Source organism: Natator depressus, chromosome 3, assembly GCF_965152275.1.
Source record: "Natator depressus isolate rNatDep1 chromosome 3, rNatDep2.hap1, whole genome shotgun sequence".
Taxonomy (NCBI): domain Eukaryota; kingdom Metazoa; phylum Chordata; order Testudines; family Cheloniidae; genus Natator; species Natator depressus.
This window is the reverse complement of record NC_134236.1, coordinates 80783184-80905079: the sequence shown is the minus strand read 5'-3', so window position 1 is coordinate 80905079 and position 121896 is coordinate 80783184. Positions and strand designations below refer to the sequence as shown.

Genomic DNA, 121896 nt, shown 5'->3' with positions numbered 1-121896 from the left:
TGTGGGGGAGGGGGCACTAATATTTTGAGGGGTGCAGGAGCTACAGTGGTGGCTCAGTATAAGCCCCTAGGCAGAGAGTTTGCTTCCTCTGCGCTTCCTCGGGCCCCAGCCTCCAAAGCGAAGGGAGAAAGGAGCGCCTGCGCCTGCAACGTCCTCATTCACTCCCGCCCCCCTCCCACGCTGCTGAGCCAGCTCCTACCGAGCTCAGCCCCTCGGCTCCTGCCCCGCCCACAGCTCCTAGCCACGCCCCCGCTCCTCGTCCCTCCCCCTTCGGCCCCCCGTAGTACCGTTGGCAACGCTGGGTGGGCGGGGCGCTGTTGCGGGTAAGGGCAGCCACTTCAATGAGGTGCCCTTCCGCCGGTGGGCACGCGCGTAGGAGCGCGCATGCGCCGTGGCTCTGGGACCGTGTGGGTGCGAGCCTGCGCAGAGGGCGAAGAGGGCCGCGGGCCCCGTTCTGGCCGCACGCAAGGGGCGCCGCGATGGGCTGAGGCGGGTCCGCGGGGCTGGGTGGAGCGGCCCCCCCCCGAGGATGGAGAGAGCCATGGAGCAGCTCAACCGTCTCACCAGGTCCCTGCGCCGCGCCCGCACCGTGGAGCTGCCCGAAGGTAAGAGGGGAGCGGTGCCGGGGGCGGTTCCTAGGTCCAGCGCCATCCCCCGGCGAGGGGAGCCCGCTGCCCTTCGCTCCCCCCCGCTTCCCCAGCGCCTCGCGGCAGTAACTGGCCCTAGGGGCTGCGGGAGCCTGCCCCGCTTACGAGCACAGGGATTTAAAACTCCGTAGCCCCGCAAGGCGGGGAGACGCCGGCGGGCGTTTCCCTGCAGCGCTCCTCACCGCAGCTCAGCTTGCCCCGGGGACTGGCTTCTCCTGGCTCGTCGCTATCAGCCGGGAGGGGCCGGCTGGCCATGATGCCGGTGCCAACTTCTTGTAAAAACCTGGGACGTGTCCTGCCACCTCGGGCGTCAGTCTAGGACTCGATGCCCCGACGGGCGATAGGGCAGAGCTCCAGTGAGAAGTCCGGGCCCCACCAGGCTGCTTTTGGGCGTGGGGAGGTGGCTGGGATTCTGAAACCTGGTCTGCACCTAAAATGTAGGTTAATTTAGCTACGTTGCTCAGGGGTGTGAAAAAAGATGTAGTTCGGCTGACCCAGGGTAGGCACTGCTAGGTGGACAGAACAATTCTTCTATCGACCTAGCTAGCACCTCTTGAGGGGATGGATTTACTACAGCAGTGGAAAAAACCCTTCCCTTGCTGTAGCAGGTGTCCGTGCTACAAGCAGGATAGTAGCGCTTGTAGTGTGGACAACCTTACTGATGTACTGTCCCTGGACCCTACTCCAGGGCTGGTTTTAGACTGTTCTTTGGCTAGTGGCTCTCCATTCCCCTCTTTTCCTACTGGAAGGGAGGAAGAATTTCTTTTCTTCTTCGCCCCCTCGCCCTGTCTCAAGCATCCTTGCTACTCTGGGGGGGTCTTCCCTCATGCTTTTAGTTACTATGATAATACAAACAAATAGTACTGAGGGGAAAGGGGTTAACCTCTGGCTTCTGAAGAGCAGCAGTAAAAACTGAATAATCCTTTTAGACTTGGTCTAAACAGGAAGTTGTACTGACACAAAATCACGCCTTCATTTATACTGACTGACTTAAACTGGTGCAACTTTGTGTGGACAATACACAGGTGCTTTCTGAATTGACATAAACAGTTCTGTGCAATGTTGTCATAGTTGGGTGGGTCCCAGGCATTAGAGAGACAAGGTGTGTGAGGTAATATTTTTTTCTTGAACCAACTTCTGGTGATGAGAGAGACAAACTTTCAAGGTTACAAAGAGCTCTTCTTCGGGTCAGTTTTAAATGGATACTAAAGAGTTCAGGTGCAAAAGTTGCACTGATTTAAACGAAGTTATATTAAACTAATGCAATGTCTGTGTGCAGTTAAGCCCTTACTTTCATTCTTCTGTTTGAGAAATCTGTGCAGAGGCATGAGTGTATATCTGCAGACTCAGGAAGATAGTATCTGTTCATGTTTAGAACATTGTTGTAATCTGTAATGGCTAGAAACTTCATTTTTAAATGAAAGCTTTAATTCTCAGAAGCTAATGGCTTAGGCCCCCTCAACTTGGCAGGAAAAAGACTTCCATTCACCAGTAATGGGTAGGCAAATATCTCTTTAAACCATTTTAATGCAAGGCTTTGTGTCTACTCTGACTTGTCACTCCTTAATTAAAAACAAAACTCATTGTAGGGCTTTGTTCATTGCTTAATTTTGTTACAAAATATTCAAACTTTACAAGTAAATCAGTGTTTTGTTATTTGTATCTGACAGCCCTGCAAACTCAACCAGGGCTTTGAGTCAAATTGTGTTTTCATCTCCAGTATCATCACTAGTAATAATGGTTCTTCAGGGAAAATTATGCCCTTAGTGATACTAGAACATCCCCCAAATCTTCAATAGTAAACAAGTTCTGTTGCTGATATGCAAAATGGAGGAGAATCCAGCTCATTCGCTCTTAGATGTGTTAGCTGTGCAGGACTAAATGAAGTTTAAAATATATATGCTCATTGTCTTCAAGTGTATATCACTCTGCACAAAGGTTGAATAAAAAGGTTAGTTTCATGGACAAGGAAGAGTCGCATTCTAAGTTTAATTATTTAGCTAAGTAAAGAACAGATTTCTCTCTTCTTTGTGCTGTACCTGTTCTTTGAATTAATAGGATTTTGTTTACTACTTCCTCTTAAGGGCTAGATTTTACCAAAAACTTCACAAAACCAACCCTAAATCACCCTTTCTAAGCGCTTGTCTGTGCAGTTTTTTTTAGTGATTTAACTGTGTTTGTTAATTGACATAGTTAAATCTGCACAACCATCTAGTATGGAAGCAGTAACACTGATATAAAGGTGCTTATGAGCGGTTGTGCAGATTTAACTGCTATATGTCTGTTTCTAAATTGGTATAGTTAAATTGGCAAAAACTGTATATGGAGTAAGACCAGCCTTAAGTTTCCGAGCCAAGTTTAAAATTACGAGAGAGAAGGCATTTACAAAGTATATTTCATACAAATTCACCTGTTTCTACTTTATATTCTTTTGTTAATGCTGAATATTTTGATTCCTTCATATCTTATAGTATATCAAAAATCAGTTTAGGTATTGCAGTAAAGGTTTTGGGTTTTGGTTTTTTTCACATTTTTTGAAAGCCTTATCTTGTTAAAAGAATAACATTCCAGTACTCCTGGGGGAATTCTGCACCACTGCACGCACGCGGAATTAATGTCCCCTGCAGATTTCTTTGTTTCCCTGCAGAAAAATGACTTCTGACTGGGAAGCAAAGGGAAGCTGCAAGAGCAGTCATATACCCCTCCCCAACAGCACTGGTGCGTCATTTTGGGCACCTGGAGCAGCTGATGGAGAGGTAAATCTTGGGGAGGGAGGGTTGGAGATGCACTGGTCAGTGGCTCCTATCCTTTGCCAGGCTCAGCTGCTAGTCGTGACTGGGCTGGGGGCAGGGGAGGACAGGACTTCCTCTTCCCCTGCAAGGCGGGGCTAGGGCTGGTTCAGACCCACCCCTAGAAACCTCACAAGGTGTGCCTCTCCTCCCACCATCGTTCTTCAGCTGCTGGGGGAGGGGCCACTCTGTATGGGGAGTTGCTTCCCAGTCCACCCAGAACCCCCCACCCGAGTCGCCTGCACCCAGAACCCTCCCACAGAGCATCTCCGCCTGCATCCGGACCCCTACCTCCATTCCCCCTGACGAGCCCACCTCCTCTGCACCTGAACTACCCTGATGAACTCCCTGCACCTGGACCCCCACCCCACTGAGCCCCAACCAGCTGCACCTAGACCCCACCCCATTAAGTCCCAAACAGCTGCACCTGGACGCCAAGCCCCACTTCCCCAGCATCCCCCCACTTTCTGAGCTCATTCCCCCCATACCTCTTTGCTGAACCCCCTACCCCCTTCACCTGCACCCAGAACCCCCCAGGGAGTTCCTGTGCATCCAGATTGCCCCTCACCTGGATCCCCCCCATACTAAGTCCCTCCCCAGTTGGATCCTGCCAGGCTGAGCCTGCTTGCCACACACCTGGATCAGAGGCCAGGACTGGGCATGCATGTGAAACTCTCTCCCTCTTGCTCCCTGTCTTGGTGTACCTGGTGTGGAGGTACAGGGCCCTAGGGTGTTTCTGGGCCAGGCCTGGGCCTTGCACTGCCAGGGTCGGGTACAGTCTCACCGTTGAGTCTGTGTCCCTGAGTGGGAGGGCTGCTGGGTGATCTCCCACCCATTGACCTGTGCTTCCCATGGCCATGTAGGCACCTCCACATTTATTTATTGACAAATAAAATATGCAGAATTTTATAGAATTTTAAAATAGTATACTGAATTTTTATTTTTTTGTGCAGAATTCCCTCAGGAGTAATTCTACTACAGTGTTTGAACCCAAACACTGTAGATTTGTGCTAGTCAGAACCAGGGTTTGTCAGAACTGAAAAGGTCTAGAAACAAAAGGGGGAAATTGACTATTTTTCAGTGTATAAGTTGAAACAAAAAAGTCGACAGCATTAATAGTATTAAGTAGATTAGATTTAAAACAAAAATCATGTTAGTAACATCAGTAACACAACTATGGAAATAATATGTAAATACAGGAAATCTAAAATATCTTCACTTTTAAATTAACTTGCATGATACTGAGACAATTTAGTAATGAGAACTTAGCAGCAATCTGAAGGATAAAAGGATAGACAAAAAAATTAAAAATAAAATTAGTAACGTACATTTTTCTTACTTAGGAAGAATAGTTTTTCACATACAGTAATATCACTACTTCATCATATATTTTCCATATAAACAGCAGTAGCTTTTCTTTTAGAATTATTCAGTAATTTGTCATATCTATATCTAGGTCTATCATACAGAGTAAAAATTCTATTCATATACAGTAACTTCTAAAAACAGACAATTACTGGATAAATTTACACACAAGATTTTATGGTAACTGAATAATCTAATTTCTGCACAGATAATGAAACTGCTGTCTACACACTAATGCCAATGGTTATGGCTGACCAGCACAGGTGAGTGTTTCTTCCTACAGGTTTGTGCGTAAATTACTACTTTTTAAATTATCTTACTTGTAAGGTTACAACCATTAGCCTGTCTGTAACATGAGTCTAAATGGTAATAACTATAAACATCCTCCATGGTAATAGTCTGCAACTAAATATTTTTAAGGGCATAGAAAGCAACATGTTTAGTAGAGCTTTATTTATTAAAGTAGTGTTGGCTCTAGGGTTTCTGTTGCTGAGCTGCCATCCAGGGTCACAGAGGCCAGGTCTGTACTACATACTTTCTTTGATATAACTACATTGCATACTGGTGTGGATTTTTCACACCCCTATCAACATGGTTATATTGACCTTAACCCCCTGTGTAGACAGCAGAATGTCGGTGGAAAGTTTTTCCTCCCGACATAGCTACTGCCTTTTGCAGAGGTGTTTTCTGCCTAGAGCGTCTTCTCCAGAAGCGCTACAGCAACACATCTGCATTGGTATAGCTGTGCTGATGCAAGTTTGTAGTGTAGACCTGCCCAAAGAGAAGATTCTTGCATAGCTGGGGCCCAGCCCACTCAATGCCCAAACCTGCAAATGACTATGTATATACTTTATGTACCTGAGAAATCCGGTTGACTCAATCCTGGAAATGCCTGTGTGTGTGCTTAAGACCAGGTGTTTGAAGCGGGTCCAGTGATGGAGAAGGAGCCAGTATGTAATGAATACTGGGAGAACAGAACAACGGTAGTTTCTTTGTGAATGAGATGTAGCACTAGGAGTTGATGTGCTGTTGGTATTGAAACTCATAGTATCCTATCTCTAGAGGAGATTGTCCAACATGTGTTGATCAGACAAGACTGATGGCTGGGGGCTTTCTTAAATGGCAGTTGTTTGGGAAGTGGGGAAGCTGTTGGAAGCTGAGGGATGTGTCAAATGGGTTTGCTGCTACTTCCCTGCCCTGTTGAGTTTTGTAGGCAAGTAAGAAGCTGAAATTTGTTGATCCGATATCAGCGTATATGTTGTTCCTTCTCCACAATATGTTTATGCTGACACATATACTAGAGTTTCAGTTATGCAGCCTCCTGGACACCACATACAGAATTGCAAGTCACCAGGTTGTTTCAACCTGAGCCTAATTTGATGTGTGTGTCTAGTAGTTCATGCTGTGATCCATCCAGGTTTATAAGGCCATGTGTCTTACGTGCCAGACTTCTTGCATAATCATGGAAATTCAGTCTAACAGTCTTCCTTAAATTTTATTATATTGGCACTTTTTCCTTCTAAACTTGGTGTATGCATAGGGAACTTGCCAGAAATGTGGACAGGGAACATGTGGAGGAGTGGGGAGAAGTATTGGTATACATTTATTTATAATTGCCCAAAGCAAAGTCAGTATAGTGCTTACCAGAGTAAAGAAATGTCTTGAACATCTTGTCCTAGTCCACATTAATGTACATCCAAAATAACCACACAATATGGCATATTTGTTGATGTCAGTTTGAACTAGGAAGTGGAAGAGCAAGGGCATTGCAGGTTAGTATTCAGGTATTTTAACTGAGCTATGGAGCCCTGCCTTGCTTATAGGCTGTAAGGGAGAAAAATGGTACACTGAGATGATGGTAAAACACATAAAGTATTCAGTCATGCAAATGTTTTGTGATGCATATCTGAAAGTGGGTAAAACTATCTTTAGACTTTTTTCCCTAACACACAGTTTTATCTGCTTAAGGTCTGTTTCAGAGTTGCTGTCAAATTCAAAATTTGATGTGAATTATGCATTTGGACGTGTGAAGAGGAGCTTGCTTCATATTGCAGCAAAGTAAGATTTAGCACTTTTGAGTTGTCTGGGAGATCACTTAAAGGATTACATTACCACAGAAATCTAGACCATTAAATGGGAAAACCCTTCAGTGCATATTTGTTGCTATATTTTTTCCCTAACCTTTCTTGAATTACCGGTGTGCACACTTACCCCTTCAAGAATAACTTTTAACACAAAACCAGGCAGCTTACACTCAGGATTTCAAGTGGGCTTCCATATCCTGACAAGCTTGTGGATAGGCAACATTAACTACTGATGGTTGCTTTTTCATCCTTTTTGAAATAGGACTGCTGTGGGAGGAATAAAGCCTGTTTACGGTGTATGTTGGTTAAAGAGTTACCTCTGCAGTTGCTAGCTGCCTGAGCTTTGCTATTCCCGACTTGCTTTTTCCCTCTGTAGTAGACAGTTGGCTTTTTTTTGGAAGCATTCAGTCATTCTGTCTCATGATAATGACATCAAGGAAGTGGGAAGCACTCCACTATTCATTAGGTGCTTTGCTGTCATAATATGGTGGGTTGGTACTTTGCTCAGTTATGAGCAGACAGGGAAGAATTTGAGGCTGTGTTCTGAACATTTCTATCCAGGATGAAGTCCTTGCCTGTAAATATGAAATACATGATGACAAAAATATTCCCGTGGGTGTTTCTGGGTGTGTGTCGTCAGTCGCTCCTCCCATCGTGAAAGCTACGGCAGACAATCGTTTCGCGCCTTTTTGGCATGCAGATGCCATACTGCTTTCAGCAGACGGTGCACCGCTGCTCTCCTGCTACTATGAATCCACCTCTCATCTTCCTATGTAATCTCTACTATCTACTCTTTCTCTTCCTCATCGAATGCTTCTGCCACCAACTCTGCTCTCCCGCTATTGCCATGCTTCTGAGCTTCTCCATGTTGTCTGTCCTGGGCTCCCACTACAGAAACTACAGAAGACAACCATTTTCCGCCTTTTTTCGGCTACCATGAACCGAACAGCACAGCTTCCTCTGCCACTCTGCTCTCCTACGTTTCGCGCCCTTTTCCAGGATTACCCATGCAGGCGCCATAGCCATGGAGCCCGATCAGATGTCCGCTGCAGTTTTGACCATTGTAAATACCTCGCGCATTATTCAGCAGTATGTGCAGTACCTGCAGAACTAGGCGAGGAAGTGATGATAGCGCGATTACTATACTGATGAGAACATGGACACAGACGTTCCTAGAAGCACGGCATGTGGCGATTGGGAGATCATGGTGGTGTTGGGCCAGCTGCATGCCGTGGAATGCCCATTCTGGGCCCGGGAAACAAATATGGACTGGTGGGACCGCATAGTGTTGCAGGTATGGGATGATTCCCAGTGGCTGAGAAACTTTCATGTGTGTGGGGCCACTTTCATGGAACTTTGTGACTTGCTGTCCCCTGCCCTGAAGCGCAATGACACCTAAATGAGAGCAGCCCTCACAGTTGAGAAGCGAGTGGCCATAACCCTGAGGAAGCTTGCAACGCCTGACAGCTACCGGTCAGTTGGGAATCAGTTTGAAGTGGGCAAATCTACTGTGGGGGCTGCTGTGCTGCAAGTAGCCAACGCAGTCATTGACCAGCTGCTATCAAGGGTAGTGATTTTGGGAAATGTGCAGACCATTGTGGATGGCTTTAATGCGCTGGGGTTCCCTAACTGCAGTGGCGGATATGTGTTCAGTCTATCACCTATCTTGGCCCCGGAACACTGGAGCAGCCAGTACATAAACTGCAAGGGGTACTTTTCCATGGTGCTGCAAGCAGTGGTGGATCACAAGGGACGTTTCACTGACATCAGCGTGGATGGCTGGTAAAGGTGCATGATGCTCGTATCTACAGGAACTCTGGTCTGTTTGAACAGCTGCAGGAAGGAACTTGCTTCCCAGACCAGAAAATTACTGTTGGGGATGTTGAAATGCCTATAGTTATCCTCGGGGACCCAGCCTACCACTTAATGCAATGGCTCATGAAGCTGTACACAAGCACCCTGGACAATAGTAAGGAGCAGTTCAACTCTAGGCTGAGCAAGTGCAGAATGGTGGTAGAATGTGTGTTTGGACGTTTGAAAGTGCGCTGGTGCAGTTTACTGACTCACTTAGATCTCAGCACAACCAGTATTCCAATTGTAATTGCTGCTTGTGGTGTGCTCCACAATATCTGTGAGAGTAAGGGGGAGATATTTATGGCGGGGTGGGAGGTTGAGGCAACTTGCCTAGTGGCCAGTTTCACACAGCTAGACAACAGGGCGATTAGAAGAGCGCAGCAGGGTGCGCTGCACATCAGAGAAGCTTTGAAAGCCGCTTTCATGACTGGCCAGGGTACTGTGTGATAGTTGTGTTTGTTTCTCTTAAAGTTTCCCACCCCAGATAGATAGATATAGATATAGGAAATAAAGTCAAATTGTTTAAAAACCGTTCTTTATTATTTGTTGCACAAAACATTGAGAGAAATCAGAAGCTAGATGGGGAAGGGGGGGTATTGGGTTAGGGGGGTGGAGGAGGAGGGAAGGACAAGTCCAGAAACCAAATCAAAATTTAGGATATGCCAGCTTTCTGCTGCTTGTGCAATCTTCTGGGGTGGACTGTGTGGGTCCCCGTAGCCTCCCCCGCCATGTTCTTGGGCGTCTGGGTGAGGAGGCTATGGAACTTGGGGAGGATGGAGGGCGGTTATACGGGGTGCAGCGGCAGTCTGTGGTCTAGCTGCCTTTCCCGCATTAGTTCCACCATCCAGCGGAGCATGTCAGTTTGCTTCCCCATGAGCTTGACCATAGCATCCTGCCTGCTCTCATTGCACACGTCCCTCCTTTCTTCGTATTCATGTAATGCTTTACGCGACTCCGCAATTGTTTGCCTCCACGCATTCAACTCGGCCTTATCAGTACAGGAGGACTGCATGAGCTCCGCAAACATGTCATCCCAAGTTCGTTTTTTCCGCCTTCTAATCTGGACCAGCCTCTGGGATGGAGTAGATAGGGGCCGCGTTGAAACATTTGCACCTGCTGCAGGAGGAGAAAAAGGGAGGGTAGTATTTTAAAAGATACATTTTAGAGAACAAAGGGGACACACTCTCTCAGTGAAACCGGCAATTCATAGTACACGTTCTTTCTGTACAAGGTCTCATTTTGCCTCTTATACTGAAGTGCCTTCCACTTTGGTGTGAGTAAGCCATCACATGCCGCTAGGCAACAGAATTCAGCTTGCAAGCAGCCATGGTAAGCCCTAAGGGCACGTGGGGTTCTGCTTCTTCCACATTCATTTCAATGCTTTCAAACTGCCGGGCCCCCTTTCCTATAGCAAGCAATGCATGGTGGATTTGCCATATTAAAGGAGGGCCTGGGGGCTCTCTGGGATGATTGCTTCACACACAGCCACCCACCGCGGGGCTCCGATGACGCTCTGAGTAGGGATGAGCCCTTCAAACTAAACGCGAACAGCCCAGCGCGGCTGGGTTTCCCCTCATTCCATGGTTCCGATCAAGCTCTCACTCACCGGAAGTGCCTTCTCCAGGGTCATGGTCCGGGAGCATGCTTTGGGAGTGGGGGGAGGCTATTGGCTTCAGCGTTAAGAATAGTCCCTGGCTAGGGGGGAAAACAGATTCCCCACTTGCTACCTGTGCACTGTCCTCCTCCTCTTCGTCCTCTAAAAACTCATCTTCCTCGCTCCGTGCTACTCTTCCCTTGTAGGTGGCCACGGACAGTGGTGGGGTAGTGGTGGCGTCACCCACCCATAATTGCATGCAGCTCACGGTAGAAGCGGCATGTATGGGGCTGTGATCCAGAGTGCCCGTTCGCCTCCCTGGCTTTTTGGTATGCTTGCCTGAGCTCCTTGATTTTTTGTATGACACTGCTCTGTGTCCCTGGAGTAGCCTCTTTCCGTCATGGCCCTGGAGACTTTAGTGTACGTATTTGCGTTTCTTTTTTTTTTTTTTTGGAATGTAGTTTTGCCGTAACAGATTCATCTCCCCAGCATGCAATGAGATCCAGTACCTCCCGTTCGGACCATGCTGGAGCTCGTCTGCGAATCTGGGACTGTGTGGTCGCCTGTGATGGTGGACTGTGCTGATGGTCACCTGTGCTGATGGTGACCAAACAGGAAATGCAAAAGTTCCCGGGGCTTTTACTGCCTACCTGGCTAGTGCATCGGAGTTCAGAGTGTTGTCCAGAGCGGTCACAAGGGAGCGTTCTGGGATAGCTCCCGGAGTCCAATATCGTCTAATTGCGTCCACAGTACCTGTAACCCGGAACTGCGATCTCGATTTTAGCGCTACTCCACTTGCCGAGGTGGAATAAAGAAATTGGATTAATGAGCCCTTTAAATTGAAAAAACTGGTTTGATCGTGTGGACGGAATCAGTTTTATTTCGAGGTAACTCGGCTAATTCTGAAATAACTGCGTACTGTAGACCAGGCCTAAGCGCCGAACCTTGCCATAGCAATAAACATAAAATATGTATCCAACTTTTTAATAATGTTCCTTATGACCAAGATATAATGAAAATCAGAAAGCTAATCAACTACTCCTCCTCATGCCCATTTAAAACTTCCTTGATGGCAAGTAATGCTGGATATTCTTGATCTGATGATTAAGGCTGTTGATTAATCACAGTTAACTCACGCAATTAACTAAAAAAAAAATTAACTGCGATTAATCACACTGTTAAACAATGGAATACCAATGGAAATTTATTAAATATTTTTTTTCTACATTTTCGAATATATTGATTTGTTACAACACAGAATACAAAGTGTACAGAGCTCACTTTACATTATTTTTGATTACAAATATTTTCATTGTAAAAATGATAAAGAACGTGTTCTTTAATTCATCTCATACAAATACTGTAATGCAATCTCTTTATTGTGAAAATGTAACTTACAAATGTAGATATTTTTTGTTGTTACTTAACTGCACTCAAAAACAAAACACTGTAAAACTTTAGAGCCTACAAATCCACTCAGTTCTACTTCTTGTTCAGTCAATTGCTATGACAAACAAGTTTGTGTACATTTATCGGAGATACTGCTGACTGCTTCTTATTTACAATGTCACCAGAAAGTGAGAACAGATGTTCGCATGGTACTTTTGTAGCCAGCGTTGCAAGGTATTTATGTGCCAGATATGCTAAACATTCATACGCCCCTTCATGCTTCAGCCACCATTCCAGAGGACATGCTTCCACGCTGATGATGCTCATTAAAAAAAATGTGTTAATTAAATTTGTGACTGAACTCAGGGGACAATTGTATGTCTGTTTTACCCACATTCTGCAATATATTTCATGCTATAGTAATCTATGATGATGACTCAGCACATGTTCATTTTAAGAACACTTTCACAGCAGATTTGACAAAATGCAAAGAAAGTACCAATGTGAGATTTCTAAGGATAGATACAGCACTCTGTGACATTGCACTGCAGGTGTTTTATGGAAATATGTTTTATAAGTGTGAATATAATGTAACTGGAATATGCTACCTTACAAGAGACCTTTTGCATAAATCATTATCAAGCTTATAATCTGCCAAGTGTGTTCATCCTATTTGTATGTATGTATCATTCTTGTATCTAAAACTAGAAATATGAAGTATTACTCTGAGGTCCTGGTGTAATTATGCAAAGTGTGGGCCATTAATGGTGGGTTAGGATCTTGATGGATCCCATTAACTAGGACAATTGGTTGTAAATGGCTCTGTTTACTTGTAAGCCTTCCTGTATCCGTGGGTGACAGCCAGTGAGTAATGAAGTCTCACAGGACATGTGAACATGTCACATGATACTGGAATCCATCTTTAACCTGGTGATTTTCCATTTAGAAGGAGGGGTGGGGGCCCAGAGAGACAAAAGATTCCAGCCTTGTGCCAAAGCTATAAAAGGGGGTGGAACAGAACAAAGGAGGCTGCAGTCATGAGAAAATCCTTAGTTGTCGCCTGAGCTGGAACTAACAAGAACTGTACCGGGGAAAGGATTGGGCCCAGACTAAGGAAGAGTCTAGTCTGTGAAAGAAGCTTATTGAAACATCTCTGAGGGTGAGATTTACCTGTATTCAGTTTCCTAAATGTATTAGGCTTAGATTTGCATGTTTTGTTTTATTTTGCCTGCTTACTTTGTTCTGTCTGTTATTACTTGAACCACTTAAATCCTACTTTTTATACTTAATATCACTTTTGTTTATTAATTAACCCAGAGTAAGTGATTAATACCTGGGGGAGCAAACAGCTGTGCATCTCTGAGTGTGTTAGAGGGCGGACAATTTATGAGTTTACCCTGTATAAGCTTTGTACAAAATAAAACTGATTTATTTGGGGTTTTGATCGCATTGGGAGCTTGGTGGTGGAGGTAGGTGACTTGCTGAGCAGTTTGTCTTCAGCTTTGGGGGAGAGGACCAGACCTGGGTCTGTGTTGCAGCAGACTAGCATGTCTGGCTTAACAAGGCAGGGTTCTGGAGTTCCAAGCTGGCAGTGGAAAACGGGCTCAGAGGTAATTCCAGCACGTCAGGTGACCAGTCCCAGGGGGGTCTCTGTGACCGAACCTGTCACACACTCAGCCCAAGGTTTAAGAATCTGAAGTGCCATCCAAAATCTGAGTGGGATGAGGTGTGAAGAATGCTTTCAGATGTCTTAAAAGAGCAACACTCCGATGTGGAAACTACAGAACCCGAACCACCAAGAAAGGAAAATCTATCTTCTGGTGGCATCGGACTCAGATGATGAAAATGGACATGCATCAGTCCGCTCTGCTTTGGATCGTTATCGAGCAGAACCCGTCATCAGCATGGACTCATATTCTGGAATGGTGGTTGAAGCATGAAGGGACATTTTGAATCTTTAACGCATCTGGCACGTAAATATCTTGCGATGCCAGCTATAACAGTGCCATGCAAACGCCTGTTCTCACTTTCAGGTGACATTGTAAACAAGATGTGGGCAGCATTTATCTCCTGCAAATTGTAACCAAACTTGTTTGACTGAATTATTGGCTGAAGTAGGACTGAGTGGACTTGAAGGCTCTAAAGTTTTACATTGTTCTATTTTTGAATGCAGTTATTTTTTGTACATAATTCTACATTTGTAAGTTCAACTTCCATTATATGGAGATTGCACTACAGTACTTGTATTAGGTGAAATATACTTGAAATGTACTATTTTTTACAGTTCAAATATTTGTAATAAAAAATAAACATAGTGAGCACTGTACACTTTGTCTTCTGTGTTGTAACTGAAATCAATATATTTGAAAATGTAGAAAACATCAAAAATATTTAAATGGTATTCTGCTGTTTAATAGTGCGATTAATTTTTTTTAATCGCTTGACAGCCCCAACTTGCAAGGAGAGGAAAGTGATCAGGAACAGTCAGCATGGATTCACCAAGGGCAGGTTATCCCTAACTAACCTAATTGCCTTCTATGATGAAATAACTGGCTCTGTGGATGAGAAGAAAGCCGTGGACGTGTTATTCCTTGACTTTAGCAAAGCTTTTGATCTGGTCTCCCACGGTATTCTTGCCAACAAGTTAGAGTAGTATGGGCTGGATGAATGGAATATAAGGTGGATAGAAAGCTGGCTAGATCATCGGGCTCAATGGGTAGTGATCAATGGCTCCATGTCTACTTGGCAGATGGTATCAAGTGGAGTGCCCCAAGGGTCGGTCCTGCGGCCGGTTTTGTTCAATATCTTCATTAATGATTTGGATGATGGCGTGGATTGCACCCTCAGCAAATTTGCAGATGACACTAAACTGGGAGGAGTGGTAGATACACTGGAGGGTAGGGATAGGGATACAGAGGGCCCTAGACAAATTAGAGGATTGGGCCAAAAGAAATCTGATGAGGTTCAACAAGGACAAGTGCAGAGTCCTGTACTTAGGACGGAGGAATCCCATGCACTGCTACAGACTAGGGACTGAGTGGCTAGGCAGCAGTTCTGCAGAAAAGGACCTTGGGGTTACAGTGAATGAGAAGCTGGATATGAGTCAACAGTGTGCCCTTGTTTCCAAGAAGGCTAACGGCATTTTGGGCTGTATAGGTAGGAGCATTGCCAGCAGATCGAGGGACGTGATCGTTCCCCTCTATTTGACGCTGGTGAGGCCACATCTGGAGTACTGTGTCCAATTTTGGGCCCCGCACTACAAGAAGGATGTGGACAAATTGGGAAGAGTCCAGCTGAGGGCAACAAAAATGATTAGGGGACTGGAGCACATGACTTAGGAGGAGAGGCTGAGGGAACTGGGGTTATTTAGTCTGCAGAAGAGGAGAAGAAAGAGGGGGGATTTGATAGCTGCTTTCAACTACCTGAAAGGGGGTTCCAAGGAGAATGGCTGTAGACTGTTCTCAGTGGTAGCAGATGACAGAACAAGAAGCAATGGTCTCAAGTTGCAGTGGGGGAGGTTTAAGTTGGATATTAGGAAACACACTGTTTCACTAGGAGGGTGGTGAAGCACTGGAATGCGTTACCTAGGGAGGTGGTGGAATCTCCTTCCTTAGAGGTTTTTAAGGTCAGGCTTGACAAAGTCATGGCTGGGATGATTTAGTCGGGAATTGGTCCTGCTTTGAGCAGGGGGTTGGACTAGATGACCTCCTGAGGTCCCTTCCAACCCTGATATTCTATGAATAATGACCAATTAAGTTGCAAACAGAAAATAAAGAGAAAGCAGTTATGTAACAAAACTAATGGCAGACTCAGATATTTGGATGTATCATGTAACCCTCGGTCTTTGTTTTTTCTTTTTGCTATGCTTACATTTGAGTATCTACCTTTCTTCTGAAAACTAAACTTTTTTAGCATATATTTTTTAACAAGTAGTGTTGTAATTAAAGTGAGTTAGAGGTTTGATGGCCTGTCCAATGCTGCGAAAGGACATTAGTTGAGGGGAAACATAAACATAATGCCAAGGGTGTGCAAATCCGATATCTTTGAGGTTTCCTTGCACATCCTTCTGCAATTTGGTCTTGAGTCAATTAAACTAAGATTAGTAACTCTTTCCCTGTAATGTTAACCAAATGTTGTATTATCATTTCTCACTCCAGTGGAGTGTCCTTTTTTTTAAGTAACCTAAGCTTTCAAGTTGTAAAAAACCTAGTGACATTAAAGCCAAATTTTGTGTTGGCTTCAACCTATGGAAGTTAATGAAGTTGCATGATAGTGTACATCAGTGTAGAATTTGACTCTCTCAAAGATTCTTGCTATGGTTTACCATTAAATTTTCATTTTACTGATTTTGCCATTTCCTTTCTTTCTTTCCATACCTCCATCCAAGCTGTGGATCAGTTGAATGTCTAGTTCTGCTGTTAAAAAAGGGAGCAAATCCTAACTACCAGGATATTTCGGGATGTACACCCCTTCATTTGGCAGCTAGAAATGGGTAAGAAAACTTACCTTCTCAAAGCATGCTGATTTTGCTTAACACAGATTATAGACCTGTTTTAAGAATGTTTTATAATTTTGGTTTGCATACTGGTTAAATTATATATGTTTTGCACTTTCAAAAGTATAAGTAAAACAGAATGTGAACCATGAATTTGTAGGATATTTAATTTTTTAATTTTAGAATATTGATCTATCTAAATACAACCAAGCAAGAAACATAAATTTCTATGACCATTTAAGCATTTTTGCTAATCATCAGTTTGATAGTTGGAGAGATTTTAATTAGTGACTAATAATAATAAAACTCTTATTGCAATATTGTAATTGTATGTAATACAACACTTGACAATGAACAAGGTAAATACATTAAAGGAGTAAAGCATGGATTGGATTATTCAGGAGCTGGAAGACGAAGTTGAAGGGGTTTCACTGTTTGGATTGGTATTTAGATATCAAGAAATTAACTGTGTTCCCTGAAGGAACGTCTTCTGCAAGACAAAAAGACTCAGGCCTTGTCTACACTATACAGTTTTGTTGACAAAAGTGAGCTTTTGTTGAATAAACAGTGTAGGTGTACACCCTGAAATGCTCCTCCTGCCGATGTAACTCCCCTGCTTTGCTGACATAAAACAACCACCTCAACAAGAGGCTTAGGGCTTACGTTGACATAGTTAGGGAGATGCAGTGTATGTGCTGACACTGCAGTCCTTATGTTGGCTGTTGGCAGTCGGCTGTCACTCTTGGCTGCTGGAGGCGTGAAATGGATAAGAAGCAGATTCCTGGCTCCTGAGCCCTGTTGCTGCTTGGTCTCCCCTCCAAACTGGGCTGTCACCTGGGCTCCACACTGGGAACTCTGGCGCACAGCAGATGACGACTCCAGGCGTGAATCTCTTCTCTTCTCTCCCCCACCCCCGTGACACGTTTGGACTGGCTCTCAGTCCTCCCACACTGCCCCTCTTCAGTTGGTGGAAATGCTCCTGGTGAGGATGTGCACCACTGACAGAAGTGGGGTAGTGTGAACATTAGCCACCACAGTAACTAATGCTGTGTCTATAAGTCGACCTAACATAGGTCAACTTATCTTAGTAGTGTAGACATAGCCTAGTATTACATGTATGGTATTAATAGGACAAGAGGGCTTGGCCTACCTGGGCTCCCTCTTATCTGGTAGTGGATTTCTCTAGCCATCCTGCTGATGGCTGGTTAAGTGTGGGGTTTTTTTTGGGCATCTTGAGAATAACCCCACTTAAAAGCTCTGACTCGCTGCCTCCCATCCGACCCTTTTCTCTGTGTACATGCATGCCTGATGCCTCTTCACTTTCTGCTTTTCTTATCATGTGACTGGCAGACAGCCTTTTCAAAGGCCTTGGAAAGAATATACTTATAAGTTCTCTAGGGCAGCATATGTGAGTTATGTTATAATAGTGAAGATGATGGGAAATGCAATTAACCATCAGTGAAGAAGTGGAACTGAAAATATGCTATGTCAAGTAAACAAAGTGAAATGAAACAAAATACTTTTCAGTTATCTTAAGTGGTGGTTGTAAAGGTAATAGTTACAGAATTTTCAGAAGGAAATCTGACTCTTCAAGTTGTCCCTTTAAAGGTAGGTGCAATATTAGCAGTGATTCTAGGGCTGGGTTATTTTGTTAAAAGAACAGGTTATTGCTGTCAACAATCACACTTGCTTGCACTAAAGCAAAAATCCACATGAAATTAAGACGACATGTGCCTATCACCTTGACCGCTTTGTTCGTTGAAGCCTGGGGCGGGGGATAAACTCCATAGCCCAAGCTGCAGCCGGAGCTGCAACTTGAAAGTACTGTCCCTGCAGCTATTTGAAGTGCGAGCCTGAAGTGGTTGACCTGAGCTTGGGCGCGTGCTGCTGCATGCTGTGTTGACATATCCAAAGGGCCTAAGTAGCTTGCCTAAGGTAACACAGGTAAAGTGTCATGGAGCAGAGAACTTATCCGAGGTCTTCTGAGCGTGACATGTCAGTGGATCGTCCTTCCTTCCATATAGAGTAAAAGCTGTTTTATCCGGCACTTCACCAACTGGAAAGCTCTATAAACTGGCATTTCTGATCTTCATTGAAAGTCCGGTTTATAGTCTGGTTGGCACAGGGGCGGCAGAGGGTTGGGGTATGGGAGGGGGTGTGGAGCGTGGGCTCTGGGAGGGAGTTTGGGCATAGGAGGAGGTGTGGGGTGCTGGATTGGGGGCTGCTCACCTCGGGCGGGTCCTAGGCAGAGGCACGGCAGGAGGCTCTGCGTGCTGCATCTGGCCACAGGCACGGCCCCCACAGCTTCCATTGACTGCTGTTCGTAGCCAATGGGAGCTGCCAAGGCAGCACTCGGGGCAGAGCGGGGGCACTGCGCAGAGCCACCTGCTGTGCCTCTGCCTAGTAGCAGCCGAGATAGGTCACCGCTTGCAGGGAGCCACCTGAGTTGAGCACCCCGCACCTCTTCCTGTGCCCCAAGCCCCCTCCTGCACCTAAACTCCCTCCCAGAGCCTGTGTCCTGCACCGCCTCATGCACCCAAACTCCCTCCCTCTTTGTTAACTGTCATGTTTCGTTCACTGGCAGCCTCCATTCTCCCAACATGCTTTTACTGTATTTTGAAATAATGTGTTAGAACAGAACACTTAAGTATTCTGATGTTTGTAACATAGAAACCTGTCTAATCAACCCACCGTTCTCCCTCTACCTCCTGTAAGCTAAAACTCTTGGCTGTGTGAGTCTGCTATGGCATTGGTGACCATTTGCTTTTCTTTAAATATCAGTTAATGGTGCACTGTTATGAAGAAAACTTACATACTGCGGTTGATGCATGTGATGAATTAGTCTGAAAGGGGCATGGGTAAGATATTTGTTTTCTGCAGACCCTTTTTCTTTCATGACTGGAACTGAATATGTTCTTTCCTTTACAGGCAGAAGAAATGTATGAGCAAGCTCTTAGAATATAGTGCAGATGTCAATATTTGTAATAATGAAGGTCTGACTGCAGTAAGTGCTATCCATTTTAGTTAAGTTACTGAAGTCTTCTCTTGAAATTAATAAACCAGTGATATGCTAACTTTACTGAAAACATCTGTACCTTGTGCCTGATAAGTGTTTGACGAGCTCGGCAATCATTAAAACTGGAAGGGTCCCCGTTAATATAGAATTGTAAAGTATTGTGGAACTGTTAATTTACCAGTGATTAAAATTGATCAAAATATTTCTAAAACAGTAAAATCTTTGATTCAAATAAAACACTTTCAGAAATGCAACTTTATATGCTCAAGGTTTTTTTTATTTTTCTACCTCCTTCCTCAGTGACCAGGCAACATAACAAAATTTCACTTTTATACAGGATTTTAACTTTTTTCCTTTGTGTAGCTGGTATTGTAGCAAACTGCTTTGACTTGAAATTAAGGAGGGTAAAGTTGTGGCACTACATGGTATTATATTTGTAACTACTAGTTTTGCTGACCTGAACAATGAATGTGGACTTCTGATATCAAAGCAGAGACTCCTCCCTCAAACGTTCTTGATTGTCTTAGCTGGCACCAATCCCTCTCGTGCACCTCATGAGTGCCAAGAATCTAAATTTAACTCTGTCCTCTGGTTGTACCTCCTATCAATAGGGCGTTCAGGCAGTCTACTGGTTACGTTCCTCAGCAGGTATGGTGTTTGAGGATCCTTTCTTAAACACATTCTTGCAATCTACTCATGTTCAAAGGGAGCTGCTGTGAATTCAGGCACAGATTTAGACTTCTAGATGCATATTTAGGCAGGTAATTCTAGGATCCTTTTTATGAAAATCTTGGCCCCATAGCCTTAGGTTTTGTACACTGGTGTTTATGAAATAGATGTATGGACTACTAAGAATATTAGTAATTTGATTTTTTTTACTTAGATTCACTGGCTTGCTGTCAATGGGCGAACAGAACTACTTCATGATCTTGTACAGCATGTCAATAACGTAGATGTTGAAGATGCAATGGGACAGACAGCACTACACGTGGCTTGCCAGAATGGTCACAAGACAGTAAGTTCATAAAACTCATTTGAACTGACTGTAATTGTTAAAACCTGCAGTCTCCTTTGAGAGTTTAAATAATTTAATGCACATCCCACAGCTGTTCATACAGTTGATTAATGTATTATTACATAGTTGATTGCAGATATTGGTGTAGTGTTAAATGTTCTTGAATATTTGTTCATGCATTACTCACTACAATGTGTAGTACTTTGAGCCATGTTTGTCGGAATGACTACATACAGAAAAGCGTATATGACAACTTTTAATCAGATACAGTTAAGTGTTTGTACTTTTGGGGATTGATTTTGCATTAGGATTAAGCATATACATGCAGAATAGATGTTTGCAGATTTGGACCTTTAAAAAAAATTTTTTTAAGATCATATGGAACAGTGATCCTGTTATCCAATGATATAGACCACTTTGAGTAAGAAATGGTCTCTGGACTATTTCCCAACGCAATTCTCCATTCTGCTGCGGTCAAAAAGTTACTCTGTGAACCACCAGAAAGGGCTCCTGAAGGCAAGCTGTCAAGGGTTACAAGGTTCAAGACATCAGCTAGCAATCAGACTGATAATTATAGACACATCTACCTCATGTGGATGGGATAGAGTTGAGGTTGTTTAGGTACCTTAGCTCAGCATTTTCATACTTTACAGTGTGTGTTTTTTACTTAGAATTTCCTCTTAATATATTTTTCAAAAAGGCAATATTTTTTTTAACCTCAATTTACTGATAAATATTTAAACTTCAGTATAAGCTTTTTTGGGGGGAATCTGATTTCAGAGGTCTTACAGAATGGCCAAGTCCTATAAAAGGCATTTTAATTAAAAAGCCAAGTCCTGGAAATAGAGACTAGAGAATGTGAAAGCTTTTCAGGGTGTAACTGTCATAATCCTTTTCCTAATTTTTAGGTATCTTGCTTTTGAGATGTATTACTGGAAATTAAATGTACTCGTATAACTGAAGAGAGATGCATAAAACTAAGTTTCAAGCCAAGTGATATCTTTGTTAATTTCTAGTTCTGACACTACTTTTTCTCCTTTACCCAAAAGACAGTGCAGTGTTTATTAGACAGTGGTGCAGATATTAACAGGCCAAATGTGTCAGGAGCAACTCCACTGTATTTTGCTTGCAGGTATGGTATGTTTGACTTCCTAATACTGTACAAAATGTAAAATTTTAATTTTTAAATACACAAAACTACACTAATTCAATCCATAGCAAAGAACTCAAATCAGGAAATACAAAAACTAAGAATGTATTTCGTCTAAGCTCTCCCTCTTGCTGGAATGCTGTATGGTATAGTATTTGAATATTTTGTCAACATTTTCAGACATGCACACGTATATAAGATACATGTCTGTTAATATTGCAGGCTAAGCACCTTTCTACACCTGTGCCAGGGTATACCCTAGTAAACTAATGAATCATAATTTTAGATTTAAAATAAGAAAGCTGTTAAAATAACCAGTATTTAACCAGTTTTGCATGCTGGGTCAATATTCTAGGTATACAATTTATTCTTTGTATACAATTCTCAAACAACACTATGGAAAAAAAATTCAGACAATCAAAGGTACTACACTTCCAGGAAGGTTATATCTGTGGCAAGTTTAAGACTTCATTGGAAGACTAATTGTGTTCCAGTTGTACATTTAAAAAAAAAATTTTCAGGGGGTTGCAAATTGAACATGTGAAAAAGGTGGATTATAATGGAAATGGTTTGGAATCATTGCTGTAATGGATGCTAACCTATAATATGGTCAAATACGCCTTTATAAATCATGCCGTTATAAACTAACCAACATAAAGTGAATCAGCTGTCTAATCTGTCATAAAATACACACCATGTCCTAAAGACTTTGTACTGGAGTGAAATTTTGTTTTCTACATTGATTAATTCAATTTCCAATAGCTTTGTATTTTAATTGGATCCTTTCAGCTATTTGTTAGGACATCTACAATTCTGTAATCCTGGTGCTTTGATTACAGGTTAAATAGTTCACCTGTGGTGAAATTATAAATGTAAACAAAGTGAGAAATGGGCTGACCCATTGGCTTGCTAAGAGCTAGATTGTGGGAGACTGGTCTGCTGGAGGTCAGACATATGCTGACAGTTGGGGAGAGGGGAAGGAGAGAATAAATAGTGGTTAGCTAATTGAATGTCTTCTGGCACTCAATTCAGGGACTGGTACTGATATTAGAAGAAGCAGCTGAGTTGCTCCAGATTAGAGGCATTTAAACCTTTCAGAAAAGAAAGGAGTGTGTGGTGGGTACAATGGTGACTTCTAACAATGAAAAATCCTTGGTTGAGAATAAACCTGGTTTATTCTGCCTGCTTCAGGTAAAGTTAAGAGGAAAACCCTGAAATGCTAATTCTGTATTCCATTTGCATTGTAATATTGTGTATATCCCCAATAAGACTGCTAAATATTTTCTATGTTTAAGGGCATACAGGGGTTAAGACTAATTATTTGCAGAATGAAATTCATGTAATACACTTAAAGCCACATTACTTGGGCTTTGTAGGAGATGTTTAAGGGCTGAACAAATCTAGGGTTAGGGCATTGGAATGCAGCATAGAGCCTCTGTAGCTGGAGTAGTAATGGAAGCTCTCATGCATGGTTTTAGGCCAATTGGTTTTGAGTAGTAGTCAACCTAGTAATCCTCTTCTGTGCAACTGCTTCATTTGCAGAGAGTAAAGACAGTCCTTGATTGGTGTAGAAGTCTTTGTGCCAGGTCTTCCTGGAGGGCTGAATTTCACCCATTCTGAATTAAAAACTACTGTAATGGATGATATATGCCTAAAAAGTGAGCAGTTATAAAGGCTAACACCAATATAATATAACATCCTATTATAGTAGTCTGGTGACTATAGAAGCACTTATATCTAATTTTTCCTTTCTCCTTTAAAATTTACTTGGAAAATTAATTTTCTTAAGTGCAACTGTATGGGATGTGTGGCATACTTACCGCTTTTTGGTCTTTAATGCGCCACCACTGGCTGCAAGAAAATAGCTGATTATATGTTACATAAAGCAGTTATATTGTTTCCTTGACCCAGAGCTTTGACAATGAGAGGTATTAGACTGTGAAATAGTCTCCCAAGGGAAGTAGTAAAGCCCATCACTCTGAATACTTTTATCTAGATTAGACACTAAAAACTTATTGTAAAAAAACCACACGCATACACCATGTTATTGCACTGTCAGGATGATGCACTAGATGACAGAATAGGTCTGTTCTATCTTTCAAACACCACTAATGCAAATATAGTATATTTAATATTGCTGTGTTTGGCAAGAGTTTTTTAATAACGGATAACTTCTGTTTTCCTACCCTTAAGTCTATTGTAAGAACATGGTTAGTTAGAGACAAATTATGTAAGTGATTCTTTTATTTAAAATTTATTGGATGAAAGCTTACTAGGCATCTGGAAAGAATCATAATATCTCATCTTCTCTAAGTACACTTTTACATTGGAAAAGTATCATTAAAAATGCCTATATTTTTCCTTGTGCACTGTATTAAACTCAGGAACCATCAAATGGGCCTAGAGGCTACTTGTGGTCAGTGTGTTCCTGCATGAATATGCAAAAAATTCCAACCCAGGCCAGTGCTTGTAATATACCTTTGAAGCAGGCTGGAGAACAGCCACTTAGCAGTATGTCAGAGGGACCAGAAGGGTGTCATCTTCCATGCTGTGCTTCTGCTTATGGATTTCTGTAATGTAACTTTATGCATTTGGTCTCTAGTTTGTATTGGGCTGGGAATCAAAGTTTGGGAGGAACACCTATTGCGCTGTTAATTAGCTATTTAATGTAGACACATGTACCACTCAGGGGCTAAATACTTTTTGGTAAACCTTCTGTATTTCATGTAGCCATGGTCAAAGAGACACCGCACAAATCCTTTTGATGAGAGGAGCCAAATACTTACCAGACAAAAATGGAGTTACACCACTGGATCTCTGTGTACAGGTATACATGTGCTTTACATTAACCAGTGTTTTGTGTACAATTGATATGGAATGATTTTTTTTTTCTTCTCCTTTGTTTCCGCTATCTGAAAACAAGGACTTCATCCCTAGAGGTCAGAGACCTCTTTTGAGGAGTTACAGGGAAGCAGCTCCACCTGACTCTTTTGGTTTGACTTCTTGGATTAGTTCAGAATAGCACAACATATGCTATTTTTTGTCTATTAATTCCATTAGAAAATGTTTTATTTTTCTTCTCCTGAGTAATTAGGAAGAATGTATATTCTTGCTATAATCTAGATCAACCAAGATTACCTTCTTATTAGGGTAGGCATATAGAAGATTGATGCCTCTGTCACAAAATAGCTGCTCACAAGGTTAGGGTCTTAAAAGAAGTAAACCGACAGTCATTCAGTTAGTCTCTTCTTAAAGGCCACATTTATTCAGACCATAATTATATCATCTTGGGGTAATACATTCTCTTTTAGGTGTTCATGTGTAAACTGCTATAACAGCTAAGAGCCGAAGGCCTCTACGTAAGAGTAACTTATTACTTCAGATGTTAACTTTTCAAGGAGATGAAGATTTTGCTGCTGAGCCTTCAGTTTTTCAAAGGTATTGCAAACTCTACATCCAGGCCTCTATTTTAAAAAGGATGAGGATGTTATGACTTCCTGTTCCTGCACATTTTCAGCTGCCATGCAAAACAAAATCTAGTTTTGTCAGAAGTCTACGAGGCTTTATAGAATGTACGTTAGTGAGTATCTTGTAACTCCAGTGACCTGTTTCTTTTTGTCTGGTAAGACAAAGGGTCAAGATTCAGGATATTAAATACACTATTTCCAAGTCATCTTTAAAAGTTAGGCAAGCTCTCTTATTGCCTTCTACCTTCTGAAGACTGCACACACAGATTCATGCCTGGTCACTTACAGTTAAAGAATATCTACATGTGTTTGGCAGCAGTTCTGCTATTCATGCTTCTGGTATCTTTTAAAGAAGGATGATTCTGAACGAGTTGTTTAATAGATTAATCTGTAAAATGTCTTGCTCAATTTATAGCACTTTTAGAATCACCTTTGTATCTAATAAGTCTACGGGCTTTAATTACTATCACTTTGGGCACAGTTCCCTCAGCTCCAGTACGCTGCTTTCCCTCAGTCTACATCAGGGGTTGGCAACCTTTTGCATGTGGCCTGCCAGGGAAAGCCGCTGGTGGGCAGGGATGGCTTGTTTACCTACAGCATCTACAGGTTTGGCCGATCGCAGCTTCCACTGGCAGCGGTTCGCTGTCCCAGGCCAATGGGGGTTGTGGGAAGCGGCGTGGGCCAAGGGATATGCTGGCCGCCCTTCCCGCAGCCCCCATTGGCCTGGGATGGTGAACCACGGTGAACCAGTGGGAGCTGCGATCGGCCGAACCTGCAGACGCTGCAGGTAAACAAACCGTCCCGGCCCACCAGCGGCTTTCCCTGGCGGGCCGCGTGCCAAAGGTTGCCAATCCCTGGTCTACGTTTTTGCTAGCATTTCTTTTGTTTCTACAAAAATCTTAGGGAGTAACATACCTTAGTATAATTCCAAATCAGGTTTAACCCGTAAAGTGTCTTTTAGTTTATCAAACATGAGATCAGACTGGAAGAACTCATGTGACACCATTTAGCATATGCAAGATTTTCTGTAAGTGGAAAATTTTGACACATTAATTAAAAAAATTAAACAAATAGTTGGTTGGTTGCCAGAACAGTAGGTGGAATCTACACAGTGTAAGTTAGAAAGTGGGTAAATGATATATTGGTATCCTAGAGATAGGAAAGAGTATTAAGGATGTTGCTGCCTCTAGGACAGTACTGAATAGAATAGTTAGAGGCTTTATAAAAATGGCGATGGCCCATCTAGTCTGGTATCCTGTCTTCTGACAGTGGTAAATGCCAGACACTTCAGAAGGAATGAACAGAACAATTATTGAATGATCCGTCCCCTGCCATCCAGTCCCAGCATCTGGCAGTCAGAGGCTTAGGGACACCCAGAGTCTGGGGTTGCATCCCTGACCATCTTGGCTAATAGCCACCTATCCTCCATGAACTTATCCAATTCTTTTTTAACTCACTCATACTTTATATCCTTTTAAATAGCACACTAGGCCATCCTTAGCATGTGGCTTTCTTATATAGTTATCAAAACTATATTTCCTAATCACTACTGATTTTTATTGCTCACTCCTAATAGTTCTGCGTTGGTAGCTCAACTCATTTGTGATGAGAAGGGAGTGGTTACTGCTCCTTTGGTGCATTTAATTTTGAATATATTCTTCTTCTCTCTTCTCTTCCCACCCCCCTCTCCCCCCCATCTGAGAAATCAGATTGCAGAACTGAGACTAGTTTTTAGACTCTAACAGTCAGCCAGCTAAACTCTGCCTGGATTCAGTTCTGTGCTGAGTGAGCTGTGAAAGAAACGCAAGCTGGGGATTCCTCTAATATGTGTAGCCGCTTACTTTTGTATATTTTCTTCATCAGTCAGCATATTCTGGCATGACTCTAGTTGGATACCTGAAGTACTGTCCTCTGTGGGCTTACAGGAACTTGGGGTGTGTTTGTGCAAGTGCTTGGTTCTAGAGGATTATACTTAGCTGACTTCTAAAGTGTCATTTACTGGTGCTTAAAGGAGTCCTGGCTAGTGAGCTTTGTCTGTAAAGATGTTTGTGACACAGGTCCTTGAAGATTGTGCTGGTGTGATACTGTTGAGGAAACTGAGTGTTATAAAGACCTATATTAATATTCTAATACTTTTAAATATAACTAAAGCATAAGTGCTGTTGACTGGTAGGGAAATCCAAAAAGTCATCTAGGGTAGATTTCCTGAAACAAAATCAGATGTGATACAATTCAGAACTCCAGATTTTGGGAAGCTTTTGGGAAGTTCATTTTTAAACCTGGTGTCTTGGGCGCATATCTAGTCATAATACTTTGATTTTCTTGTCTTGTTCATTTTAATTTAAAAAGTTATACATTGTTTATGGGATTATCCTATTCCCAGGATCTATAAGATAAAAAAAAAAAAGTGTCCCATGAGCTTGTGATTTGGGAATCTTTAGCTAAGGCATCTTAATCCTGTTTTGGGGAATTAGTTTTCTGGGTGCAACAAGCTAGAATAGCAATACCCACCAAATGTGAAAGCAGGAGCTAATATGATTTATGTATAACTCTGTTGTTTTCAGCATTCTTCTTAATTATCAGTTAAAATGGCTGCTGGACTGTAAAGTTATTATAGTTTTTCAAAGATGAAATTGATTACCTTGAGAAGAGAAACTGAGACTACTAATGCTTGACACATGAATGTTCATTTATCTGTATTAACAAAAAATCCACTCAACACCTGAAGCTCACTTTTTATTTAACTTTCAAGTCTTTACTTTGAGATGAGGACTTTGAGTCTTTTGCATTTGCTCTTTAGTATAGGTCCCTGAGGATGGATTGCCTGTCTGTAAGTATGCATATAGCACTTGTTCTTAAAATTGTTTTATAATAGTTTCTTGCTTTAAAAATGCTGTCTTACAGGGTGGGTATGGAGAGACTTGTGAAGTTTTAATACAGCATCATCCTAGACTCTTCCAGGCAATTATTCAAATGACACAGAATGAAGAGCTACGGGAAAACATGGTAATACATATTTTCTATGCTGTGTCTACGTGAGTCTCTCTCTCCTTACTTTCTCTAACACACTCTGTTAGTGCCATTATCTACTGTATTTTAGTCCATTGTTTTTCACTCCATTAAAAATGTATGTATTTAATTTTAACATATGTGATTAAGGATTCTTCTTTTATTAAGAATGGAAATTCTCCTAATTTATTTTGGAATTTGTTTACTGATCACAGTCATGTACGTGACTCACTAGCATTTGACTCCATCCTTTCTTTGAGTACCATACTTGGAACTGCATTTATTTTCATACAAATTTTAAGTTATTTTACAGATATAACAGATATACAGATATAAGTTCTGTCCCTCTGCAGTCCGGCTAATTTCAGGGAGATCAGATTTCACTGGGAAGGGCTTATTTCACAGTCACTGACATGTTCTTCAGGTTGTGAAATTGGTAGCAGCACAGACTCCTGCCCCGCCCCCCCCCCCCCCCAGCTCAATGGAGAGTGGGTACATGGCGGGAAGATGGGAACACCCCAACATCAGCCGTCCACCTGTGCTCTGCACAGCAGACAGGAGGTTCTCAGGAGCAGGTTGGCTGGGGCAGCTCCAAGCTGAGGTGGAGGCAGGAGAAGCAGCAGCTGCAGATGGCCCCAGAGCAGCAGGGGGAGGAGGGACAGGACATCCTGCTCTGAAAGTGCTCCTCTCAGCAAGGCACCGGGGTCAGTGACCCAACCCACCCCGAAGTCGGGTCCTGAGAATAAAGTAGCTGTGATGGGGTATACAAACCCCATATGGGTTAGGAAGGGGTTGTTAAGTTCAGTGACCCCAGTCAGCCTGGGTGTCAGGCTGGAAGGAGGAGGTGGAAGGAAGAAGCACAGCTCAACTGGATGCTGACCTGGCATGAGAGTAGGCTGGCAGTTACCACATCATGCAAGAAACCTGGCTAGGACTGGAAACTGACTGGAGACTGTAGTGTGCCAAAGACTCCCTGTGGGAGGGTAGGCCTGACACACTGTTCATTTGAATGGTTACCAGAAATTCCCTGGTGTGCATTAAGGCAAGAAGCTGCAGCTGGGGTGTGTATGCAAAGAAGGGGGTTGAAATCTGAGCTCAGCAGGGCTGAAGGTTTTTTTAGTTTGTTTGAGGAACAGGTTTTTGGGGGGGGGGGGGTGGATGCAAAAATATGCATGAAGAGAAGGGAATAGGAAAAGTAACAAGGGATGACAGCAGGCATGAAAGGATGTAGTGAAAGAGAATTTTTGTGACTGGGAAAACTTTCAAGGTCCTGGACAGTGAAGGGTGCAGATGAGGGGTGAAAGGAGGAACTGAAGGTAGAGAAGAGACTCTGGTTGTTGGCAAGATAAGTCTGCTTGGGAGAAGTAAAGTTGTTTAAATTCATTCTCTCCTCTTCCTTGCTAAAGAACTGATGGTTAGCACAATTTGGAGCTCATCACTATTTGAATAAGAATGGAAGTAGTGAAAGTTAGGGATCAGCCAGGCTATCGATGTAACATTATAGGGCAGCAACGGAACAAATCAAGAAACTTAGTCATATCGGCAGAGTGATGAAGCTTGTGCTAATCTTGAATTTGCCTTCTTATATGTTCATAAATTCTAAAATCTACTTGATGGATTTTCATACCAAAAAAAAAATGACACTTTGCATAATGATTTTTTATTAGTACTTTCAGAGCATTTATTCATGCTATATTCTCAAGTCCTATAATACAAAAACCAACTTCTAAAATAAATTTTTGAGTAGATTTTCAGTTTAAAAGATCTTTTTGAGTATTAGGTGCTAATTATGAAATGGTTGGGCACATACATATTACCGTTTCTGTGGGGTTCCTGCCTCACCTAGCTATATGTTATGTTTTGGATTAATCTGTAATAGAACATGTTATCTACTTTATTTTACCATATCCAGTTACGGCAAGTTCTAGAACACTTATCCCAGCAGAGTGAAAGCCAGTACCTTAAGATCCTAACAAGCCTTGCTGAAGTTGCTACAACAAATGGTCACAAACTACTTAGGTAAGTGTCAAAATATGCAAGTAGGTCAGTAATGAAAAATATGCTTAAAGATACTTAGTTCCACTTGTTATATCAAGAACAGAATATTTATTTTCATTTGATTTCTTGCCCGACTGGCATGAAGACAAATATCAGTCATACTTGGTAGAAACATTTGAAGAAAGACCATCCTAGTGGGGCTTTCATTTTGCATTTTAAACGAATCTCTTTAAAAGGCTCTTTAAAAGAAACAGTGCAGTTTTTTTTTTAGTGGAGATCAGGTAGGCATTATGACTTTGGGGGCTCTGTAGTGCCGGATCTAGGATCTAGTGGAGTTTTCTGCCGCCTCTTTTCACTTGAAAGGGCAGATTAGGGTCAGGTAGTAAGCTGCAAAGCATGGGGTCCATAGTCATTCTTTGAGATTTAAGGTAAGTAGATCTTTAGGATGGGTTTATTATGGGCTAATGCATTTTGTTTGGTGTGTCAAGATCATCCAAATTCAACAAGCTGTCTGCCGAGCTGTGAAAGACACATCATCTCCTGGCCCTTTCCTGCTGCCTATTCCCTAGTCATCTGATTTGTACCTTTTTAATTTTAAGATTTTTGTGTACCTATGTTGATAATATTCAACCATGTGTCTTTAGAATCCTTAATGACTGTGTGATGGGTTAGACCCTCTTTGGGATGCCATCTGATGTATTAAGCCCCACCTCCTGCTCCACTAGCCTGGATTCCCCCTCTCTGTTTTGCTGAATTCAGCTCTCTGGGCTCCACACACACACGTAGGGCCACACCCAACTGCAGACACAGACCAAAGTCAGCTCTGTGTGAGAGGATTCACCCAGCACTCACGTGTACACCCCTTTTCGGAAATAACCCCAAAATAATACTGTCTTGCATTGTATACAAGGATCTGTACAATGCAAACTCATAAAAATTCACCCTCTACCTCAATGTGAAGAGAGAGATGCACAACTTCTTGTCCCCCTGTCCCTCCCAGTTAGAAATTGCACAAGCTGAGTTTAATAATAAACAAAACAAATTTATTAACCCTAAAAGGCGGATTTTAAGTGAGTATAAGAGATAAACAGAACAAAGCAAATAAAACAAAATACGTAAGCTAAGCTTAATACACTCAAGAAACGGGTAACAATGTAATTTCTTACTCTAAATGTTATTTTAGGCAGGTTGCAAAGTTTCTGTAGCTTAGAGTTCCAGTTATACCTCTTTTCAGACTGGACCACTGTTTCAGTCTGGACTCCCCCCTTGCCATCCCTTCAGGTGTCTTTTAGCTGTCTTTCTTCTTGGGCAGGCAGGCAATGGAGTAGAGTCCCATTTGCCCTCCTCCCCACCCTTCAATAATATTTACATAAGGCTGGACTCTTTTTGTTTTCCAACTTGACAGACCCCCTCTGCTCCCTTCTTTTAGTGGAAAGTTACAACAAGTCCAAGATAATGTTTAGTATCAAGTGACAAGGCCACCTGGCCTGGTAGTGTCACAACTATGTCCCAGGACGCCTCTCAAGAAGGAGAGAGATTAGTATCTTCAGTCTTGTTGTTTCTGCCTAATGGACCATCAAATGTGATGGCCTGTTGTATGGTGGGTGTCTTCCAAAACACACCCAGTTGTAATAGTTACATAGTCCATATTCCTAACTTTAGATACAGAAATGATACCTGCATATGCACTGGATAATCACATTCAGTAAATCATAACCTATCCATTAATCTCACGACTCATCTTGCATAAAACATATCTTTGTTATGCTATATTCATATCATAACAATATTTCTATGAAGAATATTGGGTGTAATGTTACAGGCCATATCTACCATTTTGATACAGTTTACCTATAACTTGTTGCTTCATGTTCCTTCAGCTAAATGTCGCCCTAACATAGGTGCTTCTGCAAGGCAAGAGTATCCTCACATACAAGGTACTCCTATCTCCCATGCTTCATTTTGCTTCTGCTGTCTAACACTAGCATTTTCCTTAAGTTGAATTCTGTTCTCACATCTAGCTACTCCACAAATCAGGCTTCTGCTATTTGACAGCATTGTCTTAAGCATCTGAATCATGTTGCTATTGCAGGCTGGATCTTGGTCTACATGGGCCTCATGTCTGATCCTGTATGGCTATGTATGCCACTGCCTCAACTTCGTTTGTTGCCATCCTCATCCATTCCCTCACCTCTTCTCACTTCTTTAATAACACCCGTATAAGTATCTTATGTCCCCATTATTCAGATTGATGTGCAGAAAGTGGATGTCAGTAGTCTTGCATACAAGTGTACTCACTTCTCTAGTGTCAAATTATTACGCTGGCTCCCTGTACGTTAAAGAACTCCATTTAAAGAAGATTTTTGTCTTTGTAAGCCTACTAAAATGTCCTGGTAGGATCTTGCCTCTGGATATGTCTGCTGACACCCAGAAGAAGCTGGTTCTTTCTTTGAATTTGCTATTAGGAGCACTTCTGAGAAGCAGCTCCTGCCATTAGCAATATCTTTTCTGCACCTTTCTCCACCTCAGTCCATTCTTCCTCTGGTGTTCTACATCTTTCATTGCTGTACAGTGTGTGGTGGTATATAGGTTTTACCTCAGACCTTGTAGGCTACTTGCTAACTCTGTCTTGCACTGACCTTCTTTGTTACTTCACGCAATCTTGTTGTTGGCATAAAACACCTCTTACCTTTTACAGGAAAGTTTACCAGATTTCATTGCTTTCAGTAGTAATGGATTGGCACAGACTCTCTTGTCCCTTGCTAGAGAAGTGAGTCAGACTTTCTCTGAAAGGGCTAACTGAAATAAGATAACTCCAGAGTGGAATTGCCTCATTAAAACCTTCTTGAAACCTTTCTGGAAAAGGAGTGATTTAGAGAGAGGGTATTAATTGGGTAGATTCTCTGCATCAAGGAAAGGAAAGGACTTGTTTGGGCAATGCTCATGAACAGTTTGAGGGAAGTTGGCAGCTTGTCTTTTCAATCAACAGGGGATCAAATAGGTCCCCTTCCACTCCCAACTAAATTTGTTTTACCAGCATTTTTGAGTATGGATCCAATTTGTAGGTAGCAGGTCAGAGCTTCCTACGATGTCTAGAACTTCAGATTCTTCCACAAACTCATTTGTTGCCTTCTCCTTTTGACATGGATCTACTTCACTAGAAAAACATTAAAGGTATATTTAAAAAAATATTAGTTCATCGCAAGTTAAACAACATTAAAGTGCATTGGTTTAATGCCATTTTAATTTTATGTATTGCATACAAAGATAAGCTCACTTTTTGTTTTTTTGTTTTTTTTGTTCTTGTTTTAAAAGACCTGTAGACTTTTGAGTTGAACACCAGATTAAATGTATACATTTTTGCAATGCATTGTTTTAGGTCTCTAAATTCACGGAGTCACAACAAATGTACCACCATGTAAGATGGTGGTGTCACAAATGGCACATAATCCTGCTGACGCATGAAAGCAACCTAAAGGAGTCAGCTAACAGAAATGGAATGACATTTTTGTATATGCAATGTGGAGTAGTTTCAAAAAAAAATCTTAATATTTTATATCTCAAGGGGTATAATTAAAAAAATTTGGCAAAATACTTTCAGATTTTCAAAAAAACTTTGGTTATTCCCCCTTCCTACATTGCAAGCCATCTCTATACTTCAGCAGGGTTTTATAGTGGTTATTTTGTTACCAGCATCGTGCAGGTGAAGAAATGGTACTTGAGAGATCCTGGGTTTAGTTCCCTGCCACAAGCTTGTGCCTCAGTTCCCCATATGTAAAATGGGCATAATACTTCTCCACGCACGGAATTGTTTCAAATAAATTATGAGGTAGTCAGGTATTAATGTTGGGGGTCATGAGTACCTAGACAATGCATGCTGATGCTTGTATAGTTAACCTTTGTAACTAAGGGAGGCTAGTTTTGCAGGCGGAGCAATGCAAGTATCTCTTTTTAATACTCAGCATGTCTAGTATAGCTTTTCTGAAACATATATAGCAGATGTGGTGGGATATTATTTGCAGAAGAGGACTGGATGGAACTCAATCCAGGATTCATTAATACTAGTTTAGGGAAAATGTTAGCTTATTTCTTCTTTTGGGCTGGTCATATACTTATGAAGCATTCTCAGCCTGGGAAGTAAAAGATTGGAACCAAATTCTAATGTGGAAAGCATTGCCATTAGGCTGATCCACATGGATGAATTAAGTTTGTCTCATATCTAAATTAAAATGTCTTGTGTTCAGCAACTTTGGTGGTGGCTAGATAAGAATCTCCAAAATGATAAATGTGTGGCTATGACCAAGGCCTTAGGTGACCACGATTTTGAACCTGTACATTTGTTTTTCTTTTTCCTTTTTTAAAATTTAACCAGGGAAAATGCAGCCTTTTCTGTCACATTGTAATATTATTTTTTGTTAATCCTGGCTTACAAAAAAGCTCCCTGGTCAAAGATCAAATAGCAGCAGGAAAGATGTGAACTCGACATATCACTTTTCCAAAAAGGTGTTAATTTAAATACTCAAATATTTTAGTAGTACCTTTTATTTAAAAAAGGCAGTCTTTTAAAAAAAAAAATGTAGTTTTCCCCCTTCTTTGTTTCCTTTTTTAGAGGATGAACTCTTTCAGACCCAATCAAAATCAGAAGAAGTGCTTTGTTTAGTACAGTGCTTCATATGCTGTTGGCACTCTAATGTTGCTTGAACCAGTTTTACATGTGGTTTGGTCTGGTTTAGGTTATTATTTAAAAATAGTTATGCTACCTTCTGTGACGGACAGGCAAACCATGTTTTAAGAAATACTGAAAACTGGCTAATACGACATTTTAATACCCAGTGTTTATATACTATGTATAGGCTATTGCAGCAGATCTAGGCTGCTTCCTCACTGACGAATCTTCTTTAAGGAATATTATAATACTGTTGGGGCATGATTGTTATTTGGTATGCTGCATAGATTGGAACAACCTATGCTATAACATTAATATTCACTGGTTCAGTAACCTAGTCAGGGCACTATTACAACACCCTTCAAGATAGTAGGTGAGTAGGTATATGACTTTTTATAGCTATGTCACCACACACGTCTCAAAAATTAGAGGGTATAATTTATTGCAGGGGTTGTCAACCTTTTTCTTTCTGAGGCCCTCCCCAACATGCGAAAAAAATTCCATGGCTCACTTGTGCCACAACTGTTTTTCTGCATATAAAAGCCAGGGCCAGTGTTGGGTAGCAACCAGGGCAGTTGCTTGGGCCCCTGTGCCACAGGGGGCCCCATGAAGCTAAGTTGCTCAGGCCTCGTTGGCAGGGCTCGGGGCCATGGGCTTCAGCCCCATGTGGTGGGGCTTTGGCTTTCTGCCCTGGGCCCTAGCAAGTGTAATGTCGACCCTGCTTGGCGGACTCCCTGAAACCTGCTTGCGGCCCCCGAGGGGGCCCTAGATCCTTGGTTGAGAACCACTGATTTATGGTATTTAAAGTCAGAGTTGGCACTCAACACTTGTATTTTAATATGTTGAATACTAAGTTTAACTCCTTGAAGTTGTTTAAAACTGTGTTATGGTGTCTTCAGATTTTTCATAGAGGACAAGCATCCTTTTTACTAGGCTTGAAAAATTCTTGAAGCTTGGTTGTACTGCTTGTTAACAGAAAGCAATCTGAACATGGTTGAGTCTGTGGTGTTGAATGAATTCACTGATATCTAGATTATATGTTAATAATTACACTGATGGTGCAGGGATACTGGTCTACAGTTGAAGTTCTGGCCAATGTAGGTATTAAACTTTTTATTTATTTAGTGACTTTTTTGAATATTATTACATATATTATATTTATTACATGGGGCAAAATACTAGCTAGCATGCTGTTCATCACAACTTTTTTTTTTGTGGAAGCAGTGTGATTTCTATCATCCTGGCCCATTAGCAGATTGGTCTAATTTGATGTATTCAGCACAGTATTTTGCTAATACTGGACTTTAGCACAGTCTCTTTGGCTGGCACAGTTCTAGTAGTAGGCTGAAAGATAATTTCACTTGGAGAAAACATTTTCTTCTGAGTCAACTTGGCTTATGATTAGTGGTGTGTTAAGACCTTACTGTTGTAGATGGCATCTCTTACCCATGCTTCAGAAATGGTATAGGTATATACAAACACTAACAAAATATACCCTAAAAGTTTGTATTTGCTATTTTTATTTAGCTATTATTGCAAAATATCTGGAATTTAAATATGGTTAGAAATCAGTAAAAATTACAGCATGTGTTCCTTGTAGTTTTGGGATGGGGAATAGGTCCGTCATTTGTTAGCCATGTGTGTTGGAGAACTGTTAAATCCCCAAGTGTTGGGCTGTGTTTACCCCTTTATATACTGAATCATTTAATTTACAGAAAAATACTTCAATTTTTTTCCCCCCAGCTTGTCAAGTAACTATGAAGCTCAAATGAAGAGTCTCTTAAGGATCGTGAGGATATTTTGTCATGTCTTTCGCATAGGCCCATCCTCTCCCAATAATGGAAATGACATGGGCTACAATGGAAATAAAACTCCAAGAAGTCAGGTGTTCAAGGTCAGAAAAGTATATGACGTTGTTAGGAAGATAGACGTTAAAGAGATGAATTTCACAAAGCATGCATTCATTAATCAGACATCTCATGAACAGGAAGTAAGTTTGGTTGATACCCATATCTGTTTTTAAGCTAGGCCCACCTCTTTACTTTTTGTGTAATCAGTTTTTTTACATTTTTTTTATTGACCTACAACTTACCTTTTCTTTTTCTTGTCTTAATTTCTCCTACTAATAATCTCATGTCATTTAAAAACATTTAAAATGTCTTATCAATCTGTGTTTGTAACGGTAGATCTTAGTTTTTAATTTCTGTTTTAGGTTTAGTAGTATAGCTTGTAATCTCAATGCTGTAATATTAAGAAATATACTAGAATGCATAAATGTAAACCCAAAATACGATAATTAGAGGTTTATCAAGTTTTTATCACTTCTTTTATATTTCTCAAAATAGATTAAATTTAATCTGTTTCTTTCTTCGCTTTCATCACCAAGTCTTTTCTGAAGTAATCTTGTTTAAGAACTTTCAACCAATAACTTTATTACTGAATACTTTAAAGCTTATTGGCTTTCTACTATCTTTACACATCTGTACAAAGCTCTGGTTAATGAAGTCTCACCTCTGAGTGTATACTTTTCATGTATATGATACTTCTGTAGGAAATTGCGTAACTTGCTATTTTGTAAAGCATTCCGTTTTTGCTATCCGCTAAATTTCTTCTTTTCAAAAGACAGTTGTTACATTTTCTTAATGACGTGAAAATCACGTTAGCATTGAGGTAGGTATGTATGTATGTTGAGAGATGAATATATTGGTAGAAACAAAGCAGCCCCAAAAGAGAATACTCAAAATTTGAACCTTGTAATTCTTCATTTTGTTGAATAGTGTTACCTACTGGAAGGAGGGGAGAAAATATATAAATTAAAAAGCCTCTCTGTTTCAGATGATGTCTGATTCTTGTTGGTAAAATAGTCTGTCCCTTTTTCTCAGTGGACTCTACTGGGAAATATGAAATCTACTGCAGAAGAAATATTGCTAATATAACTCAAGCTTTTTCCTAAAACTGAAATATTACAGTTGAATAACTTGATATGCAGGTGAACATCACTAAACTCTACTCAAACAGTGCCCTCCCTTATTGTCAGCAAAGATTTAATGGCAGAATGCTGTGGGGAAGGTTTGTGTTACTAAGATCACATTGCTTTCTCAAAATATACTGGTAATAGCCTTTTTACACTATATAAAGCAAAACATATATTTTCAAATACATGAACTGAGTATATTTAACGATGTTCTGTACTAACATGGCTTTAAATCTTAACTTGCTAATTAGCAAAAGTGAGAATTGCATGATGGGTCTCAGTTTGTTTTGTTTGTTTTTAGCGAAGTTTGTCTATGTTTAGAAACCTTAAATTTTGAAGAGAGGATTCTGCCTTGGCTTCTGATGGCTTTTCTGTCTGGGTATTTTTAGGACAGATTCATTTTCACTTTGAGGTGTTAGCCCTAATCTCCAGTTTTATATTTTACTTGCAATGGGGAGGGCTAGTTTAAAAATCTTCAGTGGCATGTTGCAAGGAGTATGCTTCTTTTGGACTCACAGTATTCAGATAGCTTAGGTGGTGAGGGCCAGATAGTATTTGGCTCCCAGAAGGCATGTTTTCCTCTTTAATCCTTCCTTAGGTATGTAGTGGTCCTGATCACTTTAATCCTTTGGGAAGGAAGACGTCATACTGTGTCTGCCCGTTAGCAGTGGATACTGTTTCAAGTGGAGGCTGCTTAAGATCTCTCAATGGTACCAAACAATGTGTACATATTTAATACATTTTAAAATGTGTGTCTCGGGTGACATTCTGGCCCTACTGAAGTCAATGATAAAACTGACTGCTGCTGCTAACTTCAGTGGGGCCAAAATCGATTGGTTGATACATATCAAGTACAAGCTTCTGAAATAACTACAGTGAGTAGCAAAAGTTACTGCCACAAGTCAAAATATAAATCCATGCAAAGGTGAAATAAGCACAATGTCAAATCATATTAAAATATCTTCCATAGTACCCTCAACATTGCTAAATTTAGGCTTTAGATTGTAAGATACTTAAAGGCAAAGGTCCTTAACTTAGAGTTCTGCCACTGGCTTTACAGTTTATCCAGTGGCGTAGCCAGGTGGAGAAAACGGGGAGCGGAGATAAAAAAAAAAAAAAAAAAAAGGCGCCACCCGCTTGTACTCACCTGGCGGCGCTCCGGGTCTTCAGCGGCACTTCAGCATTGGGTCCTTCATTCACTCCAGTCTTCGGCGGCACTGAAGGACACTCCCCGCTGCCGAAGACCGGAGCAAGTGAAGAACCCGCTGAAGAGCTGCCGAAGACCTGGTGCATCGCCGGGTGAGTAAAAATTAAAAAGGCGCCACTTGTGCTCGGTGGGGGAGCAGCCGCTGCCCCGCTCCTCCCCTAAGTACGCTACGGAGTTGATCTAGGATTCCAGTTGATCTTAACTTTCATGACTGCTGTTATGAAAGCAGTAGTCTTATGTAGTTGGCTTTCAAACCATTAGGGCTTTGCTTTGAATTGCACCAAGCAGTGAGAAGAACTAGTGCAAAGGATGAATGCTATGCATTCATTTGAACTAGCGCAGAGCTCTGAGAACAGATATTGTATGCAAGTGTTCCCTCTTGTAGCAGGTGGATGTATTCTTCACTAGGTGAAGCCGCTGGGTGCCCTTCAAGGAAAGAGCAACTCTAGAAACTTCCTTTTTGAGAAACCACCTTCCTGTGTCATGTTGTGCTGTGAAGATCAGTACAGGCATGGGAACTGGTCCTCTCTTCCCCCTCCTACCCCTAAGTATAAAAGAGTAGCAGGGTGTCCTCTGTGAAGGAGCCCTTTCCTTTGGAATGTAATCCTCAGGGTTCAAAAGACCCTGAATCTGCTGACCTTTTGGACATGCTGCAAGACTGTTTAAAAAGGCTGTAGATGGAGCAAATGTTACCCATGTTGTTGTGTAGGGAAATGTGTGGTTTAATAAATATGATCATATGCAATCTGGTTACTCCTCTTAATATACTGATTTATTATATTTTAAAATTTTCAGAAGTGCCTAAAGTCTTGGCCATGAATGCCCCCGAAATGGGGGTTGGAGTGCGGGAGGGGGTGAGAGCTCCGGCTGGGGGTGCAGGCTCTGGGGTGGGGCCAGAAATGCGGCGTTCAGGCTGTGGGAGGGGGCTCCAGTCTGGGTCAGGGGGTTGGAGTGCGGGAGTGGGTGAGGGCTCCAGCTAGGGATGTGGGCTCTGGGGTGGGGCTGGGGATGAGTAGTTTGGGGTGCAGGAGGGTGTTCCAGGCTCAGACCAAGGGATTCGGAGGCCAGGAGGGGGATCAGGGCTGGGGCAGGGGGTTGGGGCACTGGGAAGGTCAGGGGTGCAGGCTCTGGGTGTCGCTTACTTCAAGCTGCTCCCGGAAGCAGCGCCATGGCCGTCCCGTCTGCAGGTGCCATCCCTGCAGGTCCCATTGGCCATAGTTCCCAGCCAATGGGAACTGCAGGTGGAGGAGGGGGCGGGCGCTTGGGGCGGGGCAGCATGTGGAGCTCCCTGGCTGCCCCTACATGAAAATCCCTGGCCCCACTCCCCAACTGGAGCGCCGGAGCAGGGCAAGCCCTCGACCCTGCTCCCCGGCGGGAGCTCAAGGGCCAGATTAAAAGGTCCGACGGGCCAGACCTTACCCACAGGCTGCAGTTTGCCCATCCCTGCTTATACACTTAAGTAAAAAAAAAAATGGCCACAGTAATCTGGCATGGAGAGGTGAAAAGGGTTTGGATAGACCCTGAGCATGGGCTGACATGGAAAAAGCTCACACTTTGAGGGAAGAGAATAGCTGTGATCTTACTGGAGGCATAGTTAAGATTCCATCCTTAACTCACTACAACAGACCCAGCCAAGCTTCATTTAAGCTATTCCAAAGGTACTAAAAGTGGGTGTATTACCTGTGTCATGCAGATGATAGAATGCACTAGGAGTCAGCCCCTCTTCGTGGGTGAAGGAATCACTAGCTAATTAAAACTCACTGCTTGATTATACTCAACTTTGGCTGTGCAAAGAAGTCCTTTGGTTAATATACATTTTGTTTAGAAACCCAAGTTTAAAGGAAAATCCCTTTTAACTCAAATTAAAAGTCTGCCTGTGAGAAAAGTCTGCCTTTTCTGTTTACTTTGACCAGGCTCTAGTCTCCTCTCCATTATATTTCATTGAATACCTCAAATTATTTCAGATTCAAGACTGAAGTAATGGTCCCACATCAAATTGCAGCTTTAGTTTGTCAGTGACAGGCATGGATGGCTGCTTTGAGGTAGTCATTAGAAAAGGATCAGAACTTCTTGTTCTGCATTGTGTGTTCAAACTCACTATAGATTACCTTTGCTACCTTGTAAACTGGAGGCAACAATTTGTCCAATAGGACCCTAAAAGAGCAAACTATCTTTGAAAAAATCAAGCAGGCGCTACTTCTGCTTATTCTAAATGTTTCTCCCTGCAAGCATGCTTCTGTCTTACATTGCTTAAGTCATAGCCAGTTTGCTTTTATCTGGGTCTAAAACTGGGACTATTTTAAGACTGTAGAGCTCAAACTTGGCTAGTAATTCCAATAGATACTGATGTGATCTGCACACTTCCAGATTTACAAATTAATTGTATTCCAGGACACTTGAACTTGATAGTCATGTCCTTGAGAGTGGGCATCTTCTAAACCTGAGATCAAATACAAAAAACGTAGTAATACCTCTTTCCTGGTCCAAATTCAGTTCACATTGGACTTCATCTTATTCCAGCCAGGTACTAACACAATGCAATCCAATTAAGTGGTGGTAGTATATGCAAGGTCAGATGCCTCATCCATGGGTGAATTAAAGATTATGATGGTCTTGTTATTGATTAAGCATTAAATAGCCCAAAGTTGATGTTGGTGTTGACCAATTTCCCTGTGCATCCAAAGCAATATCCTTTAAGAGATCACTGGGACAAATAAATGTTAGACATGCTATGCCTGAATTGTGGCTTAGTATTCTGTAGGCTTCAGTGCCTGTATTAAGTTTTTAATCATCTTGTTCTGCTGATTTTTTTAAGAAGTCTTTGATTTTTTTCTGATAGTTTTGTTAAATATGACAGTGTACTAATGAACCTCTTTGCATAATCTCCCTGTCCTAATCAGAGAAGCCTGTAACATTTGATTCTCTCATTTCTAGAATCAAATTATGTTTTTTTGTTGTCATATGGCTATCGCTTTTATGGACTAGTGGTTCCCTGCTCTAAAACTTGTTAAAACTAAAACATTTGTCAGTTGACTGGAAGGTATTGCTGTATACTGCAGCATGAGAGCTGGGTTTGATTTCTGGCATTCCAGGTCAGTAGAGAAGTGGTTCTCAACCTTTCTGGATTACTGTACCCCTTTCAAGAGTCTTTGTCTTTCGTACCTGCAAGTTTCACCTCACTTAAACTACTTGCTTACAAATCTGACATAGAAATACAAAAGTGTCACATACACTATTATTGAAATATTGTACACGTACCCCTGGTTGAGAACCACTCTAGTAGAGAATGAAAGTGCTGCACAAGCAACATGAATAGGTTTAAGGGAAGGGGTAGTGCCGTGTGTTACAGAACAGTAGGCTTTCTGGACACAAAAAATAAAAATGATACGACTCAAAGGATGTTTGATATGTGTGCTAGAATTATAGAAATATAAGACTGGAAGGGGCCTTGAGAGGTCAAGTACAGCCCCTTGCGCAAGGAGAAAATGGAGATCAGTTACTTTTTCCTTATTCATATTGGATATAGAATAGAATTAAATTAATTCTTACCATTATAGAATGAAGTGTAAGGTCTGCATTTTTAAAAGCAAATGAAGTTGGTTTCTTGGTGACCACTTCAACTAAGTCATCCTGCTTAGGCATGGTCATTAATGCTGGTATAAAACGTAGACCGCTTTGGAAGTGTGTGTTGGGGGGGGCGGATTCACATTTGGTAAGTTATAATGTTGAAATAGGAAAACAGGAACTGAAACTGTCTAGACCACAGCTCTGAATACAATCTGAATGAATTTGGGGTCAAACCTCCAGGAATACCAATTTGATGCCTTCAAGGCATAATGGAACAGAGAATTAAAAACAGGAGTCCTAAGAAATCAAGAAGGGTGTCTGACAAGCATCTGAAATACTTAGGAGAAAGCACGCTTTAGAAATGCAAGGCTAGCTTTGTCTTTCTGAGTATCTATGTTATGTATACAGCTACTTTTTAATCTGATTTTTCTATAATTCAGTAAATCTTGTTTTTAATTAAAACATTTAAGTCTTACATTGTTTTGTGATAAAGTCAGTCATGCATCCTTGAAGGGAAGCTAACCTTCTGATCTCTTGTGAGAAATAATTGAGGTAAAAATGACTCCTATGTTGAAGCACTCAGTTGAGGTGACCCCTAAGAAGTGTCATCCATATACTGTTTTGTCAGCATGGGTGCAAAGAAAACAGATATCAGTCAGTGGCAGGAACAGAGTACTGAAGTTATAAGGGGAGAGGTCCAGATCCCACTTCTCAAGTACAGCAGAACCCTGTTTACTGACTCTCCCTTAACAGGCTCTACACATTTACCAGATGAACCAGGACTCCAGGACCAGAAGTGGGCAATCTCTCCTGTGGCCACTAGATGGTGCTGCAGCATCACATTTTCCGTTTTTTCCAGAATTTGGATTATCTGATCTGGTCCCGGTTCCAATTTGACCAGATAAACGAGGTTCTATTGTACCTCTGCAGTAATGCTTTTAAGATGGGGGATGAACTGATAATATGTGTGTGCATACAAAAGCTGCCTTACTTAATCCATACTCTTCAGTTACACCTCTAGTGAACTATGGTCTTAAACAAAATAGATACTAAATATCTTGTCCTGTAAAAAAACAAAAACAAACAAACCAACAAAAATTAAACTGCTCTATGAATCAGTTTGCAAAATAGTGAATGAGATTGGTTTTTAAAGGGCAGTGGGGAAACTTCCATAATTATACCAATAAACTTATTTCTAGCCGGTGAAATGATCATATTAGCCATATGAACTGAGATGTTGATGATACTAGCAGAACTACTCATAAAAATATTAATTTTGGTCCTGCTCTGGCAAACTCTATGTTGATGGTTAGTGTGCGCTTGCATAGAGCCCTGTGACTTAACTGGGGCTCTGTATAGGTGCAAGGGTCCACCTGATTGGAGCAGCTTGCTTGATCTAGATATAAAAAAGAACAGACTTGTTCAGACTTCCAACATTTCAAATAGTATACTCAGGATTGTTAAGACTTGAATTTCATCTGTCTCACTGCCTGACCCTAGCAGTTAGGATAGTGCTACTTCTGGTCAGTAGTGTGTACATAGCAACTGCTGGACCAGCACGCATGTGTGAGAGAGTTATAAATTAAAGTTGGTATAAAACACCAGGTGATCGTATATTTCTTCTTTATCTACTACTTGATTCAGCTCCCCTGCTCCCTTCTCTGCGGTTGTAGATAGATTTTTTAGATTATTGTATGGATATGTGAAAAGATTTTACTTGAACAAGTACTTAACTCATCTATGAGATAAGGTTTATCAGAATTTAATTTAGCAGCTTCACCATTTGCATGGAAGTCATGCTGTACTTGTCTTTATTTATGGTGTGATCTTATTTCTAATATTCACAAATATGTCCAATTACATTTTTGTCATTTCCTTGTGCATTGCAGCCGCTGGAATTACTCTGGCACTCATTAGATGAATGGCTAGTTCTAATAGCTACAGAATTGATGAAAAACAAGAGAGACACTGCCAACATTACATCCATTTTACTAAAGCAGAAAGGGCCAAATCAGCAGGATGATACTCTTAAGCCTGCCTTTGATGCTGCAGGAACTGAGAGCAGAGAAAAGCTATCTACTGACACAGGGGATTCTAAAGCATATGATGTTCCAAGGAAGCAGGAAGCTTGTGCGGATTGCCAGGATGTTATCTCAGTGACAGCAAACAGGCTGAGTGCTGTCATTCAAGCGTTTTATATGTGCTGCTCCTGTCAGATGCCTCAAGGGTAAGGAGGATTCTGCTCATTATCTAAAATTTTATTTTTTAAAATTAGTCTGATTTCTTGTGAAAATATGAATGCTGACATATTAAACTAACGACAATGAAGGGATTGCTCTGTGCTTCTTTCATTTGTTCAAGTATTTTATTTTCCTAACGCTTCTAAACAATGTAGCTTACCTTCCTTTTCTTAGTGTTGCTGCTGTCTCATGAAAATTCTCAGTGCAGTTCTGCTCACATTGAGTATCTTGAGTAGTTTTTGCCTTTTTTGCCTTATTACATGTGATAGTTGTGGGAAAACGTGATCTCCTGGGGTTCAACTACTTCCACTTTATATTCCACATGTGAAGTCCTCCCTAGTTTCACATAATTATGTTCATAACTGCTACTATAATTGTGATGTCAGAAAAATCAGAACTGTCATTCATGCAAAAAATAAGCACCAGTGGCAGAACTCATCTGAATTGATGTTGCAGAGAATTGTAATGGTGTACAAAGCCTTTATCTCTAGGTCACGCCCATTAGGAATTCAGTCCCAGGTTAGCAGACACTAAAAAGCTGTTACCCTATGACATCTGTTCTAATGGCCCATGTGAAATAGATTGGTGGTCTCAGTCCAATACCTATAAAAGTAGCAAAGAGTCCTGTGGCACCTTATAGACTAACAGGCGTTATGGAGCATAAGCTTTTGTGGGTGAATACCCACTTCGTCGGATGCAGTCCAATACCCAGTTAGTAGACAAGTGTCTCCATTATAACTGAACTCTTCTTGTTAATCTATTGGACATAAAGGATTGAAATTGGCTTGATATGCTACTTGCCCTAGAAGCATAACACTGTTGGTATTAGTGGGATAGTGTAAGAGCTTGTATTGCTGCTCCCTCAGTTTTACTAAGGCTAGAATTTCATTGAATACTATTGTCCATGGAACACTTCTTTCACAAATTCAAATCTAAAAGAAAACGTTTCTGCTTTCATAACTATATTTAGCAGTAGGAGTAATAAAAAAAAACTTCTTGTCTAACTCTACAAGATTAGAATCCAGAGGATATTCCCAACAGAGCAAAATTAATTGAAGGCTGATCAGTTGTAGATGAAAGTTTTTTGACACAGGCAACATGTCCTCTTTTTTAAGTTGAGAAGGGAGTCAAACTTTTACAGTCTCCAACTCTTTCTAAATATTGAGTATACTTTGGAAAATAGATTAAAGAAAACTAGAAAAATAGGTTTAAAAATAGGGTTCCCCCTCTAAGTGAGGATTATAATGATTGCACAAAACTCTTAGCCACTCAATGGTTAGCACAATACTGGATGTAGATATAGGGTAGGCTTAAAACCATAAAAACTTTTAAAAGCATTTAATATATTTTAAAATCAGGTCTTGGCAGTTAAGAGGAAGTTCCAGAACTGTTCTCCTGCAAGAACTGATAAAACAGAAGCCTAAAGCAGTGTAAAAGATGCAGTTCCCTAAAATGTTTGAGGTCTTTCATGTCGTCACCTCTTGCTGGAGAAATACAGGTTTCTGAGTTCAGGTGTGGGCAGGTGAAAGGTCATGATCATGTTAATGTCTTCTGGCTTGGTCGATACTACAGACTTATGTCGATATAACTACATTGCTCACGGGTTTGGAAAATCCACATCCCTGAGCGATGCAGTTATGCTGACTTAACTCCCAGTGCAGACAGTGCTATGTCAACAGGAGGGCTTCTCCTGTCAGCATAGCTACCGCCTCTCAGGGAGGCGGAGTACCTACCAGGGATGTAGGTAGCATCTCCACTAAGTGCCACAGTGGTGCAGCTGCAGCTCTGTATGTGTAGACAAGCCTTTGGTATCTGTGTTTGTATTAAATGTTTTAGTTCACCTTCAGATGTTAATACCTTTTGAGATCTATCTTAAACAGTTAAAAGCTCCACTAAAAACACAGTAATGTTAACATGCTCTGTATATTTAAATATAAACTCCAGATGTTAGGTGCTCTTAACGTTATAGTAGAAAGGATGTATGCACTGGATGATACAATTTAGCATGTATTCCCACCTGCATAGTGAAAGAAGCAAAAATCCTGCAGAAAAAGCATGTGATCAGTTAGGCTGTAACATAAATCATACGCCCAGGAGAGCAGTTACCAGTCAGGCTGCATGGCCAGGCTTTGACTCTTCTTGCCTTCTTGATTGCTTTACATTGCATCCACAGTGGTGGTGGTTAATCTTATAGTATATCTAGTTAGTTATATACTTGAAAAATCCTTTACCTCAACATGATACAGGGATTGCATAGGATTTTTTTACTTAAAATTACGAGGTTTATTGTATAATCTTAAATTTTCCATTTGTTTTATTTTCATTGAACAAAAATTATTTACAACATTTTGTTTGTATTACAGGATGACATCACCTCGTTTTATAGAATTTGTCTGCAAACATGACAATGTTCTTAAGTGCTTTGTTAACCGGTAGGCCTTCAAAAGTTTATTTTTACTTGACTAAAATGTTAATTACAAATTCATATTTAATTGTGATTCAGAGCTGTTCTTTGCTGGGTACAATCCTGATCCAGCATGTATTCATACACATCTAACTAAACACATTAGTAGGCCCATTGCACTCTGTGGAAGTACTCCTGTGCATAAATGATGTATGTCCACAAGCGTTTGTAGGAATGAGGCTTGAATGAATATGTACGTAAGCAACTGTTCTGTATGTTTCGTATCCCAAAACTTGTCAAGAAAGAACTAGAACTATTGGTCTGTGAGTAGGTGCCATTTCCTACGCTGCTCCAAACACAGCCCACACGACCGGTCAAAATTACCCTCCATCTCCCAAGAGTTTGGTTTACTCACAAAAGGAATGTTGAATGAAACATACAGCCTAGTTTGTCTTCTCCTTATGCTTGGCTGCTCCCATAGTTCCTCTGAGGATTGCTTAGTCTACTCCCTTGTCCTCTCTCTAAAGAGCCTCTTGAGGTGAGGTGAGGTAATGCAAGCCTCCTGCGAAATGAGTCAGGAAAACACACATTATGCAATGACCGTGTTTCTTGAAAATATCCTGTAATCATTTTTGGTTTGTTAGACTTTTTAAAATACCTTTTTAGGTATGCTCAGTTCTGCCATGAGACTTTGGTTAGATCTGTGCACCTGCAACTAATAAGCTTCCAACCTAAAACTTTTTTTTTCAGAAACCCCAAAATAATTTTTGACCACTTTCATTTTCTCCTTGAGTGCCCTGAACTGATGTCAAGATTCATGCACATCATAAAAGCACAGGTAAATGTTAAGCACTGCTTATTTACATCTTCAATACAACACTCTTTTTTCATTTGCACAGCCATAAAGTACTGATTAACTCTAAAGAGTGAAGGTTAACTACCTCTAGTATTTGAGCTTAAACAAATAGATTGTGATAGTTGCCAGGGTGAACTTTTTAACTGCTATCTTTTCCACTTAAAATATAACTGAAGTACTTTGAGGACAATTGTGACCAACTGTTTCTGGCCTGTAGCTGCGCAATGATTAGTCTGAGTCTTCAATTTATAATTCTGCTGTGGCTGCTCACTTCAGTCAGATATGTTGCCAGGACACACTCTTGCTCTCTGTAGTATACCTCCTACCACCTGTCACGTGCCATCTGAGGTTAAAAAATTTGGGTATTATTGCAATTGCTTTCTTTCTTTTTTGTGTTCCTGTGAGTTAAGTAAAAGGGCAGGAAACAGAACCCAGTACAGTCAGTGTATTACTGCTGCACACAAGGCCACAGATGTTAGCATCGGCTGCAATGTGATCATTATCCAAGTCTGCATTAGGACTGCTGGTGGGTGGCTTGTGGGCAGCATTTTGTGTTTCTTTCAATCTTCAACAAATTGCACAAGAGAGCACCTTTACTCCTGGGGATAGTCTGGTGATTTCCTAATATTCTCTGTAGTCCTGCTCATTAGAAAGACCTATGATAAGAAACCATTTTTGTTGGTCCTTTAGACAAGTTTCTCTAAAGATTTGCTCAAATCCTAAGAAGGCATGTAGGCCAGCTCTCGGCCATGCTGCCTGAGTAGCAAAAATCTCTTTAAAGAAATTCTGTATTTTGAGAGTTATAAAGATCTGGAGAGGATTCCCCTCTCCTCCATAGTCCACAAAGGAAAAAAATTATTTTAAGAACTTAGAGTTTATGAACCCACGTCCATTACCATGTGACTAACGTTTCAGGGTAGGATGTGAGAGGTGTGTGCTAGCTATCAGTGCCCTAGATGATTCTCAGTTCTGTTCCATATTGTACCCAGCCAAGCCCCGTATTCTGGTATCCTATCCACTAAAGCAAGTAAAGGCACGTTCTGCTTCCCCCAAATGATGATCAGTGGGGAGAGAACACACCTTGTGTCAGGCCTTGTTCTAAGCAAAATCCCCTGACAGTCGCCACAATTGTTTGAATCTTATGAGTCAAACAAGATGGAACTACCTTTCTGGTGAGATCTGCTGAAAAATGTCATTTTGTATAGATTTCTAGGGAATCCTGGCTGTTTCCATTTCCATGGCTCTTATTTGCTATTGAATTAGAGGTCTCAAAAGTACTTTGAATTACTGTAAATCATACCTTTCATTGTTGCTGTCATTTTAATGACAGTGTTGACTTTTCTATCAAGAGAGTTATACTTGGTTTTTTGTTTGTATCTTAGAATAGCTTCTACTTTTAGTTTTAAGATAAACCTGCAATGGTGGACAAAACACCATATGAATAAGGATTTAAAATATTGAATTTTTGAGTCCGTAATTCTCATTATCGTCTCTGGAGTATCAGGGGACTCTACAATAAAACATTCTAAGAATCCAACAGTGGGGGTTTTGGGTGTTGTGAGGGGAGGTGGGTCTATGAGACTTTTTCCTTTATTAAATTGAGGAAACAGAGAATCAGTACCCTAAATGAGGAAAACCTCTTTCATCAAACAGCTTCTTAAAAACCAGAGCAGTTTCAGATTAAGGCCCTGTCTGTGCTACATAATTTAAATAAGTTTGTAACCACTTAGCAGCATGGTTGGCCATAAACATGATTTGTCTCCACAACTCTCTGTTCACTGTCATCTGCCACAGTTGATAACCTGTCAAGTATCAGGGGGTAGCTGTGTTAGTCTATATCCACAAAAACAACAAGGAGTCTGGTGGCACCTTAAAGACTAACAGATTTATTTGAGCATAAGCTTTTGTGGGTAAAAACCCCACTTCTTCAGTGCATCTCCTCCCCCCCCCCCCCCCCCCCCCCGGGTCCTGTGTGGAAAGGACTTCAAAGCTTGATGGTGTAACTGGTGAGGCCACTCCTCCTTGCCTGAACACGTAAACCGCAATGCTGCTTCTGGCATTTTCTCTAAGCGTTCTGTCTGCTGAGATGTTAAGTAGCTGCCCACATTTCCCAGAATGCACTGATGCAGATAGCATAGTAAGTGCTTATGCATAATTGTATTTTAACTATGGTGGTGAGATAGAAATGATGTACTGAAAGACAAACACATAACTGGGTCACATGGGTGTCATGAACTGGTTACAAAAACATGGCTGTACTTCTTGTATGGTCAGGGCCTAACTTCGGTCAAAACCAAATCAGACATACTGAATTTCTCTCAAAGCTGAAGAAAATAACTGACTTAAAAAACCCAACCAACCAAAAAAACCAAAAACCATTCTGAATTTGCTCACTTTTACCGAAGACCTCTTCCATCATCCTATTCGGTGAAGTCCTATTATTGTCTGATACTATTGATTATGGCCTCTTTAGCATAGGGGATCAATGAGGAATAAGAATGGAAGCATATGCTTGTGTTAATATGCTAATTAGACCATGTGGAGGATAGTTTCAAAGAAAACATTATTCGTGAGAATTCATTATTGAACTTGAAAGTGAGCTAATTGGTTGCAAATGTATTCAATTACAGATCTAATGTTCAAAGTGCCTGGACATAAGCACTTGAATTGTTAAGTGTCGTCTTTTCCAAATACAAAAATGAGCTATACAGAATGTTTGTATATTCTTTTCTCAGGATTAGTGCTTGATTTTGCTTTTAGTTCCTTTGTGAAATCTTGTTGAAATGTCTAATTACTCTTTAATGAAGTCCCTCACTGGAGCTTAATATTTAAAGTAAATTTAACAGAATGCTTTGATTACTAGCCTTGAGAATGATTGACTAATACATTGGGCATTTTTCACCTGTTTTGTTTTGTAGCCCTTTAAAGATCGTTGTGAGTGGTTCTATGAACATTTGCACTCTGGACAGCCAGATTCAGACATGGTGCACAGACCAGTCAATGAAAATGACATCCTTTTGGTTCACAGAGGTATTACACTACAAGGAGAAAGAGTGCATGTATAAAGTGCCTAATATTTTTGTGATTCTTTCAAGATATAAAATTAACTAGTGTTTCATATTTAGATTCTATTTTTAGGAGTAGCTGTGAAGTTGTGTTTAAAGCAAATTGTGCAAAGCTAAAGCAGGGGATTGCGGTGCGATTCCACGGCGAAGAAGGCATGGTGGGTAAAACCTTCATAAACAATTTTTATTTTTTTATATAATCATTTATACTAATTCTAACTAAAATTTTAATCTAAATGAAATTTTAACAATACTCTTATACTTTTGATTAAGAAATATATTTGGTTACTCATTTTGTTAAACTATTTGTAAAATTAAATTTCTTTGTGCTGTATTGTTATCCTTTTGACATGTAGGGTCAAGGTGTGGTACGTGAATGGTTTGATATCTTATCCAATGAGATAGTTAACCCAGATTATGCACTGTTCACCCAGTCAGCTGATGGTATGTTGGTATCTCTTGTTCTTCTAACTTTACATTTTGCTTCAGCAAATGTTCATAATCTAAGGAAAAGGTCAGATAAATTATTCATAATGCAAACCGTTATCAATTAAGGTATAAAGAACAGAAAAAGTCCTTTGCTATTAAAGAAATAGTGTGCACTGTCCATTAACTACAACTGAGAACTAAGCAACTTTTATAAGTTGAAGTGTTGCTGACTGACTTGCCAGTATTGCTCTTTCTTTGGCATGGGTGGAGAAATTCTATTTTAGGTCTTTTTGACTTTCCAGTTTAATCTTCCTGTCTTTTTCCGGGTAGTAAGAAGACATACCTCATGCATCAGCAGCAAAAGGGTGCAGTCTTTCCCCTTGCAGTTACTTGTATGCCTGGGCTGGTGCAGGCAGGATATGGGGAGTTTTTCATCATGTCTTGACATCAGCCCCACAACTGATTTCTGCAGTAAAAACAGCTGTTCATCTCCCCGGAATTGCTCTTCAGTGCCTAGTGTCTTGTCTCTTGGGTACCCAACAGATCGTCTAGCCGTAAAGCTTTCTTCAGCAGTAGGGATTGTCTCACTAACTCCTTCTACCAGTTTCTTAAGAAACTGCAAAGAGAACTCAGCCAGCAAATGTTGCATCCTGAAAGCTGGGAAAAAGGATTTAGGAAGGTGTGTGAGAGACTGAACTTTCTGTCACCATGCTTTAATAGATGAAGAGGAGCTGTTAGGCTTTAATCCTGCAAACACTTAAAGTATGTTCAGAACTTTAGCCATGTGAATAGCCATGGAACTGCTTATGTGAGTAAAATGATGCCTGTGCATAAGGATTGTCGGTATTGGGGCCTATATGTAGTAGCTCATTATTACCCTTATGATGAGGGCATAATTCAGAGTCATCCCTGATTGTCTATTAAAATTCCATTTTAACCCATTTCTTTCCTAAATCTCTTTAGTCCTGCTGAATGTAGTACAGAAATTACAATCTGAATTCGAATATGCTAAAAACAAACACACACAAAAACCAGAACAAATTTTTACTTCAGTGTTTCAGATAATCAAACGAGTTGATTACTTAGGTAGAAGAAAAATAGCTTTGAAATAGACCACAGGTAAGTACAGCTACACTTTAAGCCAGTTGTTTGTCTCTAATTATAGTCTATTGAACAATGCACGCTAATTCTAAAAATCTGGAGAACTTGCTTCAACTTTTTATTACGTAGAAAGATACCGAGAACTTGAAATTACATAATTAAATTTTAATTATACAGAGGAACATTTCCTCCTCCTTTTTCATAGTGTCAGACCTTGCCTATTGTAAGTTGTGCCCAAGTTTTGGCTATGCGTGTTTTATATTCACTCTAGATGGCCTTTATACTTTAACTCCAAACCAGCAAGAATGTAAATATTTCTGAAAAATATTCAAATTTTTGTAAATTCAGTAGATTGAGGTGAAGAAGGTACACACACTTTGGCCCTGGGAAATGTTGTTTTTGTTTGAAATGTTCAGAATGTGTGTGTGCAGTAAGAAATATCAAAGTTTCAGTTTTAATCAGTAATTAAAAGTTTTATCCTATTTTTTTGCTTTTTTGCTTTTGGTCACACCAAGAAAATAGATTGCTCAGAAAAGGGGGTAGTATGGGTTGTCCTACGAACAAATTGCAACTGTTGAATATATTTGAGAGATTCAAATTACAGTAAAATTATATAGGCTGCAGTTGTAAGATACAGACTAAAACTATCACTAAATATAATAGCACCCTTTTGTTTCATAGGAACAACCTTCCAGCCAAACAGCAACTCTTCTGTAAATCCTGATCACTTGAACTACTTTCGATTTGCTGGACAGATCTTGGGTTTAGCTCTGAATCACAGGCAGCTGGTCAACATTTACTTCACAAGGTCATTCTACAAGCATATTCTTGGTATGGTTCTATTAAAATCCTGTTTTAGACAAATTAATTTCAGTAAATGATATACATGATGTGGCTTGGTGGTACAGTTACTTATGTACTAGGCTTTCATCTTTGGTGACCTATGGTAAAAAATGGTGGATGTGAAAGTAAGTCTCTTTTTGCGTGCATCAGAGTTACAGCACAATATGTCATGACTGGCATTCTCTGAAGAAAGGCTTAGATTGGAATACTAAAGTTGTTGAAAAAGGAAGTATACTGGGTACTTCTGAATGGGGAATCTTAGTAGAGCAACTTTTGCACTATATCAACTGGAGCAAATAGCTAGTCCTTCACTCTTATTAACCAATATATGAAGCTCACTTGTGGATTTTTCTTAAGAAAAAATTACAGTGCCACTGCTATAACCCCTTTCAAGTGTAAATATATAAATTAGTGGCCACTGCCACTTTGTATTCGATTGTCTTTTTAAAAACATTCTTAGTTCAGAGACCAGAAGTACAGGCATTATAGCCAGCAGGTTTATTAGCTTTATCATGTAATAACACCCTGTTGATATTTAAATAGCATGTTCATTCTAAACCTTGTTTTCCAAGGTTTGTAATTTCTTAGATATGTTCTGGTCTGAAATTACTTATGTTCCTTAGCCTAGAAGTATGAGACCTTTCAGGAATTCTGACAAAAATCTCTTCATAGTGGGTCCGTGAACTCTAATTCAAACATTCGGGGTTTTAACTTAAAACTCTATCCCTCAGTGAAGGGTGCTTGGTTTGATAACTTATGAAAAAGATTGACTAAGAAGTTTTTCCAGTGAATGAAAATAGTTCCCCTCTTGCCGCCCCCCCCCCCCCCAACTTAGTTAAGACAACGTTGCAAATTTATCAAAGAAACTTGCCAGATCTAGGGAAAAAATCTACTACTCCACTCTTACCATAAACACCCACATACACACTCAGGTTCTCATCCCATTGCACCAAAGTAAATCTGTATTTTTACCACCACCAATACTAACCATTCCTTCCCCTGACAAATTTATTACTTCTCAGTAGTGGCTCGTTGCTGCTGCTGCAGTAGCCTTCTCACCCTCTTTTTCTTTTCAATGGAACTATTTTTGAGTCCTCATTTAGAATGTAAGTTTTGTGTCCTTTCTATAAACTATCCTCTCGGGATCTAACAACTCTTAATAGAAAGAAGATTATTCTTGCTCAAGTTTCCAAAGAATTTCATTCCAATTTCTATAGTACCCTTTTGGTTTCACCCACCTTAAATTCTATGGGATTTTTCCATAAGAGTCTCATGGCTGCCATAGCTGCCTCAGCATAACCATGTCCACCAAAACCTCAAGTCTTTCTCCCGTGGGAGAACGCTAGTGTCTCAAAGATTGCCCCAGATGCAACAGCACTGTTCCAGTCCCCAGAAAGGTGCTGGAGTTCTGCTCTTTCTTCTTTAGGAATGGGGAAACTAAGAACTGCTGGTGTCTTTGACTCCTCCCTGAGGAAAAAGCACGCATCTGTTCTTCAAGGACCTCTGTGCAGTACCCTTATGGGATATGTTGTCTCTGGCATTGAGCTGCAGAACAGCCATGAAAAGCAGTGTCCTTTGGGGAGTGCACGAGAAGTCTTGCATGAGGGTGACTTCATTTCCTACTAGGCTCATCTAATGTCTCAGTGTGTCTACAGCCTGGGCTAATTGATGGTGCAGAGACCCCAGCCTCAGCGCAGAGGTTGTCTTATGCAGGACCCAAGATGGGTTTTACTGCTCTGGCGTCAGTGCCAGCTTTTTACCATGGGCTTGAGACCAGAATCTCCTTGGTTGCATGCTGGGAATGAATCCTTCACCTAGCACCAAAGACCAAGTTGGCACCACCTTAAAAGTTTCTTTAGCGCCAGTGCTAACACAGGAAGTGCCCATCTTGCCACCCGCTCCTCATATGATGATTTGGCACTCCTTCTATTCATCTACGTCTCAGCTCTACAAGGGCATTCAGAGGTCCATTCAGGTAAAAGGAGGGAGAAGCAGCACCTCCTCATGAGACACAAAAAAGAAAAGAGGATTTGTTGTGTCTCTCCTATATTCTCTGACACACAAGTGCCTCAGAAATTCTCAAATGGCACCACTCTCATCTCTTTTCAGTGCTCCTTTGGAGTCGGACATCTCAGCACCAGTTAACTTGGACTTCTAACCAGTTCAGATCCCAATAATACTTTGGATCTTTCTGTGTCTGAATCTAATAGCCACCCTACAGCATGCTTTTCCACAGCTTGACTCTAAACTGAAACTTAATCCTCCAGTCCCAATCAACAGGTGCCTCTGAATATCTCTGACCCCTTTGGAGATGAACTTTACAGGGTCCCCAGAATTGATCTCAGGGCACTGGACCTCTGCTCTTGTCTTAGGTCCAGAAGTCATGGAAATCTACCATAGGCTTTCTTCAGCTGCTCATGTGGCCAAACATACAGGACTCTGAAGACCCGGCACTGACTGTGGCACTGGTTCCAATGCCCTATCTGGCACCAGGGTCCCACTTGGCATTGATGCCCTCATAGTACCTATCATTCATCCAGTGCCAAAATAACCTTCCTCATCAGCACTGATGCTGCCATTGAATCCAGTAGATGTGCAGGAGGACCTGCCTATATCTAAGGAATGGGATGAGACTCCTTCAGAGTAACCATCTGAGTCCCCTTCGGAGGAACATACAGATGGTACCTTTCCTGAAGACCAAATTGGTTCCTCATCTGTTTACGCTCCAAACAATCAGACTGTCTCAGGGGCTCCTGGGAAGAATGTCAGATACATGTCCGCTGCAAATGGGTCATGGCACCAGAGATATCCAATCCCGTTTGACATATTACAGGTACAGACTAGTGAGGAGTAGTCTCTGCCTCTTATTCTTTGATGGGTTGAGGATGACAGAACTATTTGACTATCTCCTTTTTCTTCCTTGTCTGCGACCAGGTGAGCAGACAGGATGTACACTCCAGCAAACAATGGACATCAAACAACTTTTTCCAGCCAATTCCCTAGTGGTGTCTGCAGCATTAGAGAAAGTTAGAGGCAACAAAGCCTCTCTTTCCACTCCTGACTGAGGGATGTAAGCTGGATGCTTTTGGCAGGAGAGCCTACATGTCTAGACCTCCCAAATGGCTGATGACTAAACCATCTTGTCCTTCTGCAGTTACACTCTGGGATGCCATGAGCCTCATCTTGGAATCTTGACTGGCGGAACAGAAGGAAGTGGCTAAGTCCTTGGTCACAAATAGTTGTATGCTCACAAGACACTCTTAAGACCAGCATATGGTGCCTCAGACTTGAGTACAAGGACAATGGCTTAGTTTCTCCTACAGCTTCTGGTGCACGATTACTTTGGATCAGTGGATAGTGGACAGCACTGATGATGGATGCTCCATCCAGTTCTGCACCAGGCCACTTCACCATTCTCTCCCATCTAATGAGAGAGTCCTATGGAAGAGGTGGATTCCCTCCTCAAGAAGGGAACCATAAAGGAGTTTCCAGAGGAATACTGAGGGAAAGGATGTTAACACCATGGTTTCCTGATTACCAAGAAGAGTGAACGTCTGAGGTCCATTCTGGATCTCACAAACCTCAACAGATACATAAGAACATCTCTTCCATTTCCCTGATTCCCAGGGTCACATAAGGAAGATCAGGTTGGACAGAGCAAACATCATAGTAATAGCTGCAACATGGTCTTGTCAGCACTTGTATCCAGATCTCCTGCTGCTGGCCATGGTGCTGCTTTTTCATTGGCCTCTGTCCCCAGACTTCTTGTCTCAACAGCAAGGAAGGATTCTTCATCCTAGCATAGAGACACTCCACTTGTTATCTAACCTCCCCTGGGACTAATGTGAACAGTTCCTGATCTCAATGACCTCAAGCCATTCTCTTACAGCTTTTACTTTGAAATGTTATAAATAAGAATGGCAACTGTTGTCTGGGTGGCTGACAAAGGACTTTGCTATATCTGAAGCTGAAGTTACTTCAATCTTTGAGTACCTTCTAAACTTAGTCTCAGGATTTAGTAGTCTTTGCCTCTCCCTGAAGGTCCATGTAGCAGCAATATCTGCTTATCAGAATGTTTTGTTAAGGACAAACCCTTCTTTCACTTCGCAGGTTCCTCAAGGGCATATTAAATGTTCCACCCCCTCGCCAATTAGAGAGTCCCTGTTAACACGGGATCTAAATCTTGTCCTAGTAAAGCTATTGGGACCCTCCTTATGAGCCTCTCGCTCAGGCTTCTCTCAAGCATATATCAATCAAAATGGCCTTCTTGATAGCAGAGGTAATTGGTAGGAAGATGAGCAAGTGAGCTTAGTGCTTGGATCACCACTCCACTCTATGCTGTGCTCATAAAGGACAAAATCATCCTGAGGCCGCATCCCAACTTCATGCCTAAGTTAGTCTCAGATTTCCATCTGTCTTAGTCTATTTCCTTTCTAACACCTCATTCCCACCGAGGGGAAGCAGATACACTAGATATAAGTGTGCTTTACCTGAAAAAAATTAAGCCCTTTCAATAATCAAATTGGTTATTTGTAGCATGTGGGAGAACCTATTACCAGACACTCTCCACAAGATTACATGTTGCTATGTTCCATATATTACCTTCGCTAGGAAAACAGTACCTTGTTCGAAGACTCACTCCACAACCACCACCTCAGTGTCAGTGGCCCATCTTAGGCTGGCTTCCCCTGGTGGAGACTTGCAGAGAAGCCATTTGAGAATTCAGTGTACACTTTCACCAGATGCTTCTCCTTAGACTTAGCATCATGCTCCAGTGCCTGGTTTCGTGTAGCAGTTAAATGGTCCATATTTAGCTAAGAACTTCTCACCCACTATCTATCTGATTGAGCCATGCTTGCTAAACTCCCATAGGTGAGAAGCATATAGGCTGGTAACTACTGTGGTTACAGAGTTAGCTCTCTGTATTCATGGTACTGGCCCCCCTTCCTCTTTGCTGTGGAGTAACATCAGGACACTGTAGTTTGGAAGAAGGAACTGGGGTAATTCCTTATGTAGAGTAAGGTGGTGATGTCACTCATACACAAGAACTCTTGTGCATCTGCCAGTGGATGTGGTTTTGCAAAGTAGCTTGACACCAGGGGTGACACATTGCAGTGAACTGCACAGAGGTAGCTCTTCAATAGTTACTGGTAAGTAATCTCGTTCACATTACTGTGCCGGCAGAGAAGAAAGCTGGAACTAAAAATTAAAGAAATTTCTTTGGCTCTGGCTATGACTGTGTGATAGGCAAGGAGTGACCAGGGCTGAGATTGGAGGAGTTGTTGATCTTCCCTCTTTCTCCAAGGATTCACGGGGGGTGGGAAGATGGGGAAGGATCAGGTTAGCAGTGGTGCTTGCAAAATGTAAGCTGTAATTTAGATGTGTATTTGGGAAGGGGGATAAAAATAGGAAGTTCTAAAACTTCTTTCTGTACTCAGCTGAGCCTCTAACAACTTTTGCTTTTCAGTCTCTTTACATTATAAAAGCAAATCTGGAAGTTGGTTTAGAGTTTCACAACTTAGTTTTTGTACTAAAAATGATTTGTAGCTGGACCACAGTTGTTGCTGAAAGAGCAGCAAGTCTCATAGGAAATTGTAGAAAAAAGAAATCTAAAGAGCCAAGGAAATTAATTTATTCTGAGTATATAAAAGACCTCCATAACTACTTCCTTCGTATTTTTCTTCCGACTACAAACTGCTTTTTAGTGAAAAGAGACATTTTTTAAATATACTAAAGCAACTGGTTTTGTAAAACTTACTGGTTGTAAACACCTGTTGGACTGGTGTATTTTCATGAGGCTGAAGGTGTATGGTTGAAAGCCTTGGGCTTCACAGTGAGGCTTGAGTCAGTGTCCCAGGAATGTACACTTGTTGTAGTTTGAGTAAATGGTGTGTGACTTTTTGGTTCACCAGGAGAGTCTATATCAAAGGACATGTTTTACTTTCTGTAAAATACAGAAGATATGGCAAGTTTAAATTCTGCAGTGTATTGTGACTATAAATGTTTTTTTATCCTTGCATTATTCCAGTCTCTCTCTAGAGGGCAATCTTCTACCATAGAACAAGCAGGCTAAGGCAAACTGAATATGTGGATTTTGATTTTATTTTCTCAGGTATTCCTGTAAATTATCAGGATGTGGCATCTATTGATCCAGAGTATGCAAAGAACTTGCAGTGGATTTTAGATAATGATATCGGTGATCTTGGGCTGGAACTGACCTTCTCTGTCGAGACTGATGTGTTTGGAGCAATGGAAGAAGTGCCTTTGAAACCAGGGGGTGCAAGTATTCTTGTTACACAAGACAACAAAGTGAGTGTTCAGGTTTATCCAGAAGTTACTGATAAGAACAATTGAACTGACTTATGAGTGAGTAGAAGCATAAATTATGTACTTAAAGTAATCATACCCACAATATTAAAAAGTAGCTGGCAAAATGGTCCGCGTTCGTATATGTCAGTAAATTGGGCCACTCTTCTGAAGAAAGTTCTTTAAACAGCTCTCCGAAATTGTCTGTCTCTTTTGTTGGAGTTTTTATGAAGAAAAACAAGGTAGAACTCAAATGAAGGACTTCTTAGAAGTGACATCATACCTGTATTGCACATGGTCAAGCTGTTGGCGGGGGGGAGGAAGGGGAATATTAACAAGGAACACCTGTGGTGCCTTTCAAAAATACAGCTGTAGGTAATGTTGCTTAAGTGTTGCAAAATTCACTGTTAAACATGGCCTGTTCACTGAGCAGTGGCGTATTTAAGGTATGTTGGGACAGAGAAGTGCAGAGCACCCAAAACTCCATTTGAAGTCGGTAGGAATTGTGCTGCTCAGCTACCCAGACAGTTTGGCCTTATGTTATCATTGAACAAAACATGGTGTGAATTCATTCACTTAATGGAAAGGAATAGGATTTTGAAATAAACTTATTAGGCCTTTCATCTTTCAACAATTCCAGGCATATTTTATGAGCCAAAAACAGAGTTTAACCATAGAACATTTTGATCTATGTAAAGCGGAAGCTGACAAACAGAATTATAACTGGGTTGAAATCTGTGTGCTAGCGCAGGTGGGCCTAATACTTAAATACAGTACTAAAGCAAAGTCTGTTTCTGTTCTATGTGTTAAATATTTTGTAAGCAACTTGCTGCTGGTTGTGCTACATAAAAACTAAACCTAAATTAAATATGTACAGTATACCCTGTGGCTATAAACCCTTGAAAATGTAATGGAATAGTGAAATCTAAAGAGAATTTTTTTGGAAAAGATATCAAGTAATATAGACTTCTAAAATTTAGTACTAAGATTTGTTTCCTGCACTGCCTACATGAAGAAAGTCATTAGTCTGGTGTGTAATTATCATAACACGGGTTAAAATAGTAGCCTTTGCCCAGCTCTTCTTAAAAAAAAATTAGTTCTAAATTATGATGTAACTTTCCTTTTTATTGAATTTTGTCCTTTATTCAATAGCTAAAGACAGCATGAAGAATACACTTCATGTTCAGTATTTGGTAATATGCCTTCATGTTACTGACACTTCAGAAATTTACCATTTGTGTTTTCTTCATTAATCTTTCCATATGTATTAAATGGTGGTTTGGTGGTGGTTCTGTTACCAGTACAAGCACACCTGTGTATGAATAGATTTAAAAGGAAAACTGTGCTCAGTTTATTCAATGTAGTGATCTGAAAGCTCCCAGGAGAAGCATTTCCAACCATATATAAATTGTTTAGTATATATGAAAATAGTTTTAATCACAGTTTTATTTGTGACATTGACAGTCTGGGAGTCCAGCATCGTAGAGTCATATAATCCTTTTCATTGTTAAGCAAACGAGCATCAATATAGTTGGTGTTATAACTTTAACCCTTTGTAGAAGAGTAAAGCGGACATTGTTCCAATCAAATTCTGTACTTTCTTTGCACTGGTTCTGACTTCAGCATACGATGTATGTATAGCAGGGATCGGCAACCTTTGGCACGTGGTCCCATCAGGGAAATCTGCTGGTGGGACAGTTTGTTTACCTGCAGCGTCTGCAGGTTCTTCCGATTGCAGCTCCCACTGACGGCGGTTCACTGTTCCAGGCCAATGAGGGCTACGGGAAGCAGTGGCCAGCACATCCCTCGGCCCACGCCACTTCCCACAGCCCCCATTGGCCTGGAACGGCGAACTGTGGCCACTGGGAGTCACGATCGGCCAAACCTGCGGACGCTGCAGGTAAACAAACCATTCCGGCCCGCCAGCAGATTTCCCTGACTGGCTGCATGCCAAAGGTATCCCTGATATATAGTATTTGTCTAGGTTTTTGTTGGTACGATACTAGGCTGTTATATTGGCAAATGACCACTTGGTGTCATCATTTATTTTAACATTTTCTTGTTTCTGGGACTTTGACAGTGAATGCTTACATGCATACTCTTCCTTTCTATCAGGGCAGAAATGTCATTCAGATAACTAACATGCATATTATGAGACTGATTCTCCACTGTCTTGTACCATTCAGAATTGGTTTTCCACCCCCTTTGCACAGGTATAAATGACTACACAATGCAAGTCAGTGGAGATTTGGCCCCTTTATCAATATTCTACATGGATGGAGTCAGGGAACAAATACACTGTTGCTTGTTTCCAGTCTTTTAAATTCTCCTTGTATATATTATAATATTTTAGTATAATATAATATATCCTACAATAATTGGTGGTTTCAGTGTTGCCATTATAAAGTCTATCGTCTGTTTACAATGCTCTTTTCAATATGAATGAAGTTAGAAATTTGCTAACATGTTATCCCTAATCTAATATTTAAATTCTTCTGTTTGACTTACCCTACAAGAATTTTACCTATTTTAGTTTGATAGTTTTAAGTAATTTGCTTTATAAATATTCTCATACTACTTCAACTACATGCTCAACGCTGACATGCAGAGATCACCTCTAGAGGTGATATCTCTATTCCCTTTTTGTCCGTAGCACCTTTTGACGTTGCTAATTGTTATGGTGACTTTTGAAATATGGATGTTAGTCCCTTAGGAATATGGAGACTATCAAACTATTTCATGAGCTTTCTACTGATCTGGGCTAGATACAGTCTAATGATTTAAAAGTCAAGGACTCTGTATCCTATGCCAGTTCTTGGACATACCTATTCATTCAATATTTTCTTAATGACCTGGATTTGTACTGTATAACTTAATGGTTCTGGCAGATTTGAAAAATGCCTGTGCTTTCAAGAGTACCAGCTCATAGAAAACTTTTTTTGCTGGAGTCTGTTGTTGCCCACTCTGATAACATGATCTGTCAGTCTAAGCTGAGCTTTGATCATTTACTTGGCCTTAACTGGCCTCAATTACTGTTTTTGTTCTTTCAAGGACATTAATGTTTGAGACTGTCTTGCCAGTTGACTTTCAGAATAGAGTGGAGGCGGCATGTGTGAAATTTTTCAAGTTGCTTAATATGTCTGCAGTAAACTGATGTTTCACACCTGTCTAAAAGGGATGCTAACAGTGCTGCATTGGGAATTATCAGTTCTAAGTGTTGGATGGTGTGCTGGTTGAGTATCCTATGGCAGTGTCTTCTGAAGGCCTGGCTTGCCTTTTATATTCAACTCACTATTTCTTGATCCAGCGAACCATCTCTTAAGATAGTACTGCCCAGGTATGTAAAGTTATTCACAGTCTTTGGCTTAAACAGTAAGTGGTGATATTTGCCTGGTGGTTGGTTGGAAGAAGACTTTTTTTTTTTTCCAGGCTGATGGTGAGTTGAAACTGTTTAGTTGCCTCAGAGAACCTGCCAAGGATAAACTGTAGATCACTTTCACTGTGGCGAAGTGGCGCACAGTCATCCACAAAAAGGGCTTCATGTATGAGTTCTTCAAGAATTTTTGTCTTTGCACTAAGCCTTTGGAAATTGAATAGTTTTCCATCAGTTCCGTACCTTACGTAGATGCCCTTTGGAAGGCTGGTCATTGCGTAATTCAGAACAGCTGCAAAGAGACCAAAAAGGGCCAGTGCCAGCACACAGGTTTGCTTCACTCCATTATGTATGGGAAATTGTTTAAAAGGTCACTATCTGAGAGGACTCGACCAGTTACACCTTTGTGAAATTGATATGATGTTGGCAGATTTGGTGGAGCAGCCAAACTTTTCTAGAATTTTCCAGAGGCCATTTCTGCTCACAGTATCGAGTGCTATTTTTAAATAAATGAAGACAGCATACAGTTCTGTGTTCAGATTTTTTTTTTCCTGAATTCTGTCTCAACAAAAACCATGTCTTTGGTGCCCTGACCTGACCTAAATCCACAGTGGGTCTCTGGTAGAAACTTCTCTGATATTGTTGTGACAAGCTGATTGAGCAAAATATGGGTGGTGAGAATTTTTCTACTAACAGATAGCAGGGTAATACCCCAGTAGTTACCACAGTCAGATCTGATGCCTATATTTTTGTATAGTGTAACTGATTGCATCTTTGAAACCCTGAGGAATTTGCTTGGCTTCCCATCTTTGATGATTTCATGTGGATAGTTGACAGCATTTAGGCCTGCAGGTTTTAAAGATTTCATCTGATATGTCATCTTTGCCAGATGATGTACCTGACTTCGTTTGATAGCTCTTTGCGCTCCTCAGTGGTAGGTTTGGGTGATTTCTTCATATATGGGGTCAATTCCTCTAGCACCTGTGGGTTGATAGTAAAGGGTGATTCAGTGGCTCAGTGAAGTGTTGTACTCATCTTTCAGAGATGCCTCATTTGTCCTTGATTAAGATAGATCCACCTGAATTCTTTAGTGGAGCTGGTCCAGATTTTGATGGTCATAAATAGCTTTCAGGAAATCCTAAAACAATGTTATGTTAGTATTGACATAATGCAGTGTTTCTTCTGCTTTCTTTTCCCACCAGTTCTCCTGTAGGAATGAATGCAGTCTTTAACCCTTGGCTTGCAGGTACTTGAATTTATCTTTCTTTAATGTTGTTTTTGTCACTTTGCCAAGACACACACACCATTCTTTTGCTTGAGGATTTTTTCATTGAAACAATCCTGGTGCCATCTTTGATGTATAGCTAGAATATTTTCTGAGCCTTGAAGAATGGCCGATTTTGAATATATTCCACTTTTACGGTACATTATTGGTTGATGATGTAAGGTTATCAGACTTTTCCATTAAGTCTTCCCTTAGTTTTTCTTGAAGAAATGGATGTCTCAGCTTTGCTATGTTCAATTTTATATTTAATATCTTCAGCCGCATGTAATTTAAAAATGGCTCTGATCATTGTGTGGTGATTCCAGCTGTTCGCCCCTTGCATTGCTCTGGTGATATTAGTGTCCCTTTGCCGTATAATGAGTCATTCAGGTGCCAGTGCTTTGATCTCAGATATGCATCCAAGATGTTTGATATTTGTCTGCTTGCTTAAATACTGTGTTGATAATAGAGCTCATGCTCAGCACACTTGCTGAAGTAGGAGACCATTGCTGTTCATTTTTCCAACTCCAGTGGTCTTTATTACACCGTTCCAAGTCTTCCTATCTTTTCCTACTCTGGTATTAGTCTCCCACAGGTAAATCTTTCAGTGACTTCAGAAAGCTGTTTCTAATGGCAAAATAAATGCCATAAATCCTTTCTTCCTCTGCTGTTTTTCCCTTTTTCCAAAAGATTAGCCACCTACTAGTTCAGAGATCCCCAAACTTTTGACAGTCCTCTTCCCCTCCCCCCCCCGCCTCAGCCCCCTGCTGTGCGCATCCCCCCGTCTCCCCGGAGCTGGGAACGGGGACGTGGCTCATGGGGCAGGGAGGGGGAAGACGCAGATTGGGTAAGGGGGCCGAGGCTGGGGACGCAGCTGGTGGGTGGGTCTGGGGCCAGGAGCAGTGGCGAGGCTGGGGACGGAAGTGGAGCAGCAACTGGGTTGTACTGGAGGCCAGAAGCCCGCCCCTGGCCTGGTGCTGCTTTGCTCCCGGCTTTGCTCTGGGCCAGGAATGGAGCTGTGGCTGAGGCTGGGGGTTGGCGGGGGGAGGGCGGGCAGGAGCAGAGCCACACTGAGGCTGGTGATGGGGCCGAGGCTGGTGATGGGGCCAAGGCACAGGGCCGGGAGCCAGGGACAGGACGGGGCTGGGTGGCGCTCCCTCCCTGCCTCTGTGCGGGCTGGCCTGGGCCCTGGATTTTCCTCCATGCCCCCCGGGGGGGCACACCCCACACTTTGGGGACCTGTGTCCTAGTTCCTTTCTGGAGCCTCCTTCTGCAAGTCTTCTTTTGCTGAGGGCAGCTATATTGATGCTGCATCTTGCAAGTTCCTTTGCAATTAATAATATACACCTTTCAGGTCTTGATTTGTTATAATCCATTAAAGTCCATATGTTCCATATCCTCATGGTGAGAGCTCTTCTTTTGCTTATAGAATGACCAAGTGTGTGGATGATTCACCAGATATGGTAAACTGTCCAGATTAGAGTTGGGCAGGCAATATTATGGCACTTTTGCTGGCCTCTTCCTTTATGGGGGTGAGCAGTGCTATCTTAAAAGGGGCTATTCAGTCACCTGGGAAGTTGCCTAACATCCTTGGTGCCAAGGATGAAGGTTTGTGACTGACTTCCAGTATGCACCTACACCTGACATTTCACCTCTTGGCATTGCTGGAGGACTTCCTTTCTATGACGTGTAAAAGGCAATCTTGGTCTCTGGGCTGCTGAAATCAAAGACCAGTGGCTTGAAGGGTCATAAAGACTAGGAACTTCATTAGCTACAGTGAATAGCCACTGATGTCTTTTGTGCCTTGTCAAGCGGTGCATATATCATGGAATGTTGCTGCAGTACCTTTCCCTCTGTTGGACCAAAAGGATTCCTCCTCCCTGACCACCAAAGCAGACTTAGTACAGATTCATAGAGTCCAAGTCCAGAAGGGATCATTGTGATCATGTAGTCTGACCTCCTATATAACACAGGCTGTAGAACTAGATCATATGGTTTTGATTTAAAAATTTTCAGTGATGGACAAGACACCATGACCTTGTTAAGTTTCTTCAGTGGTTAATTACTCTCATTGTAGTTTACACCTTATTTTCAGTCTGAATTTGTTTAGCTTCACTTCCAGCCATTGGATCATGGTATACCTTTCTCTGTTAGATTGAAGAGTCCATTCTTAAATATGTTCCCCATGTAGGTACTTAGTCTGTAATCAAGTCACTGTTTAAACTTCTCTTTGTTAAGCTAATAGACTCAAGGAGCTCAGTCACTATGAGGAAGGGTTTTTGATCCTTCAGTGATTCTTGTGGCTTTTCTCTGAAGCCTCTCCAATTTATCAACCACCTTGAATGGTGGATACCAGAACTGGACATGGTATTCCAGCAGCTGAGGTAAAATAACCTCTCTGGTCCTACTTGAGATTCCCCTGTTTATTATGCATCCAAGGACTACATTAGCCCTTTTGGCCACAGCGGCACACTGGGAGCTCATGTTCAGCTGATTATCCACCACAACCCCCAAATCCTTTTCCCAGGAGAGTGTCTTCCATTATGTAAGGAAATGTTTACATTTAGCCCTGTTAAAGTGCATATTGTTTGCTTGTGCCCAGTTTACTAAGCGATGTAGATTGCTCTGTATCAGTAACCTATCCTCTTCATTATTTACCACTCCCCAATTTTTGTGTCATCTGAAAACTTTATTAGTGATTGACCTTTGTTTTATTCCATGTCGTTCAATAAGAACATTATAGTAAGGGTCAAGAACTGATCCCTGCGGTACCCCACTAAAAACACACCCAGTTGATTATGTCCTATGTACAGATACATTTTGAGACCTATCAGTTAGCCAGCTTTTAATTCATTTAACGAGTGACAGGTACATTTTATATCTTTCTAGTTTTTTATCAAAATGTCATGTTGGGACTAAGTCAAAGTATACTACATCGACACTGTTGCCTTAGTCAAGCAAACCTGTAATCTCATAAGAAAAAGATATCAAGTTAGTTTGATAGACTATTTTCCATAAACCCATATTACCCTTCTTGAATTCTTTCCCATACCAACTGTTCCACTATCTTGCCCAGCGTCAATGTCAGACAGACAGGCCTATAATTACCTGGATCATCCTGTTTCTTTTTATATATTGGCACATAATGAGCTTTCTTCCAGTCTACTGGAACTTCCGTGGTATGTTAACTTAACTGAAAATCATCATTACCAATCCAGTGAACTCTTCAGCCAGCTTTTAAGACCCTTGGATGCAGATTGTCTGGAACTGCTGATTTTAAAATGCTTAACTTTAGTAGCCACTATGTAACATCCTCCTGATATACAAATGAATTTTTTTATAGCCGTCTTCACTTCCCTGTTAAATCAGTTTTGGTTTTTTGGTTTTTAAAACCATTATGGCTGCCTTCCTCGACTGTGGGATTGTGGCTTTTTGGGCATCTAGAAAAGTGTTCTTAAACCATTCCCAGTCCCATGCATGTTGGAGATAAGCATTTTTTCTCACCAGAGGTGTCTCTCCCCCCATGGGTTCCCTCAACCTGGTTTAGCCTGCCATTCAGTGGTGACCTTGGAAGAGACCGGAATCTTGGTTGAAGATGTACTTAAGTAACCCTTCTCCTTTTGCAAGCACTTCACAAACATTTAACTAATCATTCATCTCACATTTACACTGAAAAAAGAATTTCTTCCAATTTTGAAGAGGCTACCAGTTCTTGTTAGAATAAAGTACACCTCTATCCCGATTATAACGTGGTCTGCGGGAGCCAAAAAAATCTTACCGTGTTATATGTGAAACTGCTTTATATCGAACCTGCTTTGGCCCCCCTGCTCCTTGTCCCCTGACCGCCCCCTCCAGAGACCCCCGTCCCTAATCACCCCAGGACCCCACCCCCTACCCAACCTCCCTGTCCCCTGACTGCCCCGACCCCTATCCACATCCCTGTCCCCTGACAGTCACTCACCGGCAGCGGTGGAAAGTGGAGAAATGTGGCCCCAGCCCGCTGCACTCCGCCAGCTCCCGGCCGCAGCGCTCCACCTCCCGCCACCGGTGAGTGCAGGGAGGTTGGGGAAAGGATGCCCACCGCACTCACTGGCGGCTGGGAGCGAAGTGGAGAGGGCTGGGGTAGGGCTGCTCCGCTTCTGCTGCTGCCGGTGAGTGCAGGGGGGGGGGGGGGGGAGGGAGATCTCTTCCCACAAGCCCCCTCCCCCGAGCGACACAGCTGGGGCCGAGGTGAGGGAAGTGGAGCGGGCTGCTCCTGGCCCCCTGCTAATCACCTGGGCCTGCGGGGCCCCCAAAAGTGCCCCCCCCGCACAGCTCCCAGATCCTGGGATGCGGGGGAGGAGGCCTGCTTTACTGTGTTGTATGCGAACCCGTGTTATATTGGGGCAGAGGTGTATAAGGGATTTCTCTGAAACTGGGCAGTCTTTCAAAATAGGGATATTTTTAAAATGTCACTTTAGATATCAACTTACGGTAGAACCTCGGAGTTACAAACACCTCGGGAATTGAGGTTGTTTGTAACTCTGAAATGTTTGTAACGCTGAAGAAAACATTATGGTTGTTCTTTCAAAAGTTTACAGCTGACCATTGACTTAATTCAGCTTTGAAACTTTACTGTGCAGAAAAAAAAATGCTGCTTTTAACCATGTTAATTTAAATGAAACCAGCACGAAAACAGTTTCCTTGCCTTAACAAATCTTTTTTTACACGTTCCCTTTATTTTTTAGTACTTTGTTTAATACAGTACTGTACTATATTGCTTTTTTTCTCTGCTGCTGCCTGATTGCGTACTTCCAGTTCCAAATGAGGTGTGTGGTTGACTGGTCAGTTTGTAACTCTGGTGTTCGTAACTCTGAGTTTCTATTGTATCTCCATTGTGTAAATAGGGAACTGGAGGCAGAGAGGTTAATTGATTCTTTAAGAAACCAGATGCTTAGATGCTGTGGTGATGGGTATGGTATAAAAACTTAAGTAGAAACTGTGACCGAACTTGTTGTTTTGGAACAAGACAGTGTCTCAGATCTGGCTGAGCTCCTGCTGTTGGACTTTCACTAGACAGCTGTGAGGGGATTCAATGCTGAATCCTCTGTGCCCTTCCCTTGATGGGACTGGGCAGAGTTTAGGCACTGTTTGTGGCTTTGGGCCTCTAAGCACACACTCAAGATGCAGACTTCGTGTGTGATTCCCCTCATGGGAGTGGGTACTCCATTGTCTAAGCCCTTAAATTAGTGCAGTCTCCCCCAAACATCCCCAGCAGCTCTTGAACAGTCCCCAGAATCCTACCAAAGCTGTGAACCTTCTGGTTTACAGTTCACCTCTTAAGAGGTTGTGACAATGAAAGCCAACAGACAGACTTTGTACAGGATCCAAAAACACCATTGCTCTCCACTTAACACAAGAAATATACAGATGTGTACAAAATAAACCTATATTAATTTCCCTGTCTTGGGTTCTTCACCATTTTGAGAGTTCTTTGCCCTTGGGCAGATTCCCCTGGGGTGCCCAGGATCCTTTCCCTGCAACTCATGACTTTTCTTGAGAAACGTGGAATCTTTCCAGCTCAGCTTGCTTTCTCTGACCTTGGTTGGTCCCACAGTTCAAACAGACCGCTGCTACAAAAGCATACTTCTCTCTTCTATGCCTGTCCAAAGCTTTCTGTCCCTCTAGAAGACTTCTCCCTGGGAGTCCTTTTTAAATCCTGCTCTGTCACCTCTCTCCATTTGTTCTGTTTGGGGAGTTTTCCAGTTTCTCTCTACTTTTTCCATTCTTTCAGACAAGTTGGAGGAAGAACCGTCTTCCAGTTCCGGTCAGCCTCTTTAGCAAAGCAGTTTTTCAGTCCAGTACACGTTAAAGTTAATGACTTTCCATTGACCCTGGTGGTAGGAATGTGCTACAGTCCATGTTAGCACATGATGGATTCCACGTCCACATAGAAGAATTCCCTGATTAAATTTTTATAGCAACTTTATAGCATCCAAGCAGAATTTATAAACTGTACATAGACAGATTCCCCAAATCATCACAGACACTAACTCAGTTAATCTGTTTGGTGGGTAAGCCTGGAAATACCGTTTTTTTCCCAATAATTAGAAATAATGCATCACTTGGAGTCAAAGTTGATTTAACTTAGTTTTGAGAAGTCTTGGCATAAGTTTTCGGTTCCCAAGTAGAAAGATGTCTGCATTGAGTAAAGAGAATGTGTTAAAGACTTATATATTGTGCATCAAGATGAGCTGGAATAGACTGGCAAGCTGTGCACAAGCACATGGTGCTGTGTACATGGTCCAGGCAGTGTAAAGCTGAAGGGGCTGTCTTTCTGCCCCCATCTGAAAGTCCCTTTTCCTTTTTGTCTGCTCCATAGTAGTAGCAGTGTTGAATGATAAAATGGGAGTGAGCCAAGGCCTTGTTTCATTTAGTGTGTATCTTGGAAGGTGGCGAGTGAGAGGTTCCCACTTGCGATTGCTTAAAATGTATGGGATACAGTATTTCAGTGGTGTCCAACTGAATATATTCATATTGTGAGTCTTCTGTTTTTCTCCTATTTTTTAAAAAACAAGAAAAGGAAATTCCATCCAAACTGATTTTAAGAACGTTGAGGTTGTATTGTTCATTCAGTCAGAAAATGACAAGGTAAAATTCCATTAACATTCTTGGTCTAGATTGGAGTGGCCAACCTGTGGCTCTGGAGCCACATGTTGCTCTTCAGAAGTTAATGTACGGCTCCTTGTATAGGCACCAACTCCGGGGCTGAAGCTACAGGCGCCAACTTTCCAATGTGTTGGGGGTACTCACTGCTCCACCCCTGGCTCTTTCACAGGCCCTGCCCCGACTCCACCCCCTCCCCTAAGCCTGCCATGCCCTCGCTCCTCCTCTTCCTCCCCGTCCCCCCCGCCTCCTGCATGCCATGAAACAGCTGATTGGGAGGTGTGGGGAGGGAGGGGAAGGCGCTGATTGGTGGGGCTGCCGCAGGGAGTGAGGGGGGAGCCAGTGGGGGGCTGCTGACATATTACTATGGCTCTTTGGCAACGTACATTGGTAAATTCTGGCTCCTTCTCAGGCTCAGATAGGCCACCCCTGGTATAGATCCAAACCCCTGCTGGGACTGTGCTGCACTGTCATTCCAGAGGTAGTCTCCAAAAACATGCCCCACAAAATATGGCTGTGCTACATACATTTGTATGGGCAAAAAGGAAATAGAAGGGTGCTTGCTCAAACTTCGTAGGTCTCTCTCTCTCTCGCTCTTTCTCTTTTTAAGAGGCCTTTTGAAAATGTGGCCATGTGTGCTGCAGTTGCCAGTCTCAGTTAGGTGAGTGAAGGATGCATTCAAAGTCGCAGCTAGAATTTACTTTTAATGATAATCTTAATGTAGGCAGGACTTTGTTTGTGCATATGTATGTTCATGTATTTTTACCATAAAATATCTCGTTTTAATGTTCAGTATCTTTCTTTGCAGGCTGAGTATGTCCAACTTGTTACTGAACTTCGAATGACAAGAGCCATTCAACCTCAGATAAATGCTTTTTTGCAAGGATTTCATATGTTCATACCACCTTCTCTTATACAGCTTTTTGATGAATATGAACTGGTAAGCAGCAGTGCCTATATTTGTAACTGACAGCATTCAGCACTTCATCGCTAATGTAATGAGGTAGAAGTAAAGCTCAGTGTTTTGAAAGATGATAATTTGATATCCATGCTTTGGTTTTCACTTCTGTACACCTGCTCTGAAATGTCTGTCCTTGTTCACTCTGATTACCTTAAGTGAGCATTCTCCTGAAAGATGGTAGTATTGATCACTCATAAGAGTAAAGTCTTGCTTTGTAATACCCAAGATAGAAAGTGCATGTGTCTTGTGGTGTCCATAATTCCCTTCAGTAAACTTCAGGAAACGCTCCTATTGCCTAGTTTATTTATCATCTTCACCCATTTCCTACTCTCTGAATCAAATTCAAATTTACTTTCTTAAAAAATCTTCGTGGAGTTGCTGCATTTTTCATCTCTGACTACATATATACCTACTTAATACCTTGGAGAAAATGACCAGTCTGGGCCTTTTCTGCCTGTTTTCCATGATATTCCATGATTTGTTTCCGTATCTGGATGTTTCTCTTCTTTCTTTCTTCCTAAGCCACAAAGTCACTTGGTGTAAAATTTTCATAATGATTTGGGAGCCCAAGTCTCACTGAAAATATAGATCAAACTACAAGCATTAAATATTATTTAATGTAAAATAGTTAAGATTGGAAATTTTACTTCTACTGGAGTTTTGTAGTTAAACTAACACCCAAATCTTTCACTAAAACCAGAAAATTCAGAGCAGAAATTCCACAAAAAATTCTTCTTATGCAGTATTGCCCCATTTATTTTATTCCGAAGGGTAAATTAGAGTTCTAGCCTCCACTATGTGTACATATTTAAAAGTTCAGCATGTGTTCTAATATTTGTACTTGTGAAACCAACACTTGCATGTGCTGATGTTACAAATTCCTAAAATGCTCTCATGTTTTCTCCTGCAAAGTGTATGTGTATTGGTACACACATTTGGGGTGTCATTGGAGGGGGAACAGAGAAGCCACTGAAAATTAATTTGCTTCCCTTGTTCTTAAAGAAATGCAGACTTTAATTTCTTCAGCATTTTGTCCTTTGTCTTGCTGCCCCCTATCTATGTACATCTAAGATCCTGGTGTACATAGTACACATGTGCGCACACATGCAAGCTCAAATACAATTCCAAGTTGTCATGTTAGGGACACCAGTTCATTAGACACACTATCTGAAGGAGTTGAAATATTGCCCTGTGATTCGTCATATGTGCTATTTTTTGTAGAATGTTGAAATTACACCCCTCACCCCCCATATTGTAGATTATGCTGTTCTGCCAGTCCACTGAGTTCTAACTGGAGGCCTTCACAAAAGTTTTGCTGCTGTTCATTAAGCATTTTTTTTCTTCTGTCCCCTCTCAGGGATGCTTTTTTGATCATTGGATGTCTCCTCCCTTCATGTCTGTTCTGTCACTGTCACCTCGATTAAGGTGGAGGGGTCAGTCTAGAACCTGATCTTCAATCCTCATATCAGCAAGGTGTATCAGACAAGTGTTAAGAACACTGTGCCTCTTTTGCTCCCTTTTTTTCTTCTCCACAATGCATTCAGCTCCTGCTGGGCAAGGAACAAAACACAGCTTTAAGCTCCAAATTTGGCCTTCTGAATAGTAGTTTGTGGTACAACCACTAACCTGTACTTTTCTAAATTTAAAACCAACATTGATATTTTAATATAGCATTCAAAAATATTATATTAAAAATTTAAAGAATGTTTTATTATTATTAAAAAGGAAAACCTGTCATATCAGGTGATCACTTACAGACTTAAAATTTCTTAACCTGTAAAATCTTTAGCAGGTTTTATTATAGAGATAGCAACTGATTCAGACCTTTCAAAATGAAATTAACAGCACAGTCTTCCAGTTATGCAAGTGTTTTGGTTTTTAATATTCAAGTATGCTTTTCAAGAGGATTTCTTCCATTATCAGAGGTCTGTGCAACCATAAAACACAAAGGATTTCTCATTCTGATATAAGGGATCTGATGCATTTTATAGTAAGGTTGAATATGTAGTTCAGTGCAGACAAACTTTGCAGCCCTCATACACTTAACTATTCCCCTTAATCTGTTTTATTAAAAGGGGTCCTGGTATCTGAGAATGCTTTTACCTACTTTGACACTGTATCTTTGACTTCTACTTCTAATCTAAAATATTAAGTTGTCTTAGTCTGGAAGTAATGAATTAGTATGGTGCCCCTCCTCATTGTCTCAGCGTAGGTTGATCCTCCAACTCTAATGGATTTTTGGCATCCCTCTACTGAGAACAGCCTGTTTAGAAAGATGCTATTCTTCCATCTGTCTCACAGTAGATCAGATATGGATTTGGATTATCTCTGCCAAAAAGGATGAAAGTTGCTTCCCCCTTGCCAGGAGAGAAGGCCAAAGAAAAAACTACCTCCAGCTGTGGCACTAGACTTTTTCCAATCAAGGAGAGAGGTTTTTCAGCCAATCCATTTCTGTTCATTGGAGGGCTAGTAGTCTGCAAAGATCCACCTTGCCTGCAGGACGGGTGGATAGGTTGGCTCTAGTGGAACTCCGGTACCAGGACTGTACTAGCTCCCTTGCTTACACTGCACTTGCTTGTAATTAAATTTCTACTTCTGTTGACTTGCAGGTGGAATTAAATAATACACAAAGGTTTGCCTGTCTTTTTTAAAATGTAGGAGACTCAAGGATCCTGTGTTATAAGATTTGATATCTTATTTATTAGGAATAAAGTATTAAAAGCAAATTGGAACAGAAAAGGCGTCTTGGTTTTATTCAGGATTGTTCTTTAATTAAGGCAACTGCACTCTTCAAAATTAATTGTTTGTCGAGAAGACTAATCAAGATTTGTTTTTTTTCCCCTGAAGGAGCTGTTGCTGTCTGGTATGCCGGAAATTGATGTGAGTGATTGGATAAAAAATACAGACTACACAAGTGGCTATGAAAGAGAAGACCCTGTTGTTCAGGTAAAGTCCCAGCTGAATGGATGGAGAATATTGTATTTTAATCCTTCAGAGTTTTTGCTATTTTTGGATGAAAACTTACATTAACCAAAGTATTCCTATAAATCACTTAAGATGGGAATGTCGCATAATAAAATGAGGTATGAATCTGACTCGGAGCTAATTTCCATAATTTAAACCATAAATTTATAAATGTGCCCTTATTTGTTTATCTTTTTTTTTCCAAATTAAAAAAAGTTTTCATTTTCCATTAAACAAACTTATTTTTCATTTAGTGGTTCTGGGATGTTGTAGAAGAACTAACTCAGGAAGAGCGAGTTTTACTATTACAATTTGTTACTGGCAGGTGAGAAATATTTCTGTTTATATTTCATATGTTACTCGTACTCTTGAATCAACTGGATTGCAAATGGAAAGACACATTTCCTGACCAAGAACTGTTTTTTTTCTTAACTGAATACTCACTTAGGAGTCTACTGTTTGCTGTGGGTGGGAGGTAACTTGGGGCTTTTGACATGGAGGAAGTCATGGGAGGAAAAGTGATTTTGCACCAGGAGTCGGTTAATGTTTTATCACTGAGGAGGATATGCATTCTCCTTCCATTTGTGGGAGCAGGCTTGTGATTTCTGGTGAGTAGAAATTTTTGAAGGAACTTTAGCTTGTAGTTCTTTAGCTCAACAGTTTCCCCAATATGCTTCAGGGTCATCCAGTAGTGATGGATATGTTTGTTCTTAATCATGAGGATGGACATATTTAATGTTTATATTTTAGTTGTTAAACTTCAAGTTTGGATTCCATTGAAATAAATGGAAACAGTTTATGCCCCGAGAGCTATTGCTGAAGACAGTCTGCAGACTCAGGAGGTTAATATCATAATACCACTTTATATTTGGTTTACATCTGAAAGGTTTTCTTCATAAAAATGACTAAAACTTTTTTCAGAATGAAAGTTTATATTGTGAAGCACAATTCTGCAGCAAATTAGTCTTTCAGAATATCCCTAGCTAGCTATTTTGTATCATTTTGACATACTGACATGAGATGCCAAGCCATAGAATCAGTAGATAATAGCTGGATGAATGAGAAGGCCTGAGTTTTATTTTGTATTTGAATGTGGAACTCTAACTGTTCGTAGAGCAAAAGATCATCATTCTCAGGAGGAAAAATCATGTTAGAGAGATACAACCATAAGCACATTACAAGTGGATACTTTTATAATCTTTACTTGTAACCATTCTGAATTGTAGCTCTAAGCACAGTTCTGTTTGAGAAACTTTGTTACTTCAGAAGGTGTAAGCCCAAGTCTATACATCCATGGGTGACCATAAATACTGGAAGAAGAAAGTTGTCTGTTAAATCTCATTGTGGTAATAGTTTATATTGGTTATCTGTTGGATATGGATAGCTAGTACTGATATTTAGCATCTAAATATTTTTGAAGTACCATTAATTGGATTACTGTTAGACTATAAAATCCTTTAGTCACAAAACATACATGGCAATGCAAGCCCTCCCCACTTCCACTACTTCACCCAGTAGGCTTTAACCCTGTTTGAAAGAGAGATTGACACCTAGAATTGAGAAGGTATTTCATTCTCCTTCCGCATTCAATCCTTGCAAAGACTCAGTGTTTTTTCATTATTTTGTAAGCATATTTTTAAAACTGTACCTGAAATCCAGAATTTTAAGTCATATTCAGATTCTTTAGAAGAATGTCCTTGTGTTTATCAGATTATTTTATTCTAGCTACAACTCTTACTGAACAGTATTTTAATATTCCAAGTGAGGGTCTCATAGTAATGTCATTTATATTTTAACATTCATGTGCACTTTATACATAAGAATTTAAGTTGATATCAAATAATGGTTGAACTTTTACGAAACTACTGTGACTTTTCATTATTGAGAATTTGGGTTGAGGGATCCTTTGGAATTATGTCTCTATCTGGTTGTCTTTTTTTTTTTTAAATTGTTTTTGAATACCATGGGAGGGGGGATCATGTCTCCTGAGAGAAAACACCACTACTATACAAAACAAAAAAACAAAACACCCCTCCCACTCCCACCATTGAAGAGGTTTTTATACCACTATTTTAAAGATGGCCTCTAATGGTATAGGTACTATGCTGAGTCTCATACTGTAGGTTAGTGTGAGCCACATTATTCGGGGTGAGAATGGATTTATAGTCAAGCTCACAGTATTTCTTCGGTTAATATTTTCCCTAGTGTTCCACAATATTACAATTGGTAATTACTCTATTAAGTCACTTTTCTTTAGTATACTGGCTTTACTATGAGAAATACCACACTGTTAAGTCTTGACTCTTAAAGCCAAAGCTCTGGAAAAGACATGTCAAGAATATTTGGTAGATTAACTTACTTTTTATAATGGAAGGGTAGTTTTTTAACTGATGTTTCTTCAACTATAAAGACAACAGGTTTATATATATAAAGGAAAATCATCAAGTGCTAACAATGGGTGAGTTCCTCAAACACATGCTTGCCCCTCTTATCTAGTGTTTAAACAATTTAACAGCTATCATAAATGGGACACTCCCATTTTCAACAGCATTACAGAAAACATGAATGAGGCAGAGATTTTCGCTATTGGTGAAGAGTGGGACCTATTGCTAACAACCATTCTTCCTTGAGTGATTGCACATGTCCGTTCCACTGTAGGTATGTGTGTGCCTTGTGCACAGTTGTCAGAGAACTTTTCTCCTCAGAGGTACCTGTTAGGGTGGCTCGAGCACCCTCTACTGCTGCGTGCCAATATAAGAGGCTGGAACTGCCCCTCATCAACCCTCAGTTCCTTCTTACAGCCAGTGACAGTGGTTGGAGCACTTCCAGTCTTCCTATCGCAAGTTTAGTTCCCTCACTCTCTGTATATAGTCTTTTCCATTTAGTACTTAGTTAGTTAGTGAGCTATAATACATAGTTAGGTTTCAGTTGTTAGGTCCCTTTTGGACCAAATTTGATTTTCGGTACTGAAGTCATGCCTTGCTCTCCAGGGTTCAAGTCTTGCCGGTCATGTGTCAGACTGATGCCAGTCAGTGACCCACACCCCAGCTGCCAAAAGTGTCTGGGGGAGTCCCATGTCAGTGACAAGTAACACATTTGCTCAGAATTTAAGCCTTACTCAAAAAGATAGAGCAGCGAGACTTAACTGTCTCTTTATGAGGATGGCACTTCACCCTTCATCAGAGCCATTGGGTTCAGAACATTCTTAGACCATCAGTGCAGTGTGTGCCTCCCAAGCCACCTTTGGCACCATGTTCTGTATCGACAGTACCGAAGAAGAGAGAGACACATCTGCCAATGACATGGTACCTTATCCAGTAAGATCTTGGTACTGAGGTCAGGTAAAAGAAAGATTTGTGAGACGGACTTTGAAGGCAAACATTCCCCTGAGTGCTCCACTGCTGCAAAACGAGGCTAATCAACTCCAGAGCCAGTGTCAGGTCTGTCGAGGCCAACCCCTGAAATTTGTTTCAGACCCAGTCCCGGTACTGAGGATGCTGGAAGTGTATGCTACTGCAAAAGAATTACTTAACCCTCTGGTACCGGTGTCCCTGGCAGTGTAGGAAGTGTTCCAGCTGCTTCTGATGTCTCTATGCCACCTCTGCAAGAGTCTGTGATGCCAGTGCCGCTCCTGATACCTAGGAGGCCAGTACACTCCAGGTGCATGCCACCATTAATATCCCCGGTATCACCATTTCTGGGTTCAGCTTAACTGTCTCCAGTGCACAATGATTCTGCTCCACCGTTATTACAGGACTGAGTCATCTTTGTCAGATTTGGAAGTGGGATCTTTTGTGTCCCATACCAGAGCCCTGGGATCCATGGAAGTCAAGGCAGTCTCAATAATAGGCACGTTGCAAGTGACAATGGTCTGTCAACCATGGGATCCACCCCCTCACCCTATACCAGTGATCGCTCTGGACACCGTGGGGTGTCCCTCCCTCTGCTAGGACCTTTCCTCACCCATCTGAGTTGACTTCCTCAAGGATGCACTGAGATAATTGGCAGCACAGGCAACAGTCTTGGAGGCCTAGTACCTGTACAGGTACTGAGCAACTGGAAGTCTGAGAGCTCCTCCCCTGCAAGAGGCAGACCAGCCATTGTCTCTGCATCCTGGTGCATCATCTTCCTCATCACCAAATGAGGCTGTAGAGATGGGTGAGTGATTCGCTGCCACCAGAGTATCACAAGGCTCACCAAGAACTGCTTAAAAAGGTGCCCTCTGTTTTAGACCTTCACGTGGAAGAGGTCCATGAGAAATTCCACAAACTGGACATTTTACCGTTTGCTGGACCCTCCAGAGTTGCACTGCTGATTTAATGAAGCCCTTCTGGAACTGGATAAAATGCTTTGGCAGATTCCCTTCTTTCCTCTCACCTATGATAAAATGGGCAGAAGGGAGATGCTCCACCCCTTCTAAGGGCTTCAACCCTCACTTGCCACTAGGTGTTGGTGGTGACAGCAGCTAATAAGCACAAGAGGCAGGGTCACCAAGCATCAATGCCAAGGAGTGAGTAATAACTTTATTCAACAGGAGGTCTACAACTAAGAATTGCTTACCAGCAGGCTCTCCTAAGATGCTATGACAGTGACACTCCGACTGTGGCTCTTTAATGTCTCTCCTTTGGCTCTTTGCAGCACATATTAAAACACTGTGATTTAATTATTAACCATTCTAACGTATTAACCAATCAGGAAGCTTTTATTGTGTTGTTAGCCAGTTGTATTTGATAAAATAATACTTGATTCATCATTTTGTTGTGAGAATAATATATATAAAAACTTAGTCTGTCAAGCGATTAAAAAAATAATTGCGATTAATCATACTGTTAATAATAGAATACTATTTATTTAAATAGTTTGGGATATTTTCTACATTTTCAAAAATATTGACTTCAATTACAACACCAATACAAAGTGTATAGTGCTCAGTTTATATTTTTTATTACAAATATTTGCACTGTAAAAAACAAAAGTAGTAATATTTTTCAATTCACCTAATACAAGTACTGTAGTGCAATCTCTATCATGCAAGTTGAACTTACAAATGTAGAATTATGTACAAAAAATAACTGCATTCAAAAATAAAACTTGAGAGCCTATAAGTCCACTCAGTTCTATTTCTTGTTCAGCCAATGACTTAGACAAACAAGTTTGTTTACCTTTGCGGGAGATAATGCCACCTGCTTCTTGTTTACAATATCACCTGAAGGTGAGAACAGGCATTCATATGGCATTTTTGTAGCTGGCATCACAAGATATTTGTGTGCTAGATGCCTTAAAGTTTCATATGTCCCTTCATGCTTCAACAACCATTCCAGAGGACGTGTCCGTGCTGATGATGATGATCTGCTCGATAACAATCCAAAGCAGTGTGGTCCGACAATATTCATTTTCATCTGAATCAGATGCCACCAGCAGAAGGTTGATATTCTTTTTTGGTGGTTCAGGTTTTGTAGTTTCTGTATCGGAATGTTGCTGTTTTAAGACTTCTGAAAGCATGCTCTACATCTTGTCCCGCTTGGATTTTGGAAGGCCCTTCAGATTCTTAAACCTTGGGTTGAGTGCTGTAGCTATCTTTAGAAACCTCACATTGGTATCTTCTTTGCGTTTTGTCAGATCTGCAGTGAAAGTGTTTTTAAAGCAAACAACATGTGCTGGCTCATCGTGCAAGACTGCTGTAACATGAAATAAATGGCAGAATGCGGGTAAAACAGAGTAGGAGACATGCAGTTCTCCCCCAAGGAGTTCAGCCACAAATTTAATTAATGCATTATTTTTTTAATGATCATCATCTGCATGGAAGCATGTAAATAAGAAGCGGGCAGCATTATCTCCCGTAAATGTGAACAAACTTGTTTGTCTTAGCAATTGGCTGAACAAGAAGTAGGACTGAGCGGATTTGTAGGCTCTAAAGTTTTACATTGTTTTGTTTTTGACTGCAGGAATGTAACAAAAAAAATCTACATTTGTAAGTTGCACTTTCACTATAAAGAGATTGTACTATGGTACTTGTATGATGTGAATTGAAAAATACTATTTCTTGTTTTTACAGTGCAAATATTTGTAATAAAAATACTATATAGTGAGCACTCTCTCTACTTTGTATACTGTGTTGTAATTGAAATTAATATATTTGAAAATGTAGAAAAAACATCCAAAATATTTAATACATTTAAATTGCTATTGTATTGTTTAACAGTGCTATTAAAACTGATTAATTGCTATTACTTTTTTTAATCGTGATTACTTTTTACGAGTTAATCACATGAGTTAACTGATTATTCGACACCCCAATAGAAACTAAATATTTCCCCTGCTATACTGTTTAAATATGAATATGTAGTTCTGTAGTAAATGAAAAAATGAATTCACGCTACCTGTGGCTCTTTTGGATAATGTTGAATGCTAATTTGGCTCTTGTACCACTGAGGTCTATCACTGTGCTATGACTTCACCCTATGGGAAAATATCATGAAGTTTAAGAACAGGCTACCAGAGGACTCCAGGCAGGAGTTCACTCTCATGGTAGCGAAAGGTAAGCTTGTGACAGTTCGGATGCACCAGACTCGTTTCATGGCATTTGCTATTTCTATGAAGAGGTGTTCGTGGCTGTAATTTTCTAGTCCAGGGGCGGGCAAACTTTTTGGCCTGAGGGCCCCATCGGGTTTTTGAAATTGTATGGAGGGCCCACCTGGGACTGCCCCCCTAACACCCCTACCCCATCCAACCACCCCTTCTCCCTGACCCCTGACTGCATTCAACCCCCCTGTTCCCCGCCCTCTGACCGCCTCGACCCCTGTCCGGCCCCTGATCACCCCCCGAACTCCCTTGCCCTCTATCCAGTCCCCTGCCCGCCCCCTTACTGCGCTGCCTGGAGTACCAGTGGCTGGCGGCGCGGCTGCACCAGGACAGGCAGCCGTGCAGCACAGAGCACCGGGTCTGGCCGGGCTCTGCAGCTGCGCTGCCCCAGGAGCTCACAGTCCCGCTGCCCAGAGCATTGCACTGGTGGCGCAGTGGGCTGAGGCTGTGGGGGAGGGGAACAGCGGGGGAGGAGCCAGGGGTAGTCTCCTGGGCCAGGAGCTCAGGGGCTGGGCAGGAGAGTCCTGCGGGCTGTAGTTTGCCCACCTTTGTTCTAGTCTTGCTCCTGAAGTACAGCAGGCCATCCAGGATTTGCCATTTGAGGGTTTATCCCTCTTTTCTGAAAAGACAGGATGTTGGGCTGCATTACTAAAAGATTCCAGGGTAGCACTAAAATCCCTTGGAATTTACACACAGAGGTAACAGAGGATGCAATTCTGGCTCCAGCAAGCTTGCAGATATCAGCTCTTTATACTTTGTCCCCCAGACCTGCCAAGAGAAGGGGCAGGAATTGTAGGAAGCTACCATCACCCCTCTTGTTATCTGCAACAGCAGGTTCCTCTCAACCAGTGGCCCAGTCTAAACATGCATTGTGATGGGCTTGTTGAGGGCAGCATACCAGTACTTGCAGATGAATCTGTTCCTACCCATACCTTTGCCAGTCTTCTGTCCCACTTCCTGTGTGCTAGGACTCACATCGGGTCAGTGGGTCCTGCGCATGGTGGATTTATTCCTGTCTCCACATCCCCACCTCTTTTCACGGACCACTCTCATGAGATTGTTCTTCAGCAGGAGGACCAATCTCTTTCTAGTGGAAGCAATAACGGAAGTTCCTCTATTCCTCAGAGGGCAGGATTTTTAATTCCTGCTCTTTCCTTATTCCTGAAGCAAAAGGTTGTCTCAGATCTATTTTAGATTTGAGAGTTAAACAAGTACTTGAAGAAAATAAAGTTGTGCACGGTCACCCAATTTACATTATTCCTTCTCTGGAAAAGGGTGATTGCTACACTGCTCTCATCTTAAAGGATGCTTACTTTCATATAGCAATCCGTCCAGACAACCACAAGTTCCTCGGGTTCATAGCAAATGGAACATATTACCAATTCACAGTACATCTGTCATAAATATAAAGGGAAGGGTAAACACCTTTAAAATCCCTCCTGGCCAAAGGAAAAACCCTTTCACCTGTAAAGGGTTAAGAAACTAGGATAACCTCGCTGGCACCTGACCAAAATGACCAATGAGGAGACCAGATACTTTCAAAAGCTGGGGGGAGGGAGAAACAAAGCGCTCACTCTCTCTCTGTCTGTGTGATGTTTTTCCCAGGGACAGAACAGGAATGGAGTCTTAGAACTTAGTAAGTAATCTAGCTAGATATGCGTTAGATTCTGGTTTCTTTAAATGGCTGAGAAAATAAGCTGTGCTGAATGGAATGGCTATTTCTGTTTTTGTGTCTTTTTGTAACTTAAGGTTTTGCCTAGAGGGATTCTCTGTTTTGAATCTGGTTACCCTGTAAGGTATTTACCATCCTGATTTTACAGAGGTGATTCTTTTTACTTTTTCTTCTATTAAAATTCTTCTTTTAAGAAACTGAATTTTTTTTTTCATTGTTCTTAAGATCCAAGGGTTTGGGTCTGTGGTCACCTATGCAAATTGGTGAGGATTTTTATCAAACCTTCCCCAGGAAAGGGGGTGTAACGTTTGGGAGGATTTTGGGAGGAAAGACGTTTCCAAACGGACTCTTTCCAAATTATATCCCTGTTAGACGTTCGGTGGTGGCAGCGATAAGTCCAAGGGCAAAAGGTAAAATAGTTTGTAGCTTGGGGAAGTTTTAACCTAAGCTGGTAAAAGTAAGCTTGGGGGGTTTTCATGCAGGTCCCCACATCTGTACCCTAGAGTTCAGAGTGGGGAAGGAACCTTGACAGCATCCATTTGCCATATCAGCAGCCCCTTGCTTTTTTTACAAAGTGAATGGCACTGGTAGCTGCTTATCTGAGAAGACTGGGAATCTGAGGACTCGAATAAACATCAGGAAACTACATGTTGTCTAGCCTTCTCTGTCTTTAATCCACGTATTCTGGGAAAAAAAAAATCTGTTGATATCTTGTCTGTTAAACACTGTTTTATGTAAATAGACAAGAAGAATCATGTTCCGCCCAACTGTGCCAGAGGCAGTTCTACTTCGGGAAGTCTGCATAACTAACTCCATTCACCTCAGAGTTGTTTGCCTTCCAGGAGAGTAGAACAAGTTGGCAGATCACCGACACAGGTCTCTCTCCCCTCACCATGAATGATCACGACGTCTGGACAAATTCACAGTCTATTTTGGTCAATTTCACAGTCATAGGATTTTAAAAATTGTAAATTTTATTATTTCAGCTATTTAAATCTGAAATTTCACATTGTTGTAATTGTAGGGGTCCTAACCCAAAAAGGAGTTGTGGGGAGGGGAGGGGGGAGTTGCAAGTTTATTGAAGTGGGGGTTGCAGTACTGCTACCCTTACTTCTGCACTGCTGCTGGCAGGACGCTGCCTTCAGAGCTTGATGCCCGGCCAACAGCCACTGCTCTCCAGCCGCCCACCTCTCAAGGCAGCGCCCAGATTTCTAAGAGTTGAACAGATTATACCCTTGAGTATAAGGCTTGTTCCCCCGTGGGATCTCAACTGTACTAACAAACTCAGTGGGACCTCCCTTTGCACCTCTTGCGACATGCTCTCCCTACTCTACCTCTCTGTGAAAGTGTTTTCTCTGGTTCCTATAACATCAACAAGGAGAATGGGTGAATTTTGAGCCGTGGTTTCAGAACATCCTTGTACAATTTTCCATGAGGATAAAATTTACCTCTACCCTCACCCAAAATTCTTGACCAAGGTGGCTTCCAGTTTCTACATTAGCAAATACACTGCCTGATGTTTTTCCTGAAGCCTCACCATGCATACAGATGAGGAGAAGCTTTATTTGTTGGGTGCGAGGAAAGCCGTGTTCTTGGATAGCACCAGATCCTTTAGAACTTCAATGCAGTCATTTGTTGTGATTTGTGGACAGGGTGAAAGGCATGCTAGTTTCCACTCAGAGGATTTTCTCTTGTATTTGTTTGTGCTGCCAGTTAGCTAATGTCATGCCAAGATTGTTGGCTCATTTGAGTAGAGAACATACAACTTCAGGAGCTTTTCTAGCGCAAGTACCTATTTAGATATTTGCAAAGCAGCAGCCTGGTCATCAGTACTCATTTTTACTGCGCATTATGCAGTTTCCCATCAGTCCAGGAACAATGCCAGTTTTACAGGGATCGGGTAGACTCCAAGTCCACCTCCATGTTAATCTGCTTGTGAATCACCTATAATGGAATGAACATGTGCAATCACTTGAAGAAAAAGCTGTTACCTACCTTTCTGTAACTGTCATTCTTTCAGATGTGTTGCCCAGTCCATTCTACAACCCGCCCTCCTTCCTCTCTCTATCAGAATCTATCCAGTAAGAAGGAGCTGAGGAGGATTGGGGGGCGACTGTCCTCTTCTACTGGCATGCAGTGGCGCTTGGCCGTAGAGGGTGCTTGAGCTGCCCCAGTGAGTACTGCTGAGGGGGAAAACATTATCTGAGAACTGTATATGAGTTGTACATGCACCTCTAATGGAATGGACATGTGCAACACATCTCGAAGAACAATAGTTGCGGAAAGTTCGGTAACCATTTTTTAGCAGGTGGTCATTAGCCGTGGCAATACAAGATTTCTACAGTGTGCTGGTTTTTCAGATCCCAAGTACCCTTTTAATGTTTTAATAATTGGTGGATGCTTTCAGTTCCAGGGTTCCTCATGGTGGCTTTGCCCATATAATGGGTGGCAGTGGATTGCAGAATTTCACAATTGCAGCTGTGCCATACACTCCAAATTTGTTACCAACATCAAGTACATGGTATGTTAAATAGCTTCATTTAAATGCATTAAGAAACTGAGCAGAATTCTTTCATTGTTTTCATTATTTGTTTTACACTTCAGGTACAACCCTCTTGTACAACCTAATTAAAAGGAAAACCTTTGGTCAGTTTGGAGCATACCCACGATCCAACATAAAACTGGTTGTTAAGCCATAAGTAGGTATATTTTTGAAGGAGAAACCTTAACTACTCCCATGTAGTTAATGGAAGGCAGTACAATATCACTAAGGGACGCTTCAAGCTAAATTACTGTATTGCTTTTTACTTTAAACCACAAGGAACTTATTTTCTTGCAGTACATTTGAATGCTGACGGGTACTGCAATGCAGCAGTGCGTTTTTTCATAAATATGACAACTTCAGGGTTTTCTGATTTGAATACATATTTGAGAGGACAGTTTCATGTTAATTACCTAGTACAAAACAATCAAATTTTTACTTCTACTTCTCCTATTTAATGGTGATGCTTTTATTTTAGTATCAACATGCTCAAGTTACCTGAATACCCAAGCAAAGAAACCCTTAAGAACAGGCTTCTTGTGGCATTACACTGTGGAAGCTATGGTTACACAATGGCATAATGAAGTCTGGAAAACTCATCTGACTACTGATGCACAATTCAGAGTGGCAGAAGTAATTTTGGAAACTGTCAACACAAAAGCAGCCTAGATGCTGCGACCCAGAGACAAGGCTGACTTTTTTTTTAAATTAATAAAGGATCTGTTTGCTGTCCATTATGTTGTCTAAGTAAGTCTGTGATACTGTTACATGACTTAAATTTCATAGTACACTCTCTTTGTTTTTTAATGTTAGATTAGTATTGAAAGCAGTATACTTTCATTAGCATTAACATAACATGAAGAAGAGAGGGTTTGTCAAAATGTTTCCCACCAATTTTATTTCTGATTCTCAACTGTGTGAGTGAATGAGTTTTATAGTTTCCCTCCTACTCACATAATATGCCATTAACACACACACTTGTATTGTGTGTCTTGTTGCATGTAAAAGTGCCATTTATTTTTGCAGAGAACACTGTATAGAAAGTTTGATTTAGATAGTGTACAAAATGACAGATCTAATGTATTTTCCCAGTTATTGAATTGTACCTATATTAAAAGGTTTTTAATATTTTAGTATTTTAATGTATATAATGTAAAAATTTAGACCATTGTCACTGAAAAAGTAAACGGCGGATGGAATTAAGATCTAATTTATATTCTATATGAATATGTACACTATATTGTACTAAATATTAAAGTATTTGTGAATTCGTTGTCAATTTGCAGTTTAGAACTTATATATATTGTTTTAGATGTATATCTGTTCTTTATTCGAAGAATACCTTTTCTCATGCCTTGCGATAGTCCTCTGTGGAAAAGGTATAATTAAATTTTAATATTTTAGCAGAATCTGTGACTGTCCAGTGTTTGTTTTTTGTCTGGACCAAATTCATATATTAATGGTCTGAACAATCATATTGCACCATCATTTGCATGAGTATATACCTTTCATTGTGTTGACAAAGACTATTGCTTTGAGTAGGCTTTCACATTACACAAAGGAAAAAGCTTGAATGTGTGGAGATACCAAGGAGACTGTAATAACTAAGAATCCTATTCCACATCTCATAGAGAATTAGCAAAGAAAATATACCACTCCTGAGTAATACTTCACATTACATTGAAAAAAGCTTCTTTAAACTATTGGAGGACTCTCCTGTCTTGAGATTTTTTCCCCTAAGATGCTTGTATAGAGGGCAACCCACCTACACACAAGCTCAGTTCATTCATCTTGATAAAAGTTTTTTCCCTGGTTGTACATGAAGTCCTACACCATAAGACTTTTGAATAGTGTTACTGCCATCTTCTTTTCCTTCTGTAAAATAAGCATTACTCCCTACAAAATTGTACTTTTTGCCTTTTCTAGCTAACCTGGGATTTTTTTGCTTATGTCAGGGGTTTAACTTGCAAGTGCTTTTGGTTTGTAATGACTAAGCAATTTCTGTCAAACATTTACTTCTCACATTTTCTGTTTTATTGTGGAATACAGCTGTTTGCAAAGAGCATAAAACTCTGCCTGCTAAAAAGAAATATCTAAAACACTAAACATCAAATGGCATAAGTCTGAATGCACAGTTTTCAAAGTTATATTTATATTTGTCTTGTACTTTTCTGTTAATGGATTTGCAACAGTCCATTGATGCAGAAGTATTATCATGTATATGGAGGGAGGTCTGAAAAATCTTCAAATGAGACTTTAAATCCCTGCATATTCTTAATGATCCTGGACAGCAAGCAGTGATGTTAAAAGGACAGTAATTGACATAGGAAAAGGAGGACAAAGCTCACACAAGTAATCCACTATTTTTAAAAGTAATTTCTTACAAAGAAGTAAATACTTTGATCCATAGGACAATCTAACCACTTTGTACCAACATACAGGGCTAATGTATTAAAGGGATTTTACCTATTGGCATAATAGTGTTGTCAAACAAATAGTAAACATTGTTTTAAAATAACTTGATTTATACATGGATTCTTGTATAATTATAGGTGGCCGAGCAAACGTGTTGCAGTTTTATTCTACAGAAAGATAGAGACTTGCATATTTTACCATATTTCTCCTATGTTGAGAGATACTACCTTTTAAATATCTTTCTTTAAAAAGATCGGAGCTAATTATTATATTCTAATTCCAAAGGTGACATCCCTGCCCCTTCTCTCTTAAAAGGTCACAGATGTTTACATACAATACGCTAAACATAAACAGTGTAAATACTAGTTGAGCTAAATAAATGCTATTCTCAGAAAAATATTCCTAAAGTATTTGGAGGGTGGTGTACATGTATGATAAATTGCAAAGGGCAACTGTTTTCTATTGTTTTCTACAGTGTCACCAATCACACCATTTCTGACACAGATAAATGGTGAGAAACAAAATATTTCACTGTTCACATGTCTGTACTTCCACTTAATTAACCTGTTGTGACATACCAGGGTACAATCCAGACTAATGAGCAGCTGCCCTGCAACCCTGAGTGCCTTGCAATGCTTTGCTGAAGTAGCTCCCACCGGGGCTGCTCACAAACAGCCTTCCAGCATGCAAGCTACACCCTGAATGTCTGTGTGTAATGCAGCCTTCCGGCCACACTTGGGTTGCACTCTGGCTCTCATCAGCCTTGGTTATACTGCAGGATGATCCCAACACACCCCGGTCTCCGATTTCCCTCCCAAAATGTATGTCCTGTACTGCCCAGCCCTCTCCTGGACAGAACAAAATATTTTAAGTCTGTTATTCCTTAAAGGGAATAATATGCCAGTTGGTTATCTCAAATAGTTATTCAGACACTTCAGTTTAAACACACTGGATTAGGTAAAACAGGTTTATTAACTATTTATTAAAAGAGATTTTAAAGTGACTACAAGTAATGAGGTATAAAAGACAGAAATGGTTACAAGAAAAATAAAGAAGACACCTACTACTACCTAACTTAACAAACTATATCAGATTGAAGCAAAGTTTCTCACCACATGCTTTCACAGCAGTCTGACTGACCAAACCTTGTAGGTCTGGACCCCTCCCCTAGAGTCTGACTGCTTCCTTTGTCCCTTCAGGTGCAGTGAGTGCAATGGGCGGGCCGAGTGGAGTGCCTGGGGGTGTTTGTCCCTCCTTTTTTGTAGTTGCAGTCCCTGTCTTGAGAAACATTTCTAGCTGGGCACCTGAAGACAAAAAGTCTATGTGGAAGGATGGTCCCTGTTGCTTTTTTCTCACCTGTTTGAACTTTTGTTGTCTTCCCTCCCTACTTGCTGCTTATTGCTTAAATGCAAATTAAGTGGAACACACATTCCTTTGTTTTTGACAGACCTGTTTACCAACTTCTGTTTAGTCAGAGCTGTGGGATTGGGAACATGTGTTATCATACAGGGAAATCTTTGTATGTAAAATTATATGTTGCCATACATATTTTATCAGGATGATTCCAGCAAACTGAGTTTTCAAATGACACCTTACAAGACATGCTTGTACAAAATTATTACAATAGGGTATGGTAAAGGGCTCTATTCTGTTACATACATATTTATAGAATATTTGCCTGCTAGTGTATCAGTGCCAAGTTTTTTATGAGTATGTAATGAAAAACTCTACCAAAATACGTGTTAGGAAGTAGAGCTTTTGTTGCCATGATATGTAGAATTCCCTATCCTTCTGCAGGTTTTGAAGCTCAGCCTTAAATGTGCATTAACCATTTTTTTTTGTATTTAATATATATAAACAGGATTACTAGGTGGAGCTGACCACATGATGAAAGCAAGATTTAATAATCATATTGCAAAGGCTATTTTAGAACACCTGCAAGCTATTAACAGAGTATGACAAGCCTGTTGAGAAACTATAACTTAATATAGCTTATAGTTTAAAATGATTAATTGGATCATATTTGTTCTCTCCCACTGTGCCAGAACAAGACACAGTAGGTGTTTTATCATCTCAGAAAGAAAAGAACAGATGTCTTGTCAGATCATAGATCACGAGTGCTCATTAGCTTTTATTATCTTTATAAAAATGTTAGATAGGAAAGGCTGGCTTTTGATGCTTGAAAATGTTGTGCGTCTAATGTTGCAAAAACCATTAAAACCATAAACTGTGAGAAGTAACCTAATGACTACGACTGTTGTAATTCACATGGAATATACAGTAAACGGGCTAAAAGTGGAAGAAGGAGGGAAATAACTTTTGAGCTAAATCTTCTGTAAGCTAATTTCTGAGGATTCCAAGATTGTACTATTAAAAATATTTAATGCCAATTCCACTTAAGAAATCTGGCAATTCATGTTTAAAAAAATCCTTTGTGGTTGTATTTATATTGGGCAGTTTTCAGAGCCTTTCTCAAGCGTGGGACCATGTAGCAGTCCCATGTACCCTAAGTAGTCCCTTCCCTCCATAACCCATGCCTCCTCACCTGGCCCCAGGGGTAGGGCACTGGAGGAAAGTAGCCTCTTCTCCCTATCCAAAGCTGGGCTGCTCCCATGTGGGAGCTGCTCTCTGTTCTGGCACCATAGCAGCCCCTGGTGGGCAAAAGGCATGACTGCAGTGCCTCTCTGGCAGAATGCATTTTCTGCAGAGAAAAAAAATTCTGCAAGGGACATGAATTCTGCCTGTGTGCAATGGCACAGATTCCCGCAGGAGCAAACTTTTACACTCCCCTTTCTGCACCTCTGGTTAACTCTCTTTGATGTAGCACAGGCCAAAGTTCTGTCTCAGAAAGATTAGTAAATCCCAGGGCAATTGTAGTCAAAATCCTGACTGCAGGTGGTATTAAAGAGAGAGTACAAAACAATTGCTTACTGTACAAATATTTACATTTAATAAAATCATTGTAAGCAATTTGAAAAACGTAATGTCTGTTTAAAAAATGTAAAGCCCACCACTATGTTCTTCCAATATAGACTTCTCCAAACTTTCTGCTGCTATAGCAATGCATGTTCATGGAATGAAAATTTCGTTTGTAGCATTTGTATCATGAGGTAGGATTTCAGAATAACATTTACGCTTCTGTTTTCTCACATCTAGCTACACTCTCTCTCTACACCCTCTCCCCTTTTGAGCCTCAGAGACCACCAGTTTAATTTACCTAATGAGCAAACAGAAAATTTAGCCTCTTTCTGGCTAGCAGCAGTCCTCTGTTAATAGTTGACTTGTTCTCAGTTTTTGCGGTCAGCTAGGAAATCTTGCCTGTTGCCAAAACGTTACAGATTTTGAAACTCCTCCCAGACCAGTCCCTGCTTTGGTGGTGACTGCCATCTTGGCCATGACTGGGGGTTGAAGCGGGCATCTCCAAAGCTAAAAGCATAGGTCACTACAACTTTAACTAAGGCCTGAATCCACAAAGGGACTTAGGCATTGTGATGCTGAGCTTTGCAGTGCCTGATTTATAAAACCACTAGAACAACAATGGAATCTACAAAGCCTCAGTTAGGCATCGAGGCTTCTGTTAGAGGGTGCTGGGCAAAGGGTTGCTGATTCAGCCCTCTGTCAAGCCAGCTCTCATTTAGGGGAATAAATTAGAGCTGGCTGGAGATGACCTGGCCCTAATTGGGGAAGCAGAGACAGCTGTTGCCTAATTAGCTTGGGGCTGTATAAAAGCCTCAGGGGAAGGAAGCCAAGGGGGAGCAGAAAGAAAAGGCAGGGAGTGGAAGAGGGAGGTAGCTCTTCCCTCCCATCTGTAGATGGTGAAGGGCCAACTTTACATGGTGGGAACAAGCTTATGAATAAACTGCACTAGTGGTGACTAACTCGAGAGTCTCAGAGTGACTTTGTGGACTTAGCAGGAGCCTGAGGGGCCTTCCCATGCTCTGGTACAAATGGGGGCTTGTCCAGGATTCCATGCTAGAGCAAGTGTTTGGTAGCCCGGAGATGGGGGAGACCCTGCAATGGCTGGTCAAGCAGCAAGAGGAGGTGAAGACGGCAATGCAGAGTTTTCAGCAAGCCCAGCAGCTGGAGAGACAGGCCTTGCTCACCTGGAAGGCAGAACAGCAGAAGAGCCTGCAGGACTTCATTTGGGAGCAGGCCGGCATCCAACAGCAGCTCTTGCAGAAAGTGGTGAGTCTCATGGGAGGGGATGGTGTTCGGGTACTGGGCTTAGGACTGTGTAAAATGGGCCTGACCGATGACCCCGATGCTTTCCTAGGCATATCTGAACTAGTAGCTATGGGGGCTGGATGGGACAGGGCAACCTGAGCCCTGCGACTGGTTCTCTACCTAGCCGGCGAAGGCCAAGCAGCCTACATGGAATTGTGAGGCGGTAAAGGCAGCCATCCTGGATTGTGTCCGCAGAGAAGTACCACCAGAAGTTCTGGTTGGTGAGGTAGATGGGGGGGATTTGCGGCCCCGGGCATTTGCCCAAAAGTTAATGGACTGGGCCATCTGCTGCTGAGGCCGGATGCCCAGACAGTGGGGGAGATCATGGATGAGCTCATCCTAGAGCAGTTTTTATGGGGCCTCCCCGAGAACATACAGGTGTGGGTGAGGAGGCACCAGCTGAATATGGTTGAGGTTGCTGTAAAGCTTATGGAGGAGCATGGGGAGGCCAACTTCACCAGGAAGGAGGGATGGCCGAGCAGGGAAGTGGAGACTGGGAGACGGTCCAGAGAACCCCCGCCCGGGAAGGGCCCAAAGAAGAAACAGGAGGATTCCCAAGAGGCCCCCATGGGGTTCAGACTGGCGGTCTCTGGCAGTGCAGATGACCGGGACACAAGAAGGGGGATTGCCCGGACATGGATTATGGCTGGGCAAATGTTGGAGGGCAGGGGAAGGGGCGGAAGCTGTCCACCATTACAGTAATGGTGGGGAGGAAACCCCAGCAATGCTTGGTGGACTCTGCCTTGGCCTGCTGTCTGGTACAGAGGAAGCTGGTGAGGCCGCACTGGTGGATTCCTGGTGAGAAGATGGACATAGAATGTGTCCCTGGGGATAGGAGGCAATACCCTATGCCCCAGGTGCCTCTCGAGCCCAAGATAAGAAAAAGAGGAGATTCCCTGAGGATGGGGGTAGAGACCCCTGAGCAAAAAAGCCAACAGAGCCTGAAAAGGGAAAGGAAAGGTATGGATGAAATGTCCACCCCAGGGTCTTTGACTGGAGAGCAAGGCCCAGCAGAGGCCCTTATTAGTGGACTCCCAAAGGAAGAGACCCAGGCCCCAGTGGACAAGCTTTGGAGACAGGAGGCCCTGAGTGTCTGAGAGAGGGCTGGGACCAACCACAAACCCATGACAGAAGGGAAGGGGGGAAAAACAGGGGAACACTCAGGTGCTGTGAATGGCACAAGGACCTGTGGGTTTCAGCAGAGGTGTGGGGCCGTCCACCCCACATAGTGTAGTTTGCAAACCCTGGAATTGACCTGAAAGAGGGAAAGAGACTCCCCCGTAAAGCCCTCTCCCCCTCGGTAGAGGAAGGGGAGGATATGGAGGGGCGAACCAGGCAGTTGGAGAAGGTGGGGAGGTGTGTGACAGAGTGCCGGGCAAAACGTTGCTGATTCAGCCCTCTATTGCGCCAGCTTCTTTTTAGGGAACTAAATTAGAGCGGGCTGGAGATGACCTGGCCCTAATTGGGGAAGCAGAGACAGCTGTTGCCTAATTAGCCTGGGGCTATATAAAAGCCTCAGGGGAAGGAAGCCAAGGGGGAAAGAAAGGGAAGGGAAGCAGAAAGAAAGGGAAAAGGAAGGGAGTGGAAGTGGGGAAGTAGCTCTTCCCTCCCTCTAGCCTGCAGATGGTGAAGGGCCAACTGTACATGGTGAAACGGTGGTGGGAAGAAGTCTGTGAACAAACTGCATCAGTGGTGACTACCCCAAGGTCTCAGAGTGACTTTGTGGACCTAACAGAGGCAGGAGCCAGAGGGGCCCTGCCGCACTTTGCTACAGCTTCCTATACAGTATGTTAGGGAAGAGTCAACATGGCTTTTAGAAAGGGAAATCATGCCTCACCAATCTGTTAGAATTTCTGAGGGTGTCAACATGAGAACAAGGGCAATCTAGTGGATATATTGTACTTGGACTTTCAGAAAGCCTTTGACAAGATCCCTCCCCAAAGGCTCTTTAGCAAACTATGCAGTCATGGAATAAAAGAGAAGGTCTTCTCATGGATCAGTAACTGGTTAAAAGATGGGAAACAAAGGGTAGGAATAAATGGTTAGCTTTCAAAATGGAAAGAAGCTAAATTGTGGGTACCTCAAGGACCTGTAGTAGGACCTGGATTGTTCAACATATTCATAAATGATCTGGGAAAGGGTGTGAGGTGGAAAAATTTGCAGAGGATACAAAATTTCTCCAGATAAGTCCAAAGCTGACTGCGATGAGTTACAAAGGGATCTCTCAAAACTCTATGATTGGACAACAGAATGACAGATGAATTCAATGATGATAAATGCAAAGTAATGCACATTGCAAAACATAATCCCAATTATACATACAAAATGATGGGTTCTAAATTAGCACTCGAGAAAGATCTTGAAGTCTTGGGGATAGTTCTCTGAAAATATCTGTTCAATGTGCAGCGGCATTTAAAAAAAAGCTAACAGAATGTTAGGAACCATAAGGAAAGGGATAGATAATATGACAAAAAAAATCATAATGCCACTATAGAAATCCATGTATTAATGAATACTGCATCGTCCCATCTCAGGAAAGATATATTAGAAATTGGAAAAAGTACAGAGATGAGCAACAACAATAATTAGTAATATAGAACAGCTTCCATACAAGGTGATATTAAAAAGACTAGGCCCATTCATCTTAGAAAAGAGATGATTAAAGGGGATTATGATAGAGGTCTATAAAATTATGAATGATGTGGAGAAAGTGAATAGGGAAGTGCTATTTACCCTTTCACATAAGACAAGAATTAGAGGTCACACGATGAAATTAATAGGCAGCAGGTTTAAAATAAACATGAGGAAGTATTTCTTCACAGAACCAATCTGTGGAACTCATTGCCTGGGGATGTTGTGAAGGCCAAAACTATAACTGGGTTCAAAAAAGAATTAGATAAGCTCATGGAGGCTAGGTCCACCAATGGCTATTAGCCGGGATGGGCAGGGATACAACCCCATGATCTGGGTGTCCCTAAACAACTGACTGCCAGAAGCTGGCACTGGACAGCCAGGGATGGATCACTTGATAACTTCCCTGTTCTGTTAATTCCCTCTGAAGAATCTGGCACTGGCTGCTGTCAGTAGACAAGTTACACAAGGTTTTCAGGGTTGTCCTCCAATAGGAACCTTTTCCCCAGGGAACCTTTCTGGGGCAGACCCTTTACATTTAACAGAGCCAAGCATCTGCAGCCCTAAAGTGGTCATTTAGCAACTGGTTGTTGTTTTTGGAATCTCCTGTTTCCCACTGTTAAGTGCTCAGTTCCCTCTGTGTTTTCCTTTTCTTATTCCTGAGATGATACAGTCTTAGAGAAAACTTTCCTCCCGCTTCAGAAAAATGTTTGAAAAACCCAGCTGTGTGGCTGATTGCAAGGTCAGTCAACAGGCTGCTAAACAAGAACTGAGGGAGAAGGAGCTATGTGCTTTGTCTCAGTGCCAAGCTATACAGGTGTGGTGGCCTGTGGCCCATTTCTAAGTGTTTTTTGAATTAATCTGAGGCCCTTGGGACAGAGAATGGGGAATTGGGGAGACAGTTGCACAAGGGAAAAATCTGCTTTGTGTTTTTCAAGCAAGCTTGTACTATTTTCTTAATTATGTTTATAAAATGAAATAAACACATTAAAGAGAATGCAAAATACTGTAAATCTGATTATTTCTTCCAGGCTGTGAGGAATCTAACTTTCTTGCGTTTTTTTTTAATTACTTATAACTGAGCTACTTTTGCGCAGAGAAAAGGAAGCTTTGTTTTCAGCATGGACCGAGAGATTTTTGTACTGAATTTATGTCTTTATTAGCTTGTACAGTGTTTTGAAACAGGATAACTTTTCAGTGAACCTTTTGAAATCACCGGCATTTTAGTAAACCCCAGAGTAACTTTTTTACACATGAGATGGTACAATGAACTTCTGAGCATGCCACACAACAGAGTTATTTGTCCAGTTAAAACATAAAATTAGCCACTTGCAGCTGTAAATTGATATTAGGAGTCAAAGCTTCAAATTAAAATAATTCAAGTTCCTTAGGGGTCCTTGGGCTGTAAGAATACAAGTATTCTCTTCAGTTCAACACATTGGTTTATGACCAGAGGTAATACACAGCGATAGGGTAGAGATCGTGATCTGTTTTATAGGCATACAGTACACAAACCAATTCAAGAAACTCACTCCAGTTTGTCTAAGATCAGCAAAATTTAAATCCAGGAACTAACTTCTCTACTGACTAAGCATCGTGTACAGACAAGGGGGACCACAGAATGAGGGGCGGCGGGGTGGGGGGGAGCTAGGAAATGATGCGGCCGTTTATTTTGCAATTCTTTTAGTTTACTTAAAGATAGCTGAGCTATCTTTAAGTAAGATAAAAACTTCGACATAAACCACTGAGTTAAGATGACGGCTCGAGTGAGTAAAATGTTTAATTTGTAATTTTGAGACCATGACAGCTTTGATTTGAAGGTCAAAAATTTTCCATTCTATTTTGATTGCAAAGAAAGTTATTAGATGCCCATTATTTCTAATCTTTCCCTTTGTGCCATGTCATGTGGGTAGAACACATTCATTTTCAATGACCTTCTCACACATTTAGAGTGCAACACATACCTTAGTGTCTGCAGGATTGGGACCTAAATGTCGGGGGGCTGTAATGAGCCATCAAGAGATGTTTCCTCTAAGGCCAGTTTTCTAGCCACCTTGACTTCCTTCCCATCAGATTAGTTGCCAAACACTGTACCTTCTTACTCCTAACAAAAATACCCCTCTGCCCCGAGGGAGAGCTCTCTCAAACACTTTTTGAATATTAACTGATTTAGAAGCTTAGTAATAAATATCTTCATGGCATTGAATGTGTCCTTATTTTTGCCTGAGAATTTCATACTAATATAATTAGAAATAGACAAAGGCCAAATCCAGGTATATTGTTTCATAAGAAGTGCCGGAACTATTAAGTGGTGCACAACTGAGCCTGTAGTTTGTGTGTAGGAATGTTGTGCAGCTGTATATACGTACTGCATTAAGTGCTTGTGACATTCTATGCCAAGAGTTCAACTGTTGGATTATTAGGATTCTCCAGGGATAACTTCACTGTACTGATTGCCTTTGACAGATCAGTTTGCTTAGATTAAAAAGCAATTGCTACTGTCAAGTCAAATTTAAACACTTTGGTGACAGGAAACTGAACCCTAGCATTGTCCAATATAAAAAAACATCTTGGTCTACAAATTATGTGAAGTGGAAAGAAAACTCTGCATATTTGAAGAGTGATATGGGGGTGTGGGGTGGATGTGCAAAGATTTCAACAAACACACAAGTGGCTAATGTGCTTTGTCTGTGCGCATTTAATGCTAGAAATATACTATATATTGTGAGTCTACTATACAAATATTTAAAGACTAACGCTTCCAAGCATACCCCATACTGCTAGGAATGTAAATAGATGCAGGTTTTGTTAGGATTTGGACTTGTTCTGAATATTTGTGTGCTATTGCAGTGCAGAATGGCAATATATGATAGGATATACAAACCCCATGCAGGACTGGATTAATGATCTGACCTACGGATAGGCACTGCAATGAGCTTTGCCTTGCAAAATCTGCCAGAAACACTCCAGCTGGATGGCATGAGCAGGGGAGAAACAGGAAATTAAAGGCAGGAAGCAGACTACAAAGGGTTGTTTGCCCTGGTAGAATGATGCCTGTGAGAAATTAGATCTCAGGGCTCTGAGAATTAATGTCTGACACGATGGGGACACTTCGGCCACAGATACTTCTAGCTCAGGGGTGGCCAACCTCTGGCTCTGGAGCCACATGCGGCTCTTCAGAAGTCAATGTACGGTTCCTTGTATAGGCACCGACTCCGGGGCTGGAGCTACAGGCGCCAACTTTCCAATGTGCCAAGGGGTGCTCGCTGCTCTGCCACAGGCCCTGCCCCCACTCCACCCCTTTCTGCCCTCTCTCCTTCCCCTCCAAGCTTCCCGCACGCCATGAAACAGCTGATCAGGAGGTGCAGGGAGGGAGGGGTAGGCGCTGATTGGTGGAGCTGCCAATGCAAGGAAGGCACGGGCCGGGGGGGCTGATGGGGAGATGCTGACGTATTACTGTGGCTCTTTGGCAATGTAGATTGGTAAATTCTGGCTCCTTCTCAGGTTGGCCACCCCTGGTCTAGCTGGTGAGTGGGAGGACTGGCCAGGTCTCCCTGAAGTAAAGAAATTCTTGAGTCTGTAGATTTTTCCCTTCCCCCCACCCCCTGTTTGGAGTGTAAAAGTTGTTCACAACCACAGAGACTGGGAGAGCCACCTGGAGAGAAAGGAAAGACCAATAAATAGGGTTTGGCAGGGTTTGTTTCTTTACAATTGACTCCAGTCTATAGTGGACCTTTTGCTAATTCAGCAGAGAGTTTTTTGCTTAGCGTGAGTTTTTCCTACCTTGCTGTGAGATGCATTTTTTTCTACAGTGTTTGCTGTAGCCTATTGGGCTTCTAGTGATGGGGCGCAGGTTGCCAATATGAAAGAACTCCCCTTCTTAGAGTGCATCATTCTTTGACTATTAGGAGCATTTATAATTAAAAATGACTAGGTTATTTACGGTAACTCCTGTGAACATAAATTCTGCGGGCAGAGAACTTAATGGTTCATTACCACATCTACACCTTTGAGCCTTATCTAGCTCAAACATTTTCAACCCTACCTTCCTAGTCTAGAAAAGGCCTTTGAAATATTAATTGTGTGTGTGTGTGGTTTAAAAACTACTTAGAACAGTGGTAGTCTGTCTTCCCTTTAAGAAGAGAGAATCTCTCCTGACCTTACTCTAAAGCAATTTCCATACAAAGATTGAAACTCAAGCTAGTTGAAATTCAAATAGACGGTGCTTTCTTGCATTAAGTTTATCATTCTTGATGGAAATGACTTTTTTGAACAGAGCTGGAATCTGTGTTGCTTTGAACAGGTCCTGGTGGTTTAAGAATGATATTCAAAAGACTGGACAAGCCTACTTACAGCCTTTTTAAAATTCATTAAGGTTTCTTTTCTATTTGATGATGATCTGCTGTGACTCTAATAATAGTGTTATCAAATGCAAAGTGAGCTGAGGTAATGAAAAAGTGCATTAAAAACTATGATAACCCTTTAATGTAAAAAGTCATCCTTTTCCAATATGTTGCAATAATTTGTATTAATATTTTGATTTGATTTAGACTATTGACGAGATCATTACGTTAATTGAATTACAGCTCTTAGCTATGTGTACTTTTTTCAGTAGCATAAAAATAAGTAACCCTGTTCTCATTGCAGACCCCATTCCACAGAAAACATCCCTGGCCTTTCCTTGAAGTGTTAGGCTGCAGATCTTGCTTCTGCTTCAAATCAGCCCAGTCAGGAAAGTGCCTAACTTGCTCCAGACCCTATACCCCAGTTATACAAGTTTTGACTGCCTTGCTCCACAGAGGCAGTAAGGGCTTTTAGCCTCTTTCAGCTGTCTTTATGCTTGAGAAGCAGCATGGTCCAGTGATTGCAGGTAGTGCATTGGGCCTCAGGACACTGCAGTTCTATTCCTGGCTTTGCTACTGATCTGGTCAAGTCACTTTTGTCTCTTCGTGCATGTTTTTCTTCCACAGTGTTTTTTTGGGGGTGTGTGTGTGTGTGTTTTGGTCTTTCGATATTGCAAGTTCTTTGAGGCAGGGGGTTATCTTATTATGTTTGTACAATAAGGATCTCAATGGGCCCACGGGGCCTCTATGTGCTACTGTAATACAAAAAAAAAATTAACCAGGAATTTTATTAATCTAGCTATAGTTTAATACATTGATCAACACTAGAAAATGGCACCCTGCCAACAAAATATTTTCCCAGACATCAGTTGCTGACCCTCTCCCTCCCACAACCTAATGCCTTTAGTGGCAAAACACAGTAGCTAATGAATCATCCCATTTCACTGAAGAGCAGATGTTCTTGCAGTCTGCTTTGGAGACAGTCACCTTTGGATCTGGTGAGCCAATGGGGAAAGATAAGAAAGAAATACATTCAAGTTCAGAAATTGCCCTAAGAAGACCATCCTCTCAGCAGACCGCATCATTTGCCGTTGGGGTTTTTTACCTTCAGCACATCAGAAAAACATACCTGCCATGGAATCGGGAGGTGAGAGGCAGTTTATAAGGCAGGTAGATCCCAAACTATCTAGGACTTCGTAGGTTAAAACAGAGTTCCTAACCTTCAGATTATGGGGTAGTGTGTTTCCTTTCAGAAATACTGCTTGATAGGTGGGCAACTGCATTTCTACTGTCTGTAGTCTTCAGAGGGCTGAAAGGCTTAGTGCCATGTGGAGTATACTGCACTAATCCAACGTCGAGGTGAAAGATCGATAGCAATCATGAAGTTTCCATCCAAAAGAAAAGGACACTGCTTACTTGGCTAGTGCATCAGTGCTAACTCTGTAATCCCTTTTCCTTTCTGGCGACTTTTTGATCCAACCCTTCCTTTAAATCTATTTTTATGTCCAATGTCTTTTATATAAACCAAGTCCTCGGCCATAGAATTTAAGGCCAAAAGAGACCATTGTGATCATCTTGACTGGCCACCTGGATAAATAACTCAGACCATAGAATTTTACCCAGTCCTTAACTCTATCGAGCCCAACACCTCGTAGCTGAACTAGAGCTGATCTTTTTAGATCCAGTCTGTTACTTACACAGTCTCTGCCTAAGAAAATCTGGGATCTTTCCTTCCTTCTTACAGGCTGTGATTCTCAATCCAATACATGACAACTGTTTTTTTCCAAAATATGGTCACTCATCTTGGAGTTATTCCGGGTGGGATTACTTTAGGTAGTCAGGGGGTGCTGAATTATTTTAATAAAATACACTTTGTATCTGTATGCCAGAATTTTTATTCATAGATTGAAATAGCTTTATTCCCCCTCCCCCATTCCCTCCGCCAGCAGTACAGTGTATTTTAAAGCCTTCTGCTGGAACGACAGATGCAGTCATACACCTCCAGCCTTCAAAAAGATTCTCTGGGGGGGAGAAAGTCCTTTGGCTGCTTATATCAGCTACAAAATGAAACACTGGTTTCCTCGTGTAAGGACAAATCTTTAAGCCCAGTGACTGGTGCTATTTTCTCAGTTTTAAATTGTGTTCCGTTTGCAATATTTCTGCTAGCTTGACCATTGTATTGGAACAAATATTTAACTTCACAGTCGAAATGAGCAGCATTTAATAATAATAAAAAAGTTCATTTGAAAAGGGAAAAATATAGCTACATTTGCTGCAGTCTTGTGGAACTTCTTTGTCTTGGTATGTGGAGGCCATCCCACAACACTGCAGGGGAAGCTGGCTTTGTAAAATTCACCATTCTTCTGTGACTGTGGAATCTAAAAACTAGGCATTCCAGGCTGCCCCCCGCCCCCATTTCCATAATTCTGGCCCCATGTGCCCACTTCAGCTCCCAGTGCCCCCTCAATTTTGTTCACCCTGCTTAACTCTGCTCCTAGGGTTCTTCACCACCATTTCCCAGGCCAGGGGTGACTCCTTCAGGGTTCTCAGTCCCCTCTCCCACTTCTAGGCCGGGGGAAGGACTGCTCCAAGGGCTTCCTCCTTCCCCTTTCTCGTTGGCATGCTGCAGGGAGAGGAGGAGCCATCCCCTCCCATAGGAGGTAGGGGGAAGAGCAGGTGAAAGTGAGAGAGAGAGCTTGGCAGCAGCTCTGATTGGAAACCACCGTTTGGTAGCCACTGCCCTAGATGTAGGGACATTTTCCATGTTGTCAGAGACTCCTAGACTTTAAGGTCAGAAAGGACCATTGTGATAATCTAGTCTGACCCTGCACATTGCAGGCCCCAGAAACTCAGCCACCCACTCCTCTAATAGACTCCTAACCTCTGGCTGAGTTACTGAGTCCTCAAATCATGATTTAAAGACTTCAAGTTACAGAGAATCCACAATTTACACTAGTTTAAACCTGCAAGTAACCTGTGTCCTATGCTGAAGAGGAAGGTGAAAATCTCCCAGGGAAAATTCCTTCCCGACCCCAAATACGGTGGTCAGTTAGACCCTGAGCATGTGGGCAAGACCCCCCAGGCAGATACCTGGGAAAGAACTGTCTGTAGTGACTTAGAGTGCTCCCTATCTAATATCCTATCACCAGCCATTGGAAATATTTGTCACTAGCTGTTGCAGATCAGCATCATGCCATTTTAGGCAGTCTCATCACACTAGTCCCTTCATAAACTTATTAAGCTCAGTCTTGAAGCCAGTTCATTTTTCCCCCCACTGCTCCCCTTGGAAGGCTGTTTCAGAACTTCGATCCTCTGATGGTTAGAAACCTTCACCTAATTTCAAGCTTAAACTTGTTGATGGCCAGTTTATATCCATTTGTTCTTGTGTCCACATTGGTACTTAACTCCTCTCCCTCCCTGATATTTATCCCTCTGTTGTATTTATAGAGAACAATCGTATCTCCCCTCAGCCTTCTTTCAGTTAGGCTAAATAAGCCAAGCTCCTTGAGACTCCTCTCATAAGATAGGTTTTCCATTCCTTGGATCATCCTAGTAGCCCTTCTCTGCATGTGTTCCAGTTTGACTTCTTTCTTGACCACGGGAGACCAGAATTAAACACAGTATTCCCGATGAGGTCTCACCAGTGCTTTGTATAATGGTGAGAGAGTGACTACCCTGTCTCTATTGGAAATACCTCACCTGATGCATCCTAGGACTGCATTAGCCTTTATCACAGCTGCATCACATAGGCAGCTCATACTCATCCTGTGATCAACTAATACACCCAGGTCTTTCTCCTTCTTTGTCACTTCCAACTGATATGTCCCCAGCGTATAGCAAAAATTCTTATTAGTTCCTAAATGCACTTTTCACTATTAAATCTCATTTCTCATTTCTATTATTCCAGTTTACAAGGTGCCCAGAACTATTGCCAATAGGGAGGAGGACTGGAATATCATACAAGATATTCCAGTCCTCCTCCCTATTGGCAGTAGTTCCCAACGTTGTGTCATCCACAAATTTTATTAGCGTGCTCTCACTTTTTGTGCCAAAGTCAGTAATAAAATTGGTCCCAAAACTAATCCCTGAGGAACTCCACCAGTAACCTCCCTCCAGCCTGACAGTTCACCTTTCAGTATGACCTGTTGTTGTCTCCCCTTAAACCAGTTCCTTATCCACCTTTCAATTCTCATATTAATCCTTATCTTCTCCAATTTAATTAATAATTTCCCATGTGGAATTGTATCAAATGCCTTACTGAAATCCAGGTAGATTAGATTTATTGTATTTCCTTTGTCTAAAAAATCAGTGATCTTCTCAAAGAGGGAGATCAGGTTGGTCTGGCACGATCTACCTTTTGTAAAACCATGTTGAAACATTGCATTTATGCTGGCAACACAGCACTGAACTTTGTTTACCCTCATAGAGTTGAATTCAGTCAAATACAAGTATATACAAGTCAGGTTCAGGGGAAAAAAAGAAAGGAAAAGCAGAGAAAAATTGCAGAACAAGAAGCAGGGAAAATAACTTTAAAAACATAAGAATGGCCATACTGAGTCAGACCAAAGGTCCATCTAGCCCAGTATCTTATCTTCCAACAGTGGCCAATGCCAGGTGCTTCAGAGGGAATGAACAGAACAGGAAATCATCAAGTGATCCATCCCCTGTCGCTCATTCCCAGCTTCTGGCAAACAGAGACTACAGACACCATTCCTGCCCATTCTGGCTAATAGCCATTGATGGAACTATCCTCCATGAACTTATCTAGTTCTTTTTTGAACCCTGTTAGAGCCTTTGCCTTCACAACATCAAACGTTAGAATGCTTTGGATGGAAATTAAGGAGTGGTGAAGAAGAGAAAAATGACAGTAATCCTCCTCCTGATGCACTTCATCTAGACCAGGACTAGGAGAAGGAACAACATCTATAGGATAAGGATGGACGTGAACTACCTCGTTTTTCCATTGAGAACATCCTTTCAAGTGCAGGACCTGTAAAACAGGATGACCTAGATAGGTAGACTTGTACTTCATAACTGGAAGATAAAAATCCATCCAGAAAGGGATACCAAAGAAAAGCTGTTTCCTTATGCACTTCTCCCCTGTACTCTTCCTAACAGAGAAATAGTTGACCATGTCTGGATAGTGTGATGTGACATGCTATTTATTGCATTCCAGGTCAACTTTTCCCACAGGGTGCTACAACACAAGGTGGTGTTCCAACATTAGCCAAGCTAATTGGGTGGACTGCAGGTTGCAGCTGGCACCAGCTGTATAGGTGAATCCCTGACTATGGAAAAAACAGTACACACAGAGCTTGCCGTATTAAATGGATGGACCCAAGAAGATTGAAAGGTGATAAAACCATCCACTCGTTATTGGAGACAAATTTTGCAAATGTAAAAGAAAAGTGGAAGAAAATTCTGAAATGTATTTTAGATGTTATTTTGTTTCTTGGAGAATGAGGATTATCTTTCTGTGGCACAAGTTGCAAGCTGAGTGATAAATCCAATGGCAATTTCTTGGGTATTATTGATTCATTAGCCAAGCATGGCCAGATTTTCAGTAACCATGCTGACTGTGGGTAAAAGGCACAGGTGTAACATCAGAGAGTTCAGGTACATTACTTACTACCTGAGAGCCAAAATAAATTTTATTCAAGAATGCACAGGGAAGTCATGAAAACAATCCTAGATGAGGTTAAATAAGCCACATGCTTTTCAATAATTTCCAGTGCAACACCACCCAGCTCCCACGAGGAACAAACATTCCTCAAATACTTGCTGGTCACTTTGTGATTCAGGAACAATTTTTGTGCTTGAGAGACTTGACCAAGAAGACTGATGAGGAAATAGCTGTGCTGATTCACAACATCACAGCAGAACATGAATTAGATTCCTAACTCTGTCTTTATGAGAGTGGTGCCAATATGCCAGGAAGTACACTAGAGCTCAGGCTTCTTTGACTGAATCCTCAGGCACTTTTCAACCCTCCCCCCCCCACATGTGCATCACATACACTGAACTTGATCATGCTGACTCAGCTGAGTTGTCCATTGGCTGTATTACAGTATATTCTTTGGATATCTCCAGTCATTGTACAAGATTTTTAACACAAGTTGACAGTGATGGGAAATTTTGAAAAAAATGTTCCTGATTAACTCCATTCAATGTGTAAGTACATGGTGGACTGCACATATTGATTGTGTGCATTCTTTTGCCAAGAACCTGAAAGGCTTACAAGTGACATAGAATGAGTTGACTGAATTGAGCCTGACTGCTAAAAGAAGAAGTGATATTCCTAGACTAGTAAAATACATGTCAAAATTTAAGTGTTCTATTTGCCTCAGTTTGGCTGAAAATTCTAATCCCCATCAGTGAAAAGAATCTGGTCCTTCAGCACTGAGATGCTACACTTGATGTTGAAAGAGATAACATTGAGGGTCTTCTCACTGAACAACTGTATGAGAAATGGAATTAAATTTACAAAGCATGTGTTGCAGCAAACATTGACATCAATCCTCTAGGAGCAATACACCATCCAAAAACAGAGGAGATGATGGAGGTGATCAAGACAAGCCTGTAAAGGACCGTCTTTAGGACCGTATTTTCTTTCTCCTTGTGGACTTTGTCATAGGTGGCCTCAAAAGGTGTTTTGCTGCATTTGCATGTTTCTGTCAAAAAATTGAATTTCTATGGACCTTTTTAGGAAAAGGATGAAGTTGCTCTCAATGACTTTCTGAATATTTTATTCCACTGACATCTCTGGTGACGTAAAAGAGGAATTAGTGTTTCTCAGATGCACTGACAAAGAAAAGAGTGCCCCCAAAGTACTGTCGCTGTCGAGGCTGATTTCCCCACTCTGGCACTTAAAGTGCAGAAGGTGGGGGCCCACAAGGATTTTACTAATTAATACTGGCGCTCCAGACTTGTATTAAACTCCCAAGGTTACAGCTTTTCTCTGACCTTGGATGGGTAGATGCTGCCACCACCCAAGTGCAAAAACCCCTTTGAGAACCCAGGAAGGCTCAGTTGGGAATTCTTTCCTATGGGGTACCCTCAAGTTCTTTTACCCCCCCCCCCAGGGAAGAGCTCAGAAAGAAAACAAAGGAAATCAGCTGTTGCCACCAGCTAATTAAAAAACATGTGCACAAACCTTTTAGGACACAAAATCCAATCCTGTTCTTAAAAAAGGTAAATTTTATTAAAAACAAAAAAGAAAGAAAATACATTTGAAAACTCAGGTTATTGCTAAATTTAAAAAACCCACTTACAAAAATTCAACATCAAGAATAACTTTCTTGAGGTCCAGTTTAAAGGTTACAAGCAAAACAAAAGCATTTGGGGTTAGCACAGAGGAATCCACTAGCCATAAAGAAATAAACCTAATCATGTCTTCCTAGACATTTCCTGATCTACTTACACATCTGGGGTTTTAAATGAGTAGTTTCAAGGTATGATCTGATGATTTTTCATACCTGGCCCAAAGCTTCTTACAGCATTGCTGCTCTGTCCCTTCTATCTGGGAGAACAACACAGATGGACAAAGGGAACGTTTTTTCCAAATTTTAAAAAGTTCTAGCCTTTCCATTGGCTCTTTTGGTGAGGTGCCCACTCCCTTTCTTTTACCTATGCAGGGAGACTTTTTAACCCTTTACAGGTAAAGCAAGTAGAGAACTACTACTAAGTGGGATTTTATAGCTGGCTGGCTGGGTGTCCCTAAAAGGGAGCTACCCCAACCCCCACCCCGCCTTTATTTATCATAATCGTCATTTCACTGACTGCATGAAATCTCTCTGCAGAACCTTTTCCCCAACCTGATTGTTGCACTTCCAATATTTTGCAGCATGCCAGAGTCTGTAGCCAGTGCAGAAAGATCATTAGTGTGGTCAAACATGTGAAGAATTACCACCATGCAATCATGGGTCAGTGAAGAGTTAATAACTTAGCAACTCTCGCAACTGAAAGTGATCTGGCAAGATAGGTCAGTATAATGACATTATTGATTCATTTGCTGAAAAAAAAAGGCAAGAAAACACCATTATAAGTTGAGAATCTTAAAATAAATCATACAGAAACCTTTTATTCTTCACTGCATTGTTTATTATCACAGACTTACAGCATTCTCTTTGCTTATCTTTAACTCATATTTCAGACTTGTATTCATCTCATTGCTTCTACTAATCAGTTGAATTGATTTTTTAATGTAAATACTGGTACTTTATTTACACAGATGTTACAGATGTTTTGGGCCTCACCCCATAATTCTGGACCCTGGTACAACTGTCATCCCTTCTTTCTCTCCCATCTCATCAGCCCTGGAAGTCCCTGGTTATCTGAAACTCCAGTTTTATATAAATGTTTGGATTATTGCCACCCTGGGACATTTCCAGTGGAATATAGAGCAAGTGGAAGTTCCCAAAATATCAGACTTCAAAGTGGACAGTTTTCTGTATAGAAAACCTATTGTGTAACTATTTGATTATTATAAATGTATTTGTTATAACTTACTACTTTAGAGCCATCAAGAATTTGGATTCTGATATTGAAGAGACCTGGCATTACAGTTGGAAGGATACAACAAATAGTTCCAATAAAATATTTTAAAACTACATCATTCAGGGGCTGAAAGCAGTTGTTAGTGAGGTAAAATTAGTGCCGGAGTAGACATCTGGTTTTGTTTTTCGGAGTGGTTTTATGTGAAGAATTGTTAAGCTATGGGAATGCTTTTAAGTGTAATTATCATGAATTATTTGCTGTTACCTCTCCTTTTGCAGCATCAGACAGCTCTGACTTCTGTCTTTGCAGGATGTCCGACCTTAAACCTGTCACTGGCACAGGGCCAGACTAACGTTTGTACATCCTGCACCTCAGGCCAGTGTAACTTGGTGGGGGAGCGAAATAGAGTTCTACATTTGGGAATGTTTTCTGGTGGGATGGCTTCCTAGGATATTTTAAATGGGGGGGAGGGCATTTCCACCAAATTATGGGTGTAGAAAAGGGCCCATCTATTTGCAAACCAGAATGAGAGGACCCTGGGATGGGAGGTGTAGGTCGCTTTCTTCTATTGTAGTGCATACCATATGGAGAACTCTGGAATTTATTTATTATTTGTGTTGCAGTAGCACTAACGGCCCCCAATCAGGGATTAGAGCTCTCTAGTGCTAGACACTGTACCTGCATGAAAAAATAATCCCTGCCCTGATGAATTTACAATCTACATATTAGACAAGAGATAACAGGCTACAACAAACAGACGGAGGAAAGACAAGGTCACAGTGAGACAATTATGAACAATGTACAGGACCGGCTCTAGGCACCAGCAAAGCAAGCACATGCTTGGGGCGGCACAATTCCAGGGGTGGCGTTCCAGCCATCCCCCCCCCCTTTTTTTTTGCTTGGGCAGTTGTGCTCTCGGAGCTTGGGGGAGCAAATTTTTTGCTTGGGGTGGCAAAAACCCTAGAGCCGGCCCTGACAATGTAATAAATAATGGTTCTTTCTTTACGGAGTTTTAATTAGTTCCCAGTAGCTGCAGGGATTGATTATCGTCCCTACACTATCAAACATTTTTATCAATGATCTGGGGGGAAAAAACAACACAAAATCATCACTGATAGTTTGCAGATGACACATAAATTGGGGGAGTGGTAAACAATGGAGAGGATAGGTCACTAATCAAGAGCATTCTAGATAACTTGGTAAGATGTGTGTTTTCAGACTACTAAATGTAAAACAAAGAATGCAGGCCATGCTTTCCTGTGGGAGGACTCCAGGCCTGATATGCTTCTGCTCTGATTATGATTTATATGTACTTTTGCTGAATCTGGGCAACACAAAATAGAGGAATCACAAGCCATTGAGAGTCTCTTGTTGGGACTCCACTCCATACTGAAAAATGACCCTGAAAAGTTAATATCTGCCCCTCATAATACATTTTGAAAAGCCCTTCAGGGTGACTCTCAAGCTGTGTTGTTTAGAAGAGCATGTGATCCTGCTTATATTTTTTTCCTTATCATTGGACACCAGTTAGTATAGGAAAAAGACACTGATCTGGTGTCTTCCAAGAAAAGCATTGGTGAGTTGAGAATGAAGTCTCCTCAATTAATCATAGAATCATAGAATATCAGGGTTGGAAGGGACCTCAGGAGGTCATCTAGTCCAACCCCCTGCTCAAAGCAGGACCAATCCCCAACTAAATCATCCCAGCCAGGGCTTTGTCAAGACTGACCTTAAAAATATCTAAGGAAGGAGATTCCACCACCTCCCTAGGTAACGCATTCCAGTTCTTCACCACCCTCCTAGTGAAAAAGTTTTTCCTAATATCCAACCTAAACCTCCCCCACTGCAACTTGAGACCATTACTCCTTGTTCTGTCATCAGCTACCACTGAGAACAGTCTGGATCCGTCCTCTTTGGAACCCCCTTTCAGGTAGTTGAAAGCAGCTATCAAATCCCCCCTCATTCTTCTCTTCCGCAGACTAAACAATCCCAGTTCCCTCAGGCTCTCCTCGTAAGTCATGTGTTCCAGTCCCCTAATCATTTTTGTTGCCCTCCGCTGGACTCTTTCTAATTTTTCCACATCCTTCTTGTAGTGTGGGGCCCAAAACTGGTCACAGTACTCCAGATGAGGCCTCACCAATGTCGAATAGAGGGGAACAATCACGTCCCTCGATCTGCTGGCAATGCCCTTATATATACATCCCAAAATGCCATTGGCATATTATGAGAGATACTTGGAGCAAAATGCCTTGTTGTGGTTATGAAGAAGTGTGCTACTCCCAGATTCCTGACTGGAGCTTCACATGTGAGACACTTTGGCAGTGTAGCTGCAGACTCTTTCAGAAGGGGTGTAGCAAAGCAGCTTCTCTGGTGACCTGGAAAGAACAGGTTCCTTTCATACTTGTTCACTTACAGCAGTGGTTCTCAACTCTGGTCCACTGCTTGTTCAGGGAAAGCCCCTGGCGGGCCGGGATGGTTTGTTTACCTGCCACGTCCACAGGTTCAGCCGATCATGGCTCCCACTGGCTGCGGTTTGCCGCTCTAGGCCAGTGGGGACTGCAGGAAGTGGCATGGGCTGAGGGATGTGCTGGCTGCCCTTCCCACAGCCCCCATTGGCCTGGAGCAGCAAACAGCGGGCAGTTTGAGCTGCGATTGGCCAAACCTGCGGATGTGGCAGGTAAACAAACCGTCCCAGCCTGCCAGCGGCTTTCCCTGAACAAGCGGTGGACCAGAGTTGAGAACCACTGACTTACAGGGAAAGGAAGGGAGATCCAGTGGTTAAGATACTAGCCTGGTATCTGGGAGATCTGGTTTCAGTTCCCTGCTCTTCCCCACACTTCCTGTGTGACCTTGGGCAAATAACTTAGTCTCGTGTGCCTCACTTCCCCATATGTAAAATGATGATAGTAATTCCCTGCCTCACAGGGGTGTTGCGATATAAATACGATAAAGACCGAGAGGTGATCAGTTTGCTACAGTAATGAGTGCCATCGAGGTACCTATAATAGACTTTCAATGAAGTAAGAGTAAGAGCTCTATTGTATAAGGCACTACAACATCCACAAGAAGCAAGTCAATCACTATCATGTAATAACTGAGCTCTAAATTGAGTCAATGTACAATTATATTGTTCATCATTCCTCACCCCATGCCTGCCTTGCTGCCTGTTACCCTCCCTCATCACATCAGAGATCACAGAAAAACAAAGACGTGTAAGTTCTTAGTGGTAAAGATCATGTATTTCTATTTTCATAGAATCATAGAATATCAGGGTTGGAAGGGACCTCAGGAGGTCATCTAGTCCAACCCCCTGCTCAAAGCAGGACTAATCCCCAACTAAATCATGTTGTGTCCATAACACAGCATGTGTTGCTGTGGGTGAGTGGGGTAATCTCCATATACAATTTTCTATTTAAAAAACCCAATAATTTAACTTTGGATCAGCATCTTAGATTGTATCAAAGCCCAATGAAGTAAATGAGTCTTTTCATCCACTTCCATTGGCTTTGGATCTGTCCCCAAATCCATTGTATATTCAGAGTCTTGATGCACAGAAATAGCTTAGGAAATATTCCAGTGTCCATTGCTGAATTAGATTGTTCTAACTTATAGGTATGTATTTTTACTTTCTTGTGGTAACCATTATGCAATTTTGTAGATATTGCCTATGATCAAAAACTTGCTATTTGGCTTCACTCTTACAAGTGCTGTTTAATAGCACTCAGCAAGATGGTCATGATCGGTAATAGATAAAATCCAAAGAAGTCTGCAGGACAAATCTATTTAAACATTATTGAAATTGCTGTATTGTTCTTGGGAAAAGAAGGCTGCAAAATATGTAAGGGCTGCTACAATTCTACCATACACCCCATCTTCACTGTAACTCTATTACTGGTCATAAAATGAAGTTGCTTTGTTGCTTGGGGTTATACATTGTAGTCCTAGCATAATCCATTTAACCCATAGACATTTACTTACAGTAAATTTGTCTCCACTGAAACGAAAGGACACTAGATGCCAAGACTCCTGTAAACAATATCGGTTTCCATTAATGGAGGTGACTGCAAGATACGACATCTTGTGGAGTAAGCGTATGCGGTAAGAATTAATATGTGTTTTATTAGCACCAGGAGACTAGCTGGATTGTTTTTAACCTTTACAGCCAATTGTTTGAAATAGGTAAATTTAAAAAGTTAACCATCTGCTGCCTTACATTTCATTTAAAATCTTGTACAGTATTTGCTTACTCTTTTCTGGGTAATCATTGTCCTCTATTTTGCTATAACATTGGCTCTTGGAAGAAAGTAGCTTTAATTTATAGCTTGTATTTATTCAGAGGTATTGTCAGAGTCACAGCTTTATGCATCCTATTAGCAGTTTGGAAAATATTTCTTTACTACACCGAAACAGAACAAAATTCAATTTGGAAATATAATTTCCTGCCACTGCGACACTTGATAACATTAGAGAGATTAATGGATCCTTATGACGGAAACTTGATTTAAAGCAGGAGATTAATACTGCTTTATCAGCCCATACCGCTGGTGAATTAGCTTAAAAAAATCTCTTTGAACTGCTGAGTTGTCTGCTTGTCTGTTAGAAAAAGGTCTCTGGACATTTATCTTATTATTGCTGAGTACTTGCTACAAGCTTGTCTAACTGACAACATAGGAACAAACTTCACACATCACCAGGCTTGCTTTTTCTTTACAGTAACATGTTTCTTATTATTCCTTGATATCCCACAGGAAACATCAATGTTTTGGAGGTCAGCTACTGGCTCAAGGGGATTATTCCTAGTAAATCAAGTTTAAATTAACAAATAGAATTATGTTGACGTTCTGGTTTCATTGATACTTTAGAAAAGTGTTTAAATGGCATTTATAATTGCGAAGGTTCTGTCTTTAACCCCTTTTGTAAATTATATATTTTATCAGCAAGGTAAGAAGTCATGGGTGTCCTTTTCTAAAGAGAAGAAGTTTGTTTCTTTTTGGAACACATTAAAGCAGTCTAGAAGTCTGGTCTGACAAGTTGATAAGTCCACTAAAAACAGAAAACCGAGTTAATGCCATGAGGCCTTAACTGAACACTGATCCAACTTGGCATTCTAGCTTTCTGTTTTTACTAGCATTTACATGGACTTCAGGGGGCAGGGAACTTAATTGCTTCAACTTACTTGTTTTGTTCTGAAGTTAAGGTAATGTTTGCAAAAACTATTAAAAAAAACAAAACAAAAAAACCCACCCAACTTCAGTCATTGGTTCTTGTTATGCCTTTCTCTACTGTGCTAGAGGGCTCTCTAACACCTGGTATTTTCGCCCTGGGAAGATAATTATTACACTATGATCAAGTCACCTCTTGACCTTTCTTTCTCATAAGGTAAACAGAACTTTTAAAGTATCCCTGTAAGGCATTTTTCCAGCCTCTAATAACTCTGTGTAGCTTTTTCTGCATCCTGTCCAATTTTTCCACATTCTTTTAAAAATGTGGACACCAGAGCTGTATGCATTATTCTAGTACCAATGCTGAAGACAGAGGTAAAATCACTTCCTTACTCCTACTTGCTACTCCTTATTGATACATCCGCGATATAATGGAAAATCTTAGTCCTTTCTGACAAAGGTTAAAGAAAATGATTTGTCTTTTTCTACAGGGAAAGGCTCTTAGCTGATCACACATTTGAGCATTGCTCATTTAAATAACTTGCTCTTCGATCTCTGAACACACAAACCCAACAATTTCATGGTTTATTTTCTACTAGAAAATATTTCTTTACCATTGTGGAAAACACATGATTTTCAGGAGTTGGCCTTTTAGTGCCTTTCATTCGAGGCGCTCTTGAAACTCAGCAAAATTTGTTCATTTAAAACAAACAAAACCATAAACCTAAAACTCCTCTTTCATATGTAATAAAGGCACTGCTTATGTGAAAACCCTCCAGGCATGCTGTGTTCACTTGTTTGAATGCACCTCCACATTAAAAGAAACCATCAACAAGGTTAAGGAAAGGAGATCACTTTTTGTCTTATTGGTTGAGACAGTAAAGAAGTACATAGCAAAATTACAAGATGAGACAAGTTTTACATTCTGGTGAAAGTACATTTTGTCCCAGCCTCCTTTTCTCCCTCCTGTCCTCTGTACTCGTTTAAAAAAAGCCTCTTTCTCCCATCCACCCAAGAGTGTGATCCAGCCACGGCAAGAGGGCCAATCTGGGGAACAACTGCTAATTCTTTCCACTGAGTGGGGGACAAGCAGTTGTCCCGGCATTGGTTTGGGGCTGATCTTATGCAGTATAAAAGTACTGGGAGGGGACACTGGATGAGCAGTTGCTGTGGCTTCTCAGTGAGAGGGAGCTTGGGCCACATTGCCACTGTACATCTGCATGCCAAAGTCATGCAGGTGGTTGGGATGCCCTTGAGATTGGAGGCAAACACATTATCTCTGGCCCATTGTTGCTCTTATTACCATGTGACTGCAACCACCCCTGTATTCACATCCTACACATTATTGTAATAATCTTTGTGCAATATGTGCCTTGTGAGGTTGTGACATTCTATACTTGAGGGAGCATCCTGTAACCCTCATATTCCTCATTGTTATATAAATTGTGATCTTACCCTACAAGGCATGCTTTATATGTATCAGAGGAAAGGTTATGATCTGCTGAAAGTCATTTCTCTATCCATATATGTATATCATTAATGCATATGAAGTTATGAGAATTGTGTTGTATGGTTGTCACTAAACCATGCTGCAAGTTGGGGAATCAGCCAGATATTCGTTCCCCAGAGGCAACAGCAAGGAAAGTAACCACGCCCGGGCGAGGTGTCAAACAACCCATCAACAGCCATTGTCCAGCAAGGGAGCTACAATTCAATAACTCACCTACATAAGGCCACACCAGGGAAATTGCTCAAGCTTGCCTGGAGACTCAGCAATGCCCCCAGACATCCTGGACTTGTGCTCCCCAAGCACATGGGACTGAGGATATAAAACAGAACACAGTAGCCACATGCTGGGCCTTTTTCTTCACCCACCTATGCTACGATCAACAAGGACGCTCTGAAAACTCCAACTGAGGCGACTGGCCCAGATTTCAAGGGTGAAATCTGTGTACTATGAACTGCAATATCCAGTGGGGTGAGAAAAACTGCTTAGTCTAGTTGTTGCCCAGTCTAATAGGGTTGAGAGTTTAGACTGCATGCTTGTATTTTATTTCTGTTGGTAACTAACTCTGACTTTTTGCCTATCACTTATAATCACTTAAAATCCATCTTTTATGGTCAATACATTTGTTTTATTGTTTATCTTTACTAGTGAGTTTGCCTGAAGTGTGTGGTAAATCTGCTCAGGTTTTGCAAAGGCTGGTATATATCCACTTTCCATTGATGAAGTGGTGAACCAATTAATAAATTTGCACTTCTTGTCTTGAGCAGTGCAAGACAGTATATTCCTGGGGTACAGGGCTGGGAGATGGGGAGGATTTGACTCTGGTGCCTTTCTTTGTGTGACACATGAGTGGCTCTGCAAGCATTCATGCGATCTAGCTGCGGGTGGGTTTCCACATCTGGTTGTCCTGAGTGATCCCAGCTCCCGGAGGGGTTTGCTGCTTGTCACTAGCAAGGCATTGTGAGAGACAGGCCAGGCTGGAGAGAGTTAAGTAGGCACAACAGTCCCACGCTGCATCCTGGGGATCCCGTCACAGAGGTATCATTTGAAATTTAGTAACACACTGATCATCAGTATTCTTGTGTAGTGTGTGTACAAAATGCATATTAAAAGTTATGAACATAAGCTGAAATTATGACTGTAATATGTTTACCAGACAAGTTTAGGGAGGGAGGTAAACCTGTTTCTCAAAGACAAAGGACAAGCTGATGCCTCTAGCCAGGTGTCAAAGTTTAGTCAAACATTTAGTGGAAAAACCTCTGAAATTTTGTAAAGCTGCTTCAATTTTGGAAATGTTAAACTAAGAAAAGGAGCAGGAAGAACACTTAACAAATCATTTGCTCACCATAATATCAAAAGCACTCTATATTAATTAAGCTTTTCAGCATAACCAGTAGGTAAGCAAATGATCTCCACATTAAGGGTTGTAAACCTGAGGCAGAAAGGATCAAACTGTTGAAAATGGCCTCTGAAACAGAATACCTTAATATCTGGGTGCTCACTCAAATGGAGGCATCTCTTACAAATTTTTGGCCAAAATGACTTTCTCAGGGCCAAACAGCAGATCTGTGACTGAGCCAGGAACAAAAACAGAGCATGGGGGTCCCAGATGAATGCTTTAACCACAAGAAATTGCTTCATCTGCAATAGCAAGATGGGATTGTGGCTGAATGGGGGGTAGCAAGATGGGATTGTGGCTGAATGGGGGGAACACCTGTTTAGGATTCAACTCTTTTTCTACTATTCTGTAATTAGATCTTTAAGCCCTCCATAAAAACATGAGCAATCACTGGAAAAGCTGATAATCAATAATCATAATCAATAAGTTATGCTACATCAGTCTGGAAGGGGCTGCTGCTGACTGTTACCATTGTACATGAAATCTTTTTCTTTTCTTTCTCTCTCTCTCTTTTTCCATGTTCTGAACTACGTTATGCAGCATAGGGGACCTCTAAGTAAACCAGTACTGACATATGATAAATGTATAGCTATGACTAGAGCAATAGAAATCAATGAATTACATGAGTTCACATAGAGAGAGAGACAGGCAAATTGTTCCCACTTGCAGAGTGATAAATGCAATTCAGACTAAACAACAAAGCATGCGTGCACACTGCTAACATGAGATCATACCGCCAAAAGAAAAGAAAAATGCTCCTGAAGTGGCTCTGTTGCTCGGCTTTGAAACTTGCACAATAATTACTTCTGAAATGTGCAATAAGTTATACAGTAGAACACATGTAAAATGTAAGCCTATGGGTGAGGAAAGCCTTCCCTAGGAAATAAGAAAAATATTAGCATTGCTACTCGAGCTCAGGCATGAGAAATCTTTGTTTTACAGCGAAGTATTAGACCACTTGAGCGATGCTAAAACTGAAATGAAGCTAGGTTCACAAACAAAGGCTATTGCTTCTGACACTGGAAACACAAGGGCAGACTCAACATTTCAGAAGGTTAAAAATGCATATGAAATCATTGCATGTACTGCAAAAGGAATACTTCACGGCAACCAGGGAAAAAATTCTAGAACAAAGATGGTGAGAATAAGTTGAGGCACCAAGAAGGGACAGTGCACTAAACTTTATTCCCCCCTGGGCACTGTGGCTCTGAAATTTGGCCCATGCACTATTGAATCAGAGACAGTTTGAGAACATATCCTCGTTTGCATATCCACCCACCAGTCCTGCAAGTCTCCTAGGGTGTTCCTAGTTACACTTCTAAAAAGTCTATCCATTCTAATGTTAGCCAGATTGATGAGCAGATGGGGATAGCTGACACTTATTTTATCTACTTATGATCACTTTGAAAAATTCTAAATGTATATCTCGTATCCCTTTCTTTCTACCCTTTGCATGTCACTTGTCATCTTGGATTTTGAAATCTCTGAGACAGGGGACCATATGTTTGTACAACAGATAGCAAAATGGGGCTCTAGTCCTGATGTAGCATCACTATGGAATACCCAAACATAAATATAAAATAATATTTTGTTTTGGCTTTGTTATTAATTAGGGACAATCAGAGAAGCAAGCCAATACTTGCCACAAAGAAAAGGCTTGATTCAAAGCCCACTGTTTCAACTGAAAGACTCCTATTGACTTTAATGGATTTTGAAGTCCGGTAGTGCTATATCGGTTCATGGCCATGAGTCCTAACTGATGCTATTTACCAGTACCTCTCTCACACACACATCTGGGTTCTCCTTTAGAGAAGAGAGAAAATCTTTGCCATCACATGGAAATCTTCAGTTTTATCATTAATATAAATAAGATATTCATATGAAACAATTTATGCCATTTCAGCATCTTTCTAAAGTGCAGCATGAGCTTCTCCATCTTTTAGGGATTGATTTTTTTTCACAAAAATGAGCAACTGTAACTTTATTTAAAACTAAGATTTTTCTTTAACCAAGAGAATTGAAGAAGCGTGTAGCAAACATAGTGCTGACTCAGCAGGTAACACAATGCTATACAAGTTCTATAACATTTGACCGAATAGCTCTAATTTTAAGATACTGCCAAAATAATGTGTCAAGCTACCTGCCTGACTTCCCACACATACCGTTATTGCTGGGCCCCAGCTGAACAAGTGAGCAGAGCTCAATAAATTCTAGCACAATTGACTATAATACATAGCAGTATCAATATTAGTGGTGATGAAGCAAAAGAATAAGCAAAGGCCCATCTGTTCACCACTGTGGAATCAAAGATCAGAAACGCAAGAATAATGAAGATGCTTGGATAACATTTTAACCTGGTGGCTTGCATGATACATTAATTCTGACAAAAAGCAAATAGCAAGAGTACTCTCGAAACATTGGTGAGAAGAAAAATCAGGGTAATCTCTCTGAATTATTGGAGAAGAAAATCGAATCGGTGTCACTTGAGAGATGGAGAAGAAACCAAAATAAAAAAAGGGATACCTCTCCAGTGTGAGTGAAAGCTCCCAAATTGATATTCTTATCAAGATATAAACCATAAGTATCTTCCTGGTTTTCTACAGGTAGTTTTAAGACTGATTGTGTCAAGAAGTCAATGTCTCTTATCTCTATGCTTTTAAAAAAATATACAAAAAAATCCACCCCACAAACCAAAGACAAAACACTCTCAATATGCTATTTTCAGACTCTTTTCTTCAATGCACCAATAAAAGGCTAAATTCTCCCCTACACAGGTGGTTCTCACAGGGGCATAGCATTCCACTGCAATTATTCTACCAAGTGTGAGGTTTACCCCTTTATATATGAGGCCTGGGGATCCATGAGAAGACTCTTGTCTCTATACACCTGACACCCTTTGACGATACTGTTCGTACTACAGGATCCATGCTGCCACTCTGCAAAATGTGTATGTAGGCCCAATGACAGAAAGGGGAAACAGTGGAGAAAGCTGTGCAATGATAGTAGTAATTTGCCTGACTTAGGGTATGGTTACACTATGAAATTAGGTCGAATTTATAGAAGTCGGTTTTTTAGAAATCGGTTTTTTATATTCGAGCGTGTATGTCCCCACAGAAAATGCTCTAAGTGCATTAAGTGCATTAACTCGGCGGAGTGCTTCCACAGTACCGAGGCAAGTGTCGACTTCCGGAGTGTTGCACTGTGGGTAGCTATCCCACAGTTCTGGGTTGAGATCCCAATGCGTGATGGGGCTAAAACATTGTCGCGGGTGGTTCTGGGTACATATCGTCAGGCCCCCGTTCCCTCCCTCCCTCCATGAAAGCAGCAGCAGACAATTGTTTCGCGCCTTTTTTCTTGAGTTACCTGTGCAGACGCCATACCACGGCAAGCATGGAGCCCGCTCAGCTCACCGTCACCGTATGTCTCCTGGGTGCTGGCAGACGTGGTACTGCATTGCTACACAGCAGCATCAACCCCTTGCCTTGTGGCAGCAGACGGTACAGTAGGACTGGCAGCCGTCATCGTCATATCCGAGCTGCTCCTGGCCACGTTGGCCAGGAGCGCCTGGGCAGACATGGGCGCAGGGACTAAATTTGGAGTGACTTGACCAGGTCATTATCTAGTCCTGCAGTCAGTCCTATTGAACCATCTTTTGGTGAGCAGGCAGGCGATACGGATTGCTAGCAGTCCTATCATACCATCTTCTGCCAGGCAGGCAAGAGATGAGGATGGCTAGCAGTCCTACTGCACCATCTTCTGCCGAGCAGCCATGAGATGTGGATGGCTTGCAGTCCTTCTGCACCGTCTGCTGCCAGCCAAAGATGTAAAAGATAGATGGAGTGGATCAAAACAAGAAATAGACCAGATTTGTTTTGTACTCATTTGCTTCCCCTCCTCCCCCGTCTAGGGGATTCATTCCTCTAGGTCACACTGCAGTCACTCACAGAGAAGGTGCAGTGATGTAAATCTAGCCATATATCAATCAGAGGCCAGACCAACCTGCTTGTTCCAATAAGAACAATTACTTAGGTGCACCATTTCTTATTGGAACCCTCCGTGAAGTCCTGCCTGAAATACTCATTGATGTAAAGCCACCCCCTTTGTTGATTTTAATTCCCTGTAAGCCAACCCTGTAAGCCATGTCGTCAGTCGCCCCTCCCTCCGTCAGAGCAACGGCAGACAATCGTTCCACGCCTTTTTTCTGTGCGGATGCCATACCAAGGCAAGCATGGAGGCCGCTCAGCTCACTTTGGCAATTCGGAGCACATTCAACACCACACGCATTATCCAGCAGTATATGCAGCACCAGAACCTGGCAGAGCGATACCGGACGAGGAGGCGACGTCAGCGCGGTCACGTGAGTGATCAGGACATGGACACAGATTTCTCTGAAAGCATGGGCCCTGCCAATGCATGTATCATGGTGCTAATGGGGCAGGTTCATGCTGTGGAATGCCGATTCTGGGCTTGGGAAACAAGCACAAACTGATGGGACCACATCGCGTTGCAGGTCTGGGACGATTCCCAGTGGCTGCAAAACTTCCGCATGCGTAAGGGCACTTTCATGGAACTTTGTGACTTGCTTTCCCCTGCCCTGAAGCACATGAATACCAAGATGAGAGCAGCCCTCACAGCTGAGAAGCGAGTGGCGATAGCCCTGTGGAAACTTGCAACGCCACACAGCTACCGGTCAGTTGGGAATTAATTTGGAGTGGGCAAATCTACTGTGGGGGCTGCTGTGATGCAAGTAGCCCACGCAATCGAAGATCTGCTGATATCAAGGGTAGTGACCCTGGGAAATGTGCAGGTCATAGTGGATGGCTTTGCTGCAATGGGATTCCCTAACTGTGGTGGGGCCATAGACGGAACCCATATCCCTATCTTGGCACCGGAGCACCAAGCCGGAGAGTACATAAACCGCAAGGGGTACTTTTCAATAGTGCTGCAAGCTCTGGTGGATCACAAGGGACGTTTCACCAACATCAACGTGGGATGGCCGGGAAAGGTACATGACGCTCGCATCTTCAGGAACTCTGGTCTGTTTCAAAAGCTTCAAGAAGGGACTTTATTCCCAGACCAGAAAATAACTGTTGGTGATGTTGAAATGCCTATATGTATCCTTGGGGACCCAGCCTACCCCTTAATGCCATGGCTCATGAAGCTGTACACAGGCAGCCTGGACAGTAGTCAGGAGCTGTTCAACTACAGGCTGAGCAAGTGCAGAATGGTGGTAGAATGTGCATTTGGACGTTTAAAAACGCGCTGGCGCAGTTTACTGACTCGCTTAGACCTCAGCGAAACCAATATTCCCACTGTTATTACTGCTTGCTGTGCGCTCCACAATATCTGTGAGAGTAAGGGGGTGACGTTTATGGTGGGGTGGGAGGTTGAGGCAAATCGCCTGGCTGCTGGTTATGCGCAGCCAGACACCAGGGCGGTTAGAAGAGCACAGGAGGGCGCGGTACGCATCAGAGAAGCTTTGAAAACCAGTTTCATGACTGGCCAGGCTACAGTGTGAAAGTTCTGTTTGTTTCTCCTTGATGAAACCCCCCGCCCCTTGGTTCACTCTACTTCCCTGTAAGCTAACCACCCTCCCCTCCTCCCTTCGATCACTGCTTGCAGAGGCAATAAAGTCATTGTTGCTTCACATTCATGCATTCTTTATTCATTCATCACACAAATAGGGGGATGACTACCAAGGTAGCCCAGGAGGGGTGGTGGAGGAGGGAAGGAAAATGCCACACAGCACTTTAAAAGTTTACAACTTTAAATTTTATTGAATGCCAGCCTTCTGTTTTTTGGGCAATCCTCTGTGGTGGAGTGGCTGGTTGGCCGGAGGCCCCCCCACCGCGTTCTTGGGCGTCTGGGTGTGGAGGCTATGAAACTTGGGGAGGAGGGCGGATGGTTACACAGGGGCTGTAGTGGCAGTCTGTGCTCCAGCTGCCTTTGCTGCAGCTCAACCATACACTGGAGCGATTCTCCAGCAGCCTCAGCATTGAATCCTGCCTCCTCTCATCACGCTGCCGCCACATTCGAGCTTCAGCCCTCTCTTCAGCCCGCCACTTACTCTCTTCAGCCCGCCACCTCTCCTCCCGGTCATTTTGTGCTTTCCTGCAGTCTGACATTATTTGCCTCCATGCATTTATCTGTGCTCTGTCAGTGTGGGAGGACAGCATGAGCTCAGAG

The 121896-nt window shown here is 41.6% G+C and overlaps 1 protein-coding gene across 6 annotated transcripts; it reads left to right on the top strand.

Annotated features, from left to right (window-relative positions):
* Positions 1–386: 386 nt before the first annotated feature.
* HACE1 (HECT domain and ankyrin repeat containing E3 ubiquitin protein ligase 1) lies at positions 387–86936 on the top strand. Of its 6 annotated transcripts, none has more exons than XM_074948164.1 (24): positions 387–605; positions 5010–5064; positions 6770–6859; positions 16110–16214; positions 19146–19221; positions 20117–20248; positions 21298–21380; positions 24129–24225; positions 27770–27871; positions 29787–29893; positions 36282–36432; positions 44176–44513; positions 46890–46958; positions 47681–47768; positions 50705–50816; positions 50912–51009; positions 51208–51295; positions 53063–53212; positions 59337–59533; positions 71621–71752; positions 74621–74719; positions 74992–75062; positions 85399–85512; positions 86012–86936. In XM_074948164.1, exons 1-24 carry the CDS (start codon positions 530–532, stop codon positions 86112–86114), a joined length of 2733 nt encoding a protein of 910 aa, XP_074804265.1. In that variant the 5' UTR covers positions 387–529; the 3' UTR covers positions 86115–86936. The 6 variants fall into 6 exon arrangements, with proteins under 6 accessions (XP_074804265.1, XP_074804263.1, XP_074804264.1 ...); XM_074948162.1 differs by having other exon boundaries at positions 36282–36528; XM_074948167.1 differs by lacking the exon at positions 387–605 and adding an exon at positions 7447–8854 and having other exon boundaries at positions 5049–5064; positions 36282–36528.
* Positions 86937–121896: the final 34960 nt, after the last annotated feature.

Excerpts from the sequence above, each read along its gene's own strand:
- HACE1 (XM_074948162.1), top strand. The coding sequence starts at position 530 with ATGGAGAGAGCCATGGAGCAGCTCAACCGTCTCACCAGGTCCCTGCGC. Across the intron at positions 29,894-36,281 it reads AATGGTCACAAACTACTTAG|CTTGTCAAGTAACTATGAAG; the intron begins GTAAGTGTCAAA and ends TTTTCCCCCCAG. Across the intron at positions 75,063-85,398 it reads TTACAATTTGTTACTGGCAG|TTCCAGGGTTCCTCATGGTG; the intron begins GTGAGAAATATT and ends GGATGCTTTCAG.